The sequence below is a fragment of the Camelus dromedarius genome, chromosome 3 (genome assembly GCF_036321535.1).
Source record: "Camelus dromedarius isolate mCamDro1 chromosome 3, mCamDro1.pat, whole genome shotgun sequence".
In the NCBI taxonomy this organism is placed as follows: Eukaryota; Metazoa; Chordata; class Mammalia; order Artiodactyla; family Camelidae; genus Camelus; species Camelus dromedarius.
In genome coordinates this window covers 114,373,521-114,516,873 of record NC_087438.1, presented here as the reverse complement: position 1 = coordinate 114,516,873, position 143,353 = coordinate 114,373,521, and the positions used below count along the sequence as shown (strand labels likewise).

Sequence of the window (143,353 nt, the reverse complement as noted above, 5' to 3'; positions counted from 1 at the left end):
TTACTTTATTGTGCCATGACTCAGTTACACATAACTATCCTCACTCACTTCTCCTCTCCCACATCCACACTATGAAACCACCCGTGTTCTGACAGCTCTCCATGCTTCCTGAATTTGGAGGGGGTCAGAATCCATCTCCTGGGTGCTTTCTCAGAGTTTCAGTGCTGCTCAAGTCTTCTCTACGCAAAGCAGAGGATTTTCTCTGCATTCTAACTCAGTAAAGTCCACACCATTATAACTTCTATGTGTGAATTTTGGCAAATGCCTGAGGCTCTCTGAGCTCCGTTTCTATAAAATGCACTGGGAAACTCTCCATGTATTTTAAAACACTGTGAATGTACGTGTCTTCAAGTTTATTTTGCTTCATCAAATTCCAGTTATAGAGATGAGTAAGTTTCACTCTCTGGGACTTTAAAAGGGTTGACAGTTGAATTTACAGCTGCTCTGTTCCTCACATCTGAATGGGCTCTAATTTTAATGAATTTATTCTTCCTTTTAAAAGCAAGGGAAGAAAAAATTCATGTTTCTGTAAATAAGGGCTCCAGAAATGTTCAGGGACAATGGAAGCAGATTGAGATTACTGATTTGCTTCTTTGGGGGCTTCTGGCTTCACACCTACTGGCTCATGGTTTGTTTTACTTCCCATGTGTAAGATGAAGAGATCACTGGAGTCACCTGTGACTCTGACAGTTCCAAGAGTTCTTTCTTGACAATACTGCTGTGAGATTGCCCTGTGAGTGAGTGAGAATCAACTATACCTTTCCATTTCTTTAGTTCTGCCTCCCATGACCACATACCATCCTAACAACCTGTCTCACAGTTTGCTCATTCAGTGGCTATTGATTAAAGGATTTCTGTGTATTAGACACTAGGTTAGTGTCTAAATGCAATAAGCAAAATAACAGGAAGCCATGGCTCCATGGAATTTATACTGTAATGGAAAGGGACAGGTAATGGACATAATAAATTAGAATAGCGTGTTTATTCTATGGCGATAAGTACTATAAATAAAAATAAAACAGGGAAGGGGGAGAAGGGAGCTGGGTGGGTTTTCAGTATTAAATAACACAATGAAAGATGACTTTTGAAGACCAACCTGATGGAGGTGAGAAGGCGAGCATGTGGCTGTTTTGGAGGAAAAGCCTTGTTCCACAATAATGGGGGTAGTGAGCAGTAAAGCAGTGTGACCATATCGTCTCTCTCTCTCTCTTTTTTTTTTTTTTTTGGCATTCCGTGCTTTATTTTTTCCTTATCCCTTTAAAATACAGAGGACTTTTGTATCCCAGTATAACTAATTTATTTTTATAACTTTGTTGCATGGTTATATTTATGTACAATAAAAATAGAATTCTGTTTGAGGCTTTAGTATGTAGAAATACGATACATGCTTGTACCTTTGTGTGTAAATTGTAATCTGTTTTGCTTTTCTTTCTTGGATTAAAACTTCTTACAGCAAGTATTCCTCAGCTAGTACACTTACAAGCTTGTAGTCTAATGCTGTGTACACAGGGTAATTCTTTTTTTTTTTAATTGAAGTATAGTCAGCTTACAATGTTGTGTCAATTTCTGGTGTGCAGCACAATGCTTCAGTCATACATGAATATACATATATTCATTTTAGTATTCATATTATCTCTTAATGTAATCTTCAGGCTGCTGTGTTGAGTATGCTTTGAAGGGAAGTTAACAGGGAAGCAGGAAGACAAGTCAGAATGTAAAGTCAGTTGTTCAGGCAGTAAATAATAACAGTAAGGGCCAGGGGAGTAGCAGCGTAAGTGGTGAGAGGTGATGAGACTATGGTTACATATACATATACATGTGGAACAATTCTCATAGAATACCTAATAAACTCTGGTAGAAGATCTTATACAAATAAAGCCACAAGGAAAATCTTCATGGAACCAGGTAGGAAAAAAAAAAGAGAGAAAGAAAATAGTTGGAACAGGATCTATGCCCTGAGGAGAGAGCATTGAAAAAGTGCCCCCACTCTGGGAAGCCCCTTCACTAGCGGGAGATCAGCTGGGTCAGAGTAGGAGCTTCAGAGGCTCAGAGGAAAACACAGCAGCTGCTTTATGGCAAACAGAACAGAAAGATACTGGCACAGAGGATATGTGCTGTCCCCAGCCCAAGACGCGAGCCTGCTGGTGCAAGCTGGGCCTGGATGCTGGAGCTCAGGCTTCAAAGGATGGACCCAGGGAGAGAACTGGAGTTAGCTGTGTGAAGGCAGCCAGATGAGGCTAGAGTGTGGTGAGGACCCAGGCTGGGAGTGTGTGTGAAGGAGGCCGGATTTGGTTTATGTGGAAGTAGGGGTAGGACCCCACCAGAGCAGCCTCCCTCTCAGCAAGCTCACAGGGCACGGCCCTGCCATAAAAGCACCATTATTCATGCATGCTTTCAGAGGGAGGTATGGGAGCCCGCCATAGCAGTCTCCCTCTCAGCTTGCTCTCAAAGCGCACAATCCCTGGTGGGTTTCCCCCAGGTGGAAGTGGGGCTGAAATCTGAGCCACGTCCCAGACAGCGTTGGCAGATTTATGCTGCTGGTACTTTGTAAACTCAGTTCCTGTGGGACATTCAAACACAATACTGATGTGCAGCTGGGCTGATTGGACATTAACAGCAAGTGTGTGCATTCAGAGGCAGGGCTGGGATCAGGGTGGACCCCGTAGTGGCAGCTGGAGTCTGAAGGCAGTTTGGTGGCAGGATTCCCTCTTCCTCTTCCTACGGTGACCTCAGTCTTCCCCTTAAGACCTTCAGCTTACTGGATGAGGCCCATACACTTTATGGAGAGCAGTCTGCTTTACTCGAAGTCTATTTGTCAGCGGATAAAGGAACCCCAAGTTGAAAAGCCCACCAAACTTGTGTGCAAGCCCACCAAGTGGGTGGCAAACCTCCCCAGATGTGTGGGTCCTTGTCCACCACATAGAGGTAGAGGGACAAAGTGAAAAGAGAACTGCTTTTATTGCTCAGAGAGAGAGGAAGAGGAAACAGTCGAGTGGGAGCCATCAGCCAGGTAGCCTGTTGAGACAGCTCCGGGCACTTATTGGGCTGTGGGAGCTTTTACTGGAAGGCTCTGCCATTGTTTCCTTCATTCCTGTAGTGCGAACCGTCCTCTATTGGCTACTTTCTCCCATGGAGCTCAGTCCTAAAACAAACTTCAGGGGTGGGAGAAGAGAACAAAGAAAGAGATACTGGGGTATGTCCTTAGAACTAATGCAGCAGTTGTGGGACAGAAATTGTCCTGTTGTAGGACTGTGTCCTTGTAATTAAGAAGCCGGCTGTGGGATAAGAGGAGTGTCCTGCCTTTCATCAGCCTGGCACTTTACTTTCCCTCGTTAGTCAGCCAGGGTCAGTAACACTACCTAATCACCTCTCATTGATTTAAATGTTAATCTCATCTACAAATACCGTTAGAGCAACATCCAGACTGCTGTTTGGCCAAATACCTAGTAGCTACTGTGACCTAGCCAAGTTGACACCTAAAGTTGACCATCACGGAGACTGACTAGTTCCTGGAAACAGTTGACATTTTATTAACTTTATTATTTAAAAAAAACTTAATCAAAGAATCCTATTTTCCCCTTCTATTGTAAATTTTAAGAAAAAAAAGTAATGTGAAGTAAGCTATGACTTTCCACTAAATCTTGAATCATAGCTACTTCAGAATATCTAAAGGAAAATACATGAGTTGATAAAATACAATTCTATTTTCATCATAATTAGCTTCATTTTCAGCATTGTCATCATCATCACCATCGTCATGTATCCTGGAAAACTCTCCCATAGTTAGCAGTTGTGGTTCCCTTCTTTCCCACACTCCTCCTGTCCATGTGCTACCACACCACTATTCTCCTATGACCCCCTGTTACTGAATTATTAAAAATTATATCCCCAGTTTTCCCCCTGTGTGGGCATACTGCCTACTTGGGAGCTTTTCCAATACAGACTCTTTAAGACAGTGACCTTCAAACCTCTGTGTCCATGGTTCACTCTGAGGAATACATTTGACACACATACACATTCACACGCACACAGCAGAACATTGTTCTGACTGAAGTCACTACAAATTATTTGCATAAGACAGAAGGCAGGGAACGGCCTGAAGAAGTAAGAAAATCATCTCTGTGGCAGGATCTGGAAAATTCAGAACTAAAAGGAAGAGGGAATGGAATAAATGTGCCCCCAAAATACTGGTTACACCCCCCACCCACCCTCAACACGCACACTGTTCTGCCATGATGCCTCCTTTCCTGTGTATCTGACCTGAAATTGATGTTACAAATGTTGCAAATCTCTGGAATCAGAGTGCCTTAGCTGCAAAGAAATTATTATCTCCCTGTAAAAACCCCACTGAGCAAAGAGGAAGCTGCATCTCTCCACCAGCACATTATCTTTTGTGATTAACTCTACCACTTTGAAGAACACAGAGGGTTTGTGCACTTGCAAACAAAGATACAAATTACTGAGTCAGATCCCTGAAGGAGAGAAGACCATTTTATAACATTTCAGCATTTTACATGCCATTGTGCATTATTACTGCCTGGAAACGGAGCAATTTCCATGGATGATAAGAACCTCAGGATGAGTACTGACTGCCTACATCAGTGCCCTCCAGCATCCAACAGGCTGCATGGGTCTTTTCCAAGAACCTTCCTCGTGGCCCCCTTCACGTCTTTGTTTCTCAGTGTATAGATGAAGGGATTCAGAGTGGGGGTCACTAGGCAGTAGAAAAGGGTGAGAAACTTGCCCTGGTCCTGGCTTGCCATGTTCCCAGGCTGCATATACATGTAGATGATGGTGCTGTAGAAAAGGGACACCACCACCAGGTGGGAGGAGCAGGTGTTGAAGGCCTTTTGCCTCCCGGCTGCAGACTGGATCCGTAGCACTGCACTTGCAATGAAACCATAGGAGACGAGTATCGTGGTGAGAGGCACAAGCACAATGGGAATGGCCAGGAAGAAAGCCAGGCCTTCAACACGGCCGGTGTCGACGCAGGAGATGCGGATGATAGCCGGCATCTCACACACAAAGTGGTTGATGCGACGGTGACCGCACCGCCCCAGGGACATTGTCAGTGGGGACATCAGGATGGAGTTAGCAATCCCACTGAGCCAGGCAAAGGCTGCCAGCTGCAAGCACAGCTGTGGCTGCATGATGGTCAGGTAGTGAAGCGCCTTGCAGACAGCCACAAAGCGGTCATAGGCCATGACAGAGAGAAGAATGCACTCAATGCCCCCCACAAACAGGAAGGCAAAGAGTTGGATGACACAACCTACGTAGGTGATGGTTTTGTGTGGACCCCAGAGGTTGACCAACATCCGGGGAATGCTGCTGGTCGTGTAGCAGAGATCCAGGAGAGACAGGTTGCTGAGGAAGAAATACATAGGCGTATGCAGTCGAGCGTCCAACAGGGAGAGAAAGATGATGGTGGAGTTGCCCGTGACAGCCAGAAAGTAAAAAAGCATGTTGACAAAAAACAGGACCATCTCCAGCTTTGGCCGGTCAGAGAATCCAAGCAAAATGAAATCTCCAGAGCTTTCGTTGCTTCTCTCCATCACCCTCAGCTTGATAATACCTATTTAGAGATATTAACACGTGTCCTATTATTCATACAGAAAGGGTGCACCTTGTTTTATCCCAACAGTGAGAATGCTTTTTATTTTACCAGCCACACTATTTCACTGGGCCATGTTGCCTGCTGATTGCCTGGAATTGCAGGGCAAGGTGTTAAGTAAAGATATTTGGCTGTAAAGCAATGGAAGCTATAACGTTTGCTTCAGTAGCCTCTAATCTGATCAAGTAAGTTAACTGGATAATCCTTTAAAGTAATAATTAAAAATTATTGATATAATCATAAATTAATTGGGAGGGAAGAAAACATACTTTAAAAAAAAGCAAACGTGCCAGATTCCATTAACATTGAGCCTGTTTCTTTGCTGATACACATTCCTCCTTAAATTTGTGGAGCAATAGCTCCAATGAATATGGTCAGCTCTCAAATTTCCATCACTGTAACTTCAAGTGAAAAATGTATTTGTGACTTACTATGCGCGGGACCCTGCACCATCTGTGAGCTACAAGTATAGATGGGACTCATAGTATCCATTTAAAGGATAGTCACAAAACTGATACATCGTCAGGAAAGCAAGGCAGGGTGGAGGGTTGAGACAAGAGAACTCCAAATTCACTTGCCGCTTAATTGTTCGTGATTTGATCCAACCATGATGACAAAGACATTACCCAAGAGACCAAAAGGAGCTTTGTTTGTGCAAAGGTAAAAGGATTTTTTTTTCCCTGCCAGGTGCATTCACAAAATGAGCAGAAAAGTGAGGGATTTTTTTGTGTGTATGTGCATTGCAGCTAAACACAATACCATGCACAGAGATCAATTAAAAGGAATAATCAGGATCATTCTGCAGGGTTATTTTTGCAGTAGGCTTGTTTTCTGACCTGCATTTCAGTGAGAGTTTACATTATCAAATAGATACCAGTCAGATATTTGGTCTGAGAACACAGAACTTGCTTAGGACTCAAATATTAACAGGAAAAAAAAAATGTATTTCCTCGATATCAACAATTAAACCTTAGCTATATGGATGTAATTTCCTACCATCAGCATATATCGGGTTCACAAACACCCAGCTGCTGGAAAAACTAGTATATGATATAAATGGAGTGTCTGTAAAACCATCCCTGTGGTTTCCCACAGTTGTTCTGTCCACATGTGGGGCATGTCCAATTGTGGTCCAATCAGAAGGGGTTATAGACTCAGAAAAGAGTTATTGCCTGATATGAAGGCACATGCAAAGAACAACTAGAACCAGAGTTTTCATATATGAACTTGAAAATTGTAGTGAAACACTTAAGGAATAGTCTTTTATGAGTGCAGCGTATCTACAGATCATAGTGAAAATACATACCTAGAGCTAAGCTGGGTCAACACCAACTGCAAGCTCAGAAGTTGTAACATGGACACACGGCATTTTTTTTCCAGTACGAGAATCTTTAACTACATTTAAAAAAAAAACACTTTGTAATGAAACTTAACGTGTGATTTGTAATCACCACACATAAAAGAACAGCCATTTTATTTTTCTTTCTTATTTTTGGCTCAAGAGGGATGCCCCGAAGACAAGGGCTTTTTATTGAGTTAGTTTGTTAATTATTTAACCATCCTTATCGTAAGAACATGTGCATGTTTGTTACAGAAAAACAAGAAAGCAAAGACAATTAAAGAATATAAATTCCATAATCCCATCCACTCGCAGACAATAATAGTTACCAACCTCATGTATGTACCTTTTTCCCTACTTTCTTCTTCCAAATTTGTTTTATTATATATGTGTGTAATTTCAGCTTTATTGGGAAATAATTGACATACAGAACTATAAGATATTTAAAGTTTACATCATGGTAAATATACATATATATAGGTATATAATGAAAAAATTCCCTCCATATAGTTAGTTATAACACCTATCGCCTTATGTATTTTATCTTTTTTCTTTTGGTGAGAACATTTCAGTTTTATGCTTTTATTAAGTCATTCAATATTTATTCTATGTATTTACTAACTGTTCTGTCCCAGCCCCAACACCTGGTATTGTAAAGGTACTAAGCCAAAATCTGTGATCTCAACAGGGTCACACTAGTTGTTTGTATGGAATTTAGAAAAGGGAGAATGGGAGCTTAAGAATCCCCATGTGCATTTTTAGAAATAGGCAAAAAAGAAGTAGTCCCACTTCATTGGCATGACAGTTCTTATTGTAGGTGGCAAACTTACCTAATGCACCTTGGGTCATCTAACATCCTGTTCTGCCATCCTTGCTTTCCATCTAATGGCATAAGTGCTATACCCTAAATGACATTATTTTAGCCCTCCTTGGGGCCCATTCAGTCCTCAACTAATAAATAGTATTGTCTTATCAACCAACTGCATGGAGATTTGGTTTGTATAAGTATGCTTCCTGAGTCTAATCACTGCTGGGTTAACTGAAAATCAGGTCCATGAACACAAAAAGTTGTTGGACCTAAGATGACCTCAGCAAGGTACTGAGTCCTCATATTGTTCTTACTCTTTTTCATAATCAATATTTTTAGGGTTATTTATAAACCTGCTACAGTGCAAGTGGGTCTGTGCCACAAGCTTCACCCAGGAGGAAGATTCCATTTGTATAATTACCTTGGCAAAGGTTTAGAGGAACTTTGCCCACTTCACATGTCCTCATTATTTACTGTTTCTATCTGGCTGCCTTGTCTAGTGGCCCTTAGCTTATCTCTGGCTCATAGTTCACATATTCTTGTCCTGTGACAGTCAAATGGTGGCATTTTTAAATAGTGGTGGTGGTGTAGAAAAAGGGGTGGGAGTATCTAAGAGGAGGGAACACTCCCAACTCATTTTATTCACATTATTCTTATACCAAAACCAGAGGAGAGCACTACGAGAGAAGACTGCAGGTCAACATTTCTAATAAACGCACACACACACTTTCAACAAAAATACTAGTAAACCAAATTCAGCAGCACATTAAATGGGTCATTCACCAAGATCCAGTGTGACTTATCCCTGGGATGCAAGGATGATTCAACATATGCAAATCAATTAAAGTGGTACATCACATTAATAGCAGGAAAGAAATATATCGTATGATTATCTCAATAGATACAGAAAAAGTTGTTAACATTTAACATCTATCTATTCATGATAAAAACTATTAACAAATTTGGCATAGAAGGAACATATCTCAACATGATAAACCCCATATATGAAAAGCCCTCAGCTAACATTATACTCAGTGGTGAAAGATTTTCTTCTAAGATCAGGAAGAAGACCAGGGTGCCCACTATTGCCACTTCTATTCAATATAGTATTGAAAGTCCTAGCTAGAGCAGTCAGGCAAGAAAAAGAAAGAAAAAGTTTCAGAATTGGGGGGAAAAAAGGAATAAAATTGTCTCTATTTGCAGATGACATATATATATATATGACATGTATATATATAAATATATATATATATATAAAACGTGTGAATCTTCCTCCATCTTGCTTGCTCTTATTCTCTTAACCTGACTAGTTAGGCTAACTGATTCTGCCCTTTGTGTCACCCTGTTCCCCAGATTCCAAGTTAGGCCACTCGCAGGTTTTAGGAGCTTACCCTCTGAGCATTTCTTTTTCTTTTGTTTTCTTTCTTTCTTTCTTTCTTTCTTTCTTTCTTTCTTTCTTTCTTTCTTTCTTTCTTTCTTTCTTTTTTTTTTTTTTTTTTGTATGATGCAGCCACGAAACTCAAGCTAGCTACTTCATAGCCTGACTATATAGGCTAACCCAATAGATCTTATCAATAAATTCAGTAAATTTGCAGAATACGAAATTAACATACAAAAACCAGTAGTATTTCTATCACTCTGAAAAAAATTTAAAAATTGATCCCATTTATCATAACATCAAAAACAATAAAGTACTTAGAAATAAATTTAACTGAGGAGGTAAAAGATCTTTATGTTAAAAATGGTAAGAAATTGGTCAAAGAAACAGAAGAAAACAAATAAATAGAAAAGTATCTTGTGTGCATGGACTGGAAGGATTAATATTGTTAAAACATCAATACTACAAAAAGTCATCTATAGATTCAGTACAATCACCACCAAGATTCCAATGGCATTTTTTTTTTTTGACAGAAGTTAAAAAAAAAAAAGCTCCTAAAATTTAAATGAAATCACAAAAGAACCCAAATGCCAAAGAAATTCTGAGAAAAAAATAACAAAGCAGGAGGTATCACACTTTCTGATTTCAAGCTATGCAATAAAGCTGTAGTCATCAAAGCAGTGTGGTACTGGCTTAAAAACAGACAAAAAGACTAATGGAACAGAATCCCAAGCCTAGAAACAACCCCAAGCATATAGGGTCAACTAATAATTAACAAAGAAGCCAAAAATACTCAATAGACTTATCATATGATTCAGCAATCCCACTCCTGAGCATATATCCAGAGGGAGCTCTAATTGAAAAAGATAAATGTGCCCCAGTGTTCACAGCAGCACTGTTTACAATAGCCAAGACTTGGAAGCAACCTAAATGTCCATCAACAGATGCCTGAATAAAGAAGTTGTGGTATATTTATATAATGGAATACTACTCAGCCAGAAAAAATAATGCCATTTGCAGCAGCAGGGATGGACCTGGAGATCATCATTCTAAGTGAAGTAAGCCAGAAAGAGAAAGAAAAATACCATATGATATCACTCATATGTGAAACCTTAAAAAAAAAAAAAAAGAAAAGTAAAAGAAAAAAAAGGACACAAATGAACTCATCTACAAAACAGACTCACAGACAAAGAAAACAAACGTATGGTTACCAGGGGGTAAGGGGGTGGAAAAGGATAAATTGGGAGTTCGAGATTTGCAGATGCTAACTACTATATATAAAATAAACAACTAGTTTATACTGTATAGCACAGGGAACTATATTCAATATCTTGTAGTAACTTAGGGTGAAAAAGAATATGAAAATGAATATATGTATGTTCCTATATGACTGAAGCATTGTGCTGTACACCAAAAATTGACACGTTGTAAACTCACTATACTTCAATAAAAATATGTTTAAATTTTCTTAAATAAATAAATAATAAAATAATTCGATCATAGAAAAAAAGATCAGACTTGCGGTCATCAGAAGTGGAGAGCAGTGAGAGAGGAAATTGGAGGAAGGTGGTCAAAAGGTACAAACAAGTTATAAAATAGGTAAGTATTAGGGATGTAATTTTCAACATGATGACTACAGCTAACACTGCTCTATGACATATAGGAAAGTGGTTAAGAGGATAAATCCTAAGGGTTCTCATCACAAAGATGTTTTTCCCTTTTTTCTTTTCTTCTTTCTTTTATTTTAATTGTATCTATATGAGAAGATGGACGTTAGCTGAACTTTTTGTGGTAATCATTTCACGATCTCTGTAAATCAAACCATCCTGCTGTATACCTTCACCTTTTACAGTGATGCAAGTCAATGATTTCTCAATAAAGCTGGGAAAAAAAGGAAAGTAAAATGGGGTAGGAGAACTAAATGAGGGGAAAAGACCTTTGTGAGCTCAGGAAAGGTACCAAATTTGGAAGAAAGATAATCTGCACATTTCCCAGATGACAGATGCTTCCCAAGGAAGCCAGTCATGGCAGCCTGAGGAGCCCCAGAATTGTCTGACATTTGTTGTAATAAATTGGGCACTGGAAATGGAACTGACAGTCTAAGTCACCCAAGGCAAGTTACCATATCTTAGCGATCACATCTGCCTGAGGATAGTTCCTTGAATGAATTTTAGTTCTTTGTACCCACATTTCCTCCACCACAGAACAGGTTTAATAATAACCAGATTTGCTCTTTGTCAGGGCTCTCTGAATACTATATTAATGTGAATACTATATTAGTTTGCACTGGTTGTTCAAAAGACTCAAGCTTTTTTTGAATTCATGTTCTCACAGAGACTACTAAATATTGAGAAAAATGTGTAGAAATCTAGAAAGTTTATTACACACTTGAAAAACACTTTTGCCTAACAATAGACCTCCCTGATTACCCATTATAGTGATGGCTTATTAGTTAGATCTGTAAGACTGCAAGAGGAATTGATGCCCTTTATCATAGGATCTGAAACATAGACAGACCCACACACCCCAAGACCTGTGTATAAACATGAGAATTGATTTCATCTTATAAGGGAACTTTAACAATTATATCACAGGGTTTTAAAGAGCATTCCCTGAAATACTTGTATTTTAAAATACAGAAATATTTTGATGAAAGTCAGAAAATATGTTGGGAAAAAATAATGAAATAATTTTTAGAAGATAAGATTCATTAGATTCTGCTAAAACTTACAAAAGCATCAGTATTCTTGGACACTGTTCTGGGAGCCCATGATCTTAAATGACATACATCTGTCCACAAGACAAGTCTTTTTAGGAAACAATTCGTCATTACCGCAGCAATATCATCCATTTATACTGACCTGCGTCAAATTCTCAGAAGAGATAATGGGTAGGTCTGGGTTGAGAGATTGTCCCCAGATTGATGAAGTTCCCTTCCCAGAGTCATCTCCTTGTACTAAGGTGACAAGTGGTAGACATGGGGAGCCAGGGCATTTCTCCAAAAAGACAATTACCGAGGTATGGCACATGCTCAAGGCCCACAGCCCAGAGGTTGCCTTTGTCTTCACCAAGATCTTGAAGAAAAGCTTCAGCTAAGTTAACGGGTCACAAAAGCCAGCAGCTGACCTCTTGTTCATCCTATTATGTTGGCAGACCAAGAACAGCCAGCCATTTATCTTTCTTTTCTACATTTAACAATGTCCTGGTTCCAGTTTTAGAAGGAGAAATCTGGAGGTATAATGAGTGGAAATTAGAGGAGTGTAGAAGGTAGATGGGTTTGTCCACAGATACTAAAACAAAGCAAAAGTCAAGAAGAAACACCTAAACATCTTGATTAAGTTGTCCTCTAATTAGAGGTGGCCAAAAGAAATGTAAGCTATTGCACTGATCAATAAATATTTGGATATTGAGTACCCACAACAATCTTGGGAAAGAACGGAGCTGGAGGAATCATACTCCCTGACTTCAGATTATACAACCAAGCTACAGTAATCAAAACAGTATGGAATTGTTACAAAACAGACACAGAGATCAGTGGAACAGGACAGAAAGTCCCAAAATAAACCCATGCACTTACGGTCAATCAGTCTTTGACAAAGGGGGCAAGAATGTGCAATAGAGAAAACCATCTCTTTGATAAGTGGTGCTGGGAAAACTGGGCAGGTACGTGTAAAAAAATGAAATTAGACCATTTTCTCAAACCATATTCAAAAATAAACTCAAACTGGATTAAAGACCTAAATGTAAGACTGGATACTATAGAACTCCTAGAGGAAAAAAATAGGCAAACAATCTTTGACATAAATTGCAACAATACTTTTTGGACTCGTCTCCTAGAGTAATGAAAACAAAAGCAAAAAAAAAAAAAAAAAAAAACCAACCAAAAAGGATTTAAATTTAAAATCTTTTGCACAGCAATGGAAACCACAGCAAAATTAAAAGATTACCTACAGAATGGTAGAAAATACATGCAGAAGATGCAACTGACAAGGTATTAATATCCAAAATACACAAACAGCTCATACAGCTCAATATCAATAAAACAACCCAATTGAAAAATAGGCATTAGATGTAAACAGACATTTCCCCAAAGAAGATATCCAAATAGACAACAGGCACATGAAAAGATGCTCGTTTAGTGATGTGCTAATTAGAGAAATGCAAATCAAAACCAGAATGATGTATCATCTCACAATGGTCAGAATGGCCATTATCAAAGAGTCTACAAATAAATGCTGGAGAGGGTGTGGAGAAAAAGGGAACTCTCTTACAGTGCTGGTGGGAATGTAGTTTGGTGCAGCCACTATGGAAAACAGTATGGAGATTCCTCAAAAAACTAAAAATAGATTTATCATGTGATCCAGCAATCCCACTCCTGGGCATATATCAGGAGGGAACTCTAATTCAAAAAGATACATGCACCCCAATGTTCACAGCTGCACTATTTAAAATAGCAAGACATGGAAACAGCCTAAATGTCCATCGACAGGTGACTGGTTAAAGAAGTTGTGGCAATACACACACACACACACACACACACACACACACACAGAGGACTACTACTCAGCTATAAAAAAGAGTAAATAATGCCATTTGCAGGAACATGGGTGGACCTGGAGACTGTCATTCTAACTGAAGTAAGACAGAAGGAGAAATAAAAATACCATATGGTATCACTTATCTGTGCAATTTAAAGAAAAAAAAACCCAAATGAACTTATTTACAAAACAGAAACAGACTCATATACATAGAAAACAAACTGTGGTTACCAGGGAGAAAGGAGGTGGGAAGGGATAAATTGGGAGTTTGAGATTTTTCAGATACTAACTACTATATATAAATAGGTAAGCAACAAGTTCATGCTATATGGGAACTATATTCAATATCTGATAGTAACCTACAGTGAAAAAGAGTATGAAAAGGAATATATGTATGTATATGTACGATGAACCATGCTGTACACTGTATACAACATTGTAAAGTGACTATATTTCAATAAAAAGCAAACAAAAAACACGGTAAGCTCATCACCTGTTTTTTTGTTGCTCTGTATTCTGGTTGTCATCAACTATTTATATTTTATAGTTTCCTGACAGCTCCTCTGGGCTTTATACACAGATTTTATAGGTGCATTTAAAGGAAAATACAGGGCAGAGTATGCTTACTTCATCTTACCCAGAACCAGAACCTTCCCTTCAGATTTTGAGGCTGGGTGTTAGTTCAGCCTTGTTGAACAGGATGTATAGGCTAGAAAGAGCAGGCATGTAAGTTTGCTTGGTATTTTTTTTAAATTATATTTTGCTCCATGTGAAGCAGGCGTGTGAATGTGGAACCATTATTTGTTACATGCCCTGAGCTCCTTTTGTGCGTCTATGTGGTTTAGTAAATAACAGAATGAATCAGGCAATGACATGTATCCAGATCACAGTCATTGAGAGTTGGACTGGGAGGTAAAAATCAGGGTTATCGATTGATAACATGACTGTGTCCCTATGAGACTTCTATTTTAGTACCAGTAGATGGAGTCAGTTCTCTTTAACAGGATGGATAGATTTGCTCAGGCAACATCAGCAGCCAGACTGTTCTCCACAATGGCTCTCCTTTACCAGTTCTAGATCTTCAGAGACTTTGGGAGATTATGGAATCCAACACTTTATGAATGACGTAGAGGTACAGGAAGGTTGAGAGATGCCAGGTTCACACAGCTCATTCCTGTTAGAGTGAGGAGCAGAAACGAGACTCCTGGCTGTCTGCTGTTGCTTTTTCCCATCATAAAGACGTTCTTTACTCTGTCTGTCGCATGATACTGCTGGTTCAGTGGATCAAAGAGATAACAGCTCATGTGAGTCCTACCATTGAGAGAGTCTGGACCTTGTGTGGACCTTCTCCTAGCTTTTGAAAATCAGTATGTGGAGATTCTGTCTCATTGCTTCATTCTTTTGGGTGAGAAAAGGACTTTTTCAGTGGAGTATTTCTTTGAATTTCCAAGCCACCGACTTTTTGAGCAAAGACTATTCGCAGAATTTTCTAAAAAGTGGATGTAACAGTCTGACCAAGTTTTTCCTTATTGTTAACACAAGTCATAGGAGTGACTTTTTTTCGTTACCATACTGCACTTTCTCTGATAATATTTCTCTGAAATAATTTTTTCGAATTTTTTGGACATTTTCCCTTACCTGGTAATTTAAGAATTCTATTCATTTATTCTCATTGAGATTTCGTTTAAATAAATGATCCTACATTCTCCAAAGGAATTTGTGAATGAGGGGGATGGAAATAGGAGACCTATCTGATCCTTAGATATAATGAAGTTCTGAATCCCAAAGGAAGTTGGGACCAGAGATTAAAAGATGGGAACTGAATATAATAGGAAACCTAATTTGTCCATAGTCAAAGGGCTTATGAATGGTAGAGTGTGAATTGAATCCAAATCTACAGAGATGTGAAGTCTGGTTCTTTTCTGTTCTACCACTGGATGAAGATATAATGAGTTCTGTTGATTAGGGAGTGAAAAAATAGCTTACAATAGTGCTTAAGACAGAAAAAATGTTGCACAACTGTTAGTTAAATACATAACAGAAATGCTGCATTGTTTGCTTGTGAAAGGCAGAAAATTAAGTTTGTTTATATTTCTTGGTAATTAATATTTTTTCTTATTATAAGCACCACCTTCTCTTTCCTATTCAGTGACCCTCGCTGGTCAATTTCTTTTGCCTTCCCCAAGACCCAAATAAAAATCTATCTCCTCTCACCATTGTTCTATTCAGAATATGATTGTATTGTCTTTATTATTTCGCAGTATGAACCAAGTTTATAGAACATAATTTGCTTATTTTGGAAATCTTCTTTGGAATTGGTCCCAAGGATTGGGTAGTTGTGTGTGTGAATGTTCAAGACAGCAACTCTCCCTCATGAATTTTCGTATGCCAGGCACTGAATGAAGTGTTGACTACTGGTTCAGGGTTAAGGCTTGCTAAGTTAAAGAGTTTGTACTTTTGTATTCCCCCTGTAAATGCAATGTAGCATTCTTAAATACAAGAGAATTCGAATTTAAATACAATGGAAATGTTAGTCCAATTATTCTGTGACTCCAGGTAAGTAAGTGTTCAATCAGCCTTTTGTAATTAACCAATTAATGCTTAGGAAGGATTATTTCTCCTCTCATCTGTAAATTTGAATCATTTTAGTGATTGGTCTGAAGTGAAATAATTGCTTATACTATTTCCCTTTTTCTACATTCTTCACAAAAAATCTCTTGAGACCCGTTTCCCTGTAAGACATTTCTTTCATCTCTAGGGAATAGGAGGCGCCCTAAGGACTCAGGCAATTCAACGGCATAAACAAATTAAGCCTTACTAGGAAATCTACAGGGGCTTAGTCATAGTTTCCTAACAACGCGAAACATTTTAAAATTCCTTCCAATGTAGTATGTGACAGGAACACTGGGATGGGGTTGGGGATTAATATCAAAGACTCCCTTTCCTAGGGAGCAAGTAGAAGAAAGGTATTTCCTGGAGTGTTAGCATTTCATCCCCTTATTTCAGTGAGTGTGATGAGCTCCCAACCCCTTGTACTGAGTTTGTTGGACCCCTAAATACTTCCTTCTTCCCCTGGGTTGGTGTTTCAGAGGAAGTTAATTTTTTTTCTCCCCTCATTTTTAGGCTATACCTGGAAAGTAATATAAAATCAAGTGCCAGTATCGACTTGGTCAAATAGTTTGACTATTTTCATTTTTGTTCCCTAGACATTTGCTATTTTAACTTTAAAATTAGGCTTCCCAGTTAACAGGTAATCAATTTTTTTCAGGAAGCCTTCTTACCTCAATGTCCTTGTTCCCCAAAGTTACCCTCCCAAGCTTCTCCAAATTCATTAACTTCAGGATAAGCAGATGGGGGGCAATCTCTTAAATTAAACTAAATGCTGCTATGAAAATAATCTGTATATGTTGTATTGCTATTAGCACAAATTGAATCCATTAATTTCATTTATATAGCAATTATTCAAAGAGCTATGCTTTGTACAATGTACAAAGTATGACCGAATCCTAACTTAAATGATTTTGCAGTTTGTTTTTCCTAAGAGGAGTATAGATCAAAGCATAAATTTTGGATATAAAAATTTTTGTTCTAGTTCTGTGAAAAATGCCATTGGTAATTTGATAGGAATTGTATTGAATTTGTAGAATGCCTTGAATTTTATGGTCAATTTTACAATATTAATTCTTCCAATCTAAGGACATGGTGTATCTTCCTACCTGTGTTATCTTCAGTTTCTTTCATCACATCTTACAGGTTTTGGAGTGCAGGTCTTTTACCTCCTTAGGCAGGCTTGTTCCTAGGTGTTGTATTCTTTTTGATGTGATGGTAAATGGGATTGTTTCCTCAATTTCTTTTTCTGATATTTGTTAGTGCGTAGAAATGCAGCAGACTTCTGTATGTTGATTTTGTATCCTCCAACTTTACAGAACTCACTGATGAGCTCTAGTGGTTTTCTGTTGGCATCATTAGGATTTTCTGTGTATAGTATCGTCATCTGCAAACAGGTGGTTTTAATTCTTTCTTCCCTATTTGGATTCTTTTCATTTGTTTCTATTCTCTGATTGCTGTGGCTAGGACATCCAAAACTGCTTTAAAGAAGAGGAGTGAGAGTGGGCCTCCCTGTCTTGTTTCTGATCTTAGGGGGAGTGCTTTCAGCTTTTTGCTACTAAGTATGATGTTAGCTGGGGATTTGTCATATACGGCCTTTGTTATGTTGAGTTATGTTCCCTCTGTGCCCACTGTCTGCTGAGTTATCATAAATGGATGTTGAATTTTATCAAAAACTTTTTCTGCATCTATTGAGATGATAATATGGCTTTTAGTCTTCAATTTGTGAATTCACATTGAGTGATTTGTGGATATTGAAAAATCCTTGCATCCCTGGGGTAAATCCTACTTGACCATGCTGTATGGCCCTTTAGTGCATTGTTGGAATTGGTTTGCTAGTATTTTGTTGAGGATTGTTGCATCTATGTTCAGTGATACTGGCCTGTAATTTGTGTGTGTGTGTGTGTGTGTGTGATGTGCTTGCCTGGTTTTGGTATCAGGTGATGGTGGCTCATAGAATGAGTTCAGAAGTGTTCCTTCCTCTGCATTTTTGGAAATAGTTTCAGAAGAATAGATGTTAACTCTTCCCCACATGTTTGGTAGAGTTCCCTTGGGAAGCCATCTGGTCCTGGACTTCTGTTTGTTGGGAGGTCTTAAATTACTGATTCAGTTTCAGTGCTGGTGATTGGTCTATTTATATTTTCTGTTTCTTCCCGGTTCAGTCATGGGAGATTGTAGCTGTCAGAGAATTTGTTCTATTGCTTTTTTAGTCTCCATTTCATTTATTCCTGCTCTGATCTTTATAATTTCTTTCTTTTGCTGACTTGGAGTTTTGTTTGTTCTTTTTGCTTTAGGTGTAAGATTAGGTGGTTTACTTGAGATTCTGTTTGTTTGTTTACTGAGGTACCACTACAAACTTCCCTCTTAGAACTGCTTTTCCTGCACCTCACAGGTCTGGATCACCATGGTTTCTTTTTTATTGGTCTCTAGGTGTTTTTTGATTTCCTCTGATTTCTTCAGTGATCCTTGGTTGTTAAGTAGCACATTGTGTAACCTCCACGTATTTGTGTTTTCTGCCTTTTTTTTCTTGTAATTGATTTCTAGTCTCATAGCGCTGTCGTCCAAAAAGATGTTTGATATGATTTCAATTTTCTTAAATTTACAGAGGCTCATTTTGTAGCCTCTACTAGTATGTGGTATATCCTGGAGAATGTTGCACGTGCACTTGAGAAGAGTAGGTATTCTGCTGCTCTCTGATGGAATGCTCTGTAAATATCAATTAAGTCTACTTGGTCTAATGTGTTATTTAAGGGCTGTGTTTCCTTATTGATTTTCTATCTGGATGATCTGCCCATTGATGTAAGTGGGCTGTTAAAGCTGCTGTTTTACTGTCAATTTCCCCTTTTATGTTTGTTAATATTTGTCTTATATATTGAGGTGTCCTGTGTTAGGTGCATATTTATTTACAATTGTTCTATCTTCTTGGATTGATCCCTTGATCATTATGTAGTGTCCTTTGTCTTTTGGAACAGCATTTTAAAGTCTGTTTTGTCTGATACAAGTATTGCTACTCCAGCCTTCTTTTGATTTCCATTTGCGTGGAATATACCTTTTTCTATCACCTCTTTCAGTCTGTGCATGTCTCTAGACGTGAAGTGAGTCTCCTGTAGGCAGTGTACATACAGGTCTTAGTTTTGTATCCATTCAGCTGGTCTGTGTCCTTTGGTGATGTAGCTTGTGTACATTTAAGGTAATTATTGATGTGTCTGTTCTTATTGCCATTTTGTGAATTGTTTTGGATATTTTTGTAGGTCTTTTTCCCCTCCTTTATTCTTTTGTCATCTTGTGATTTGACAACTATCTTTAGTGTTATTTTGGATTTTTGTGTGTGTGTATATCTATTACAGATTTGTGGTTTGCATTTACCGTAAGGCTTTGCTTAGCAGTCTCTCCATGTACGTGATTGTTTTAAGTTGCTGCTCTCTTAATTTCAAATGTATTTTAAGTACACTGCATGTATACTCTCCTCCCCTGATGATTACTGCCTTTATATTTTATTTGAAGCCATACCGTGGTGGGCTGACAAGGGGCACAGGTGGGGAGCAGGAGGAGGAGTGTGAGCAGCAGAAGATCCAGCTGAGAAGGAGCCAGCCGTGGTTATTGTTTTACATCTAATTGTTTTGTGTATCCCTTAACTGCTTATTGTGGATACAGGTGATGTTACTACTCCTGTGTTTTAACCACCCTACGTCTTTTTGTGTGGATGTTTACCTGCCTCTACTGTGTGCCTGCCTTTACTGGTGAGCTGTTTCATTTTGTAATTTTCTTGTTTATAGTTGTGGCCTTTTCTCTCTTGCTTTGTAAAGCTGGCTTCATGGTGCTGAATTCTTTTCGCTTTTGCTTGTGTGTGAAGCTTTTGATTTTCCATGAAATCTGAATGAGTGCCGTGCTGTGGGAGTGTTCTTGGGTACAGGTTTTACCCCTTCATCACTTTCTGTATGTTGCGCCACTCCCTTCGGGCCTGCAGAGTTTCTGCTGAGAAGTCAGCTGATAGCCTTGTGGGAGTCCCTTGCATGTTACTGGTTGCTTTTCCCTTACTGCTTTTAGTATTCTCTCTTTATTTCTAATTTTTGCAGTTTTGATTATGTGCCTTCGTTTGTTCTCCTTTGGGTTAATCCTGTGAGGACTCTTTGCACTTCCTGGACTTGGGTACCTGTTTCCTTTCCCAGGTTTAGGGAAGTTTTCAGCTATTATCTCTTTGAATGTTTTTTCAGGCCCTTTCCTGTCTTCGTCTACTTCTGGGACCCCTATAATGCAAGTATTAGTGTGATGTCATCCCAGAGGTCTCTTAAACTGTCCTCATTTCTTTTCATTCTTTGTTCTGAGGTAGTGATTTCCACTACTCTGTCTTCTAGCTCCCTGATCCATTCTTTTGTGTTATTTAGTCCACTACTGATTCCTTCTAGTGTAGTTTTCATTTGCATTATTCTTCGTCTCTGTTTGGTTGTGTTTATATTTTCTAACTCCTTGTTAAAGATGTAAAACTTCTCGCTCTGTGCATCCATTCTTTTCCTGAGTTCTTTGATCATCTTTGCAATCATTACTCTGAACTTCTCAGATAGATTGCCTATCTTTGCTTCACTCAGTTTTTCTTCTTGGGTTTTATCTTGTTCCGTTGTCTGGAACATAGTCCCCTGCTGCCTCATTTTGTCTATGTTACTATTTGTATTTTTGTGTATGTGGCAGGTTAGTTACATTTCTCGACCTTGGAGATGTGGCCCTCTGTAGGAGACGTCCTATGCATCCAGCAGTGCACTCCCCTCTCACCACCCAAGATACATGCTCTAGGGCTTCCCCTAAGGGGGCTGCATGTGTCCTTCTGTTACGGCACGCTGACTCTATAGGTTGTCTGGTAGGCTTGGTTGGCCTCTCGTCTGGTTGGTTGTGGGCCCCGCCTTTGTGCGGATGGTGCTGGCTGCTGTTTAGCAGGGCCCGTGTGTGTGGTGGCTGGCTGCAGAACCCTGGGGGTCCTGGGGCTAGTGATGGCGCACGGGTGGGCAGAGTCAGGGTCCTGAGGAATCTGAGGCTGTTGCCTGCCCACTGGCAGCTGAAGCCACGTCCTGGGCTTAGTGTTGGTTGGACTACTGGCAGGCAGAGCTGGTTGCTGGATTCTGGCTGCAGGGCCCAGGGATCCTGGAACTCATTTCACACTGTTGGTTGGGGGAGGGGGTCTGGTTCCTGACACAGTTCGTTTGGGGGACGGGGTGTCTTGAAGATTGCGCTGTCTTGCTAGTGGGCAGGGCCGGAGCCCAGCTGGTCCCAGGGCAGGGTCTGGCCTGTGTTGCGGGATTGTAGTTTTCTTGCTTCTAGTGTCTGCTCCCTGTGGCGTGACACTGTTCTAGAGACTTGAGCAGGCTTCCTGGCGGGAGGGCTGGTACTCCCCTTTGGTAGGTAGAACTGTGTCTTTGCCCTCAGGTGGGCAGGGCCATGCTTAGGGGTGTGTCTAGAGGCAGCTGTGGGCCTTAGAAGTCCAAGGCAGCCTGTCTGCTGATGGGTGGGGCTGTGTTCCCGCCTGGGGAGTTGTTTTGCCTGAGGTGTCCCGGTACTGGAGCCTGCAGGCTGTTGGTTGGTGCCAGATCTTGGCACTAATGATCCGCTATGTCAGCCGCCAGGAGTGCTCCTGGGGTTGAATGTTCCCCAGTATGTCTGCCACCAGTGTCTGTGCCCCCAGGGTGAGCCACGGCCAGTCTCCCACGTCTCCAGGAGACACTCTCCAGGACCAGCAGGTAGATCTGACCCACGCTTCTATCAGGTTACTGCTTTTGCCCTGGGTCCTGGCGGGTGTGAGGTTTTGTGTGCGCCCTGTAAGTGGGAGTCTCTGTCTCCCCCAGCCATGAGGGGCTCCCGCAGGAACGTCCTACTGGCCTTCAAAGCCAAACGGTCTGAGGGCTCGTCTTCCTAGTGCTGGGCCCCCGAGCTGGGGAAGCTGATGTGGGGCTCGAAGCTCGCATCCGCCTTGTAATTTTCCTCTAGTTTGGGGGTCGCCCACCCGGGGCAGTATGGGATTTGGTTATATCACGATTTCTCCCTTCCTACCCATCTTGTTGTGATGCCTTCTTTATGTCTTTAGTTGCAGAAGATTTTTTTCTGGTGGGTTCCAGTCTTTTCACTGATGGCTGTTCTGCAGATAGTTCTGATTCTGATGTGCTTGTGCGAGGGGAGGTGAGCTCAGGGTCTTTCTGCTCCGCCGTCTTCCTCTTCCACTCTGTGCTGCCCCAAGCTGAAATTTTAAATTCACCTGAGAAAAGTTGGTAGGAATGAATACTGAGAAAGAAGGAAGTTCAGCAGTATGTATCCAAAGCCTCAAAGTATTTGACTCAGAAATTCCAGTTCTAGGAGCTGATCTGAAAGTAGGTCCCCCCGAGGGCCTCACAGGGCAAAGCCTAGTCTAGGGCCCAGGATCTGTGTGATTCTGTACCGTATACTTTTTTAAACTAAGAAATTAAATAATTATTCATTTTGAAAGTACAATGATAAACCAATGATGTAGTAACATAGGTAACATTTTTTAATGAAAAGTAACTTTCATAAAGCAAAGCATGGTCAGTGAGAAGAGTGGCACCGTGTGAGTTTTTTGCTCATCTCTTTAAGGTGAGGCTTAGGAGAAGACAGCTGCATTCTCTTGCCTGCTTCTGCGGTCAGTCTGCTTAATGTCACAGGTCGTGTGGCCTCTGGAAACTCCGCTCTGCACTCATGAGAGAATGAGAGCTAGCAAGCCAAATGGCGTTGTGGCGCTGGAGGAAGCAATTTTGACCCCCCAGGCTCCCTTGCAGGGTCCAAAGACCACACTTTGAGAAGCACTGCACTGACTATGAGGTGTGTAAAGTACGTCAGGGATGTTTAATGTATCTTCAATACGTATCAGAATATAGAGACTAGGATTTTAGAAGACTGTTCATATGCACTGGAAATCAAAGAGATGCACATTAAGATAACGAACATCTAGGTTTCAATGTCAAACTAACAAAGATTAAAAGAATACACAGAACCACCTGAGGACAGTGAATCAGCATTTTGTCCCACTGCTCGTGAGGTGCGGCAGTTGGTGTAATTCTTTAGGAGAACGATCAGGTGATTTGTATCTTTTGACAAAAGAGAAAGCAAAATGATGAACCTGAGGTTGGGAGAAAATATTTGTGATACCTGCCCGTATCCCAACAAAGGGTTAATATCTAGCTAGTTAAAGACAAAATGAGAAAAAGGGAACTCAACAGAAAACTTTATAAAGGCTGTTGACTGGCATTTAGGCTAATGAGCTGCTATAACAGATCCAAAAATACTGAAATAAGCGAGAAGTTTATTTCCCTCCATATAAGGGTCCAAAGGAAAGAAGGTGTCCCAGGCAGATGGAAAGCTCTGCTTCAGGTCATCACCTAAGGCTACGCATTAGCTAGAGAATCTCCCATCTTATCACATGGCAGCATCACTGTAGCAAAAGTTGCTGGTGGCCCTCACTCCCAGGGAAGGGGGAACAGAGAGGGAGGCCAGGGCACGCAGTCTTATCTTTAAGAAGATGACCCCAGAGTTGCACATATCACTTCTGCTCATATCCTGCTGGCAGGACTGAATCACATAGCTACACCTAGGAACAGAGAAGCTGGGTCGTTGTGAGAGATTACTCACGTGTCCCATTAGGAAACGAAGAAGAGGAGAGTGGATGCTGGGGACCATTCATCTCTGCCACAGTGCCTCACAAATGAGAAATCCCCAAAGACCAATGAACTGCAAAAAGGATTTCAGCATCCCTCGTGATGAGGGGAAGTATCAGTTGAGCAGCACCAGCTGTTGGTTAAGAATTGGGGTGATGAGAACTCTGATGTTTCTGTCAATAATATAAATTAGTTCAACCACTTAGAGCAGTTGTCAAAACTAGTGAAGCCAGAGGTGCACACACCCCACGACCGTGCCCTTTCCCTTTCCGGTGTGTGTCCTAGAGACACACTGGCACTTGTGCACAGCGTGTGTGGATGTGAACATTCATTAAAGGACTGTGGACAGTAAAGAACAATTGCAGTCACTTGCTTCTGAAGGAGGATGGGATAAGCTAAGGAGGATAAGCTGTGTTTTAGTCACAAAATAGACTCATTCTTTTATGTTAACTATTATGTGTTAGATCTATGCACATCAACTTGGATAAATCCCAAAGCAGTGCTAAAAAAAAAACCAACAGCAAGTTGCAAAGAGATGTATACAGCAGATTGCCATTTATAAGATGTTTTTAAAGTGTTTTACAGGAAAAATATAGAGTTAAAATATGACAACATGAAAAGGGAGGGTGCACGCAGGGCCCCACGCTCCGCAGCCACGGGGTGACTTAGCCAGAGCGCGGCGGGCCGGTGTGCCCAGAGCGGTGTTCTCGTGGTGCGGGACGCTCCTCGGTGCGAGGCCTTTGCAGTCTGCTGTGGTAGCCCTCAGTTTGTCCGTCGGAGCTGGGAAATTGCCTCAGTTATTTCTCTGATGATCTTTTTCCCTCGGTTTTTAAAGTGTGTTCCTTTCAGAACGCCTCTTTTTTTGTTGTTATCTGACTTCTTGGACTGACCTTCTAATACTGTTCTCATTTTCCTTTCTCCTTGGCCTTTTGTTCTACTCTGACTTCTTGAATTTTATGTTCCTACCCTTGGTGAATGAAAAATGTCGCCTGCCGTGTCAGCAAACACAGGATGCTGCATCAGCCAGTGCCGCAGCCCCCGAAGGAGAGCCTCGGGGAACGCAGGATGGGGGCAGCCATGCCCCCTGCCAGGCCCTCAGCCCCTGCAGCCGCCCCGATGGCGCCGCCTGAGGTGGCTCGGGACGGGGAAGATCAGGATCGCGGCCCGTGGTGGAGGAGGTGCACATCGGAGGACTGATTTCAGTGAGCCCAGACTCTTGCATCTTCCCATACACGGAGAAGCACCAAGTCCATTAACTTGGGATAACCTGGCTTCCTTTAATTACCAGAGTAGTCTTTTGATGTTCCGACTGCCTGGTCCTTGTTGCAGAATCCCGTTTATCCTGGCTCCCCACTCCCTTCTTCAGAGCAGTCCCTCAGAGCTATCTGAGAGGCTGCCTCCGGGGCCTGAAGTCCTCAGAAAGTCCACCTAATAAAATATAGTTCTCAACTTTTAGGTTGTACTTTTTTTTTTCTAGTCGACACCTTCTATTTCTGTTACCATATTTTTAAATTTCCAAGAATTACTTTCTGTTCTCCAGATGTTCTATTTGAATTGCAGCCTGTCACTGCTTCTGGAATGCCCTATTTGCTGCTCTCTCGGGATGTTATGGGTAGCCTTGTCTTAGGATGTTGTGGATGGTCTTGTATGGGAAAGCCTGGACTGTGAAGTTTTTGGTTCTGCTGAAAAGGGCTATTTGTGGTCAGTGTTTGAGACCCGTGCTGTGTGGTCTGAGAATGTCTGGTGCTCTTCCCATGACAGTTCAAGATTTAAGCAGTCATAGTGCCTTCGGGAGTCCTTGCAAAATGTGGTCCTCCTCTTCCTCTCTTTCTGTTTCTCTGCCCCTTCCTCCCTTCTTCCTTCTCTGTCTCCCTTTCTGTCCCCTTCCCTTTTGATTTCTCTTTCTCCATGTTTATGTGTGTGCTTGTGTATGTGTATCCTGGTGGCTTTGTCTCTCTGGAGAACCCTGACTGATACAGATTCTGGTAGTGAGAGTAAAGAGGGAGTTCTGAATCCTACAGGTTTTGGAATCTCTGGTCTGATTAGAGACAAAGAAAACTAGTAACTCTCTGCCCCGGCAGTGTGGAGGGCACCGGTGGTGTGGCAGTGGTGATACATAGCATCCCGTCCCGGGCTGATCATAGCCAGATATTTCAGAGAGGCAGGGCACTGCGTGACCATGTATTTGATACCTGATAACACTTCTGTCAAACTAATGAGTGTAATGAGATTGGCTGGCTACCCTGACTCCACTGGACAACGTGTAGGAAGGAAAGCATGAGTTCAGGGTGCCCCATGAGGACTTGAACATTTCTGTACGTGCCCTGAAAGAAAACCTTAGCTCCCATAGCAACAGCTCTGAGATTTCTGAAAACCGGATCCAGAGCGTCAGCCTGTCAGTGGCTGAGTTATAATGTAAATTGAAATCCCAACTTCACATGGTGTGTGCTGTTACACCACGGGCATCGATAGGGAAGAAATGGGATCCTGAAAATTGGAATGTGGAAATGTAGGAAGATCCTGATGAAACTGGGAAAATAGAGCCCCTCAATTCTGATGAGTCTTTGCCAGTAGAAGCCCTTACACCCCTATTTGGTGTCTTGGAATTGCAATTCAGGGAGCACAGATTCAGGTAGCAACCTAAACTTTGTCCCACTGAGGAGTAAAAGTCAGAGATTTTCATTATCAGGAAGAGGAAAGTTTAGAACCATCACCTCAGTTTTTTGTCTAAAATTATGGTTGGAAGATACAGTCACAGTTTACATTTCATTGGGGTTCTGAGCACTTTGCATAGGTTACCAGGAAATCTATTGTTAGGGTGTCCCGATTTTATCTTAAAAATGTGAATGCAGCAGTTGTGTGTTTCGCCATCCGCCTTAGTCCAGTTCAAGAGTTAAGTTTAGTTCCTGCTTTATCAGCACAAGATGGAGTTTGACTCCAAAAATGGAACCTGTTAAGCACACAGGTCACACGTGGCTCTTTAAATGAAATGAAGACAAGCTGGTGACCCAGATTTGATCACAGGAGTTTGCTGGGGAAATAATTGATCTGATTGTGTTTTCATTGGGATCTACGAGTAAGTAGTATTGTCTCAATCTTTATATGTTGGAAAATACCTTTATTTTACACTCTGAATGATAATTTCACTCTTCACAATTGAACCAAATTGAGCTCAGCATTTTGAAGATGTTTTTCTGTTGTCCTCTTTTTTACTCTAATGTGTCTGTGTAGATTTTTTAGAACAGCTTTCTAGTTTACGTACCAAAAAATTCACTTGCTTTATGTGCACAGTCGGTAATTTTTAGTAAATTTACAGTTGGACAAACATCACTATAATCCAATTTTAGGACCTTTTCATCACCCCCTAAGGTTGCTTCAAGCCCGTCTGCCGTCACTCTCTGTTCTCACCCTAGCCCAGGTCACCACCCATCTCCTCTCTGTCTGTATTGTTTAGGTTTGTCTTTTCTGGAGAATTAATGTGTGCCTGGCTTCTTTCACCTAGCGTTGTTGTTTGTGAGGTTCATCCCTGTTGGAGGATAAAGTACATTCCTGTATATTTCTGAACAAGAACTCTGCTGTATGGGTCTGTCACATGCTGTTCGCCCACTGACCGGTTTTGATGGACACGTTGTTTTTACTTTGCGGTTACCATGAGGAGTGCTCCTGTGGACACTCATGTACAGATGTTTGTATGGACATATATTTTCATTTTCCTTGAGAGGGAGATTGCTGGGTCTCTGTTTAACATGCTGAGAAACTGAGAGATTGTTTTCTAAAGTAGCTGCACCACTTTGCATTCCTGCCATGATGTGTGAGGGCTCCGTTTTCTCCGCATGTTCGCCAGTGCTTGTTTTAGCCTGTCTTTCTTATTATAACCATCCCAGCGGGCGTGAAGTGGCATCTCACTGTGGCAGTCATTTTCACTTCCTAATGATAATGAGCATCTTCTCCTGTGTTTTTTGTTCATATGTGTTTTTATTTCCAAATCCTTTGACCATTTTTTATGGTTAAAGGTTAAATTGTTATTACGGAGTTGTAAGAGTTCGTCATGTATTCTGAATACAAGTCTCTTTATCATATACCTGATTTGCGAATATTTTCTCCCTTTCTGTGGATTGTCATTTCACTTTCTTGCTTGTGTTCTTTGAAGTATGAAAATATTGAATTTTGTTGAAGTCTAATTTTGCTTGGAACTTCACAGTCTTGTCAGCCCGGTGATGAGAGCTTCCTTCCCACTGTGGCCTCTCTCGTTGTGTCTGTTGGCACCTCTGTTTTTACTGTTCTATGTTGGAAACTACAGAAGCAGTGGAGGTGGAAACCATGACTTTGAAATCTCATAAATACATTCCCCTCCTTGATGAGCTATTTTGGTAAAATGTGTGGCCAGAAGGTGGCGGTCTAGTAACAGGGGACCAGTGTTTGCCAGGAGTCAGTGTCTAGAAGAACTTTCCAGAGAGCTGTGTAGTAACGTATAGTGTGGACAGGTGAGGGCCTGGGGTGGCCCAGCCAGCAGCTGGGGGAGGAGGAAGTCCCCTGGGCTTCAAGAGCTGGAAATGGCTCAGGTGGACAGATTTCATCGTAGGGAAGTTACAGATTGCTGTTTTTCTGCAGAGCAGCTTTAAAATAATCTTTTAAATTTTACAGTAGTTTCAGACTTGAGAAAAAGAGGAAAGTACAGATAGTTCCCCCGTCTCCCACACCTAGTTTCCCCTAATGTAAACGTCACCTTGCGTTCGTGTCGTTCACTGTCACAACTAGTGCACCTGCCCTGATACGTCTCTATTCACTGAAGTCCGTATTTTATCCACATTTCCGTATGTTTTACTGTTCCCGAATCCCATCCAGGATCCCACGTGACATTTTGGCGTCTCGTCTCCTTGGACTCTTCTTGACTGTGGCAGTTTGTCTGACGCTCCTTGTTTTGATGATCTGGAAGAGCTTTAGGTGTGGTGGTCAGGTTTTTGTAGACCCTCCCCCAGTTGGACTTTGTCTCGTGTTGCCTCATGATCCACTGGGGCAATGAGTTTCGGGAGGAAGGCCACAGTGTTCTCATCATATGAGAGCAAGGGCTGTGCATAACATGTTTTAAGAGTTTTTTTGTGCTGATTTTTGTTTTTGCCGTTTGCCAACTGTACCTTCTGAGGGGCCTTCACCTGGTTTAGGAGGACTCTGGTCACCCGCTCATGGACCTTGCAGGCATCTCGCCTCGCATGTGCCCTCTGGTGCCGCCGCCCTCGGGTTTGCTGCTTGGCTTTCTGCCCTGGGACGTGTGCTCCAGAATCGGACCCAAGTCTGTCTTCTCCTACCCCACCTCTAGCACCCAGGACAGACCTGGGTAACCAGAAGGCACTCGCATCTCTGTGTGATGGTAAACTTCTGGGGCATTGAAGTCTCTGTACAGGGTCATTAATTTAAGACCATCTTTTGAAGCAGTGAAGTTCTGGTCCTGGGATATGGCACCACGCTTGACCAGCAGACTCCATGTGGTCACTAGGACGTGGGATTGAGGCTGAGCACCAGCAGACCCCTCCGTGTGGTCACCAGGATGCACCACTGCACTGACTCACTGACTACAGACAGGCCCCATGTGGGCACTAGGATGTGACCCCTGATGACCGACAGACCCCTGGGGGCTGCGTGGCCCCCATCCGCTTGATCCTTCCAAGGCCCCGTGAGTCTAAGCTGCACACCATATAATTTTGTAAATTTGTGAAGTTAAGTTTTTTAAAGTGTAGTCAGTGGAGATTGCTGTCTCTCCCCGTTTCAGCTTTCTCTCTCTTATACTTCCTGTTGTGTTGAGGACTTAGGGTATTTTGTGTTTTTTCTGAAGGGGCTTCCACCCCGGTTATATAAGCTTCTGGGTCCATCTCTGGGTAAAGCTGCCATTTTCCTGTGTCATCAGTGGGGTGTTTGGGGCCTAGAGACAAGGAGAGAGCTTTGCCCATGGCTGGACCGGCTTGAAGCAGTTTTTCTGCTCTCAGGTCAGGCCCTGGTGGTCTTTGTGCAGCACTTATGGTGAAGTCTGGAGTCTGTGTCTGATGCGTAAGGGAGACTGGTGTCCTGGTGCCAGCCCCACCAGCCCAGCCTGCGCTTAGGTTTCCCCCAGATGCCTCCTTGTTCTTGGAAAGTGGCATCATCTCTAAGTTCCCATGTGGCTTGAGCAGTTTGTGCTTATTTTGTTTCACTGAGATAACTAATGACTTTTGAGATAAAAATCACCTAATACTAAAGCAAGTTAATTTTTTTCAGAAGATATTTCAAAGCATTGAAGTAACTGAGTCAGCCACTCAGGTCTCAGCACAGAGGCCTGGGAGTGGCCGAGCCTCGCCAGGAACCTGCTGATCCCACGGCTTGTTGCATAAAACATCCCTGATTAGTGTATTCCAGGAAGAAAAATCCTCAATTTTGGCTTTCTGGTTGTTTAAGCAATCCGTTTTGTTAAACATTCAAAGACAGTATGTCTCTGTAATAATATGTGTTAAAATGGACACCAGAGTGAGAGAACAGGAGCGCAGTGTGAATCAGACGTGCGCCTTGCTCTCAGAGAAGCTAGCTGGGGGGTCCCAGGTTGAAAAGATACAGAAAAAAAAAAGCAGTGCAGTACAACGCATGTTGCTGTCAAAGGTGTGCAAACTGAATGACGCCAGGACAGACTAGGGAAGATTGCTGCTGATGGCAGGGCTGAGCGGAGAACATGCCTCCTCCACACTTGAGCTGGGGGACATTTGCATGACACGTACAAGCAAATCAGTGCTGAAAACAAGGCACATCTTTGTCATTTACTGTAAAGTAAACGGAGTCAGGGCTGGTGGAAATGTTCTTGGTCTGCTTTCCTCCGAGGTACTGCCAGCCAGAGGTGGTGACCAAGTCCTTGGAATGTGGCTGAAGAACTGAATTTTCAGTTTACCTACTTTTGACTAATTTCAATGCGGACACACGCAAACCCAGCCTTGAACGTGGCCTTTGCTTTCCAGCTTTTACGGTCTGACAGCCCTCCCTGCACAGGCAGAAAGAAGGCACTTCCTGTGCAAACAGGGCAGGAGGCTGGAGGAAGGGATGGCACCAGTGTCCCCAGAGCCCCAAAGTTCTGAGCAGTGGCCCTGAATATGCTGTTGGATCACCAGCTCCTTCAGAGCTGATGACACCCTGCACCACACACGGTCCAGCCACCCTCCAGGAGAACGCACTGCGGAGAGAAAGTTTACTTCCAGCGTCACAGGGGTGACAGAACTCCCAGAGCCCCACCGTGCACCCAAAGGTGGTCAAGCACAGGGCGCCCTTCCCAAGTCCGGGGCCCACAAACAGGGGAGGGCTCCCCCGACTGCGGTGCTGTCACCTCAGGGCAGAAGACAAGCATGAGTTCCCGCGCCTCCTACTCTCCACTCACCCTGAAACCGTAACAAAGCAGATTATTAAACAGAGAAGTGGGCATCAGAGAGCTGAAACCTATACTGACTGCGGAGAGTTTCCCTTGAGGAGCTCCGCAAGGTGACAGCAAAGCTAAGACCAAGAGGAGGGAGAGAAGGCTTTCTGTCCCCATCAGGTGAGGGTCCCATTGTCACCTAACAGACACCCAGCGCAGCAGCCAGCCAGCCAGTCCAGCTCCACCAGAACCCTCCAGAGGGATGCTGACCCCCCAGCTCCTGGTCTCCTGTGCCCGAGTCCTGTGCGCAGAATACATGTGACCGGCGCCCTCTGGGCCAGCACGCACAGGACCTGCTCCCGGGCCTCCTGCCCTAGGAGGTGTGTGTGTGTGTGTGGGGGGCATTCAGGAAAGGAAAGCATCGGACGGTGAGGCGCACCCTGCAAACACAGGGAGGAGCGTGGTGTCTGTGGGAGCCTATGCCGCTACCAGAAGGCTGAGGAACGTCACCACTTACTCATGTGCTGTGGTCTCCAGGACATATTTACTGTCAAGTGGAAAATGCAAAGTGGAGACGGGTGATCGGCCCGCCTGCACCAACAGGGGGCGGGAGGGCATCTGGAAGGTGACTGAGTGGCTGCATGAAAGTGGCCTGGCCAAGGGGTGGCATCGCAAGGGCAGAGCCACGCAGACAGGGGTCTCTAATAGCGGTGAAGTGCCTGCCCGCTGGCAGTGTCACTCCAGATGGGCCACCTGGCCATGTGTGCTGCTTCCTGCTGCTGCAGCCAATGAGCTCAGATTTTACCCCCAAACCAAACCACAGAAAGAGAGCTATAAAAATCAGCATTGAAGTGTCTAACACAGGATCACAGTCCTTCCAGAAGCCAACAAGTGTCCAAGTGTTGCCCTGACAATTCCTTTGAGCTGAGAAGAGATAACAAGTCCTGCCCCTCCAGCTTCAAACTCCTGTGGTTCCAGAATTATATTTTTCTCTTGTGGGACAGAATATGAAGCTGGAGGGTGTAGCACAGTGGTAGAGGGGGTGCTTACCATGCACGAGGTCCTGGGCTCAGTCCCCAGTACCTCCAGTTAAATAAATAAATAAATAAATCTAATTACCTCCCCCTACAAAATAAATAAATAAAAATAGTAATGAAATATACTTAAAAAAAAAAAACTTTGGAAAAGAGATGTCTGGAATCGATGAGATCCTTACCTGCCCAGACCCTTAAATTCCCCTGTTGTCCATCTCTGAACACAAGCACAGCCCTTCTGAGGTGTCTGGGACTCTCACAGGCCCCCCGAGCCCCAGGGGACCGGCCCCCATGGTAGACGGACCTTCCAGCTCTCAGGAGGTGGGTGAGGGCTGGGCCTCGCTGCCCCACTGACACACATCCTTGGTGTCTCCTCCCTTCTGACACCCCAGTCTGGGTCTCTACACCGTGTACTTACTCCCCTGGTGAGAAGCGCAGCGCTGGGCACCTAGAAAAGGCGTTATGAATCGTTGTCAGTTGATCTTAGAGCAGACTTTGGCTTATGAGTGGATGGCTGCTTCCAGCCTGCAGATCAGCTGAGTGCTGTCTCTTCTCAGCTACAGCCTGGAATTCTGCATTGACGCTTTGGTCTTTTTGGAAATAGGGGTAATGTCTTCCAGTAGGTCCACCTGGGTGGACTCTGGAAAATGGAAGATGCCTGGCTCCTCGCACTCCATCTCATCATACCCAGACTCCAGACACTGACCTCTCCTTGGTGGTTAGTTTGGTGTCTCCAAGGAAGGTGGTGGTAAAGTATGTTTGGCATCCAGGTGGGCTCCCACTAATATAGATGGAGATGCTAAGGGTAGGTGCGGCCTTCAAATTGTCACGAATTAGACAAGTGGGTTAGCCATCCCCCAGCTGCCAGGGACTCTGCGCCTTTGGTGAGGCCCCAGGGTGGTGGTGGCCCTGGCTGGCACCAGGAATTCGTTCAGTAACCAAAAATGTTGATCTTGCTCTGCATCTCTGCATTGGATGAATGCTGCTTCCAGCTTTCTGGGGAAGGGTGGCTTCATTTTGGTTTTCAAATTCTGCCGTCTAAACCCAACCTGAAAGTTTTGGTATTGTTTTTTGGTAGTGTTTTTTTTTTTAACTTGTACGTGTGTATGCTTACTAAACTTTTTTTGTTTTACAGTAATTTTACATTGCTTTTTTAATTGACATATAGTCAGTTATAATGTGTCAGTTTCTGGTGTACAGCATAGCGTCTCAATCATGCATATACATACATACATTCATTTTTATATTCCTTTTCATTAAAGGTTATTAGAAGATATTGAATATAATTCCCTGTGCTATACAGAAGAAATTTGTTTTATATCTATTTTTGTATATAGTTAATACCTGCAAATCTTGAACTTCCAAATTTATCCCTTCTGACACCCTTTTTCCCCACCATCAGTAACATAAGATTGTTTACTAAGTCTGCAAGTCTTTTTGTTTTGCAGATGAGTTCGTTAGTGTCCTCTTTTTTCTTTTTTCAGATTCCACATATGAGTGGTATCACACGGTGTTTTACTTTCTCTTTCTGGCTTCACTTAAAATGATGATCTCCAGGTCCATCCATGTTGCTGCACACTTGTTTGCTTTCAATGCTGATTTTCATAGCTGTCTTTCTGTGGTTTGGTTTGGGGGTAAAAATTTGAGCTCATTGGCTGCAGCAGCAGGAAGCAGCACACATGGCCAGGTGTTTGTGAAAGAGTTTGAAGATTAACAGAATAGTTAGGGCACATCTCAGGGTCCCATAACTGCTACCCTTCTATAGGATAACTGGGGGATGGGAACCCAGGAAACAGAACCACGTATACATATGCTTTAATCCCCAGTTTTGCTCTTCTCTGAGAGCGTGTGGACGTTGGGATGAGAAAGGCTGAGCCACGTTATCAGCACTGCTTATCTGACAGGCACTAATTCGGAATTGGATGTTGCAGGACTTTTATTTTCTCCTCTAAATTCTGTTTCCGAGTTTTCTATGTGCACAGTTATTACTGGAACAGAACAAGACAGCTGACAATCTGCCTAAAGGGAACACATGGCTGTCTTGCTGAAAACTTGTCTCCTGCCATCAGCACATGTACAAATGGTGATTGTTTACAGTTGGGGACCTTGTGGTCTCTAACAGGCCTCTAGAAAGCAGGGGGTGGGACCCTGCTGGTGACCTCTCTCTGTGAGTTAGCTCTGAGCGCTCTGGGCCTCCTCTTCTCCTTATCCATCACTTGGGGGGCTGCCCTGTGGAATTGATCGAGTTAGTGGCAGGGACTCCTTAGAGGCTGGTGTCTCTTCTGGTCCTGCTGCCCTTTCAGGAAATAAGATAAACTGTCAAAAGCTTTTCTTTTACAAAACAATGTTCAGGATGCCTTGTATGAAAAAAACTAATTATGGAACCAAACTCCTAAATTAGGAATGTGGGATTACCAGATGCTCACTGCTATATACAAAATACATAACCACCAAGGGCCTGCGGCATAGCACAGGGAACTGTATTCAGTCTCTTGTAATAACCAATAATGGAAAAGAATCTGAAAAAGAATAGATATATATATATATATGTACATATAACTGAGTCACTTTGCCGTATACATGAAACTAACACAACCTGTAAGTCAACTTTGCTTCAGGTTTTAAAAAATTCTAGTTTCCAGGTGATTGATTTTCTTTAGTAAATGTTTCCTTGCTGACTTTTCATTGTTTGCCTAAAATAAATGCAGATGGATCCGGTTCACTGGTGACTAACCTACACGTGGGTAACCTTGATGACAAGATAATCTGAGTACATCTCATTACAGCGTAATGTAATGTAATACAACACAATAGCACCAAGAGGGGTGGGCAACTTGCCCGAGCTCCCGGGGTCCAGCTCCCGGTGCGGCCCTGACATGACCACTGCATGGACAGCAGATGTCATGATGAGGACGCAGAGGTCACATCACTGAGACACTGACAGAAACTGCACAAGACCCTTAAAAATTGGCAAAAGGGCTCTCACTAGGGATGGGCAGTCTATTTACACACCCAAGGGAGGCCACGCCCCAGAACCTGGGCCAGCTCTTAGAGCCCCGGGAAGCTATGGCAAGGTGTGCCGTGTAAGGAGGGCCACCCCTGTAATTTTAAATTTTCTGATACTCACATTTTAAAAAGTGAAAAGTGTGATTAATTTTAATAATATACTTTATTTAAACCAATCAACCCTAAGTGTTATCATTTTAACATGAAGTCAATATAAACAATTATTATTATTATCATCATTATTATTATTATTTATGACTAGTATGAATGTTATACTTAAGGGACATCTTGACTCGGACCAGCTGCTTTTTAAGTGCCCGGAAGCCACGTGTGTGGACAGCACAGGGCCACATGGCCTCACGACAGCACTTTCATCAGGGGCCCTCTGTGTGACTGACCCTGTGTGTCGTACGCTTCCATCAGCGATCTTTCCCTAGAGCAGGAGTCAGCTGCCTCTTCCCCAGCCCAGAGCGGAACAGTGGCCAGAGCGAGACAACCTGCACTCCTGAGTCTGTGCACGGCGCTCACAGTAGTAAGAGGCGCGCAGAGATTCAGTCTGTGAGCTGGAGCGGCTGGCACGCCTGCAGAAGCTGAGCGTTCCACTGAGCGTGCAGTCCAAATAAAGGCTGGTTCCTGTTGAATTTTATTTGGGAAAAGCTTCACCAAATGATGGCCTTAAGAACAGCACTCAGTCTCCGCAGCCTGTTGAGCCCCGCGGTCACCCTGCCAAAGCTGCACTGAAACCAATCAACACGGCGAAAACACAGGTGAGCTCCTTACAGCTACTAAGTCTGCAAAGAAAATCACTGAGTAAATGCTCAGACTACTGGTTCCCCTGGAATATGGTCCAGTGTCTTCTTCCTTTAAGAAAGGGACTGAAGTAATTAAATGGCAATTAAATTAAATCTTGTGCATTCCATATAACATGGGATGGAAGGAATGGAGTATATAAAGTCTGGCCAAACCTTGAAAACAGCTGTTACCTCTGTGGCCTGGCATGACAAGCTGTCTCGCCACCAATGTGCCGTGCCCCAGCCCCGGAACATCAACGGGCCTCACAGACGAGCCTTCATTCAGCTCCCAGTCAAGGCCCAGGGTCAAAGGGACTCTGAGTTTATGTTTGTGTATGGTGTGAGGGAGTATTCTAACTTCATTGATTTACATGCTGCTGTCCAGTTTTCCCAGCACCATTTGCTGAAGAGACTGTCTTTATTCCATTGTATGTTCTTGCATCCTTTGTCGAAGATTAGTTGACCAAAAGGTTGTAGGTTCATGTCTGGGCTCTCTATTCTGTTCCATTGGTCTGTATGTCTGTTTTTGTACCAATACCATGCTGTCTTGATGACTGTAGCTCTGTAGTATTGTCTGAAGTCTGGGTGGGTTATTCCTCCAGCCACTTTCTTTTTCTTTAGTAATGCTTTGGCAAATCTAGGTGTTTTGTGGTTCCATATAAATTTTATTATGATTTGTTCTAGTTCTGTGAAATATGTCCTGGGTAATTTGATAGGGATTGCACTAAATCTGTAGATTGCCTTGGGCAGTGTGACCATTTTAACAATATTAATTCTTCCAATCCAGGGGCTTGCAATATCTTTCCATTTGTTTTAAGTCTCCTTAATTTCCTTAATCAATGTTTTATATTTCTCCATGTATAACTGACCTCCTTGGTTAGATTTACTCCTAGGTATTTTATTACTTTGGGCGCTGTTTTAAAGGGGTTTGTTTCTTTACTTTCTTTTCCTGTTGATTCATTGTTAGTGTAAAGAAATACAACTGATATTTGTACATTAATCTTGTAACCTGCTATCCTGCTGAATTCTTCAATTAGTTCTAGGAGTTTTTCTGTGGACCTTTTAGGGTTTTCTATACATAGTATTATGTCATCTGCATATAGTGACACTTTTACCTCTTCTTTTCCAGTTTAGATCCATTTTATTTCTCTCTCTTGCCTGATTGCTGTGGCTAGGACTTCCAAGACTGTGTGGAATAGGAGTGGTGAGAGTGGACAGCCTTGTTTTGTCCCAGATTTTAGTGAGACTCTTTTAGGTTTTTCACCGTTGAGTACTATGCTGGCTGTAGGTTTGTTATATATAGCTTTTATTATGTTGAGATATGTTCCCTCTATACCCACTTTGGTGAGAGTTTTTATCATAAATAGGTGTTGAATTTTATCAAAAGCTTTTTCTGCATCCATTGAGATGGTCATGTGGTTTTTGTCCCCCTCGTTGATGTGATGTATTGTGTTCGTTGACTTGCATATGTTGAACCACCCTTGTGTCCCTGGGATGAACCCCACTTGGTCATGATGTATAATCTTTTTTATATGCTGTTGGATTCTATTTGCTAATACTGTGGTAAGAATTTTTGCGTCTATGTTCATCAGTGATATTGGCCCGTAATTCTCTTTTTTGGTGGTGTCTTTGCCTGGTTTTGGTGTCAGGGTGATGGTGGCTTCATAGAACGAGTTTAGGAGTGTTCCCCCCTTTTCAGTCTTCTGGAAGAGTTTGAGGAGGACTGGTGTGAGGAGTTCTTTTTATGTTTGGTGGAATTTCCCCGGTGAAGCCGTCCAGTCCTGGACTTTTATTTGTAGGGAGGTTTTTTTAATTGCTAATTCGACTTCATTTCTAGTGATTGGTTTGTTCAAGTGGTCAGTTTCTGTTTCTATTAAGGATGGTTCCTCTCCTGGAATAAGAATAAATGAATTTAAACAGGGGATATCGACGGAGGCACTCCCTGCGGTTGCTGGGGATAATTCCATGGCATTGTGCTGTAATCTTTGTTCACGCTGGCCTGTACAGGGAATGCTCCCTTTTGTCATGGGGCTGGGAGTGAGCTGCTTTTGAAGTTTTCCTGATGCATTGTCCCATCCTTATGCAACACGGACCTACATTGATTAGCCCAATGATTTCCTTTTTCACATCTTGGACAGAGTCCAGAAGATTTTTCCTTTTTACTTCTCATAAAATTTCCTGGTGCAGCCTTCTGTTTTGTATTTCTGCATTCCTTTTTTGTATGACCAATTTTTCCACAGTTAAAACATTTGCCTTGAATTTTTTTCCCTAATTTCAATCCTGCCATGGCTTGTGCCATCATATTGGCCTTAACACTTTCAGTTCCCACTCCCTGGCACAATCTTACATATTCAGTCATTGGAGCCTTCCCTTTAAAGGGACCAATGGCCTTTTTGCAGTCGTCATTAGCATTTTCATAAGCAGGAAGTTGAAGAATTGTGTTGGCAGTCTCCAGGCCAGGCTGTGGGGGAGATGGGAGAAAGATGACCAGAGCAGAGCATCCGGGGCAGACCCCCTACACCCGCCTTCATCGCTGCCCACCCTAGACCCCTGACCTCACCACACAAGCCTCGCAGGAGCAAGCTAACCAGGAGACATGCGTCCTGTGAACCTGGGAAGAGATGGAATCGCACCCCACTTGTCATGCGGATGCTGTGAGGCCCTGATGTGATGATGACGGCAGTGGGGCTTGAAGGTGCCGACACCATGCTGGGCACAGTACTCAGTAATTCCCTCATGTACTCTAACCCTCACAACTCCTTTATGAAGTTGATGCCTTTACTGTTTCCCTGTTTGACAGATAAGGAAGCTGAGGTTGGAAGAGGAGTGACTTTTCAAATACTAACTACCGATGATGGAGGTGGGGCCCAGGTCGCCCTGCTCCAAAGCATAAAGATCTTAACACACAGAGGATCCAGGAAAACGGGCAGAGACTGTGATGGGAGACCCTTGTCCACTTGGTTATTTCTTCACTTGGTTTAGCAAGGTGTTTTCACGTTCTTACTTGAAATGTTAAGACTATATTGACCTCTTTGCAAATTACCAACTGGATAGAAGAAGGTTAGACACCAGATGGTCCCGAGGTCCCTCTGACTCTATGACATTGTGAACTGCTATAAATAACAGCCAGATACCCTTCAAGCTTCCACTTCAAAAGGATAAGCCTGCACCTTATGTTCAGTCATTAACTCCCAACAGCATAGGCTGCCTTCTCCCAGCTGACGCCCCCCCTTGGTGGATGTGTACAAAAATGATGTCAGCCAAACCAGAGCTTGGGCTCCAGTGACATACCTTATATGCATGGCATTTACATATTTTACATGCTTTTCAGTAAACTCATGAGTGTCCCGTTTCCTAAACTCCAGCTGGTAGAAGTGAAAACTTGCAACATAAAGGAAACTTTGGAACTGAAAGTTGATTCACACCGCCTCCTACATAAAACTCTGTGCTGGTCAGGAGTTGGTGAGGAAAACTATGATGCAGTAAGTGTAGTTCCTTCCCTAAAATCACTTGTGACTTCATCGATGAGATAATATATAGAGAAGAAGTCAAAAAGCCAGCGTTAATACGTGAGTGCTGTGATAAGCTCTGTGGAGATTGTCTCAGGCTGAGCTCCCCTAGAAGCAGATCCTAAGACAGAGACGTGTGTGCAAGCCTGTTTGGGGTATGTTCTTAGGAAGTTCCTGGGGGGAGGTAAAATGAAAAGTGGAACATGCTATTTTAAGTGAAAACAAAAGAATTCACCAGCCTCCGCTTAAACGATGTGGGCAGGCACAAAACGCCACCTTTCCTATGGTTTCACTCATAGGGAACACCCATGAGAGGTAAAGACCCCTAGAGAGGAAGAGGACTCGGGGTTGTCAGGGGGTGGGGGAGGAAGGAAGGGGAGTGCGCGCTTTGGATCCAGGGTTTTATTTTGAAGAAAGACATAACGTAAAACTAGTTGGTAGTGATGGTCGCACAGCATGTGAATGCACTTAATTTTTCTGAATTGCACAATTTAAAAGGGAAAAAATCTGTATTTTATTAAAGGAAATGGAAAATGGAAAAATAAAGGATGATATAAAAGATGGGAAACAAAAAAACTACACTAAAGAAAAACAAACCAGAAACAACTTCAGGGGTAAGGAAGTGTACTTCGGGTGGGGGATGGGATTCACGGTGGGATTTTGGAGAAGGTGTAGGTGGGGGCAGAGGGGGCTCTGCCCTAGGGGGTGATGATGCCTCGACTGGGTCACAGCCCAGTGGTGCAGGTGCAGGTGCAGGAGCGGCAGGCTCTTCAGGAGCGGCAAGATCAGCAGGAGCGTCAGGCTCTTCAGGAGCGGCTAGATCAGCAGGAGCGGCAGGCTCTTCAGAAGCGGCTACATCAGCAGGAGCGGCAGGCTCTTCAGGAGCGGCTAGATCAGCAGGAGCGAAAGGCTCTTCAGGAGCTGCAGCCTGTTCAGGAGCGGCTAGATCAGCAGCAGCGGCAGGCTCTTCAAGAGCGGCAAGATCAGCAGGAGCGGCAGGCTCTTCAAGAGCGCCTAGATCAGCAGGAGCGGCTAGATCAGCAGGAGCGGCAGGCTCTTCAGGAGCGACAGGGTCTTCAAGAGCGGCCAGATCAGCCAGAGAGGCAGGCTCTTCAAGAGCGGCTAGATCAGCAGGAGCGGCAGGCTCTTCAGGTGCGGCAGGCTCTTCAGGTGCGGCAGGCTCTTCCGGAGCGGCAGGCTGTTCAGGAGCAGCTAGATCAGCAGGAGCGGCAGGCTCTTCAGGAGCGGCTAGATCAGCAGGAGCGGCTACATCAGCAGGAGCGGCAGGCTCTTCAGGAGTGGCTAGATCAGCAGGAGCGGCAGGCTCTTCAGGAGCGACAGGGTCTTCAAGAGCGGCCAGATCAGCCAGAGAGGCAGGCTCTTCAAGAGCGGCTAGATCAGCAGGAGCGGCAGGCTCTTCAGGATCGGCATGATCAGCAGGAGCGGCAGGCTCTTCAGGTGTGGCTAGATCAGCAGGAGCGGCAGGCTCTGCAGGAGCGACAGGCTCTTCAGGTGCGGCAGGCTCTTCAGGTGCGGCAGGCTCTTCCGGAGCGGCAGGCTGTTCAGGAGCAGCTAGATCAGCAGGAGCGGCAGGCTCTTCAGGAGCGGCTAGATTAGCAGGAGCGGCTAGATCAGCAGGAGTGGCAGGCTCTTCAGCAGCGGCTAGATCAGCAGGAGCAGCTAGATCAGCAGGAGCGGCAGGCTCTTCACGAGCGGTTAGATCAGCGGGAGCGGCTGGCTCTTCAGGAGTGGCTAGATCAGCAGGAGCGGTAGGCTCTTCAGGATCGGCATGATCAGCAGGAGCGGCAGGCTCTTCAGGTGTGGCAGGCTCTTCAGGTGTGGCTAGATCAGCAGGAGCGGCAGGCTCTTCAGGTGCGGCAGGCTCTTCAGGAGCGGCAGGCTGTTCAGGAGCGGCTAGATCAGCCAGAGAGGCAGGCTCTTCAGGTGCGGCAGGCTCTTCAGGTGTGGCTAGATCAGTAGGAGCATCAGGCTCTTCAGGAGTGGCTAGATCAGCAGGAGCGGTAGGCTCTTCAGGATCGGCATGATCAGTAGGAGCGGCAGGCTCTTCAGGTGCGGCAGGCTCTTCAGGAGCGGCAGGCTGTTCAGGAGCGGCTAGATCAGCCAGAGAGGCAGGCTCTTCAGCAGCGGCTAGATCAGCAGGAGCAGCTAGATCAGCAGGAGCGGCAGGCTCTTCAGGTGTGGCTACATCAGCAGGAGCGGCAGGCTCTTCAGGTGTGGCTAGATCAGCAGGAGCGGCAGGCTCTTCAGGATCGGCATGATCAGCAGGAGCGGCAGGCTCTTCAGGTGTGGCTAGATCAGTAGGAGCATCAGGCTCTTCAGGAGTGGCTAGATCAGTAGGAGCATCAGGCTCTTCAGGAGTGGCTAGATCAGCAGGAGTGGTAGGCTCTTCAGGATCGGCATGATCAGCAGGAGCGGCAGGCTCTTCAGGTGTGGCTAGATCAGTAGGAGCATCAGGCTCTTCAGGAGTGGCTAGATCAGCAGGAGCGGTAGGCTCTTCAGGATCGGCATGATCAGCAGGAGCGGCAGGCTCTTCAGGTGCGGCAGGCTCTTCAGGTGCGGCAGGCTCTTCAGGTGTGGCTAGATCAGTAGGAGCATCAGGCTCTTCAGGAGTGGCTAGATCAGCAGGAGCGGTAGGCTCTTCAGGATCGGCATGATCAGCAGGAGCGGCAGGCTCTTCAGGTGTGGCTAGATCAGCAGGAGCGGCAGGCTCTTCAGGTGCGGCAGGCTCTTCAGGTGCGGCAGGCTGTTCAGGAGCGGCTAGATCAGCAGGAGTGGCTGGCTCTTTAGGAGCGGCTAGATCAGCAGGAGCGGCAGGCTCTTCAGGTGCGGCAGGCTCTTCAGGTGCGGCAGGCTCTTCAGGTGCGGCAGGCTCTTCAGGTGTGGCTAGATCAGTAGGAGCATCAGGCTCTTCAGGAGTGGGTAGATCAGCAGGAGCGGCAGGCTCTTCAGGAGCGGCAGGCTCTTCAGGAGCGGCATGATCAGCAGGAGCGGCAGGCTCTTCAGGAGTGGCTAGATCAGTAGGAGCATCAGGCTCTTCAGGAGTGGCTAGATCAGCAGGAGTGGTAGGCTCTTCAGGATCGGCATGATCAGCAGGAGCGGCAGGCTCTTCAGGTGTGGCTAGATCAGCAGGAGCGGCAGGCTCTTCAGGTGCGGCAGGCTCTTCAGGTGCGGCAGGCTGTTCAGGAGCGGCTAGATCAGCAGGAGTGGCTGGCTCTTTAGGAGCGGCTAGATCAGCAGGAGCGGCAGGCTCTTCAGGTGCGGCAGGCTCTTCAGGTGCGGCAGGCTGTTCAGGAGCGGCTAGATCAGCCAGAGAGGCAGGCTCTTCAGGTGCGGCAGGCTCTTCAGGAGCGGCAGGCTCTTCAGGAGCGGCAGGCTCTTCAGGTGCGGCAGGCTCTTCAGGAGTGACAGGGTCTTCAAGAGCGGCCAGATCAGCCAGAGAGGCAGGCTCTTCAGGAGCGGCTAGATTAGCAGGAGCGGCTAGATCAGCCAGAGAGGCAGGCTCTTCAGGTGCGGCAGGCTCTTCAGGAGCTGCAGGCTGTTCAGGAGCGGCTAGATCAGCAGGAGCGGCAGGCTCTTCAGGTGCGGCAGGCTCTGCAGGAGCGGCAGGCTCTTCAGGAGTGACAGGGTCTTCAAGAGCGGCCAGATCAGCCAGAGAGGCAGGCTCTTCAGGAGCGGCTAGATCAGCAGAAGCGGCAGGCTGTTCAGGAGCGGCAGGCTGTTCAGGAGCGGCAGGCTCTTCAGTAGCGGCAGGCTCTTCAGTAGCGGCAGGCCCTTCAGTAGCGGCAGGCTCTTCAGTAGCGGCAGGCTCTTCAGTAGCGGCAGGCTCTTCAGTAGCGGCAGGCTCTTCAGTAGTGGCAGGCCCTTGAGGAGTGGCAGGCCCTTGAGGAGCGGCTAGATCAGCAGGAGTGGCAGGCCCTTCAGGTCCGGCAAGATCAGCAGGAGCGAAAGGCTCTTCAGGAGCGGCTAGATTAGCAGGAGCGGCTAGATCAGCAGGAGTGGCTGGCTCTTTAGGAGCGGCTAGATCAGCAGGAGCGGCAGGCTCTTCAGGTGTGGCTAGATTAGCAGGAGTGGCAGGCTCTTCAGCAGCGGCTAGATCAGCAGGAGCGGCTAGATCAGCAGGAGTGGCTGGCTCTTTAGGAGCGGCTAGATCAGCAGGAGCGGCAGGCTCTTCAGGTGTGGCTAGATCAGCAGGAGTGGCAGGCTCTTCAGCAGCGGCTAGATCAGCAGGAGCGGGAGGCTCTTCAGGTGTGACTAGATCAGCAGGAGCGGCAGGCTCTTCAGGTGTGGCTAGATCAGTAGGAGCATCAGGCTCTTCAGGAGTGGCTAGATCAGCAGGAGCGGTAGGCTCTTCAGGATCGGCATGATCAGCAGGAGCGGCAGGCTCTTCAGGTGTGGCTAGATCAGTAGGAGCATCAGGCTCTTCAGGAGTGGCTAGATCAGCAGGAGCGGTAGGCTCTTCAGGATCGGCATGATCAGCAGGAGCGGCAGGCTCTTCAGGTGCGGCAGGCTCTTCAGGTGCGGCAGGCTCTTCAGGTGCGGCAGGCTCTTCAGGTGTGGCTAGATCAGTAGGAGCATCAGGCTCTTCAGGAGTGGGTAGATCAGCAGGAGCGGCAGGCTCTTCAGGTGCGGCAGGCTGTTCAGGAGCGGCTAGATCAGCCAGAGAGGCTGGCTCTTCAGGAGCGGCAGGCTCTTCAGGAGCGGCAGGCTGTTCAGGAGCGGCATGATCAGCAGGAGCGGCAGGCTCTTCAGGTGTGGCTAGATCAGTAGGAGCATCAGGCTCTTCAGGAGTGGGTAGATCAGCAGGAGCGGCAGGCTCTTCAGGTGCGGCAGGCTGTTCAGGAGCGGCTAGATCAGCCAGAGAGGCAGGCTCTTCAGGAGCGGCAGGCTCTTCAGGAGCGGCAGGCTGTTCAGGAGCGGCATGATCAGCAGGAGCGGCAGGCTCTTCAGGAGTGGCTAGATCAGTAGGAGCATCAGGCTCTTCAGGATCGGCATGATCAGCAGGAGCGGCAGGCTCTTCAGGTGCGGCAGGCTCTTCAGGTGCGGCAGGCTGTTCAGGAGCGGCTAGATCAGCCAGAGAGGCAGGCTCTTCAGGAGCGGCAGGCTCTTCAGGAGCGGCAGGCTCTTCAGGTGCGGCAGGCTCTTCAGGAGTGACAGGGTCTTCAAGAGCGGCCAGATCAGCCAGAGAGGCAGGCTCTTCAGGTGCGGCAGGCTCTTCAGGAGCTGCAGGCTGTTCAGGAGCGGCTAGATCAGCAGGAGCGGCAGGCTCTTCAGGAGTGACAGGGTCTTCAGGAGCGGCCAGATCAGCCAGAGAGGCAGGCTCTTCAGGAGCGGCTAGATCAGCAGGAGCGAAAGGCTCTTCAGGAGCGGCAGGCTGTTCAGGAGCGGCTAGATCAGCAGGAGCGGCAGGCTCTTCAGGAGCGGCTAGATCAGCAGGAGCGAAAGGCTCTTCAGGAGCTGCAGGCTGTTCAGGAGCGGCAGGCTCTTCAGGAGCGGCAGGCTCTTCAGGTGCATCAGGCTCTTCAGTAGCGGCAGGCTCTTCAGGAGCGGCAGGCTCTTCAGGTGCGGCAGGCTGTTCAGGAGCGGTTAGATCTGCGGGAGCGGCTGGCTCTTCAGGAGTGGCTAGATAAGCAGGAGCGGTAGGCTCTTCAGGATCGGCATGATCAGCAGGAGCGGCAGGCTCTTCAGGAGTGGCTAGATCAGCAGGAGCGGCAGGCTCTTCAGGTGCGGCAGGCTCTTCAGGAGCGGCAGGCTGTTCAGGAGCGGCTAGATCAGCAGGAGCGGCAGGCTCTTCAGGTGTGGCAGGCTCTTCAGGAGCGGCAGGCTGTTCAGGAGCGGCTAGATCAGCCAGAGAGGCAGGCTCTTTAGGAGCGGCAGGCTCTTCAGTAGTGGCTAGATCAGCAGGAGCGGCAGGCTCTTCAGGAGCGACAGGGTCTTCAAGAGCGGCCAGGTCAGCCAGAGAGGCAGGCTCTTCAGGAGCGGCAGGCTGTTCAGGAGCGGCATGATCAGCAGGAGCGGCAGGCTCTTCAGGAGTGGCTAGATCAGTAGGAGCATCAGGCTCTTCAGGAGTGGCTAGATCAGCAGGAGTGGTAGGCTCTTCAGGATCGGCATGATCAGCAGGAGCGGCAGGCTCTTCAGGAGCGGCTAGATTAGCAGGAGCGGCTAGATCAGCAGGAGTGGCTGGCTCTTTAGGAGCGGCTAGATCAGCAGGAGCGGCAGGCTCTTCAGCAGCGGCTAGATCAGCAGGAGCGGCAGGCTCTTCAGGATCGGCATGATCAGCAGGAGCGGCAGGCTCTTCAGGTGCGGCAGGCTCTTCAGGTGTGGCTAGATCAGCAGGAGCGGCAGGCTCTTCAGGTGCGGCAGGCTGTTCAGGAGCGGCAGGCTCTTCAGGAGCGGCAGGCTGTTCAGGAGCGGCATGATCAGCAGGAGCGGCAGGCTCTTCAGGTGCGGCAGGCTCTTCAGGAGCGGCAGGCTGTTCAGGAGCGGCTAGATCAGCCAGAGAGGCAGGCTCTTCAGGAGCGGCAGGCTCTTCAGGAGCGGCAGGCTCTTCAGTAGCAGCAGGCTCTTCAGTAGCGGCAGGCTCTTCAGTAGCGGCAGGCTCTTCAGTAGCGGCAGGCTCTTCAGTAGCAGCAGGCTCTTCAGTAGTGGCAGGCCCTTGAGGAGCGGCAGGCCCTTGAGGAGCGGCTAGATCAGCAGGAGTGGCAGGCCCTTCAGGTCCGGCAAGATCAGCAGGAGCGAAAGGCTCTTCAGGAGCGGCTAGATTAGCAGGAGCGGCTAGATCAGCAGGAGTGGCAGGCTCTTCAGCAGCGGCTAGATCAGCAGGAGCGGCTAGATCAGCAGGAATGGCTGGCTCTTTAGGAGCGGCTAGATCAGCAGGAGCGGCTAGATCAGCAGGAGTGGCTGGCTCTTCAGGTGTGGCTAGATCAGCAGGAGCGGCAGGCTCTTCAGGTGTGGCTAGATCAGCAGGAGCGGCAGGCTCTTCAGGATCGGCATGATCAGCAGGAGCGGCAGGCTCTTCAGGTGTGGCTAGATCAGTAGGAGCATCAGGCTCTTCAGGAGTGGCTAGATCAGTAGGAGCATCAGGCTCTTCAGGAGTGGCTAGATCAGCAGGAGTGGTAGGCTCTTCAGGATCGGCATGATCAGCAGGAGCGGCAGGCTCTTCAGGTGTGGCTAGATCAGTAGGAGCATCAGGCTCTTCAGGTGTGGCTAGATCAGCAGGAGCGGCAGGCTCTTCAGGAGTGGCTAGATCAGTAGGAGCATCAGGCTCTTCAGGAGTGGCTAGATCAGCAGGAGCGGTAGGCTCTTCAGGATCGGCATGATCAGCAGGAGCGGCAGGCTCTTCAGGTGCGGCAGGCTCTTCAGGTGCGGCAGGCTCTTCAGGTGCGGCAGGCTCTTCAGGTGTGGCTAGATCAGTAGGAGCATCAGGCTCTTCAGGAGTGGCTAGATCAGCAGGAGCGGTAGGCTCTTCAGGATCGGCATGATCAGCAGGAGCGGCAGGCTCTTCAGGTGTGGCTAGATCAGCAGGAGCGGCAGGCTCTTCAGGTGCGGCAGGCTCTTCAGGTGCGGCAGGCTGTTCAGGAGCGGCTAGATCAGCAGGAGTGGCTGGCTGTTTAGGAGCGGCTAGATCAGCAGGAGCGGCAGGCTCTTCAGGTGCGGCAGGCTCTTCAGGTGCGGCAGGCTCTTCAGGTGTGGCTAGATCAGTAGGAGCATCAGGCTCTTCAGGAGTGGGTAGATCAGCAGGAGCGGCAGGCTCTTCAGGAGCGGCAGGCTCTTCAGGAGCGGCATGATCAGCAGGAGCGGCAGGCTCTTCAGGAGTGGCTAGATCAGTAGGAGCATCAGGCTCTTCAGGAGTGGCTAGATCAGCAGGAGTGGTAGGCTCTTCAGGATCGGCATGATCAGCAGGAGCGGCAGGCTCTTCAGGTGTGGCTAGATCAGCAGGAGCGGCAGGCTCTTCAGGTGCGGCAGGCTCTTCAGGTGCGGCAGGCTGTTCAGGAGCGGCTAGATCAGCAGGAGTGGCTGGCTCTTTAGGAGCGGCTAGATCAGCAGGAGCGGCAGGCTCTTCAGGTGCGGCAGGCTCTTCAGGTGCGGCAGGCTGTTCAGGAGCGGCTAGATCAGCCAGAGAGGCAGGCTCTTCAGGTGCGGCAGGCTCTTCAGGAGCGGCAGGCTCTTCAGGAGCGGCAGGCTCTTCAGGTGCGGCAGGCTCTTCAGGAGTGACAGGGTCTTCAAGAGCGGCCAGATCAGCCAGAGAGGCAGGCTCTTCAGGAGCGGCTAGATTAGCAGGAGCGGCTAGATCAGCCAGAGAGGCAGGCTCTTCAGGTGCGGCAGGCTCTTCAGGAGCTGCAGGCTGTTCAGGAGCGGCTAGATCAGCAGGAGCGGCAGGCTCTTCAGGTGCGGCAGGCTCTGCAGGAGCGGCAGGCTCTTCAGGAGTGACAGGGTCTTCAAGAGCGGCCAGATCAGCCAGAGAGGCAGGCTCTTCAGGAGCGGCTAGATCAGCAGAAGCGGCAGGCTGTTCAGGAGCGGCAGGCTGTTCAGGAGCGGCAGGCTGTTCAGGAGCGGCAGGCTCTTCAGTAGCGGCAGGCTCTTCAGTAGCGGCAGGCTCTTCAGTAGCGGCAGGCCCTTCAGTAGCGGCAGGCTCTTCAGTAGCGGCAGGCTCTTCAGTAGCGGCAGGCTCTTCAGTAGCGGCAGGCTCTTCAGTAGTGGCAGGCCCTTGAGGAGTGGCAGGCCCTTGAGGAGCGGCTAGATCAGCAGGAGTGGCAGGCCCTTCAGGTCCGGCAAGATCAGCAGGAGCGAAAGGCTCTTCAGGAGCGGCTAGATTAGCAGGAGCGGCTAGATCAGCAGGAGTGGCTGGCTCTTCAGCAGCGGCTAGATCAGCAGGAGCGGCTAGATCAGCAGGAGTGGCTGGCTCTTTAGGAGCGGCTAGATCAGCAGGAGCGGCAGGCTCTTCAGGTGTGGCTAGATCAGCAGGAGTGGCAGGCTCTTCAGCAGCGGCTAGATCAGCAGGAGCGGGAGGCTCTTCAGGTGTGGCTAGATCAGTAGGAGCATCAGGCTCTTCAGGAGTGGCTAGATCAGCAGGAGCGGTAGGCTCTTCAGGATCGGCATGATCAGCAGGAGCGGCAGGCTCTTCAGGTGTGGCTAGATCAGTAGGAGCATCAGGCTCTTCAGGAGTGGCTAGATCAGTAGGAGCATCAGGCTCTTCAGGAGTGGCTAGATCAGTAGGAGTGGTAGGCTCTTCAGGATCGGCATGATCAGCAGGAGCGGCAGGCTCTTCAGGTGTGGCTAGATCAGTAGGAGCATCAGGCTCTTCAGGAGTGGCTAGATCAGCAGGAGCGGTAGGCTCTTCAGGATCGGCATGATCAGCAGGAGCGGCAGGCTCTTCAGGTGCGGCAGGCTCTTCAGGTGCGGCAGGCTCTTCAGGTGCGGCAGGCTCTTCAGGTGTGGCTAGATCAGTAGGAGCATCAGGCTCTTCAGGAGTGGGTAGATCAGCAGGAGCGGCAGGCTCTTCAGGTGCGGCAGGCTGTTCAGGAGCGGCTAGATCAGCCAGAGAGGCTGGCTCTTCAGGAGCGGCAGGCTCTTCAGGAGCGGCAGGCTGTTCAGGAGCGGCATGATCAGCAGGAGCGGCAGGCTCTTCAGGTGTGGCTAGATCAGTAGGAGCATCAGGCTCTTCAGGAGTGGGTAGATCAGCAGGAGCGGCAGGCTCTTCAGGAGCGGCAGGCTCTTCAGGAGCGGCAGGCTGTTCAGGAGCGGCATGATCAGCAGGAGCGGCAGGCTCTTCAGGAGTGGCTAGATCAGTAGGAGCATCAGGCTCTTCAGGATCGGCATGATCAGCAGGAGCGGCAGGCTCTTCAGGTGCGGCAGGCTCTTCAGGTGCGGCAGGCTGTTCAGGAGCGGCTAGATCAGCCAGAGAGGCAGGCTCTTCAGGAGCGGCAGGCTCTTCAGGAGCGGCAGGCTCTTCAGGTGCGGCAGGCTCTTCAGGAGTGACAGGGTCTTCAAGAGCGGCCAGATCAGCCAGAGAGGCAGGCTCTTCAGGTGCGGCAGGCTCTTCAGGAGCTGCAGGCTGTTCAGGAGCGGCTAGATCAGCAGGAGCGGCAGGCTCTTCAGGAGTGACAGGGTCTTCAAGAGCGGCCAGATCAGCCAGAGAGGCAGGCTCTTCAGGAGCGGCTAGATCAGCAGGAGCGAAAGGCTCTTCAGGAGCGGCAGGCTGTTCAGGAGCGGCTAGATCAGCAGGAGCGGCAGGCTCTTCAGGAGCGGCTAGATCAGCAGGAGCGAAAGGCTCTTCAGGAGCTGCAGGCTGTTCAGGAGCGGCAGGCTCTTCAGGAGCGGCAGGCTCTTCAGGTGCATCAGGCTCTTCAGTAGCGGCAGGCTCTTCAGGAGCGGCAGGCTCTTCAGGTGCGGCAGGCTGTTCAGGAGCGGTTAGATCTGCGGGAGCGGCTGGCTCTTCAGGAGTGGCTAGATAAGCAGGAGCGGTAGGCTCTTCAGGATCGGCATGATCAGCAGGAGCGGCAGGCTCTTCAGGAGTGGCTAGATCAGCAGGAGCGGCAGGCTCTTCAGGTGCGGCAGGCTCTTCAGGAGCGGCAGGCTGTTCAGGAGCGGCTAGATCAGCAGGAGCGGCAGGCTCTTCAGGTGTGGCAGGCTCTTCAGGAGCGGCAGGCTGTTCAGGAGCGGCTAGATCAGCCAGAGAGGCAGGCTCTTTAGGAGCGGCAGGCTCTTCAGTAGTGGCTAGATCAGCAGGAGCAGCAGGCTCTTCAGGAGCGACAGGGTCTTCAAGAGCGGCCAGGTCAGCCAGAGAGGCAGGCTCTTCAGGAGCGGCAGGCTGTTCAGGAGCGGCATGATCAGCAGGAGCGGCAGGCTCTTCAGGAGTGGCTAGATCAGCAGGAGTGGTAGGCTCTTCAGGATCGGCATGATCAGCAGGAGCGGCAGGCTCTTCAGGAGTGGCTAGATCAGTAGGAGCATCAGGCTCTTCAGGAGTGGCTAGATCAGCAGGAGTGGTAGGCTCTTCAGGATCGGCATGATCAGCAGGAGCGGCAGGCTCTTCAGGAGTGGCTAGATCAGTAGGAGCATCAGGCTCTTCAGGAGTGGCTAGATCAGCAGGAGTGGTAGGCTCTTCAGGATCGGCATGATCAGCAGGAGCGGCAGGCTCTTCAGGAGCGGCTAGATTAGCAGGAGCGGCTAGATCAGCAGGAGTGGCTGGCTCTTTAGGAGCGGCTAGATCAGCAGGAGCGGCAGGCTCTTCAGCAGCGGCTAGATCAGCAGGAGCGGCAGGCTCTTCAGGATCGGCATGATCAGCAGGAGCGGCAGGCTCTTCAGGTGCGGCAGGCTCTTCAGGTGTGGCTAGATCAGCAGGAGCGGCAGGCTCTTCAGGTGCGGCAGGCTGTTCAGGAGCGGCAGGCTCTTCAGGAGCGGCAGGCTGTTCAGGAGCGGCATGATCAGCAGGAGCGGCAGGCTCTTCAGGTGCGGCAGGCTCTTCAGGAGCGGCAGGCTGTTCAGGAGCGGCTAGATCAGCCAGAGAGGCAGGCTCTTCAGGAGCGGCAGGCTCTTCAGGAGCGGCAGGCTCTTCAGTAGCAGCAGGCTCTTCAGTAGCGGCAGGCTCTTCAGTAGCGGCAGGCTCTTCAGGTGCGGCAGGCTCTTCAGGAGCGGCAGGCTGTTCAGGAGCGGCTAGATCAGCAGGAGTGGCAGGCCCTTCAGGTCCGGCAAGATCAGCAGGAGCGAAAGGCTCTTCAGGAGCGGCTAGATTAGCAGGAGCGGCTAGATCAGCAGGAGTGGCAGGCTCTTCAGCAGCGGCTAGATCAGCAGGAGCGGCTAGATCAGCAGGAGTGGCTGGCTCTTTAGGAGCGGCTAGATCAGCAGGAGCGGCTAGATCAGCAGGAGTGGCTGGCTCTTCAGGTGTGGCTAGATCAGTAGGAGCATCAGGCTCTTCAGGAGTGGCTAGATCAGTAGGAGCATCAGGCTCTTCAGGAGTGGCTAGATCAGCAGGAGTGGTAGGCTCTTCAGGATCGGCATGATCAGCAGGAGCGGCAGGCTCTTCAGGTGTGGCTAGATCAGTAGGAGCATCAGGCTCTTCAGGTGTGGCTAGATCAGCAGGAGCGGCAGGCTCTTCAGGATCGGCATGATCAGCAGGAGCGGCAGGCTCTTCAGGTGTGGCTAGATCAGTAGGAGCATCAGGCTCTTCAGGAGTGGCTAGATCAGTAGGAGCATCAGGCTCTTCAGGAGTGGCTAGATCAGCAGGAGTGGTAGGCTCTTCAGGATCGGCATGATCAGCAGGAGCGGCAGGCTCTTCAGGTGTGGCTAGATCAGTAGGAGCATCAGGCTCTTCAGGAGTGGCTAGATCAGCAGGAGCGGTAGGCTCTTCAGGTGCGGCAGGCTCTTCAGGTGCGGCAGGCTCTTCAGGTGCGGCAGGCTCTTCAGGTGCGGCAGGCTGTTCAGGAGCGGCTAGATCAGCCAGAGAGGCAGGCTCTTCAGGAGCGGCAGGCTGGTCAGGAGCGGCATGATCAGCAGGAGCGGCAGGCTCTTCAGGAGTGGCTAGATCAGCAGGAGCGGCAGGCTCTTCAGGTGCGGCAGGCTGTTCAGGAGCGGCTAGATCAGCCAGAGAGGCAGGCTCTTCAGGAGCGGCAGGCTCTTCAGGAGCGGCAGGCTGTTCAGGAGCGGCATGATCAGCAGGAGCGGCAGGCTCTTCAGGAGTGGCTAGATCAGTAGGAGCATCAGGCTCTTCAGGAGTGGCTAGATCAGCAGGAGTGGTAGGCTCTTCAGGATCGGCATGATCAGCAGGAGCGGCAGGCTCTTCAGGAGTGGCTAGATCAGTAGGAGCATCAGGCTCTTCAGGAGTGGCTAGATCAGCAGGAGTTGTAGGCTCTTCAGGATCGGCATGATCAGCAGGAGCGGCAGGCTCTTCAGGAGCGGCTAGATTAGCAGGAGCGGCTAGATCAGCAGGAGTGGCTGGCTCTTTAGGAGCGGCTAGATCAGCAGGAGCGGCAGGCTCTTCAGCAGCGGCTAGATCAGCAGGAGCGGCAGGCTCTTCAGGATCGGCATGATCAGCAGGAGCGGCAGGCTCTTCAGGTGCGGCAGGCTCTTCAGGTGCGGCAGGCTCTTCAGGTGTGGCTAGATCAGTAGGAGCATCAGGCTCTTCAGGAGTGGGTAGATCAGCAGGAGCGGCAGGCTCTTCAGGTGCGGCAGGCTCTTCAGGTGTGGCTAGATCAGCAGGAGCGGCAGGCTCTTCAGGTGCGGCAGGCTGTTCAGGAGCGGCAGGCTCTTCAGGAGCGGCAGGCTGTTCAGGAGCGGCATGATCAGCAGGAGCGGCAGGCTCTTCAGGTGCGGCAGGCTCTTCAGGAGCGGCAGGCTGTTCAGGAGCGGCTAGATCAGCCAGAGAGGCAGGCTCTTCAGGAGCGGCAGGCTCTTCAGGAGCGGCAGGCTCTTCAGTAGCAGCAGGCTCTTCAGTAGCGGCAGGCTCTTCAGTAGCGGCAGGCTCTTCAGTAGCAGCAGGCTCTTCAGTAGTGGCAGGCCCTTGAGGAGCGGCAGGCCCTTGAGGAGCGGCTAGATCAGCAGGAGTGGCAGGCCCTTCAGGTCCGGCAAGATCAGCAGGAGCGAAAGGCTCTTCAGGAGCGGCTAGATTAGCAGGAGCGGCTAGATCAGCAGGAGTGGCAGGCTCTTCAGCAGCGGCTAGATCAGCAGGAGCGGCTAGATCAGCAGGAGTGGCTGGCTCTTTAGGAGCGGCTAGATCAGCAGGAGCGGCTAGATCAGCAGGAGTGGCTGGCTCTTCAGGTGTGGCTAGATCAGCAGGAGCGGCAGGCTCTTCAGGTGTGGCTAGATCAGCAGGAGCGGCAGGCTCTTCAGGATCGGCATGATCAGCAGGAGCGGCAGGCTCTTCAGGTGTGGCTAGATCAGTAGGAGCATCAGGCTCTTCAGGAGTGGCTAGATCAGTAGGAGCATCAGGCTCTTCAGGAGTGGCTAGATCAGCAGGAGTGGTAGGCTCTTCAGGATCGGCATGATCAGCAGGAGCGGCAGGCTCTTCAGGTGTGGCTAGATCAGTAGGAGCATCAGGCTCTTCAGGTGTGGCTAGATCAGCAGGAGCGGCAGGCTCTTCAGGATCGGCATGATCAGCAGGAGCGGCAGGCTCTTCAGGTGTGGCTAGATCAGTAGGAGCATCAGGCTCTTCAGGAGTGGCTAGATCAGTAGGAGCATCAGGCTCTTCAGGAGTGGCTAGATCAGCAGGAGTGGTAGGCTCTTCAGGATCGGCATGATCAGCAGGAGCGGCAGGCTCTTCAGGTGTGGCTAGATCAGTAGGAGCATCAGGCTCTTCAGGAGTGGCTAGATCAGCAGGAGCGGTAGGCTCTTCAGGATCGGCATGATCAGCAGGAGCGGCAGGCTCTTCAGGTGCGGCAGGCTCTTCAGGTGCGGCAGGCTCTTCAGGTGCGGCAGGCTCTTCAGGTGCGGCAGGCTCTTCAGGTGTGGCTAGATCAGTAGGAGCATCAGGCTCTTCAGGAGTGGCTAGATCAGCAGGAGCGGCAGGCTCTTCAGGTGCGGCAGGCTGTTCAGGAGCGGCTAGATCAGCCAGAGAGGCAGGCTCTTCAGGAGCGGCAGGCTCTTCAGGAGCGGCAGGCTGTTCAGGAGCGGCATGATCAGCAGGAGCGGCAGGCTCTTCAGGAGTGGCTAGATCAGTAGGAGCATCAGGCTCTTCAGGAGGGGCTAGATCAGCAGGAGTGGTAGGCTCTTCAGGTGTGGCTAGATCAGTAGGAGCATCAGGCTCTTCAGGAGTGGGTAGATCAGCAGGAGCGGCAGGCTCTTCAGGTGCGGCAGGCTGTTCAGGAGCGGCTAGATCAGCCAGAGAGGCAGGCTCTTCAGGAGCGGCAGGCTCTTCAGGAGCGGCAGGCTGTTCAGGAGCGGCATGATCAGCAGGAGCGGCAGGCTCTTCAGGTGCGGCAGGCTCTTCAGGTGCGGCAGGCTGTTCAGGAGCGGCTAGATCAGCCAGAGAGGCAGGCTCTTCAGGAGCGGCAGGCTCTTCAGGAGCGGCAGGCTGTTCAGGAGCGGCATGATCAGCAGGAGCGGCAGGCTCTTCAGGTGCGGCAGGCTCTTCAGGTGCGGCAGGCTGTTCAGGAGCGGCTAGATCAGCCAGAGAGGCAGGCTCTTCAGGAGCGGCAGGCTCTTCAGGAGCGGCAGGCTCTTCAGGAGTGACAGGGTCTTCAAGAGCGGCCAGATCAGCCAGAGAGGCAGGCTCTTCAGGTGCGGCAGGCTCTTCAGGAGCTGCAGGCTGTTCAGGAGCGGCTAGATCAGCAGGAGCGGCAGGCTCTTCAGGAGTGACAGGGTCTTCAAGAGCGGCCAGATCAGCCAGAGAGGCAGGCTCTTCAGGAGCGGCTAGATCAGCAGGAGCGAAAGGCTCTTCAGGAGCGGCAGGCTGTTCAGGAGCGGCTAGATCAGCAGGAGCGGCAGGCTCTTCAGGAGCGGCTAGATCAGCAGGAGCGAAAGGCTCTTCAGGAGCTGCAGGCTGTTCAGGAGCGGCAGGCTCTTCAGGAGCGGCAGGCTCTTCAGGTGCATCAGGCTCTTCAGTAGCGGCAGGCTCTTCAGGAGCGGCAGGCTCTTCAGGTGCGGCAGGCTGTTCAGGAGCGGTTAGATCTGCGGGAGCGGCTGGCTCTTCAGGAGTGGCTAGATAAGCAGGAGCGGTAGGCTCTTCAGGATCGGCATGATCAGCAGGAGCGGCAGGCTCTTCAGGTGCGGCAGGCTCTTCAGGAGCGGCAGGCTGTTCAGGAGCGGCTAGATCAGCAGGAGCGGCAGGCTCTTCAGGTGCGGCAGGCTCTTCAGGAGCGGCAGGCTGTTCAGGAGCGGCTAGATCAGCCAGAGAGGCAGGCTCTTCAGTAGTGGCTAGATCAGCAGGAGCGGCAGGCTCTTCAGGAGCGACAGGGTCTTCAAGAGCGGCCAGGTCAGCCAGAGAGGCAGGCTCTTCAGGAGCGGCTAGATCAGCAGGAGCGGCAGGCTCTTCAGTAGCAGCAGGCTCTTCAGTAGCGGCAGGCTCTTCAGTAGCGGCAGGCTCTTCAGTAGTGGCAGGCCCTTGAGGAGCGGCAGGCCCTTGAGGAGCGGCTAGATCAGCAGGAGTGGCAGGCCCTTCAGGTCCGGCAAGATCAGCAGGAGCGCCCGGCTCTTCAAATGCAGGTGGAGCAGCAAGATCTTCAGGAGTTGCAAGATTAGCAGGAGCTGCAGGATCTTCAAGAGCAGGAGCAGCAGGAGGGAGCTCGCGGTCTCCTGCTGGATCCTTGTGGTCCTGTTTTTGTTCTCTGGCATGTTCCCCTGTCCCCGCCTGCTCTGGACCTGTAGCTGTTGGTGTGGAGAGAGCTTTAAGTCTAGTGGTTGTGGTCAGGCTGTGAGAAAGGAAAAAGGTACCCACATGCCTCCCTTTCCATGTGCCTTTTCAAGGAGAAAAATCTTTCCATAGCTTTGCAGACAGCTCCCACCCAGCGAGTGCCCACAGGATGTGTTCTGTGACTTCATGAAGTCTTCCAGACAGGTGGTCTGAGGCCAGTCTTTGCTCTGGTCCCAACAGCAACCTTTGGGGACGCCTCCCTGTGTGGCCCAGCCCTCCGCCCTCCCTCACCTACACACGCACACCAGCCCTGCCCTTCTCACCTTTGGGCTCTGCTTCGGGGGGCTCCTGGTCCTCTACCTGACTCCCCGGGAGGTGGGCACGGTGCTCCAGGTCAGAGCTGGGGGTGCTGAGCTGCCCCTCAGCCCCAGGCAGGATCTTGAGGAGAGACCTGGGCGGTGTGTGGGCAGGAGGCCGTGGTGGTGAGGAGCCCTTCATACCCAGACTCTTCTGGAGCCTGCGCTGGCCTTCCAAAGTGTGGCACACCAGCCTCTCGCTTGGGCAGGTGTCATGGGTGTCCTGGTCCCCTGGATCCTGCGGTGTCCGGCTCTGCAATGACAGTGACCGGCAGCCGGCCCGGCCCGGAGGTCTCAGAGCCCTGCCTGGCCAGGACCACGCCTGCTTCTGCCCCACTCGACCCTCTGCTGCCAGATCAGACTGGGACCTTGGACAGCTCAGTCACCCGGGAGGCAAGAGACACACCCAGAGGGCATGGGCGCCACCTCGGGCAGCAGGGCTCTGCCCTGGTTCTCCACATCCCAGCCAGCCCGTTTGGACCCAGGTTGTGGACGTGATCGGCCCCCCAGGCCTCCCACCCTTCCTCAGCCTGCTCTTGCTTGAGGCAGGACCCCCCCCAACATGACTGCCCCACCTCCACCAGTCAGGAAGGGGCCGTGGGGCTACCCGGGTGGGATCTGAGTGGTGGCCTGGCCTGGGCGGGCCTGCCGTGGGCATCCCTGTGTTACCTTTCGGTCCCTCTGGCCAAAAGGCCAGAGGTGCCTGGGGTGAGACCCGACCCACTGTCGGCACTGTTGGCAAAGGCCGTTGCTGTGGGCTTTCCAGGGGCTGCGACCTCGGGATCTTGGGATGCAACAAAACATGTCTGAGTTGAGCTGAGTTCACCAGCCAAGTCAGTTGAGAAGGGTTCTTCTCTACAGGCCTGGTGACCTGGATTCCAAGTTCTGTTGGGCTCTGTTGCCAGGGAAGTGAGGTCACTTCCTGGGGTTCCCTTCCCCAAGCTTCCTCCTTACACAAAGCTCCCCAGGGGCCTCTCTGGGCTGCCGATGGCTCACTTCCCACCCCATGCCATGTCCACACAGTGACACCAACTCGGCCCCTCCTATAGCCCTAGGGAGGCCTGGATGCAGCCAGGGCCACAGCTGTGAGGACACAGCTGGGTTCAGACCCGGCTCCTCCACCAGCAGTGCTGTCACGCTGGACAAGCCACCTACCTCTCAGGGTCTCCCCAATCCCCCATCGGCCCAGTGGGGATCATTCTGGACCCTGCTTCCTAGGAAAGCCATCCTGTCTCTAGAACCACAAACACCTACTGCACCTGTCACCTCTGCGGGCTGGCATCACAGGGAGCTCGTGCACAGACTCAGCAAAGGAAGGGCCCCACAGAGGGCTGGTGGGGAGCAGGACACACCCCACACAGGCCGGGGTCTTCCCTGGGCTCTGGGGAAAGTCACCCTCCTTGCCGCCTGCTTCCCAGCTCCCTGTCGGCGGGTTGCAATTAAACACAACTCTGACATCGTCTGTTCTGGCATGAGACCTCCTAGGTCATTCTGTCATGTCAGATTCAGGCCCAGTGCCCCATCTCGGCCTCTGGGGTGGGCTGCCCCACAGTGGCTCCCTCCTTTTTTGCCCTCTGGTCACACGTCCTTGTGTGATCCCCACACTCTCCCCTGCAGGGTGGATGGACACTGGGACCGGGTTCTGACATGTAGACTGACTTGAGACAATGTGCGTGAGTTCCACTCATTCCCAGCTCCAGTGTTCCTTCTCTCTCTGTCTCTCAGTGCCTCTCTCTCTGTCTCTCTCTCTCCCTCTGCCTCTGTGTTTCAGCCTGTCTCTTTCCTGTATGCGTATGTGCATACGATTATGTGTATATGTATGTATTTATATGTGTGTATTTTTAGGGCCCAGGGCAGGCACTTCTGAAAATGCCTTGATGACATATTATTTTGAATTCATGTTACTGAAGAAAACACATCTTTGAAAGCTGTGCAAGCACTTTGGGGGGATCAGCTCTAAGGACCAGCACTGCTGGGGAAGGGATGCACCTGTGGCCCTTTGATGTGTCCTGCTCACTGTTCCCCCAGAGAGGAGTGTCTTTTCGCTCTTCCCTCCAGGGGATCTGCTGGGGCCTCTGCCTCCTCACGTTGTCACCAGGCTAAAGACCTGCCAGTGTGATGGTGACCAGTGCTGTCCCCCACAGTGTGTCTGTCTGCCTGTGTCCTCACCCGAGAGGTCAATCACCTCTAACACACACTGGCCACCTGCAGTGCTTCTTGTTGGAACTGCCTGTGTGTGTTCTGTGTCTTTTCAGAACACTGGGTTTCGAGAGGTTTTTAGACCACATGGGTGTGAAACCTTTCTCTGACCTTGCGTCAAGAGGAATGCTTTTTCAGGTTGTGGTTTGTCTTTTGAGCTGTCTTTTCTGGTCTTTGTTTTTTGGTTTTGTTTGGTTTTATTTTGCCACAGGAAGAGCTAAGCATCTCCCTTTGGTTCTGGTTTCACGCTTAGAACAACAGTGCCTACCCCGAGATTATGCACAGTTACTAAAAGGGCTTCATTTAGTGTATCTCATCTTTAATCCATCTGGAGCTTCCTTTCAAAATACAAAATGCTAATTCACGTAAAAACAAAAAGATTTACCTGTCCTAACTTAAGAGATGTGGGCAGACCTTTTATATGATGTCATTGATAGGGAACCTCCAGGATAGGTAAAGACAGAGCAAGGGGATGAGGGCTTGTCACAGGCTAGGGGAGGGAGGACGTGCGGTGTGCTTCGGATACAAGGTTTTACTCTGAGGAAGGAAGGAGTCTGAACCCAGACAGGTGCTGATCCCACAGCATTGCGAGTGCACTTAATGCTCCTGAACTGCGCAGCTTAAAGTGGGAAAAGGCTAAACTTAATTCTTGTAAACTTAAACCATAAAAATAGATGATACGTAATAGAAAAGAACAAATCTGACTCCATACTAGATCTCTTCCTGTGGCTTTAACCCGTGCCCTGTTATCTAGGCTTAGTCTTGTCTGTCTCACAAACAGGAGAGCCTGTTCCTCAAGGCTTTGATCTTCAAGCACATTAACACTTTTGCACTGATATAAAAACAACAAGTTGCAGAATAGAAAATAACTTGTTTTGTTAGAGGTTGTACAGGGGCACCATGACTTGACCCACGTGGACAGCTATAGACCAAGAACATGGTCGACTAATGTCCTGGAGAACCATCTTCCCCAAGTCAGACTTTAGGCTCCTTTTCTACTAAAAAGGGGAGGGGCTGTGGTTGGTTGATGCAAACTTCTTGGTGCAGGAATTCTTTGTTTTTGGAATCCTTTGCAGCTGTCCATGTGGGTCAGGTTATGGTGCCCCTGTAAATCCTCCAACAAAACAAAGGTTATTCCCTATTCTGCAACTTGTTATCTTTATAGGAGTGCAAAAGTGTTCATATCCTTAAAGGTCAGAGCCCTGAGAATAGGCTATCCTGTATATTTCAGGCTAAAGGCAACAGGGCAGAGGCGGACAGGGGACTTCTCACTGGCCCATCAACAGTCTCCCCAATTCAAGGGACTGACCAGCGTCGTGGTGGGTTCCAAGGTGGCCTGTCCAGCGCAGCTGTCTGCTTGGCTCTCCAGCCTTGGGCTCCTAACAAGGACACTTTCAAATCTCCTGTCCTTTTCCCCTCTGCCCCGGGGCAAATGAACGCAGTCCCTGCACCCACCTGGGCTGAGCCCAGGCCACACACATAGCCTGACTCACATAGCCCACTGCCTGCTGTCCATCCCCAGGCTCAGCAGCACCCTCACACCCCCACAGGCCCCTGTGTCTCCGCTCTCAGGGTCCGGATCACCATCCGGGCCATCAACCACCCAAGGCCCACAGGCCAGTGGCAGGCAGCCTGGGACCACCCTGACCCCCAGGCTCAGATGAGGCGCAGGGCGTGGAGGTTAGAGTGCCTGAGCTGGAATTGGAACTGCTTCCTGCCTGGCCCGCTGCGCCCTGTAGCCTCAGACTGTGCTGTGCCTCACTAGGTCAGATTCCCGCTGGTGGCAGTCACCATGGTGACCAGAGCCCGGACTTCCTCGCCCCACCCGCCGGGGTAAGGGGTGAGGGTGTCAGCTCCAGGTAGGGGTGCACTCTGAGTGAGGGGGATCCCGCGTTGAAGGAGGACAGGCTGAGGGGTGAAGGGGAACGCATCAGGATGTGGGGGGTCCTGCGGTGAGGCATGAGGAGTGTGCTTGGGGTGTGAGGGCCACAGGTGAGTACTAGCAGGGTGGCGTGTGGGGGCGGGGACTTCCTTGTGACAAGAAACCCTGTCTTGGGGGTGCAGTCTGAGACTGGGGGTGGCGGGGCAAGCAAGGGGAGTGGGGCTGGGGTGTGTGGCCTGGCCCAGGGCCGGTGCTGGTTCTGGTTGAGTGCCAGGACCTAGTCCGGTGACGGGGTGGGGTCGCTGGGGATGGAGACCCGGTGGGGTGGGCAGAGGGGTGGGCGCGCTCTACCGCCCTACCGCCAGGCCCCGCCCGGCCCGGCTGGGCCCACTCGCAGAGAACCAGACAGCGGGAGCCCCACCCCGAGCGTCCGCGCTGCGGGCGGGAGAAGGCGCGGACACGCAGATGCCGGACCCCGCCCGGCGCGTGTGGAAGCTGGACGGTAGCCGGGCGCCCCTGGACCTGCTCCCGAGGAGGAACGCGGCTTGGGGTCTGGGCCGCCGCTTGCCGTCGCCTCCGCTGCCATCGCCGGGCAGGTAAGGGGGCGCTGGTGGGGGCGCGCAGGTCGGGGAGCCGGGTGAGGTCTGGGCTGCGCAGCTGGGGAGGCGCACAGGGAGGGGGGGGCGTGGGGTGAGGTCCAGGCCGCGCGTCCCGTTATGACCCTGAGGCGGGTGCGGGGCCGCCGCCATGGTTCGTGGTGCCTTCCCCCGGTTAGTAGCCCCTGAACCCCGTTTCTTTGCTGCCGCTTGTGTAAGCGGGTGCAGCCCCGGGAGGTGGGAGGGAGCCGGACTGCCCTTGAGCACTTCCCACCGGCCCTCAGGTCATGGCCTGCCTGCGGGAGGCGGGTGCGAGGCTGCCAGGGTGCGGGGCCGGCGGTATCCGCGGCAGCAGCAGGGAGAGGGGTCTGCTCCTGGGAGCTGTCGAGTTGTTCCCATCTACCCCACGGCCTGTCCTGTGGGCTGTCTCTAAAGCCCCAGATTTGCAGGACCCAGGTTACAGGTCAGTCTGCTTTTGAGAGGAGGGCGCGGTGCGGTGAGTGTGCAGGGATGGCGGTAGCGACAGCGGGAAGTGGTAGCAAATCCCCGCGCTCACACAGGGCAGCCCCAGTCCCGCCATCGCCGCCTCCATCCCCTGACAGCACAGCTCCCGCCTCCCGGGAGCAGGCTGATCTGTAAACTGAGTCCCAAGAACCGGGGGGGGGGGGGGGGGGGGGGTAGCAGAGGCCAAGGCCAGGACAGACTGCAGGGGAGTTTGAAGCAAATCCATAGACTCGCATGGGCAGATCCCTAAACCCGCGGTTGCTTCTGCTGCCTGCGACCACACTGGGCCCGCCTCCCGGGAGCAGGCTGACCTGAGGACGTGCCTGGGACAGTAGAGGCTGCCTCCAGGCCATGCTGCGGGGAAGATGGGGACAAATCAACCAGTTCGCCAGGGCAGCGCCCCTCTCCCCCCGCCAGTGCCCCAAGTTCATGGGACACTTCCAGGTCAGTTGGCTCCGGAAGGCAGGTGCGGTGCGGTTAGAGGGCGGCAGGGGGCAGGTGGACTTGCTCCCATCTCCCCGGGGCCTGTCGTGGGGGCAGCCTCTGCTGCCCCAGGTTCACAGGAAGCATGTGTTCATGTCAGCCTGCTACTGGGAGGAGGGCGCAGTGCGGTCAGAGGGCAGCGTTAGCAGCAGGAAAGGACTTTAGGAGGACCCGGCTCTAGCCTAGGGTAACTCACTCTCCTTTTTTCTTCTCTTGCTTCCTCAGTTGGTGGCTGTAGCAGCTTTTCCAGTATAGGTTATTAACAGATTTTGAACATAGATTTCTGTGCTATACAGAAGAAACTTAAAAAAAAATTTATTGTATATTTAGTGGCTAACATTTGTAAATGTTAAATAAACTCCCACATTTAGCCCTTCCCACCCCCTTTCCCTGGTAACCATAAGATTGTTAACCAATTTTGCGAACCTGTTTGTTTTGTAGATGAATTCATAGTGTCATCTTTTTTTTGATTGCACATATGAGTCATATCATTTGGTATTTTTCTCTTTCTGGCTCACTTCACTACGAATGACGATCTCTAGGTCCATCCTTATTGCTGCAAATAGCATTCTTTTAACCTTTTTAATGGCAGAGTAGTATTCCATTGTATAAATATACTACATCAGCTTCATCCAGCCACCTGTTTTTTCATTTAGGTTGCTTCCACGTTTTGGCTATTATATATAGTGGTGCTATGAATACTGGGGTGCAGGTACCTTTTTGCCTTGGAATTTCCTTTGAATATATACCCAGAAGTGGGATTGCTGGATCATAAGGTAAGTCTGTTTTTAGTTTTTTGAGGAAATTCCATTCTGTTTTCCATAATGGCTACACCAAACTACATTCCCACCAGCAGTGTAAGAGAGTTCCCTTTTCTCCATACCCCCTCTAGCATTTATCATTCATGAACTTTGAAGTGACGGCCATTCTGACTGGTGTTTTGTAGTTTTGATTTCCATTTCTCTGATAATTAGTGACAGTGAGCATTTTTACATGTGCCTATTGGCCATTTGCAGTCTTCACTGGAGAATTGCTTCTTTAGGTCTTCTGCCCATTTTTGGATTGGGTTGTTTTGTTTTCTTAAGTCATATGAGCTGCTTATATATTCTGGAGATCAAGCCTTGGTCAGTTTCATCTTTTGCAAAAATGTCCTCCCATTCCGTAGGTTGTCATTTTGTTTTGCTTATGGTTTCCTTTGCTGTGCAGAAGCTTTTAAGTTTCATTAGGTCCCATTTGTTTATTCTTGCTATTATTTCTATTGCTTGGGTAGACTGGCCTAGGAGAAGATTTTTGAGATGTATGTGAGATAATGCTTTGCTTAGATTTCCTTCTAGGAGGTTTATTGTATCTTGTCTTATGTTTAAGTCTTTGATCCATTTTGAGTTTATTTCGTGTATGGTGTAAGGGAGTGTTCTAGCTTCATTGGTTAATTTTTGTTTAAATGTTTGGTAGAATTCTCTGCTGAAATCATCTCAGCCTGGAGATTACTTTTTCATGAATTTTAGAATTATGAATTAAATTTTGTTAGCAATTATAGGGCTATTCTAATGATCTGTCCTGTTGGGTGAGTTGTGGTAGTTTGTGTGTTTCAAGGGGTAGGTCACTGATCTGAGCTGTCAGATTTCCATGTGTGCTGTTGTTCGTGGTATCTGTCATCCTCTTCATGTCTGCAGGATTGGTGGTAAAATCACATTTCTTTCCTGAACTTGTTAGTGTCTTTCTCTCCTTTTCTTTGTCACGCTTGCTAGAGATTTATTGATTTTATGAATATTTTCAAAGAACCAGGTTCATTGCTGTGGGCTGGGCACCGTCCACTGCTCACATGTGGGGCCCAGAAACCCTCCACACGGTGCCAGCACTCAGGTGCTGTGACCCACTTACAGACACGAGGGCCCCAATACTGACGATGAGGTAACTCACCTGGGATCTCACCGCCAGCAGGTGGTGGAGCCACAGTTGCATCTCAGATCCCCACAGCAGGCCCCCCAGACTCTGCAGTGGGCGAGGATCCAGAAGGAGGGACCATAAGAGTTCTTTTCTTTGATAAGTGGAGAGTTTGACAGCATTCCTTCTTTTCTTCCCATGATCAGCAGCGGAAGGTGTTGAGAACAACTTCAGAAAACCTCAGAAACTGCTCATTTTTCTCTACAAATGTTGTCTACACCACCCCTGGGACATGCGTCAACAGGTACAATGGCACCTTCTGGAAGCCCGCCAGATGGAGCTGGAGATGGCAGACCTGCACGTCTCCACCCTGAAGTATAAGCAGGCTGAGCAAGAGAGGTGGGTGCCGGGGTTGGGGGGGGTCGGAGGTGGCGGGAGCCTGAGGCCCTGGGACATCCTGTGAGCGTGGGTGCCGCCCTTCTCAACACCGCAGTGGTTCTGGGCATCCCCGCGCCCTTGGGAAGAGCCTGGTGTGTCTGGGAAACCAGGGCCACTGACGGGGTTTGTGTCTTGTACCACCAGCTTCAGGGCAAGCATTTCACCAGCGCCATCGCTCCGGCCCTGATTCCGGCCGCCTTGTTCGGCCTTGCCCATCTGCTAATAACCCCGCAGTGAGTGTTATTCTGGGTCCGTCCGTCAGAGGTCGCCAAGCGTCGTTCGCTTTTCACGTTCAGGCTGGACTCCCGCAGTCACAGTCCCGTGGTGCCCCCGCCTCGGGGGGCAGCCTGCGCCGCACACCAGTGCCCCATTTCCTGGAGGAGGTGGCCGCACGAGCCTGATGGCCGGGGCAGGGCTGCTCCTTCTGAGCTGTTAGTTTTAAATGTACTCAGTTTTGCGACCTCTCCGTCCGCAGCACACGCACCACTGGCGTCATGACAGCCTCTGCGAGAGGAAACAGACCAAACGGGCACCCTGGTTTCCAGGTGCTTGTCGACAAATGTTCAGAAACATTAAAATAAGAAAAAGTTGGCTCTGGAAAGGGACACAAATACTATAATAACTTTAATAACATTTAACCATTATAACTCAAAATTGAGTTTGGCATTTTTTGTTCTTTATAAGGAAAAACCCCAGAAAAACTCCGCATTTCCTCCAGATATACCACTGTCTTCACACTTGATCTCAGCCAAAAGGCCGAGAAACGATTGTACCACTTTCTTAATGAACCTCCCGAGTGGAGTCAATTCAAAACACATGGCAGCCACCCCCACCCCCAGACACTGCACACACTGGCCACCTGGATGGCCCTACCTGGGGATCCAACTTTTTCTAGAAAAGTCCCCTCTAGATGAGGCCCAGGAAGAGGGCAGTGCGCGGCAGCCAGGTCTGTGCAGCGCTCGGCCTTCCTGCATGAGGAGAGTGCCTCTCAGGCGCTCCCAGGGCTAGAGGGACCCTGGGGTGGCAGGGAAGTGAGGGCGGACACAGGAGGGGCTCCTCTGCTAGAAGAGGACCAGCATGGGCAGCTCCCCAGACACCATTGTTGCTTCCCTGGGGCTGGGACCCGGGACCTGGGTAGGGCAGGGGAGGAAGGGCGGGGCCCCTGGCATCCTCTGGGCACACCTGACCTGGCCCAGCCTGCAGGGACTGTGTGTCATCTGTCCTAGGGGTGTGACCGTCCTGCTCCTCCTGGAGTTCTAAGTCTGCTTCCTGGTGTCCTGTGTCTGTACCTGCACGTCACCTGGTCCAGGTACATGTGTGTGTGTGTGTGTGTGTGTGTGTGTGTGTGTGTCCTGTGCCTGCTCTTCACCTGGACCAGGTGCAAGTGTGTATGTCTCTTGCACCTGCCTATCACCTGGACAGGTAGGTGTGTGGCCTCTGCCTGCCGTCTTGGCAGGACAGGTGGAGGCAGTTTGTCCCTCACCTTCCTGGCAGGTGAAAAGAGTCGTCCATGGGGCACAAGCTCCTTAGGCCCCATCCTGTGCGGGTTGCTGTCTGGAGTTCTGGGAGCGCGCCCCGACGGGTGGGTGTGGATGGCGACTGAATGAATGAGCACAAGGGGTGACGCTGTTCTCCCCGAAAGGAGGGTCCTGTGCCCTGTCGGGTGTTCATGTTGTAGACGGGGTCCTCCACACTCTCGAGGACTCTTCCTTGGCTTAGGAACCAGGGTTGAGCTCGTGGCCCCGTGCTGCCCGGGGCTCCTGGGAGAGGGCTCTGGCCTTGTCCTGCACACCGTCCACATGTCCTGAACCTTCTTTTTCAAACGTCCCGTTTCCCCACTAGACCCCCATTTGTCATGTCTGACAGACTCAGTGTTATCTTTGTACAGTTGTTGAAAGCAACTACTTCTTGGGAAGATTGAATCTAGATTTATTTATTTAAATTCTTTGTTATTCATAGGTACCCTGTTGATTGAAGTTGAGAAAAAAAATGCTGTTTAAATAAACAGCCACAGTTCAGCTCTTTGATTTCACAGACGGGGTGGCTTCTGGCTCGGTCAGCTGCAGTTTCCCACTTCAGGTAAGATGGCTCTACTCGCCTACTTCCAAATGAAAGCATGGCCAATAGACACTGGTTTGTAAGTCCTGTCACGCTCTTCCCCAGTGCTGGGAACCCATGTGCCTGGTGGACACATGGTTCTCCCGGTGGAGGCAGCCCAGGCTCCACCAGCCCCTTTCTTTCTGAATGTCCACTCTCCCCTCCTCGCCCTCCCTCGGCCCTAGCATTTTTCTCAGTGTGGGGTTTTGACCCAGCACTGCAGCGGGTCCCGCTCCCGGCTGCTGGGCAGGAAGCAGCTGGGGCGGAGTGCATGGTCCTGACGGCAGGCGGCGTGTGCCTGTTCAGGGGCCGACCCGTGTGCTCACATGCTGCCCTCCCCAGGCCCTGGACGTGGTAGCTGGGCTCTGAGTTCACGGGGCTTGTGCAGAAGACGGGCCAGGCGACAGGAGGTGACTGTGGGGCCAGGCGACAGGAGGTGACTGTGGCGCCAGGCATGGACGGCAGAATCCGGCTGGGGAGGATGGGGACTGGCAGGTGGGACAGAGCTGCCCAGCAGAGGCCCAGCACATACTGAGGAAGGGAGGTGCTACAGGGCACGGCTGTGCACGCAGCTGGGTTGGGGCCCATTGCAGCTGTGTATCCCCGAGAAAGCCTGGGAGTCAACAGAGGGCTTTCCTCTGTTTCATGGAAGTGGCCACAGCCAGGGCATCAAGGTCGGTGTGGCAGCTCTGGGACCACCTGGGACCTTCGCCCACCCTGCTGGCTCCCTCGTCACTAGGGGCTGCCAGCTCCAGGGCCTTCGTGTCTCCGTCTGTGAAAGGGATGGGAATTGGAGCTGATACTCATCATGTACTAGGAGCAGGGCCTGGGACACCACAGGCTCAACTGAACATTCTTAGAACAAGAGGAGAAGCTGGTGAAGCAAAGGGGTGGGATCCCTGTCGGTCCTGGAGGCCAGGATGCCGTGACCAGAGGAGGCGCTCTGCAGGGCTAGGGGCGGAAGGCGGGAGAGCAGGCAGCTGGAGAGTCGGTGGTGAGGGCTGGAAAGGGGCAGAGCTGGAGCAACCAGGCGTGCGGACCTAAGGGCTTGAGGCTGGGCGGCCTGCCGAGGGTGTTCCTGCAGCAGTGCTGGCCCTGGGTGGGGATGTGGTGGGACCAGGGCTGAGCCGGAGGGGCAGAGGGAGGAGGAGCGAGGAGGAGGGCACCAGAGGGGTGCACACTGGACCGGTCACTGGGCATCTGCAGGTTTGGATGCGCTCTGCTGTGTGGGGCTCCAGGCCTCTCTGGTTCCTGGGGACGCGGGTGTGATGGGACTTGGAAGGAGGCCGGGTGTGCTTCTAACAGCACCCCCCAGCTCTCCCACCCAGGCCCAGTGCTCATGGTCGTGTGGCAGCCTCATTTTTCTGTCCACTGTCCCAGTAACCCCTTGGTGGTATTGTGAGCAAACGCAGAGGGGATCCTTCAGGAGGGTGAGAGTCCCGACCTGGCCTTCCTTCCCTGTGTTTCCAAGTCCACACTCATTCCCCTAGTCGCACGACAGGCCAAGAAATCAGGACACGCGGTGTCGGGGTAAAGAATAGTGACTTTATTGGGAAAGCCAGCTGACCGAGAAGATGGCAGGCTAATGTCCTGGAGAGCCACCTTCTCCAAGTGAGAATTTAAGCTCCTTTTACACTAAAAAGGAGAGGGGTTGTGGGTGGTTGGTGCAAACTTCTTGGTGCAGGAATTCTTTGTTTTTAGAGCTGTGGGTCAGGTCATGGGGCCCCTGTAAAAGCTATAACAAAACAAATGTTACTTTCTATTCTGCAGCTTGTTGTCTATAGGAGAGCAAAAGAGTTCCTCTCCTTAAGGCTGAGAGCCTTGAGAATAGGTGCTCCTGTGAATTTCAGGCTCCTTGAGAATAGGCTCTCCTGTCAACTTCAGGCTGAAGGCAACATTGTTTCACAAAAGTTGCAGAGCTGGTAAGACAGCCTGGAAAACAGCACAGGGTTAAAGGGAAAAGAACAGATCTAATATGCAGTCAGATTTGTTCTTTTCTATTACACCTGCTGCCCCAGCAGGGCTGGCCTCAGGGAGGAAGGGTGTCCCCCCCAGCCCCCGAGAGCCGCCTGCAGAGTGTGGGGAAGGCAGGGAGGGGGTTTGCCTGCTGGTGAGATAAACTAGACATGGCTGATGAATGGACAGTGACTGGAAAGTTAGAAAACTTCTGGGTTTTCCCTCTTTAGGGAGGGAGAGGGAGCCTCAGCAGAGGGCAGTGACCCTGGAGAGAAACCCCAGAGCTCCTGCCAGCCCCTGCAGGTGCCCTGCCATCTCTCATCTGCTTCCCGTCCAGTCTCCGTCCTCGTGTTGCATCATGTCCTACCCCAGCCCCAGTGCTCACACTGTATCTGTGAGGGACAGGTATATTTAGCATAGATTGTCAGTATCGTTTGAACTCCGAATTGCAACTCAGGGGGGGGCTGTGAAATTTTTTTTTTTTCCGTGAGCTGTGTATGAAAGGAATGGAATAGGAATGAATGAAACATCACTCTGTCATCAGGGTTTCCTGGAAGTTTCTTTCAGATGTGTGTGTCTGTGCGGCTGTGATTCACATGGTTCCTGATTTGTGGCCTGGTTGGAAGCCTTTGAGTGCCCCGCCCCCTGCATTGGAGCATGCGGTCCAGGGAGCTGGGCTGCGCCTGCTGGCCCCTAACACACACGGCAGGAGCCCTGAGCACAGGCCGGGAGTGCGGCCGGCTGAGTGGAGAAGGACGGGGTTGTGCAGTTGTCACGTTTGCCTGGAATGTTTAAACTCCACAGCCACCGAGCTGAGGCACAGCAGGGAGGTTGTCACTCAGCGGACACCCTGCCTCCCACCGAGTGTTTGGTGCAGCTGCGGTGCTCCTGTGTCGTGTCCCGGTCACAGCACACTCCACGGCTTCTCTCCCTGCAGAGCACAGGCTGTCTCTCCATATTTGTCCTGCGTCTCCCTGCCTCGTGGCGTCGTCCCATTGTTGGGGTCCTTGGTGAAATTCAGCTCCGGCTGTGAACTGCCACTTGCCGTGGGGTCCGGGACTCCCAGCCGGGCCATGGCTGCAGAGTCGCTGTCTGAGACAATGAAAGCGAGCTTTGAGACGTTCCAACAGGTAACACCCCACTGGGCCGCCTTTGAATAACTGTGGGTCCTGTTCTAGGGGTGTTTTCCATCGTTCACATCTGGCCAGCTGTCTCTTTTTGGTGTTACGACAAGTTAGTTGTCGTGCTGCCGTTTGGTCTGTGTGTGTACCTGTCTCAGCTCACTGAGCTGAGCAACCCGCTCTGTGTCCTGGTCTGCAGAGGGAGTGCGGTTGGCTGGTGGTGTCTGGGCCCCGGTTCCTCACCTGTAGAGCAGGGACCGTAATGACCCCGACCTCACAGGGCGGGTGGGTTATAGGGCTAGCGGCATGCGCGGCCAGGGCACTTTGGTCCGTGCTTTCTCTCAGGTCCCGTGCTCTCTGTTTTTGTTTTAATTTCTAATTTCAGAAACGTGAGTCAAAGAAGACTTTCTGACTTCATCCATTAAGTCATTTGTTGAATTTTGCAAAAGTGTATATTAAATAGGCTTAAAATGAAATTTCTAATACTTCAGTAACAATTAGTATACAGGCTGTGTGAAGAAAATGATAAAATTTAAAGTATATAAAAGAAAACACAAATAAAGGGAAATTCTTACCTTTTCTGACAGAGAAGGATGCAATATTATGAAAATGTCAAGTTAATCTGTTCAGTGAACTTCAGGGCCAGTCAGTGTCACAGGGCCGGGCAGATGGTGGGAAGTGTTAGTATTTTAAATGTAAAGATGTCAGTTTTCAGTTTTTCAATTTGGCAAGATTAATTATATGAAAACAGCCAGGAAATGTGTGTGGAGGATGAATTGTGGGTGAGGATCTAGCTGCATTCAGATGGTTCTGGAGGTTCTGTATTATGGATTGTCTATTGTGGCCACAAACAAGTTTGTAAAAGAGGCTGTGTTTTCAGTAGTATTTTATTGCTTGGTGTTTTCCAGGGCGCCTGACGATCCAGATCCGCAATGTCTTGTGCATTTTCACAGTGGTCTTAATCTACTCCGTGGCCCCAGGATGTGTGGTGAGCATGTCTGCAGGGGCTGGGCGTGGCGAGAACCCTGAGGTGCAGGGATGAGGGGCACCTGCAGGAACTGCACTGAGGGTTGGTCCCTAGGATGGAGAGGAAAAGGGGGGTCAGAGATGGGCATAGGGTGCCCCAGGAAGCCAGGACGAGGAGGACATCACCCAACGGAGGAAATGTGATCTGGTAACGGGAGACCCGGCCCATCGTGGTGTGCGGGTGACAGAAGCTGGGCAGAGAGACAGGAAGGAGAAGTGGGGGGGAAACAGGATGGAGCTGAGGGGTTTAGGAGGATGGTAGGGGTCTCGTGTCCCCCGGCCCAGGTTCTGGGGCTCGACTTCTGGTAGTGAGAAGCCTTGAACGGCCGTGAGCAGGCGGGAGTGTCCAAGGCCCAGCTGGTGGCCCTCGGGGAGTGGGAAGGGCAGGAGGCCGGAGAAGGCAGGGGACAAGGGGGTGCAGTGTGCTCTGAGTGGGGCCCCTCTTCCCCCTCCAGGTGTGCTGCCTGCCCTGGGCCTGGAGCTCCAGCCTCCCAGTGGGTCCCTGGTGGTCCTGTCGTCTGAGGGCTGGGCCCCATTGCTACTTGCACCACCCTGCGAGCCTGTGCCACACGCCCTGCTCTGAGGCCTCGTGGGCACGCTCCTGCTGGCCATATTCCTGTGGGTCTCCTCCTCATCCAAAATGATCCTGCTCGGCGTGCTCACCACATCCTACATCCCGGTCCTGGACCTCAGTGGGTACACAAAGATGGAGGGGTAGGTACGCTGCTCCCACCAGAGCCCATGGGCGGGCGTCACAAATGTCCGCGCATGATGCCCTGTGTTCTGATTTGCTGACTAGAAGCTTGTTAGTGCCAGGCTTCTCGCTCTCTTCACTTGGGTGCCAGTTCTAGCAGGTCCTTGAGTTTCCCCGAGAGAAGTGGCTCTCGGCCCATGTCGGTCCCGGGTGCCTCTGGGGGTGTCACACCTGAGGGGCCCTCTGTGGACGGGTCCTGTGTCCTTGGCACTGACGTGGATTTTCCTCTTACTCTTCCCCAAAGGGCGGCAGTGGCTCCGGGGGCATCTTCCAGCTGATCACGGCCATCCTGCTGTCCTCATGCGCGCTGGCCCTGCACGCCTGGCAGCTGGACGTCAGGCTGCGGCTGGACTACGTCTTGGCCTCGCAGGTAAGAGGAGCCCCTCTGCTTCCCTGGGGGTCGGCAAGGGGGTCCCTTGGGAGGGGTGTCGGGTGGGGGCTCCTGGCTAGACGCCAGCAGCCATGTGAGTGGCACCGTCAGGGTGACGGAGGCCGGTGCCAGGGACAGGGAGAAGGACCGCAGGAAAGAGGGAAGGGGGCACAGCTGATGGGCCGCGTCTGGCGGTCAGAGTTTAGCTCTCTCACCAGCAGCGAGCTCCTGTCCCCAAAGGCGCTCTGGCAGAGGGGTGATATGGCCGCGTCCTCTTGTCTGCAGAGTACACGATCATCGGAGCCGGGTCCTGTGGCTCCTGGGTTCCTCCTCTTGCCCTCACCTGCCGCCTGTCTGCCCGCTTTAAGGAGCAGGGTGAAACCCATCCTGTATGAGTCTCCTTGGTGAGTGATGACTCCTGTGGCCCACCCGTGTTGTTTTCCCCGAAAATGCGCTAGAGGAGTCCTGGGGTTGTCAGGGATGGAGTATCTGGGTGAACTGGCTCAGCAGGGTTCTTGCTAAAAACTGGACAACGTGGAAATGAAGAGGGACAGCACAAAGTCATGGCCCAGTTGGGAAGAGGGTTCAGAGTCTGGTCCAGGAGAGAATCTTGGCAGGTGGCAGGTTGTCCAGTGAGTGAAGGAAGCTGGATGGGTGGGTGAGTGGCTAATGGAGGATCCTGCCCTCCCAGGCAGAGAGGAGCGGGACAACGTGGAGAGGGTGAAACTGGACAACAAGAGAGTCCTCTTCAACCTCCTGCCGGCCCACGTCACCCAGCACTTCCTCATGTCCAGCCCCCGGAACACGGTGAGCGTGTGGCCCTCATGGCAGCTGCTTCCCAGGCCCTGAGACACAGCAGGGTGCTCCTCCAAGCTGAGCTGGTCTGGTGGGTGCTGCAGGGCTGCAGCTGGAGGTCCGACCCAGAGGGACCCTCCCCACTGCCTAACATCGCAGAGGGTGGCCATTTCCAAGCCCTCAGCTGCACCAAGGATGGGAGGCCCCCTCTGCCCATCCCCAAGGGGAGGGCAGAGGCTGGGCCATCAGAGGCTTCTGGGACGTGGGCTTGACAGGTGCCCAGAACTACTGTGTCCTCCCCTTTGATCCTGGAAGAAAGCGTAACAGTCACCAGCCCCACGAGGCAGGAGATCAGGCTTCAGGAAACCACAAGGGGGAAAGCGCTGTTTCAAGGCCGGCTTGTCCTGGGTGGCACCCCCTCTTGGCTGAGTTTGTGTGGCTGGCCTGGCCCTGCCCGCCTGGCTGCAGGGCTGGTGGTTCATTCCCTCCTCCGTGCTCAGTGAGATCTGGGGCCATGACCTGGAGGTGAAGCTCCAAAACCAGCCCAGCAGCACAGCGCAGGCTTAGAAAAGCTGACTCAAAAATAAAGAGGCTCAGGCTGGGTTTTAAGGTCCTAAAGGCACAAACACCAAGGCTTAGCTGGACCAGCTCTGGCCTGAAGTAGCTCCAGGGCTCATTTCTTATCCTGGGCCTGGGGGTGTCCAGAGAGGTTCATTTTCCTAGAACAGTGCGTACCTCCTGGGTGCCTCCCCCCACCCAACAGGGGCCTCTGCTCTCACCTGTGAGCTGGATGCCCTAGCAGCAGCCTGGATGCTCCGAGCCCCCTCCTTGTGTGGCGCTGGTTCCCAGCCCATCCTGGCCGCCCTGGCAGGGGCTCCTGGTGGGGCCTGTCCCCAGCACCAGCCCTGAATGCTGCTCTGGTTACTGCTTTGGCCTTGGTGGCTGACTTGACCTCTGACTCCCAGGTCCTCTACTGCCAGTCCTGCTCGCAGGTGGGGGTCATGCTCACCTCCATCCCCAAGTTCAATGACTTCTACATCCAGCTGGATGACAGCAACGTGGGGATGCAGTGTCTGCGCCCCCTGAATGAGACCATCGCTGACTTGGATGAGGTAAGGGCCACCCCACTGCCCTGACTCTTCTGGGGCCTGAGGGCGCCCGGGTGCCCAGCCCCCAGCAGTTCGGAAATGTGTCCACCACTGTAGCGTGTTCTCTGCGGATGGCGGGGGTGGGGGGAGGTGGGAGCACATGCACTTTGTCTCCTTGGGAATCCCGGCTGGCCGACCTTGACAGTTGAGGAAGGGGCTTTGCCCAGGGTTGGGGAGGGTGGGCGATGTGCCGGGAGGCGGGGTGCTGGCGCTTGTACCCTACCCATTCTCAAGGCCGCCCTCTGGCCGGTGTATCCTCTGCGGAGGGGACCCCCCCGGTACCGCGGCGCCCCGGGGACGCAGAGTCCGCCACAGCCTCCAGGAGGCGGGTCCCGGGCTGGGGCGCCCGCCGCAGCCTCGTGTGCCCTCCCCGCAGCGCCGCGTGCCCGCCCCCCGCCCGCGGCCCGGCCGGAGCGCCTTGGGGGAGGCTTGTCCCCGCTCGCGCGCCGTAGCGCGCGTCCCCGCGGGGGGCAGTGAGCGGGGCTGGCGGAGCGAAGCCGCACCGCGGAGGCTTCAGCCGCAGCGGGGCGGGGACGCAGGCCTGGAGGAGCGGGCGTGCCCCAGCCCTTTCCCGGACTGCGAGGCCGCCGCAGGGCCGCGAGGGGCCGCCAGGTGCTCGCCCCGCGCCCACCCGCGACGAGCCGGGCCTCCCCTTCCACAGCGACGGGAAGGTGAGTCGCGGCCGGCGGCCGGGGGCGGGGTGGGCTCGGGCCGCGCGGGGCGGCGGGCGCCACCACCGCCGCCGGCGCCTATCCCCCGCCCGGGTGGCTCGCGTGACCCGCCGCGCCCGGGGTGTGGCCTGGGTCCCATGGCGGGGGCTCCGGGGACCGGGCGCGGAGCTGCGGTCCTTCCTGGGCGGCGTGGCCCTGCGGGGCTGGGGACACAGGCAGGTGGTAGGGCTGTGCTTCCCGTGTCTGGAGGCGGCGCGTCTCTTTCAGAATAAATAGCGCGATAACACCTTTACACACTTCTTTTAACTTTGTCCTACCTAGGGTTTTTTGTTTTTTCTTTAGGAAACATACATAATTCTTTTGATGTTACCCCTTCAGAAACATAGGCTTTATGGAGGCTTTTCCTTTAATCATAAAGTTATGTCTTGAAGATAAAAAAGAAAGGCAGTCATGCTTTTCTTTTCGGGCGGGGGAATCCTTGCAGGCATAGCCCTTTAGTGCCTGCAGCTGCACCGGATCACTTGTGACCAGCCCCATCTGCTCCGACCCCTGGACCATAAAGAGAACACTTCGGAATCTGCACGGCCTGGGGGAGGGGGGCCACTTTCCTCAGTGGAGGTGCCGGGCCCCTTGTCAGAGCATGTCATATCATAAAGTCAAAAGTAACTGCAAGTCCCAAAGTGAGTTGTTAAAGCTGGAAGTATTTTCTCCAAATTCTCAGTCTTGCTGTAGAAAGAGATTCAAAAACAAAATTAATTTTTAATTCATCTACTCTTGCAAACAGGTCTCTCTGCAAGAAGTTAGGAGCTTCTATACTAATCTCGATCACACGCTCCCTTTATGTCCAGGCATGTGTTTGCCTTAATTTGAGAGGCCATTAAACATGGTTTCTCCCAAGTAATTCTTGGTTGCCTTCAATGCACAAAAATTAGCTTGTACGCCTTAGGTAGACTGTAATTGTCTATGAAACAATTAGAGATTGTGAACTTTTATTGCGCCTATTGGTTCCTATTCTCTTGAAACAGCTGAAATCAGGGCGCACTGCCATGGTCTGGATGCATGTCTGGCAGGTGCCAGTCAATGTTTGTTAAGGATGAGATGACTGAAGGTAATTTCCAAGCATTGGCTACATTTTGGTAACATTTTCGTTAAGGTTTTAAATCATTTCCTTGTATTTCTGGATTTCAAAATTGACTATCTTACATGGTTTAGGACATCTTACATGATTCATGTATATATATCTCACACATTTTAGATATAAATGTAGAACTTTTGAACAGAAAGGTATTTTGTTATTAACTTTGAGATCTGAGAGAAATTTGGTTTTGTAGAGGGGAAGCTTTTGTTTTGCGTGTGGTTTTTTTTTTTTTTTGTATTTTTAAAAACTTGATGTAAATTAATAGTAAATAATCTAAAGTGATAGGGTTACTTGCAGCTTCAGGAACAGTTATTTTAGACATTCTCTGGGAAAACAATTTTTCTTGTGGGGTCGACCTTTGCAGCTCCAGAGAACCATCGTCCTCATTTTTATCAGACTGCGTATGTGTGAATGGGAGTTTGGAGCGTTGCAGGACCACAGTCTTTCTCCCACATCTCATGCCCCTGGCACCTGCAGCCAGCCTGTGGGAGCACCAAGGGAGGTCAGACGGGAGGGGAGGCGGGAGCCCTGTACAGGCTGTGGTTGCATCCTGCATAGATACATTGAATACCTGTGGGGACTTGTTTCCTGGATGCCTGGGGCCAGTGGTCTGGTTGGGCAGTGAGCTTTTCTCATAAATACAACATGGACTGGACGAGAGGCGGGGCGGGTGGTCAGAGGGCATTGGCAAGCTGGGATGCAGGCTGGCTGGGCTTTGAGAAAATTCAGGTACCTGATTTCACAAGGATTCTACAAAGAGATTCTTCATGATGGACACAGGCTGCTGAGTTGGGAGATGACTATATTCTAAGTTTCTCCCTCTAGTTACAAAAGATAACGTGTGCTCAGGGACCCCCTCAGGTGAATGCCTTCTGCCTGCCGCTCGTCCCTGCAGACAGCGGTCTTCCTGAAGGGCACTGCGTGTGTCAGTGATAGCATTTGCTTATGTGTGGGCACGTGTACATTTGTGTGTGCATGTATGAGTGTGCAAAATATGCATTCAAAAATACATAAAATGTGCAGGAACGATTTAAAGAATCATGAAAGAACTTCAAGTATTCCATTCAGTTTAAGAAATCGAGCCTTGCCAAAACCTTAGAAATCCCTTGGGTGTCCGCCCCAATGTGTCTTTTCATATTAACTACTGTCCTGAAGTACCTCTTAATCATGTCCTTACTGTTCTTTGTAGTTTTACGTGTGTACGTGTCTCCAGATTGTTTTAACTTTTTGGTTCTTATAAAATGAAATCATGTAGCAAGTTTTCTTTCTTTCTTTCTTTTTTTTTTTTTTGGCTCAGTGTCTTTTTTTTTTAATTTTTTACTCCTTTAAAACTATATTTTATTTTCCAAGAATAATTTCCAAGTTAAGTTTTCTTTTATTTATATTCCAGACTTATATGTATGTATTCCAGGTTACATTTTACCTTATTCCAGTATGATTTCAGTATGATTAAGACTTTTTAAAGACCATATTTTGCCAAATAGAGTTCAGAGTATTATCCAGTAATCTAAACTTAAGCCTTAGAATCTACGAGTCATCAAGAAACATTCTTATTACAATGCTTTTTAGGACTTGTGTACTGTCCTATGTCCTATGACCTCAGGAATATTAGGACGAAACTATACCTATAAAGAGAAGTATCAAGTAAATTGTAAGAGAAAAATTCATTGTATATTTTTACAAGGAACTATCTGGGGATTTGAATTATAAGGGAAGAAAGCATGAGGAATCAAAGTAATAGTTACTACTAATATTTTGAGAAAGCTTTGGCTCACTGTCTTTTGTTTGAGATTCACTCAGTGTTGTGTGTGGCTGAAGTTCCTCGTTCCCTTTTTCTGTGGTGGTCTGCTGCATCCCTTCTGTTGAGAGCTGTTTGGGCTGTTTCTGGTCTTTGCTGCTGTAAATAGATCGTGCCGCAGTGGGCACCACTGTCCTGTCCGGTGCACTGTGCAGGAGTTCTGCAGGGTGAGGAGGCTGAGTTGCGGGAAGGGAAGAAAGGGAGATGCTTTTGGCTGTCGGACCTGTGAGGTGATGTGCAACTGTCTCTGGTGGGTGGAGACCTGGCGTGCTGCTCAGCTCCCTGCAATGAATGCTCAGGACAGCTTTCCCACCGACTCCCACCCTCCCACACACCAAACAATTGGCTCCAAATGCCAGTGCCGAGACAGAGAAACCCTGCTCTAGGGTCGATACCTGGGGTGGACTGCTGGCTGGCTGGGTGGGTTTGTGCACGTTGAACTTCAGTAGATACTAACGGGCTGTTTACACCCTTTCAGCAGTACATGGCGTCTTGAATTACGCATTGTCCTTTTCAGCACTTGATCATCGCTGCCTTTCAGATTTTTGCCAGCTTGGTATATGTGGAATGATGTCTCACTGTGGAATTTTCGTATCCTGAATAGCAATGAGATTGAGCATCTTTTCGCGTCTGTCTGCTTTTTTATTTCCTTTGAGAAATGCCTCCTGATATCATTTTGCCCGTTTTCCAGTTGTTTTATTTGTGCTTTTCTTACTTGTATCTGGGATTTCTTTATATGCACTAGACCCTTCTCATCTCCAAGACACTAACCCTTTATATTTGTTGTAGGTAACTTCTCCAGTTCATGAGTTTATTCTGATGAACAGAGAAGTTCTTGGTTTAAACGGGGAAGAACTTACTTTATTTATGGTTAATGCTTTTTACAGGTAGGTGCGCTTCCTGCTGGATCCCCAGGCAGACAGGACTGCCTCCGAGGAGACCACACTGGAGCAGCACTGAAACCAGGTCTCAGTGAGGGTAACATACCTGCTACCAGGGGCCCAGATGGGATGGGTGTTGCTGGGTCCCTGGGTGAGCAGGACCGAGAGCAGAGCTAGAGCCTGGTCACTGGGTTGCTTCAGGATCTGAAGTCTGGTCCAAGGCTGGTGGGCCTGTTACTAGAGGCATGGATGGTGTGACTTCTCCTGAGTCCCTTGTCAGATGGGACTGGTTGCAGGACCATGGCCAGGGAGGCCTGGAGCTGAGTTCATAGGGAGTTGGGGCTGCTTTCAGTTTGCTGGCAGAACCATGTGAGCTTGCCACCAGGCTGCAAGCCTGCCTTTTCAAAGCAGTTGTCCTTGGTCTGAGGGTTCACTGGTTTTTTGTAACCTCCTATCTGGATCCCAAAACTTCCACAAAGGCACTTTTGTCTGTGGTTGCCAGCCAAATCATTGTTTGTGTAGGGAGATGCAGACTGGGGACTTTTTGTTCCACTATCTTGCTAGGGTCACTCCCTGTCTCTCTTTTCCTAGGATAGATCAAACGTGTCAGTTCTGCTATTCAAGGCTCAGTAATTTTATCTGCTTGACCAGTTACTGTGTTGAAATCTCTTACTATTATGATGCATTTGTCAATTTCTATGATTATATTAATTTTTATTATATTTTGAAGTTATATTAGTAGATGCATAAAGTTTAAAATTATTATAGTTTTGATGAGTCATACCTTTTTTCCTGTGAAGTTACCTCATTACCTCTGAAAAGACTTTGTTTTAATCTTATTTGTTGTTTTTGATTGTAAAAAACACATGAAATAAAATCTACCACCTTAACCACTTTTAAATGCACATTTCAGTGGTGTTAATTCACATTGTTGTGCAATCTTCAGAACTTCTGTATTTATTAACAAAACTGAGGCTATACCCATTAGACGTCAACTTTCCATTTTCCTGTCCACCCACCCCTGGTAATCACCATTCTTCTTCCTGTTTCTATGAATTTAAATACTTTAAATATCCATTTAAATGGAATCGCACAGTATTTGTCTTTTTGTGACTGGTTTATTTCACTTAGCGTAATATGCTGCAAGTTTCATCCTCAAGTTGTAACATGTGACAAGATTTCCTTCCTTTTAAGGCCGAATAATGTTCTGTTGTAGGTATACACCACCTCTTGATCCATTTATCTATCTGTAGGTGGACATTTTGAGTTGCTCTTATCTCTTGGCTTTTGTGAATGGTGCTGCTGTGAACCTGGGTGTCCCTTTGAGACTCAGCTTTCAGTTCTTTTGGTTAAATGCCCAGAAGTGGGATTGCTGGATCCTATGGTAGTTCTATGTTTAAGTTTTGGAGGAACCACCATACTGTTTGACATAGTGGTTTCACCATTATGCATTCCCATCAGCAGTGCACAAGGGTTCCAGTTTCTCCACATCCTTACCAGCATTTGTTATTTTCTGTTTTCATGATAGTGGTTATCCTAGTGGGCATGTGGTGATACCCCATTATGGTAAGGTTTGCATCTCTCTAATGATTTGTGATGTTGAGCATCTTTTCATATCCATATAATGGCCATTTATATATCTTCTTTGGAGAAATGTCTGTTCATATTTTTTGTCCTTTTTTAAAATTGAGTTACTTTTTGTTATTGTGAAGATATAAGAGTTCTTTATACATTATTGATATTAACTCCTTTTAAGATACATGTTTTGCAAATATTTTCTCCTATCCCATTTGTTGCCTCTTTACTTTGTTGATTGAATCCTTTGATGAACCTTTAAGTTTGATGTGGTCCTATTTGTCTCTATTTGCTTTTGGTGTCATAGTCAAGAAATCATTGCCTGATTCAATGTCACGAATCTTTTCCCCTATGTTTTCTCCTAAGAGTTCTGTAATTCTACCTCTTAAGTTTAGGTCTTTGATACATTTTGAGTTAATTTTTGTATACGGTATGAGATAAGGCTCCAACTTTATCCTTTTACATGGATATCCAGTTTTTCCAACACCATTTTTTAGAGACCATCCTTTCCCTATCAAGTGTTCTTAGCACTGTTTTTGAAGATTACCTGACTGAATACATGAGAGTTTATTTTTGGCTCTGTATTCTGATTCATTGATCCATATGTCTGCATTTATGCCAGTACCACACTCTTTTGATTTTGGTAGCTTTGTAATATGTATTGAAATGAGGAAGTTTAAGTCTTCCAACTTTGTTCTTCTTTTTCAAAATTGTTTTGGCCATTTGAGGTTCCTTGATATTCCATATGAATTTTTGAATGGATTTTTCTATTTCTGCAAAAAATGCCATTGGGGTTTTGATAGAGATTGCATTGAATCTGTAGGTCATTTTAGGTAGTTTTAACATATTATCAATATTAAATCTTCCAGTCTATGAGCATAAGATGTCTTTCCATTTTTTTTGGTGTTCTTTAAAAGTTGTTTTCATCAATGGTTTATTATAGCTGTCAGTGTACAACTCTTCACCTCCTTGGTTAGGATTGTTCCTGAATGTTTTGTTCTTTTTAATGCTGTGGTAGATGGAGTTGTTTACCTAATTTCCATTTCAGAGTGGTCATTGGTAATGTATAGAAAATGCAGCTGATTTTAGTGTGTTGATTTTGATTCCTCCAACTTTGCTGAATTTGCTTATTTGTTCTAACAGATTAAAAAAAACTCCTTAGGAATTCCTTACATGTAAGATCGTGTCATCTGCAAACAAGGTAATTCTATTCCTTCATTCTCAATTTGGATGCCTTTTATTTCTTTTTCTTGCATAATTGCTCTGGCTGGGACTTCTAGTACTGTGTTGAATAGGATGGCCAGAGTGGGCATCCTTGTCTTCATCCTGTGTTTAGAGGAAAAGCTTTCAGTCTTCCACTATTTTATGTGACGTTAGCTGTGATTTTTTTCATGCATGGCCTTTGTTATGTTGAGATGGCTTCCTTCTCTTCCTAGTTATTAAGTGTTTTTTATCATGAAAGACTGTTGAATCTTGGTAAATACATTTTCTTCATCAATTAATATGAACATATGGTCGATTTCTACCTTTTAATTGGTTGAAGTTTATACATTGAACTATTCTTGCATTCCAGAAATCCCACTTTGTTGTGATGCATAATCTTTTTAATGTGCTGTTGAATTCAGTTTGCTAGTGTTTTATTGAGGCTTTTTGTATCCATATTCATCAAGGCTGTTGGTCTTTAGTTTTCTTCTAGTGTTTCCCTGGCTCTAGAATCGGGGTAAGTTTGGCTCATTTATCGTATTTTTCAGTTCCACAATTTTTTTCAGTTTCTATCTGTTGATACTTTCATTTTGTTTATGCATTTCCTGATTTTGTTCAGTTGTCTTATTTGTCTTCTCTTTTAGCTCACCGAATACTTTTAAGAAATTGTTTTGAATTCTTCATTAAGAAATTCAGCAATCTGCTTTTCTTTTAGGGTGCATTCTGGAGTTTTACTTTGTTCCTTTGATTGGGCCATGTTTCTGTTTCTTTGTCTGCTTTGTGATCTGTTGTTGAGATTTTTCCAAAAACAGTCTCCTTACCTGGTCTTTATGGACCAGGTTTGTTCAGAGGAATATCTTCACCAGTCACCCCACTGGAACTTTGGGACCTCTCCATCCTTTTGTAGTGAGGACTCTTCTCTAGACCCGTGTGTGTGCTTTTAAGTGTCTCCATTTCCATACGCTGCCTGTCTGTCCTTCTTCTCAAGAGCTTGTCATTTCTTGCTCTCCCTGGCATCTACCTCCTGAATTGCAGACTCTGGAGCTGCTGTACTGTGACACCTGCCTACGTTTTCAGGGTCTTCCAAACTCTGCTGCCATGCCCGGTAGTGCCCCAGGTCTGCAGAGACACAGGTCTGTCCTCCCCGCAGCCTCCAGGCAAACCAGATGTTGGGCACATAGCTCACTTGTTTCCATCTCAAGGGAGGAGCCCCCACATGCAGGGTTTTCTCCCAGTTGCACCTGACTGCACTGAGTTGGGCGAGAAGCGTGAGTACGCAGAATGCCATGAACTCTCCTCCCTTTTTCAATGGAATCCCTGCTTGGTTCTATATTGGCTTGGGTTTTCCATTGGCCCCTGGCTCCCTGGCTCTCCGCCTGCCTGCCCTCGTTTCCTGGGACAAGAGAATGAGGAAAGGCAGAGGAAAGAAGCAAGAGACTGGACTTGGGGTGGACGTTTTTATATGATTATTAGGAAATAAAGTGAATAAAGCAAATACTGATAGGGGTGAAACAAAGAGGGAAACAGGAAGGGAAGAGTCAATAGGACTTACTTCAGCAGGTAGAAATCTTTAGATAGTTACTAAGAAATGAGATGAATAAAATGGACATTGATGGGATTAAAACAAAGGTTTTAATACAGCCCCGCTAAAGGTTAGGTGGAGCAAAGGGACCTCCTGCTGGTCCCCCAACATTTAGGGGTCCCATACAAGTCTGCTCTGTTTACCTCAGTTTCGAGAAATAAAAAGCCAGAAGGCAGAGAATACAATGAGAAACCGCACCAGCGGACGCCTGGGGCAGTGGGTAGGCAGATTAAGTTAATAAGTGACAGAAGGGCGAGGGTCACTTGGCTCAACCCTGGCTGAAAACACTTGGATAGGCCTACTGGCCTGGTTCCCTGCCCAAGCAAGGCTGTGACATGGGTTCTGGGGTGGCTGGGTTTCCTGGTAAGCCCTCTTTGATGGCTGGGACTGGGTAGTGTCCTCAGTGGTTGGCAGTGCTAGGAATTAATTAGCTTTGCTGCCTGGATGAGGCAGCGGAATAGGTGCTGAGACCAGCACAGCTCATTTGTTTGCACAATGAAATAGCTCGTGAGATAGAGTGGCTAGTTTCGTGATGCAGGTAGAGAGAGTCATGGGCTGTGCTCTCTGCTCAAGGGCCCCTGTGAGTGGGGCAATGGAGTGGGCTACCCAGCTTCCCGTGTGCTGTTGTTAGGTTCCCTGGTGAGGCAGGTTCACAGCTGCGTTTAGCAGTGGGCAGGGATACAGTTAGGTGCCCAGTCAAGGCAGGGCCAAAATGTCTTTATTGATTATCTGCCTTTGATGCAGGAAAATGGATGTGGGGCGTGAGGAGGGCCGTGTGTCAGGTCTCGGTTGAGCCCCTGGGACGTGCCCCGCCAGGTGTGGGTCCTTGGCTTCACGCAGGAAAGAATTCAGGTGCGAGCCACCATTGAGTAAAGGTGGATTTCTTTAGACAGATGCATACTGCATTGAGTGTAAGGCAAGGAACGGGGTGTGGGAATTGGGTGCTCAGGTTAAAGTAAAAGTAGGCACGCACTTCATCTCCAAAGAGGAGGGTTCAAAAAAGGGCCACTAGGCATGGTGATGTCAGTTTTTATGGGCTCAGTACCTTCACACGCCTACAGGTGGGACCATTCCAACTGCCCTGGGGAAGGGGCTGGGATTCCCAGGGATGGGGCCGCCGCCCAGTCTTTGGCCTTTTGCAGTTAGCCTTGGGGCTGTCATGGCGCCTGCGGGCATGTTATTTGATCACGCTGTTACAATGAGCATATAATGAAGCTCAGGGTCTCCTAGAAGTCAAACCTCTTAATCCTCAAGGCCAACTGGGATTTGAATCTTCCACCATTTTGGTGTTAAATTGCTGTCATTCCTTGAGTGGCTGTGCCCTGCCCCCTTCCCTCCTGTCTCACTTGGTTTCTTTAAACCTTACATTGTGGGCACAACGTGACCACTGGCTGGTGATGCGGGTTGGTAAAAGAATCTACCAGAGGCCAAGGAGACTTTAGGAAAATTTAATAGTTACGTTGCTATAGGCAACAGTGGGCCACACAGGCAAGAGGTGCCTGCGTGAGCGCCGAGGGCGACCACGAGTGTTGAGGGTGGCCACACAGGGTCTTTTATTTGGGGGGCGGGGGCTGTGAACACCAGGAGTAGGGGGCTGCATGATTGGTTTGTGCACAGGTGCCGGATTGGTTTTAAGATCTGTCAGGGGCTATTCTGAATAATAGGATTTACAACTCTGATAAGGGCAGGATGTGAGGCCCGGCCACCTAAGCTATTGTGAGATGAATTATTTCTTGGAGCAGTTTAGCTTTGTTAGGGTAAACGCACATCACATCAAGAGAAGCTGTTTTGTAGCTTGCAGAAATGCAGGGATGTGAAGGGTCCAGCAGTGGGGAGTCCTGGTTAAGGTGTCCATAGGCCCCAGGCACACAGAGTGCCCAGGGGTGGGGGTTTTATGACTCTAGAGAGGGCCAGCCGCTTCACACCTTTAACTGTTTTCAAAACTCCTACAAAGTTGGTTCAGACAACTTCTGGTTGTTTTTTCAGTGTTTCTGTTGGGAGTGAGAGTTTCTAGTCCTCTCATTTCGTTGACATCACTCTTGTTTTTGACTCATTAAGTTGTTATTATGTGTTCTTAAATTTATATTTGATTTTGGTTTGTTGATGTTGTTTTGGTGTTTTGTTCTTTTTAAAATTTGCCTTATATTGGCTATTTGGTATTTTGGTATTTTTTATATTAATTTGGGGGGGGGGTCTTTCCGTTTTATTTTTTTTTCTTTTTAAACTTTTATTTGGTTCTTATTTTTTTCTTTATTTTAACATTTTTCTTTGGTTCCCTTTAACTGTACTTGAAGATTTTCTTTTCAAATTTATTGTTCTTTTGTTCATATTGTTGCTTGTAATTTATAAAATATATGTATTTTATGTTCTCTTTCTCGTGGTTACAGGATCTGGATCTGTGGGTCTGATTCTCCTGTCCGTTGCTTCTGCTGGTTCCCACTCATGGTGCTTTGTTCCCTTATTTGTTCCCTTGTTTATTTTGTGACCTTTCTTTCCCCAGCCGCCCCCCCCGCCCCCGACCAAGTTCATGTCCTTTGGAACTGTTATCAGTAGAGTTCTTTGATGTCTTTGTTGGAATATATTCCTTCTGAGGGATTTTGTTTATCTCTACCTCCCCCACCCCTGGCAGGGGGCACTACCAGTGAATGTCATTTGCAGTTAAAATTTTCACTTGAGGTTGTTGGGATCAATGAGAGATGTGAATTGGCCTTATAAACCTTCATGGTTAGATTCTTGGGAGATTCTTCACTCATGAAGTGTTAAGTTTAAATCAAGCATGTTCACTTTTCTGGCCACTTCTGCACAATGGGGTTATTTATCATTCGTCTGCATTCCCGGGGTACAGCGCTTTGGCAGTGCCTCTATTCAGTCCTCCATTAGCCCTTTAAGTGGTCCTGTTTCTGGTCTCTAGATTACACGCAGCCCTCAGAATCACCTCAATATCACCTGGGTTCATGAGAGCTCAGGATGAAAGCTGGCTAATGAACAAACTCACTTATTAGAGTTACCTTTTTCTCATTGTTTTATGGGAGATTTTTTTATGTGTTCTGGATATTGGTTCTTTGCTGCTTGTATACATTGTGAGTAACTTCTGACAGACTGCAGCTTTGGCGTTAGTTTTCTGTGCTTTGTTGTAAGATGTTATATTAGTCATTTATTACTGCATCACAAATTAACCCACAGCTTAGAAGCTTAAAAATGACAAAGGTTTTTTAATCTCGTTTCTGCCAGTTGGGAATCCAAGTGTGACTTAGCTGAGTTCCGGTTGGCCTGGGGTCTTCTATGAGGTTGCAAACTGTCAGCAGGGTCTGTGGCCTCATCTGAAAGCTTGACTGGGCGGGGGTGTTCCTCGTGATACAGTTCCTTGTGGGTCAGTGGACTGAGGGCTTAGTCCCCTCTGGTTGTTGGCCAGAGCCCTCCCTCAGTTCCTTGCCCCGTGGGCCGTTTCCTCAGCTAGCTCAGAAACATTGTAGCTGTCTTCCTTTGGAGTCAGTGAGTGAGAGAGCAAAAGAGACACTGTGCATAGATGGTTCATTTATAGTCTAATCTCAGAAAAGACATCCTATCACTTTTGCCGTATTCTATTTGTTGGAAGTAAGTCACAAGGTCCAGCCCACTCAAGGGCAGAAAATTACATAAGGGTGTGAATGCTGTCAGGTAGGGATCTTTGGGGACCATCTTAGACGCTGCCTACCACAGGTGTGTTGCAAGTTTGGTGTGGTTAAAATTATCCATTCTGTAAGTTTCTGCGTTTTTTATAAGAAAGGTAATCCTATGCTACAGTCATTAATATACTTACAAGTTTAAATGTTTTGCTTTTTTCTGATTAGTGCTGAATACATCTAGGACTTCACTGTCTAATACAGTAGCTACTGTCCACACATGACTGTTTAAATTAAAACTATTTAAAATTACATGAAATTAAAAATTCAGTTTTTCAGTCATACCAGCCAGTGCCTGGCACCCACGTGTGGCTCATGGCTGCCATGCTGGACAGCACTGATAGAAAACATTTCTGTCGCTTTGGCAAGTTCTGTTGGCAGCACTGACGTAGGACAGTTTTCAACCAGGAGAGATTTCTCCTCCCACCTTCCCCACCAGGGGGCACCTGGCAATGTCTAGACTGTAGAAACCTTTTTGCTTTTCACAGTGAGGGGAGTGGTGGTGTATCTAGTAGATGGAGGCCCGGGATCCTGTTAAATATCACGTAATACGTAAGACAGGTCCCCTACAACCAAGACTTCATCCAGCCCCAAATGCCAGTTCTTCTGACTACGGGAAACCCTGCCGCAGAACGTATTTTGCTGTGTGTCTTGTTGTGTAGTGTGAGATGGGGAGCCTCGTTCTTTTCCCTCTGAAGAGCCGGCCAGCTGGACACCACTTCCTGTGTGTACTTGTCCATTTCCTTCTGGTTGGTAGTGAACCTGAGACGTTTTTTTCCCCTTAAATGGTAGAATAGATCCCATTGCCTTGCTAATTAAGATATAATTTCTGAAAACTGCCTTCTGTTGTCTTACAGGTTTTTAGACCCTGTGAGTGAAGACAGCCTCGTGTTCCCAGTATATCATGGCTTCATCTTCAAGGTAGGAGTCGTATCTGGCGAACGGCTTTCTGCAAGGACAGCTCACTCTTGAGCACATGGGGGTTAAGGGTGCTGAGCCCCGTGCAGTTGGAAATCTGGGTATAACTTTAGAGTCGGGCCCTCTGCACCAGGAGTTCCAACCAACTGAAGATCATGTAGCGTTCTCGCATGTATTTATTGAAAAAAATCCGCATTTAAGTGGATTCAGGCAGTTCAGACTCACGTTATTCAAGGGTCAGCTGTGTTTACGCCTTTGCTTTTGAAAGGCTCCGTCTGTGACATTTTCAGCTCTTAGTCCTGCTGGTCTCCCTAAGCAGCTGGCATTTGTGAAGCGCCAAGGAGGGAGAAGAAAGAGAAAGATTGGAGGAAAGACAGACAAAGGAGTGTGTATGGTGTGGTACGGGTACGGTTGTGTAGATCTGGTTCCGCACTGGATCTAAAAATGTGATTTACTTTGTTCATCTGTCATCGTGGAAGGTGGTTGTCCTTGGGGCTGCCTCAGTTCCTGCGGGCTCTCCCACTGCAAGGGTTTGAACAGCCATGTGCAGAAAGTGTTCGGAGACCTGGTGAGCAGCAGCTCGGATGGCGAGACTGGCAAAGACTATGTGCCTGGCAGGCCTGGATCTGCCACTACAAACCAGGGGAGGCCGTGCGAGGCGGGGAGATGACTGATGCCCTTTGAGAACGTGTCTCAGTTCGAGGTCCGTGGGAAGGAAGGGCTTCTCAGGGTTCCTCTCCTTTGAAGTCTGGTCTTCCTTCCTGGCCGGCCCGTGGAGAGCTTGAGGCATACCTCACCTCCCCAGAGGGCAGACCTCTTGCACCCTAGCCTCCAGCATAGGGGCTGGCGGATTCAGTGCCCTGGAAGTAAGGTTGGAAGTAAGGTTGGAGTGAGTGAATTTCTTAACGCAGCCTAAACTCCGGAGTCTAAGGGTAGGTCTGCAGAGAAATAGCCTTCGTGGAAAAGCCTGCATCCTTCATCCAGGGCGGGGCTTCGCTCACGCAGAGGCCAGGGTATAGGGCAGCAGGATTGCCCACTTCCCCAAGTCTGGTCTGTTCTCATAGCTAGAGTCATGTATCTGCCCCTCACTGCCATGCTTCACCCTCCTCGTGGGTTTCCTGTGATAGCTAAGCAGAACTCGAGGTCCTGATCAAGGCGCCTGGAGCCCTTTGGGGCCTTGACTTTGGACCCGACCACCTCTGTTCTGCTCTCCTCCCCTCACTGCATCTGCAGCCTCACTGATCTCGCTGTTCACAGACATCACGTCCCTTCAACCGCAGGGCCTTGCACGTGCTTTCTTTCTCTCTTCCTGGGACATGCTGTCTCCAGCTGTCTGCAAGGCTCACTCCTTCACCTCTCCAGGCCGCCTGACCTGTGAGCCTTCCCGCGTCACCTGTGTAGCACCCCCCAGCCCTATTCCTTTGCTGCACTCCCTCTCCCTTCTTCAGAATGGCCCTCATCACTACCAGGTAGTGTAGCTGTGTGTTTGTTGATCTGTCATCTGCCTCCTCCATCTGGAAACAAGTGCTCTGCAGGTCGGGGGTGGAGTGTGCCCATTGCCAGCCCCTCAGCGCCTGCTCATGGTTGGCGCTCCTCAAATACAAGTATTTCTTGCCATTCATTGGTTCCCACATGGTCAGGGAGAGGTAGAAGGGCAGGGGTTTCCATGTTTCCAAATCTGTTTGGCTTGTGAACTGCAGTTAGTATGCAGTAGTGTGTCAGATATTGAGAGAGCCTTGTGAAAATCTGTCGGAATTGGTTTAGCTCCTGAATTTGGGTGGTTGAATGTTCAAGCAGGGAGAGTGTGAGAATTTGGGAAGTAAGGAAACTTTGCCAAATGAATAAGAGAAAGGGAAGACATAGATACGGCAAAAGTCTGAAAGTAGAGTATCTGGGGCCACTGGGTCAGGGGACATCAGGGGACTTCAGTGGCCCAGGTTTCCAGTTGCAGGTGATGACAGTGGCCCAGATTCATCACCAGAGGGTGTCCTCTATACGGAACATTTTATTTAAGAAGGAAAGGGGTTATGGAATACCTCTTTAGAATGCCTCTTGTCATTGAAATACTTTTGCGCTTAAAGCGGTAATCTGTGTTTGTCTGGAAAATTCACTTATCTGGCGCTGTGCCTGGCAGTGCCCGGTCCGAGGTGCCATTGCAGCAGGAGTCTTCACTGTGAGCAGTGCTTTAACGGGGTTTTCTGCTAAAGCACCGGCTTTCCTGCGTGGCCTCTCTTCATTCTGTTTCCTGTCACTGCAGCAGCCTCACTCCTGGGAGAGGTGCTGGCTCAAAGCTCAAGTCCATGAAGTTGCTCGAGGTTCTGAATGCCCTGGAGGAAGACGAATCTGGCCACGGCAGGGAGGAGATCTTCATCGCACCACCCAGTAACGCTGCAGGGGACTTCACTGATGAGGACTCGGGCGATGAAGATGGCCGGCGAGGAACCCACCTGCCCGGCAGCGTGCTGCACGCCTTTGTTGTGCCCGAGGACTCTGGCCCCAGCGAGGATGAGGAGGACCTGCAGCCAGCCAGGAAGAAGCGGAGGGCAGGAGTGGAGCCTCAGCGCATTTGGACGAAAAGAGACATCCGGCCGGACTTCAGCAGCTGGACAGCATCAGATCCTCATATGGAAGATCTCAGAAGCCAGGAGCTGAGTCCTGTGGGCCTCTTTGAATTGTTTTTTGATGAAGGCACAATTAATTTTATTGTTGATGAAACCAATCGTTATGCTTGTCAGAAAAATGTCAGCCTGGGTCTCACGGCCCAGGAGTTGAAGTGTGTTCTGGGCATTTTGATCTTGAGCGGGTACATCTCCTACCCAAGGAGAAGGATGTTTTGGGAAACGTCTCCTGATTCCCATCACCATCTCGTGGCTGATGCAATCCGGAGGGACCGGTTTGAGCTGATCTTCTCATACCTGCATTTTGCAGATAATAACGGGCTGGATGAAAGTGACCGGTTTGCCAAGGTCAGGCCTCTCATCGTCCGGATGAACCGCAATTTCCAGAAGCACGCGCCCTTGGAAGAGTTCTACAGCTTCGGCGAGTCCACGTGTGAGTACTTCGGACACCGGGGATCCAAGCAGCTGCCCGCAGGGAAGCCTGTGCGCCTGGGCTACAAGATCTGGTGTGGGACGACCAGCAGAGGCTACCTGGTGTGGTTCGAGCCCTCGCAGGGCACGCTGTTCACGAAGCCCGGCAGGGGCCTGGACCTGGGAGGCAGCATGGTGGTCAAATTTGTAGATGCACTTCAGGCACGTGGCTGTCTGCCGTACCACATATTTTTGGACAAGGTTTTTACAAGTGTCAAACTGATGTCCATTTTGAGGAAGAAAGGAGTGAAGGCGACAGGAACTGTCCGTGAGTACAGAACCGAGCGATGTCCCCTTAAAGATCCCAAGGAACTGAAGAAGTTGAAGAGGGGTTCGTTTGATTACAAAGTGGATGAGAGCGAGGAGATCATTGTCTGCCGCTGGCATGACAGCCGCGTGGTCAACATCTGCTCCAACGCGGTGGGCATAGAGCCGGTGGGGCTGAGCAGCCATCACTCGGGGGCGGCCAGAACGCAGTCCCAGGTCCACCAGCCGTCCCTGGTGAGGCTGTACCAGGAGAAGGTGGGGGGTGTCGGCCGGATGGACCAGAACATCGCCAAGTATAAGGTGAAGATCCGGGGTATGAAGTGGTACTCGAGTTTCATTGGCTATGTCATCGACGCCGCTCTTAACAACGCGTGGCAGCTGCACCGGATATGCTGCCGAGATGCCCAGGTGGACCTCCTAGCCTTCCGGAGGTACGTGGCCTGTGTGTACCTGGAGAGCAACGCGGACACGTCGTCCCAGGGGAGGCGAAGCCGGAGGCTGGAAACCGAGAGCCGCTTCGACATGATTGGGCACTGGATCATCCACCAGGATAAGAGGACCCGCTGTGCCCTCTGCCACTCACAGACCAACACCCGCTGTGAGAAGTGCCAGAAGGGCGTGCATGCCAAGTGCTTCAGGGCGTACCACATCCGGTGAGGCGTGCCCCACAGGTCCCCCCCCCCCCCGCAGGTCTGCCTTATGCTGAGATGTTTACAGCTGATGACATGCAGCACTTGGAGCACTTGTAGTTTGTGTTGGAAAAAAAAAAAAGACCCGAATCCTTGATGATTTGGTTTTGTATGTTTCCCCGTCTTCATTACAGTTTACCGTTTCATTGTCTGTTGTGTCTACATGTACTATAAATTAATATTTATATTAGTAATTGTAAATATTTATGGATATGTATTTTATACTGTTACTTATTTCAATTTACAGGCCCCCTTTTTATTCATATAAAAACTTTGCTTTGGAGTATAGCTGAGTCCCGGTAAGAACAAGTAAATGTAATCCAAAACTTCAGAGAAACTTTCATAGTGTATGCTGTCAATTGTAATCTAACGTTTAGGCAACGGTATATAAATGTGTCAGTATGATGAAGGATATCTTAATCATATTTATTTCACTTTAATCTAATGCTAGGAAACTGTCCAGAGATAGATGATCTGTCATGTATTTATCCAGATGGCTAGATTTGTAGAGTTCGTATTTTCTTGATAAAAAGTATTTTCCTAATACGTGTATATCCAAGTGGAATCCGTTTTTATAAATAATGTGAGGTAGGAAGTTTTTTTTCCCCCAAATGGACTGTCGGCATCATTTACTAAAAGTTTTATTATATATTTCCCCAATGATTTAAATTCTGTCTTTAAAAATTCCTGAACTTTGGAGGAAAATATTGAAACAGAAAAAGTTTATGTTGGAGAAGCTAGTGGAATATATTCCAGAAGAATTAAAGAAATACATGTAAAAATTTGAACTTATCAGAAATCTAAGAGAGCATGTTGAGTGTCATCTCTTTATTTGGGAAGGAACTTTACAACAGCACACATATGAATGGAGCACATCAATGTATTTGATTGTGAAGAACTGAATTGACATCTGTTATCAAAGGTAAAGTGCAAAGAAATTGAGAAGATGTATTCCAAATTATTACATTTTTGGTATAATATCCTCAGTGTAAAGACATCTCATAAACACATAGATGGCAAGGGTAAAATGTGTAAGGGTAAAGAAATGTGATGAAAGATGAAAAATGAATGAACAGTGAAGTAATGGAAGAAAAAAAACGAATGAACAGTGAAGAAATGGACGAGGCTTCACTCTGGTGGCCATAAAATGCAAAGATAAGCAATTGCTAGGTATCTTTTATTAAAGAAATGAATTTGTTTATTTGTACATAATTACACTGCTGTGAGTGTAGAAAGGCGGCAGACTCTTGGAATATCTGAGGGAGTGTGACTCTGCACAGCCTTTCTGAAGGCAATTTAAGAGTCCATCCTAACTCTTAAAAATTGCTCACACCCACAGAAAAGCAAATATTTAGTCCATAGTGATCTAAATAAATTAAAGAGGGTGGGGAAGGCATAGGTCCTCCCTTCAGTAGGGACCTAATTAATAAATACAGAAGGAAGGATGGAAATAAAATACTGCTATTTGGCAAACACCCCAGTGGTAATTTTAGGGCATTACACATATTTATTACACATTTTACCCTTGCCATCTATGTGTTTATGAGATGTCTTTACACTGAGGATATTATACCAAAAATGTAATAATTTGGAATACATCTTCTCAATTTCTTTGCACTTCACCTTTGATAACATGTCAATTTCACAGTTCTTCACAATCAAATACATTGATGTGCTCCATTCATATGTGTGCTGTTGTAAAGTTCCTTCCCAAATAAAGAGATGACACTCAACATGCTCTCTTAGATTTCTGATAAGTTCAAATACAATTTCCTTGTATTTTCTTCTCTGTGTTTTTTTTCTTAACTTTTTTTGTTGAGTTATAACCATTTTACAATGTTGTGTCAAATTCCAGTGTAGAGCACAATTTTTCAGTTATACATGAGCATGTATATATTCATTGTCACATTTTTTTCTCTGTGAGCTACCATAAGATCTTGTATATATTTCCCTGTGCTACACACTATAATCTTGTTTATCTATTCTACATTTTGAAATCCCACTTTGTCTCTTCCCACCCCCCGGCTCCTTGGCAACCACAAGTTTCTATTCTATGTCTATGAGTCTGTTTCTGTTTTGAACTTACTTTTTATTCTTTTTTTTAATTCCACATATGAGTGATCTCATATGGTATTTTTCTTTCTCTTTCTGGCTTACTTCACTTAGAATGACATGCTCCAGGAACATCCATGTTGCTGCAAATGGCATGATGTTGTTGGTTTTTATGACTGAATAGTATTCCATTGTGTACATATACCACTTCTTTATCCAGTCAGCTGTTGATGGACATTTAGGTTGTTTCCATGTCTTGGCTATTGTAAATAGTGCTGCTATGAACATTGGGGTGCAGGTGTCATCCTGAAGTAGGGTTCCTTCTGGATATATGCCCAGGAGCGGGATTACTGGGTCACATGGTAAGTCTATTCCTAGTCTTTTGAGGAATCCCCATACTGTTTTCCACAGTGGCTGCACCAAAATGCATTCCCACCAGCAGTGTAGGAGGGTTCCCTTTTCTCCACAGCCTCTCCAGCATTTATCATTTGTGGACTTTTGAATGATGGCCATTCTGACTGGTGTGAGGTGATACCTCATTGTAGTTTTGATTTGAATTTCTCTGATAATTAGTGATATTGAGCATTTTCTCATGTGCCTATTGAACAATTAGTATGTCTTCCTTGGAGAATTGCTTGTTTAGGTCTTTTGCTCATTTCTGAATTTGGTTGTTTGTTTTTCTCTTATTAAGTCATATGAGCTGCTTATATTTTCTGGAGATCGAGCCTTTGTCAGTTTCACTTGCAAGAATTTTCTCCCATTCTGTAGGTTGTCATTTTGTTTTTCTTATGGTTTCCTTTGCTGTGTAGAAGCTTCTGTTTCATTAGGCCCCATTTGTTTATTCTTGCTTTTATTTCTATTGCTTGAGTAGACTGCCCTAGGAGAGCATTTTTGAGATGTATGTCAGATAATGTCTTGCCTACATTTTCTTCTAGGAGGTTTATTGTATCTTAACATATTTTAAAGTGCACAGTACCTTATTATTGACTATAGGTGCTATGTTTACTACAGATCTCTGAAACTTACGTAGCATAGCCAAACTTTATATCCATTGAACAACGCCCCATTTACTCCTCTCCCCAGCCCTTCGCAGCAACCACTCTACTTTCTGTGCCTATGAGTTTGTCTATTTTCAATTCCACATGTAAATTGAAATTATGCATTATTTGTCCTTCTGTGACTGGCTAATTTCACCTAAGCATAATAGCCTCAAGTTTCACCCATGTTGTTGTAAATGGTAGAGTACTTTCTTTTTTATGGATGAATAATATTCAATTGTATGCAAATACCAGGTTTTCTTTATCCATTCATCTATGAGTACACATTTGTGTTGTTTCTATATTTTGGCTACTGTGAATGACGCTACAATAAACTTAAGAGTGAAGATACCTCTTTGAGATCCTGATTTTGATTTCTTGATATATATCCAGAAGCAGGGTATATACTGGATCATATGGTTATTATGTTTTTAATTTTTTGAAGAGTCTTTATACAATTTTCCATAGTACCTGCACCATTTGGCTACCTACCAACGATGCACAAAGGTTCCAATTTCTCCACACCATTACCAACACCTGCCGTGTGTGTGTGTATGTGTGTATAGATTTATTTATATATATGTTTTTGATAACAGCCATTCTAACAGGTGTGAGGTGATAACTCAATGTGACTTTGATATACACTTCCCTGATAAGTAGTGATGTTGAGGACCTTTTCATGTACCATCTGTATGTCTTCTTTGGCAATGGAGGGGAAAATGATACAACTGTTCTTAAAGAGTTTAATTTAAATCTGTTCTGCAATGAAAAATGCTTCTTTCTTTTCAAGGTCAATCAGTATTTATGGAAAGCCTATATGTGACAGCACTCTTGACCTCAAGAAAAAATTAACAGAGGACAGATTACAGTCCTCTGATGCTGATGAAAAAATTGCTAAGCCACTTCAAGAAGCACTGTACTTAATCACTGTTCTGTAACTTTTAAAAAATTAGAGATTATATAGCTGAGAAAGGATAAAAACTTTTCAAGCTGACTTCTGCTATAAAGTGTAGTTTTTAAGAGTGTATAGAATGATGATTTAATACATGTATATGTTGCAAAATGATTACCAGGGTGTGATTTCTGATGTCAAGTCATGTGTAATTTCCACTACATCACAACAGCCTCTTTTCAAGATAGGGCAGACGTTAATGTGTTCTAGGTAGAAGCATAAATACTGTGCTGTAGAAACAAGAGGAAAGAATGAATGGAATTCTGAATTGGAAAGACAGGAAGGAAGGACATGTTTGAGGAACTGCTGTTTGGATTGTGCTGCAAATGTTAGGAATGTTGACCAAACTGGAAAAGACTTTCTAAAGTGCAGGGACAGTGTGCGAAAATGTATGAGTTTGAAGTATATAGTGGTTCAGGAAATACAATTAATTAATTGTCTGGTAATTATAACAAATTGTTCATGAACAGATCCAATTGGAGAGGGACTTGAAAATGAGATTCAGCATTTGATGATAAAGTCTTCTACAGATACTAACTACTATATATAAAATAAACAACAAGTTTCTTCTCTGTAGGATTATATTCAATATCTTGTAGTAAGAATATATGTATGTATATTTATGACTGAAACGTTACGCTATACACCGGAAATTGACACAACATTGCAAACTGACTATACTTCAATAAAAAGCCAAACACAATAAAACGTAGCTCACGAAAATTAAAAAAAAAAAAATTCTTGTGTAAAAAATACATTTCATTAGACAACAAAATATAAAAAGTCTTCAAAAGCACTTGGGAAATGATAATGTGGTGAAAATTTATGAGTTGGAGAAAGATGTAATGTGGCTTATATTTTAAAGAGAATTGTATGTCCTCAGTGTGTAAGGTGAAATGAAAGAGAAAAAATGGACAAAGTTAAGGAACTCTTAAAATACACCAGTCAACAGATGGTGAAGAGCTAAAATTCAGCAGGAACAACCAAAATGAAAAAAAGACGTTTGGTGAAAGTAACTGCATTTCCAACGCTTGGCAGTCATTTAGATCACAGATGTGATGTGAGAGAAGGATAAAAGTATTCCCCCAAATGAAATTTAAGATTATTCCTGGTGTTTCCAGGGGACCTTTCCGTAATTAGAGAATCTTGGCAGATGCTGTATATATTTGGAGATGGAGGAAACACAGAAACAGAGAGGCAGTGATAGATCTTAGGTGAGATGGAACTGGAGAGTCCCAGCTTCCTCTTACAGCTGTCAAACAAATCCCTATCAAATCTGCCAGATGGAGGAAACAAATGATAAGAATCAGACTCAACCCACTCCCTTTCCTTTTCCTATGATAACGTTCTTTACTTTCTCCAGACGCAACCGTGACCCCGTGCCTCTGTGTGGTCATTCACCCAATGAAAGAGCTATGAGTCTTGCACCAAGAGTTTTCCAGATCTATTCTCAGCCACTCTACTCCAATGGTACTGAGGGGAAAAGGAAATGATATTTATCAAGCAGCTGAAGAGTGCCAAACATATTGTACAGTTGGGTTAAATCCTCCTAATAATACAATGAAGGAGACATTGTTATCCCCATTTGTACAAGTTTTGAAATTTAGAGCACAAAGGTTTCAGACTCACAGTTAGCAGAGGCAGTTTAAGTCATTAGACACAAAGTCAGCAAGACGCCAAAGCTTGCAAGCCTTGTCTGCTTACTTGAGAGAGGACTTATGTAAGACTTCTTTTCAAGAAGAAGGTATATCCAGGCTGTGCTCTAGGCCTTCTGGAACATGGGAGGGTGTGAAGCCTGATGATGGTTCTCTGAGGGGACTGAGGGGATGCAGGGTTAGCCTTCTGCCTGCTGCTCATCTAAAGGATTCAATATTAAATGGATAATCAGGAATGTTTCCTTCTTCTGGAAATCTGTACCTGACACACACATTACGTTTAGAATGTATGAATCTTCTCTACGTCTACTCAGTGATGGAGTTCACCATGTCCTACCCCCAAATGCAGCATCTTGGTATATCGACTATTTTAAGCTGAAGGAGTTTGAGGAAACAGCAGAAGCAGGACAGTTATTCTGACCTCCTCACCCTTTCCGTTCTTCCCTGAAAGCATGAGCTAAATTGCTCACTTGAAAGATGCTCTCCTGTACCAGGAGGGAGAAATTCTCATCAACTGAGGACCAAGAAAGCTATATAAATAAACTGTGTTACATCGTCACCAATTGTTTCCCTTAGCCCAAACCCCTCTGCCTTGTCAATTCTTCACAGATGTTTTGCTTGTTTGTCTAAAAGGTATAAAAGCTTCCTGTTCTGCTTGTTTCTTCTGGTCTTCATTCTCTTGTGAAGGCTCCCATGTATATGCAAAAATTAAATAAAATTTGTATGCTTTTCTCCTGTTAATCTGTCTTATGTCAATTTAATTTTAGGCCCAGCCAGAGACCTAAAGAAAGCAGAGGATAAGTTTTCCTCCTCTACATCATCTACCTATCTATCTGAAGTTTGTGTGTACCTATGAACACATCATGCAAACGGGCCCTAATTGATGAAAAATAATAGGACAATTTCTTAATAATGGCACAAAAAACTTCAGAACTATAGATTGATAGTTTTATTGTTCTTGGTCATCTTGAATATCTTATGATCTCTCTATGACCCAGAATTTCAAAGGTGATAGTTTAAAGGAAGATTCAATAACAGAAAATCTATACTGCCTCTGGTGGAATTAGACACAGTCTTAATTTCCTCAGACAAGATGGATTTAGAACTTGTAGAAGTTTTTTGGAGAAATCTTCATAACTGAATCTCTATAACTGTTCATAAAGAAGCCATGCATTCCTGCTCAGGACTAAAATAATCAACTTAAAACCTTGGATATTTCCCAGAGAATAAAGCTTTAGTGTGCCCCTGACTTTACAAAGGAGAGATAGTAAACAAAATATAGGAAAATCAGCCTTAAGACAAACTTGATTCATCGTCTCATCAATTCTGCCATTACTTTTTTAAAAATTAATTTATTTTTTACTTGAAGTATAGTCAGTTTACAAATGAAGATGAATTCTGCCATTACATTTTAAATGCACCAAGTGCTTGGCCAGACATTAGAGACTGGAGCATCTGAGGCAAAGTTCCAAGGCTGAAGCAGGTGAATTTTCCTCGTGTAGGTGATCACGTAGACTTCCCCTCTTTATTCTCATTAGCTAATATTTAAGCAACGGTAGAATGTATGAATTTTGGTGATGCTGTTATGTTTTCCAAAAAAAAAAAAATAAAGAATGGGCTAGAGATTTTCAAAACTAACTCATCCTTGAGACCACTGAGAAGTATTTTGTATTGCCATTTTCATTCAATTTTTAATAAAGTTGTAGGTGCTTTAAAAGTGGAGAAAAGAATAAGGAAATCACCACAAAGAGAGAAACTGAGGCGTGGTAGAAAGTGGTAGCAAGTGTAAGATGTCCTTGGTTTAAGCCCCTGTCATGAGATTCTTTTGCCTATTTTTAAAATTAACCATACTCCCTAGTTCTTATTTATTTAATTTATTATGTTATTATGATATATTTGTTTTATATATTTTATAATGAATATTATATAATATGTAATGTTTATTATATATTATATTCTTTATTATTTTATTTTTTGTTATTATTTTCCCCAGTTTTATTGAGATGTAATTGACATATAACAGTGTATTGGTTTCAGGCGTACAGCCTAATAATTTAACATTTGTTTATACTGCAAAATAATTGCTACAGTAAGTTTAGTTAACATTGATCACCTCACACAGTTGCAGTTTTCTGTGTGTGATGAGAACTTTTAAGATCTTCTCTATTAGCAACTTTCAAATCTATAATAAAGTGTTATTAACTGTAGCCACCATGCTGTACGTTACATCCCCAAGACTTACTTATTTTATAACTGGAATTTTGTGCCTTTTGACCACCTTCACATATTTCTCTCACTCCCTGCCACCCCTCACTTCTGGCAACCATCAATCTCTTCTCTGTATCTATGTGCTGGTGACTTTAAGATACCACATAGAAGTGCGATCACATATATAGTATTTGTCTTTCTCTGTCTGATTTTTTTATTTAGCATAATGCCCTAAAGGTCCATTGCATACTCCGCAGTTCTTAACCTATTATCAACTTTCACCTATGGAAGACCATTCTCACTATTTTTTCTCCTTCCTCCCTGATTCTCAATCTCACTCCTGTTCCCATAAGTATCAATTTTAGCATATTTCACCTGTAACCTTAGGGAGAATGGATCTATTTATCTAAAATTTGAATACATACAAATGATAATATGATGTCAGATGAGTCTATTATTTACTTTCTTTACTCATCAATATCTTTGAGATCTATAATTGTTAAGAGTAAGTGCATCTGCTATGTAGCTGCTTCTGCATGTTCATTATCTGCACTCACTTCATACCATTCATTCACTGCCAACCCTCACACCAAAGTCTTTCTGTGGACATTGAGAACACACCTCTTATATCCCTTTGGAAGGAGTGACCTGGAATACACCCTGTTTCTTTTCTAAGAAGAGGCTGCACCTTCTACTCCCCCTTTCTGGATAGCTTCTGAATCTCCACATCCATTCCTACACTTGGAATATGCATGTTTCCTAATTTTGCCATTCATTCATTTTAATATAAATTTGTATCCAAGTGCTATTTTAATTTTCATTTTTCTGGTTGTTTGTTGGTGATTTTCTGTATTTATTCATATGCTCGTTAGGCACCAAAGCTTCTTTCAAATGTTTACTGTTCAAATCCTTTACTTATCTTTTTTTTTTAATTTGGTTTCTTGCATTCTTGTGGATTAGCAAGCACCTTTTGAATACTGCAGACTCACCTCTTGAGTGTTAACCAAGTTAAAGTAAAAAATACTCAATGACACATGTGAAAGATGGCAAAGAAGACCTGATTTTACAGTCTAGGAGAGAGATGGGGCTCAACCCCAAGAATGGCATGGGCAAGTGGGGATTTATAAGTATGGAACAGAGTTGGGGGGGTGGTCAGTGGGTGAAAAATTGCTAAGAAGAAATAGGGATAAAGGTGATTCGGCTAAACCAACGTGAGTGAATTCTTGCTGAAGACAGGCCGGGATGATCAGATATTACTTGGGGGATGGTGGAGGATGAAGAATTTGAGCTATCAGGGGCGAGGTTTCTAGTAAAAGTTTCATAGCAAGATTCTTGTTAAAACTGGATTTTACAAGGAAGTGCATAGATGGGACTAGGAGGAGGTTCAGGAGACTGACTAATGTTGGCTCACACAAAGAATTTCTGTTAGCTATTACAAATACCTGTTCTTACTGAGCATCTATATACCAGTTACATTTTTTATTTACTGGAAATCCTAAATGTTGATATTATAGAATTTGTCATCTTTTTGCCTCATGGTTCGTGATTTGGTGCTTTCAAAATAATTAAATTTCCTTTCATTGATTTCTATATTAAAGCAAAATTTGCATATAGTGAAATGAGCAAATGTTAAGTGTAAGACTTGAGTTTTACAAATGTGGATACCTATATAACTGGTATTCCAATCATGATAGATATAGATAGATAGATAGATACATACATACATACATACATACATACATACATAATTTTTTCATTATCCCAGAAAGTTTCCATGCCTCTTGTCAGTCAGTCACCTCCAAACACTGTTCTGATTTCTATTCCCATGTTTGCCATTTTGTAAATGGTCCCATACAAAAGAACATACTCTTGCATTTATCTTTTACTTAACATTAATGAAGAGATTCATCCACATTGCATGTACCAAAGTTCATTCTTTTTTTATTCTTTAATGTTCCAGAGTTTATTTATGTGCAAAGATACAAGATTATGATTATACATTCTTCCATTCATAGCATTTGAGTTGCTTCTGATTTTTGGCTATAATGAATCAAGCTACTAAAAATACTCACGTACAAATGCTTTTGTGGATATGTGTTTTGACTAATTTCCTAGGAGTGGAACTGAAGAAGTTTTTCCCCATTATATGACAAAGCTATTATTCTGACATTTCTTTGATTGACTTTGTTATTTACATCATCAATCCCTATTAGTATATAGCTTAAATTAGGAATTTTGCTTTTTTCTCTCTCATACTAAGCCACATTTTGCGATTTCATCTACTAGTAGAGCCACTCTTTTCTCTTTGAACTGTAGTTCCTTCTTTATTATATTCAAGTTTCTACATATAGATGGTTCTGTTTCTTTGTACTCAATTTAAAAAAAATTGGCCTATATCTTTATTGGCAGCACAGTTTTTATTATTATGACTTTGTAGTATGACTTGGTATCTGGTGTGATGTTATCCTCAATGACATCATAGAGGTTTGACATAAGAAATACAAGACAGAGCAGCTTTTTTCCCCCAGTCAGATGGGTTTTAATATAAAGAATTTGGTTCTTACAAAATCATTGGAATGACTGAAGCTGTAGGTTTGAGGCTGGGCCTCTTATAAAGATACTCTCACCCTACAGAACTGACTGAGGGGAGCTCCTCCTGCCCAGGAGGCTTCTAGAAGGACTGTCCACTTAAGAATTCTGCACCCCCTACCAACAATGTCTATGAGGCTGGAGAATGGACACCAGAATGTTTATGTGGAGAAAATTCCTCTCTGTGAGCCTGATTTTCAGAGGAAGAGCCATAAAAAGGCCTCTTCTCACTCTGGGCAGCACCTAATTTGCAGCTTGAATATTGGTGGCAAGTGAGTCAGAGGAAGATGGTAATTGCTTTCCTTTCTCTGAAAAGAAGGTAGAATAGATGTTGACATTGCCCATCAACTGTGTCCAGAACATGCTCTCTTCATCACTCTTCGTTTCAAAATTGATTTAGCTCTTTGAGGACTTTTCCCTCCCATACTCATTAAAAATTTAATTTGTTAATTTTATCAGAAGTGCCATTTTGAATTCTGATTGGGATAACGTTGACTACCTAGAGGGCAAAAAATGCGATGTTAATGCAAATACACTATTCCAATCAAAAATTGTTTGTAACTGTATTTATTCAACTCTTTAATGTGTTTTAATAGAGTTGTAATTTTTGTTTTTTTCTTGCATTCTTTTGTTAGGTTGATTTCGAGATACCATTTAAAACAGCAAATCTATGAAGTACATTATTCTCTAGCCTGGTATTGTTGAAATGCTACTGAATTTTGTAAGGTCATTTTGTGTCCACCAGCCTTGCTGACTTTCATTTATTTTAAAGGTTTGTTAATGTTACTGGGTTTTCTACATAGTTAACACATCAACTATAAAGTTAAAGATTTTTCTCTTCCTTTTCATTTCTTGCAAAGCCTACCTGTTTCTTGTTTCGTTTTTATTAACCTTGCTGTATGTTTTTGATAGATTGCTTTTATCAAAATAAGGAAGTTCCAACTTACAATACATTTTATGAGGATTTTTATTGTTAATGGGGCTCAATATTAGCAAATGGATTTTTTGAAACTATTGAGAAAATCGTGTAATTTTTTTTCTTAGATTCTAAGGTGGTAAATTATGTTAATAGACTTTGTATTGATGATCTACCCTGTTTAGTATAAAACCTTATTGATTGTCATGTGCTTTTTGTTGTTGTTTTGATTTCCTTTTTATTGAAGTACAGTTGATTTACAATATTATATTAGTTTCAAGTGTACAAGATAGTGAGTCAGTATTTTTATAGATCATGCTCTATTCAAAGTTATTACAAGAAAGTATCTATAATTTCCGGTGCTATCTCCTTGTTGCTTATCTGTTTTATACATAGTAGTTTATCTCTCTTAATCCCATACCCTTAACATGTCCCTCCCCCTTTTCTCTCCCTTTTGGTAACCACTAGAATGTTTTCTGTATATGTGAATTGGTTTCTGTTTTGTCTATATATTCATTTGTATTATTTTTTAGATTTCATATATAAGTGATATAAACAGTATGACTCTTTCTCTGTCTGACATTTCACTAAACATAATTTTCTCTAGGTCCATCCATCTTGTTGCAAATGGTAGAAATCCATCCTTTTTTATGACTGAGTAATATTCCATTTTATCTAGATGATAGATAGACAGAGTAGATATAGTATAAATATGTATGTCTCACAGCTTCTATATCCTTTCATCTGTTGAGGGCACTTAGGCTGTTTCTATTTCTTGGCTATTGTGAATAGCGATGTTGTATAAACACTGCAATATGTGTGTCTTTTTGAATTAGTGTTTGTGTTTTTGTTTTTTTCCAAATATATACCTAGGAGTGGGATTGCTGGATCATATGTAGTTCTATTTTCAGCTTTTTGAGGAATCTCCATACTGGTTTTCATGGTGGCTGCAGCAATTTATGTTTCCACCAACAGTGTATAACGGTTTCCTTTTCTCCACATCCTCTCCAACGTTTGTTATTTGTAGTTTTTTTGATGATAGCCATTCTGACAGGTGTGAGGTGATATTTTATTGCTGCTTTGATTGGCATTTCTCTACTAATTAGTGATGTCAAGCAACTTTTCATGTGCCTGTTAGCCCTCTGTACGTTTTCTTTGAAAAAAACCTATTCAGAACTTCTGCCCATTTCTTGATGGGTTGTTTGTTTGATACTGAATTGTATGAGCTTTTTATATAGTTTGCGTATTAACCACTGGCCGGCCACATCATTTGGAAATGTTTTCTCCCATTCTGTAGGTTGTCTTTCCATTTTGTCAATGATTTCCTTTGCTGTGCAAAATGTTCAGGTTTAATAAGGTCCATTTTGTTTGCTTTTGCTTTTATTGCTTTTGCCTTTGGAAACTGATCCAAAAAATATTACTACAATTTATGTCAAAGAGTATTCTGCTTATATTCCCTTCTAGGAATTTTTTGGTTATGGATCTTACATGTAGGTCTTAAAATATGGAAAAAATCAGCCATTATCTCAGTACTCTGGCAAACATACATTTCTAGGCTTAACTTAGTATCTGCTATTTTAATGATAGAATATTGATAATTTATTAATTCAGTCAACAAATCTTTGTATATCACCAATGTCTGATGTTACCTGAATTCTGCTTGATTTAAAAAAATCTTTTACTTCATGTACAGCAGAATTTAATGCCCAGTTATGTTCAGTAATATTAATGACATCAAACTCTAACTAGGTTCCTACTAAGTTAAGAAGTTTATGCTCCTACTTTTTTTAAACTTTAAAATACAAACATCCCTTAGAAGGTTAAATCTGTGAATCATTAATAACCTCAAGGACAATTACTTTAGTAGATTCTTTCTTCATTGACCAATTTAGGAAAATGAAATCATGAGAAAACTGGACTCTAGGAAGGCAGAAAAAGAACAGAAGACGGCGATGCTGAAATTAAATTTTACAATCTATCCTACTAATAATCATTGTATCAAAATCTGACCACTTTTGAGTATTATCCAGAAATCTCTATAACAGAATATATTCTGTAAAAGAAAAGGGTCCCTTCCTCTGCAAATCTGATTTACTTCGTATTTAACAAATTCTATTCCCTGCTTAGTGGTCCTATATGTCAATATCTAACAATGTTTCTTTAACTGTAAACACCAACACTGAGGAAATGACTTCTCTGAATAAAGCCAGTAAACAAGTGTGAAGCTCATAGTCTGAGATATTTTATATGCAGCCCTATATAGAAACAGGACAAGAGACCAACGTTGGGGATTTGATGACAGCGGAAAAAGACCAAAGTAATGCTGTGCTTGTTGTACAACAGGTGTAGTGAAAGATTTGATTAACTGAATTATGAGCCTGGCTCTATTGCTAACTATTGCATAACCACAGTGTAATCACGTTGTCACTCTGGTCACAACTTCATCATTCAGTCTGTGTTTGATTCTCATACGAATGATTTTTAATTTTTGGGAAAACCCTAAGAGTAGTATGTACAACAAAAATTCCTTTCTTTCTTTCTTTAAATTTTTCCTTTTTTATTTATTTTGTTGAGGGAAGGTAATTAGGTTTATTCATTTACTTTTATTTTTGGAGGAGGTACTGGGGATTGAAACCAGGACCTTGCGCATGCTAAGCAAGTGCTCTATCACTTGAGCTATCCCCTCCCCCCAAACTTTCTTGAATACTGGTGAAGATTACATTGCCCTATATGTACATGGATGGCAAGACAGCAGGGTTTGGAGGACCTTGGTCTGGCTCAGGACCAGGGTCGATAGTCCTACTACTACACATGGATGTTCATAAGCTGCTGATGCTACTTGGGCTCAATGGAGAGTCTGCACCTTCCCATTATTAAGGTCCTTCTACCTTTTTGTCCCCTCCTACCTCTTCTGGTGACTCAGGAAACTTGCATTCCCAATTATGATCAGTTACAGCCTTGGAACTTTCCTGATTATTAAAAATGAGACGTTGAGATCAAAGATCACACTACAGACATTTTGCCCCATCATCAGCCTGGCCCCTGTGGTCAATTTCCAAACTGCATTCTGTAACTACGACTGCCAATTTCAAAGGAAAAGAGAAGTTTGACAAAATGGAAAGGCAGGCTTGGTTTTCATGGCAAGGAAAGCTAGAAAAGGAGATGAAAATATTTGGAGGGAGGTAACAGTCTCTTTCTTTGTGTTCTCCTATAGTTGCCTGAAAGACAATCAAAAGCAGCTCGGGAAGGAGAACCCAGATGTGAAAAGTAAACGGTAAGAACACAGCATATCAGAGCATTTCCCTCTCCCAAAGATTAACTTCCAGAATCTCTGTCCCAAGAGAGCTAACACCTTATCTTAGACCTCTTAGAACCACAATGATCCAATTCTTTGGTGATTGCTTCTAAGACCTTCGCAGAATGTTGGATGGGGACTCTATCTAAACACGAAAGATGGGGTATTAGTGGGTGTACATATTTTGTTTTTTAATAGCTATATAAAGCAAATGCATGAATGTATAGCTGAAATAAAAGATGTTTGGCTTTGGTTGGCTATTTGCAATGACCACACTTTTACCATATTCTTTATGCTTAGCCAGAATAGTCTTTGGGAAATATATGTCTAATTATGACTTCCCCTTAAGACTCTTTAATGGTTCTCTATTACATCCAGAATAAAATCCAAATTCTTCACCTGGGGCTTCAATGAGGATTGACTCCTGTGTACCTCTCCAATCTCCTTTCTCACCCTGCACGCTCACCCATTATCCCCCAGGGAGTCACACTCCTCAAGCCATCAGTCATTTTCACCTCAGGACCCTGGTACATACAGCTCTGTTAGGGCTCATGGTTTTTGTTTTCCTTGCTTGGGCTTGATGTCATCTCTACTGGAGATGCTGGCTCTTGTGATTTCTCTGAAAAATCTCCCTGACTAGACTATGCGGTAATGCTTTTTCCACACCTGGTGGATTTCCTGCACTGCCCACCCCACCTCCCCCACTTATATTTGCCATGCCTTTATCTTAACTTGTAACTTTACATACATACATGCATATATATATCTTAGACCTTAGACCTTAGACCTTAGATATACACACACACACACACACATACATATAATTTATTTATTAATAGACTATTTTGAGCAGTTTCAGGTTCACAGCAGAATTGAGCAGAAAATAGAGTTGGCACATAGCCCTCCCCACCCACACACATATACTCCCCTACCCTCAGTATCCCTCATCAGTGTGGCATATTTGGTACAACTGATGAACCAACATGGGCACATTATTATCAACCAAAGTCCATAGTTTACATTAAGGTTCACTCTTGATGTTGTACATTCTATGGGTTTTGACAAATGCATATGACATGTAGCCACCACTATAGTAGCATATAGAATACTTTCATTGCCCTAAAAATCTCTTGTGCTCCATCTATTTACTCCTCCCTCGTAACTTTATATTTGTTAATTTAGCTTTTTATAGTCCATCTTCCTCTACAGGCCATGTGTTTGTCAAAGCACTAACCACTGTTTGACTCGTAAGTGCCTATCTGTTGCCCAACCCTCACAAGACACTCAATGGAAAAAAAGGAAAAAAAAAAAAAAAAGAAGAAGCAGTGAAAAAAACAATCTATATCTGGACACCGGTATCTTGCCTTGGCTTAGATGAACAGAAACACCCTGACTTGCTTATCGGTCATGGGCTTTTCATATCTTTGCACTCAACCTCTTTCCTAATCATTTCATTTCAAGGTCTGCGTTTCTACCTCTGAGATGGCCCCTCCTGCAGCTACAAAGCATAAAAGGATGAGGGATTGAGAGGAAGGCCTAGGTGTTTGCTGGTGATGTGAAACAATGTTTGCAGGAATCAGTAATTTCCTACGTGTTTCGTATCTGCTTTCTCTGCACAAAGGAAAAAGTAGAAACAGTAGAGTGACTATGCCTGCCCTGTGACTCTTTGCAACTCTCCTTTACATTTTGTGGTTGGAAAGGAGATAGCAAGTATCTGGTGATGTTATAGAACCAACTTTCTGATTCTTATCTGCAGTGTTTTCCCCACAGATGTTCTGGGATTCATTATTTATTCTTGAAGTTCAGAAGGCATTACATAACAATGTTCCATATGATTTGTGCATTTTTCCCTATAAAATCAATATTCAGCTCCAAGTCTTTAAGTTTTATTTTTATATATTTGAACACTTTTGTTTTATTTGTTTGGTTCTCACCTCCAGAAATAACAACTATGTTTATATTAGGCCTTCTTTTTTCATAATTAACGACCTGACCTCCTCATTTTATACCATTTAATTTTCCAGTGTGCTTTACATGCTCCTGCTTTGTTTTTAGAGGAACTGATTTTACCTTTCCATGTTTTTAATGCTGTTTTAATTTCTCTAAAATGTTGTCATTTCTTTCAGTTGTTTTCCTGATTTATGCTGGCTCACTTTCCCTCTCCATGTCTTACTATTCTTAATATTTAATAACAGGCAATCACTCTTTATCTGCCTTTAATACACTGTTTCTGCTATTTTTGTGTTATGTTTGTTATGCAGGTCATTTTTGAGATAAAGTGATATGTATGTGTCCACCTGGGCATTTGCTTGGGGAGGGTGCAGAGGAGAAGTAACTTAAGATTCAGGCTTTGATTTTAGTATGAATCTCAGACTGCCTCCTCACCAAGTATTCTCCCTCTGCCCTGGGCACATCTCTGTTCTGTGTGTATTACCTTCTTTGCGGTGGACAGGTCATTTCAGGTTGTATCCTTTGTTATCTCCATATTTCCTCTCAAGTTTAGCAGTCCGGGAAGCAAACAAAAGGTGATGTGTTGGCAACACCAGCCCCTTTGTCTCTTCTCTTGTTTGGTAAAGAATTGTGTCCCTATGGAAATAATCTCTATTTCTCTCATCATTAGCCCACATAATGTCTGTCACTGCAAGTTGGCAGTTAGAATTTCTAAGACTTCTCATTTGTCTTTGAAGATATGTACTCTCTCATGAAGAATAGCAGAGAAACAAATTGCATTTTAATACTCTTCATTGAATCATTCCTGATTTCACCATACTGCACATATGTTCTCTGTACTATGATAATACACAATATGCATGGTCTAAGAATTTAGTAATTCCTAAAGTTTCATAAATTATGGAGTCTGTTCTTCACATTTATCATTCTTATCCTAGATTTTTGTGGTTTTTCTTTTTTCAGCTTTACCGAAGTACCTTGTCATATAAAATTTTAAGATATTTAGAGTATTTGATGATTTGATATATGTACACATTTGGAAAGTATTTTTCGACTGAAGTAATTCACACATCCAACACTTCACATATTTGCCTTGTTTTATGTGAGAGCGTTTAAGGTTTGCTCTAGCCATTTCAATTATATAATACGGTGTTCTTAACTATATTTCATACTTTTTCAGAAAGAGACAAAGTAAGCAGGCTTTTAATTTTACTTAACCTTTGAAATGTAATCTAGCAATGACCTTAGGTTAAGAGCAAAGAAACATTCCTTTCAAGTGCAATTTTAGCTTTGAGAACTGGAGTGTCTCATGTTATTATCTCTTTCCTTTGTAGGCAGGAAATGACTACACTTGAGAGAGAAAATCAAGGTCAAGATAAGAAAAGTAAGTCATTGCTTCAGAATATTTCTCATACTAGGGATGCTGTAAATCTATTTCTAGCACTTACAAATGTTGCTCAACATCTCCCTCTTGAAATTCTTCCTTCCTCCATTTGTTTTGACACCACATCCCACTGTTTGGGTTCTCAACTGCTGGCCACTTCTCTACGATCCAGTGCTACCCTTTCTTGGGTACATCTAAGATGCCAGTGCTTCTTAGGTGACCCAGATTTAGAATCTTTCTACTCTCTTGAGGAATTTGTGTATGAATGATTTTACTTCTTCTACTCTTTGGTATAACTTTCTTGGAAAAATCATCTAGGGGAGGTCATATTTATTGTGAATAATTTTTTAACATATAGATGTAAATGCTTTTGCAGTTATAGACTATCTCCATTTTCTAATTCATCTTGTCAGATGTGAAAGTTACATTTCTCATCAAATTTGTCCTTTTCAATTAAAATTCAGAAGCCCTTAGCTTAAAATTGTTAATCATATCTTTGTATGTATTTAATGTTTGCAGGATCTATAGTGATGCCCTCTGACTTCTAACATTGTTTCTGTGTGTGTGTGTGTGTGTGTGTGCACGTGTGCACATGCAGATTTTCTATTATTTGATTAATCAGTTTTACTAGAGTTCCTTTATTTCATTAATATTTTATGGAATCAAATTTTGTAACTAATTAATCATTTATCACAAGAGATGCTCTCTTTCTGGGCCTAATTCCAACTGGTATATAGCTTACCGAAATTCTAAGAGGCTCATCAAATATTGTGCTATTTTGATTTATAAGAAGAGGAGATGCAAGTTGAATCCAATGTGGTTATCCTGAAATAATTCAGGCTACTAACCCCCCTCAAACTTCCGTAAGGTGCAGATTCTTTCATTTTCCTTTGGCAACCTATGTGTTTAAAGTGGCCTGAGGTACCTGCTCCTTTCCGTTCACTAGGACCTATCAGCCTTATGTTCTCCATGTAGTAGACCATTAGTATGTCCTGTGGATATATGAAATGATCAATGTTTGTGCAACTCAGATTTTGACAGAGAGACAGAAACTGATGAAGCTCTGAGACACACCAATGAAGCAGCACTGGTGTCCCTCCACATGAAAGCAAATGTATCTAGATATCTGTCATTCTGTTGCTTTAGTGAAGTAAACAGACCTTATCCCAACAGTAAATGCAATCAAAGTTGCCACCGAATTAAATCTGAGAAACTGTCCAAGACCTAGCCATCCTTTACGAAGGCCAAAATATAAAGAAGATTCTTTCAGGGCAGTCTCCTTGGTCCCTTAATCAGTTCTTGAACCACAAATTTAAAGACACTGACTAAAGAATTTGAACATGACACAAACAGATGGAAAAATATACCAGCGTTCTTGGGTTGGAAGAAATAATGTTAAAATGATGATACTACCCAAGGCAATCTACAGATTGAAAGCAACCCCTATTCAAATACTAATTTTGGTATTTTTCACAGAACTAAAACAAATAAAAATTTGTATGGAAACACAAAAGACCCCAAATAGCCACAGCAATCTTGAGAAGAACAGAGCAGGAGGAATCATGCACCTTGACTTCAGACAATAAGCTACAATAATCAAAACCACATAGTACTGACATAAAAACAGACACAGATCAATGGAACAGAATAGACATCCCAGAAATAAACCTATACACTTACGATCAATTAATCTATGACAAAGGAGGTAAGAAAGCACAAAGGAGAAAAGATAGTCTCTTCAATGAGTGGTGCTGGAAAAACTGGGCAGCTTCATGTAAAAAAATGAAATCAGAGCATTCTCTAATACTACATATGAAAATAAACTCAAAATGGATGAGAGACCTAAATGTAAGACCAGAAACTATAAAACTTCTAGGGGAAAATGTGGGCAAAAAACTCTTTGACATAAATCGCAGCAATGTATTTTTTGAATCTATCTCTTAGAGCAAAGGAAATAAAAGCAAAAATAAACAAATAGGACCAAATTAAACTTAAAAGCTTTTACACAGCAAAGGAAACCACTGACAAAACAAAAAACAACCTACTGGATGGGAGAAGATGTTTGCAAATCATATGGCTGACAAGAGGTTAATATTCAAACTATATAAACAGCTCATACAATTCAACATCAAAGAAACAAACAAACAACCCAATTTAAAAATGGGCAGAAGAACTGAATAGATATTTTTCCAAAGAGGACATACAGATAGCCAACAAGCACATGAAAATATGCTCAATGTTGCTAAACATCAGGGAAATGCAAATCAAAACCACAATGACAATTATGGGTCTTCTGTGATTCCATATAAAGTTTTGGATGATTTGTTCTAGTTCTGTGAAAAATGTCCTGGGTAATCTGATAGGGATTGCATTAAATCTGTAGATCGCTTTGGGTAGTATTGCCATTTTAACAATATTAATTCTTCCAATCCAAGAACATGGGACATCGTTCCATTTCTTTAAGTCATCTTTAATTTCCTTAGTCAGCATTTTGTAGTTCTCCACATATAAATATTTCACTTCCTTGGTCAGATTTATTCCTAAGTTTTTTTTTTTTTTTTTTGGATACAATTTTAAAAGGGATTATTTCTTTACTTTCCTTTTCTGATATTTCACTGTTAGTGTAAAGAAGTGCCACTGATTTCTGTATGTGGATCCTGTACTCTACCTTGCCAAGTTCTTTTTTCAGCTCTAGTAGTTTTTGTGTACAGCCTTTAGAGTATAGTACCATGTCACCCCCATATAATGACAATTTCACAAATCACCCTAAAATTTACATGGAATCACAAAAGACCTAGAATTGCCAAAGCAATATTGAAGAAAAAGAATTAAGCTGGAGGAATAACCCTCCCAGACTTCAGACAATACTACAGAGGTACAGGAATTCAAACAGCACAGTATTGGCACAAAAACAGACATGGATCAATGGAAGAGAATCGAGAGCCTAGAAATGAACCCAGAGACTTATGGTCAATTAATCTTCGACAAAGGAGCCAAGAATATACAATGGAGAAAAGACAGTCTCTTCAGCAAATGGTGTTGGGAAAACTAGACAGCAGCATGTAAATCAATGAAGTTAGAAGACTCCTTCACACCATACACAAAAATACACTCAAAATGTCTTAAAGACTTAAATATAAGACAAGACACTATAAACCTACTAGAAGAAAACATAGCAAAGCATTTTCTGACATACATCTTAGCAATGATCTCCTAGGGCAGTCTACCCAGGCAATAGAAATAAAAGCAAAAATAAACAAATGGGACCTAATTAAATTTATAAGCTTTTGCACAGCAAAGGAAACCATAAGTAAAACAAAAAACAGCTTATGGAATGGGAGAAAATACTTGTAAATGATGTGACTGACAAAGGTTTAATTTCCAGAATATATACACAGCTCACACAAGTTAATAAAAAAAAGTCAAACAACCCAGTTCAAAAATGGACAGAAGACCTAAACAAGCAATTCTCCAAACAAGACATAAAAATGGCCAATTGGCACATGAAAAGATATTCAATATTGCTAATTAGCAGAGAAATGCAAATCAAAACTACAATGAAGTATCACCTCACACCATTCAGAATGGCCATCATTCAAAAGTCCACAAATGACAAATTCTGGAGAGGCTGTGGAGAAAAGGGAACCCTCCTACACTGCTGGTAGGAACGCAGTTTGGTGGAAAACAGCCATTATGGAAAACAGTATGGAGATGCCTCAAAAAACTAAAAATGGACTTAACATATGACCCAGCAAACCCACTCTGGGACATATATCTGGAGGGAACTCTAATTTTAAGACACATGCTCCCCAGTGTTCATAGCAGCACTATATACAGTAGCCAAGACATGGAAGCAACCTAAATGTCCATCAACAGACGACTGGATAAAGAATTTATGGTATATTTATAGAACAGAATACTACTCAGCCATAAAAAAGAATAAAATGATGCCATCTGTAGCAACATGGATGTCCCTGGAGAATGTTATTCTAAGTGAAGTAAGCTAGGAAGAAAAAGAAAAATACCGTATGATATCACTTATACGTGGAACTTAAAAAAAAAAAAAAAAGGAGAAAGAGGACACAAATGAACTCATCTACAAAACAGAAACAAACTCGTAAACATAGTAAACAATCTTATAGTTAGTGAGGGAAAGGGAGTGGGAAGGGAAAAATTGAGGAGTTTGAAATTTGCAAATGTTAACCACTGTATATAAAAATAGACAAAAAAATTCTTCTGTATAGCACAGGGAACTATATTCAATATCTTGTAATAAGCTTTAATTAAAAAGGATATGAAAATGAATATATATACATATATGCATGACTGGAACATATGCTGTACATCAGAAACTGACACACTGTAACTGACTATATGACAGTAAAAAAAAATCTTGAGGTGGGGAGAGTATTCAGGATTATCCAGGTTAACACAATATAAACACAAAGGTTCTTAAAAGGTAGAAGAGAGAAGCAGAAAAGACAATGTCAGAGTGATGCAGCATGAGAAAAACTCAAATAGCCATAGTTGGTTTGAAGCAATGCAGATGGCCATGATCCAAGGAATAAGGGCAGTCTACTATAGAAACTGGAAAAGGTAAAGAAATGGAGTCTCCCCTAAAGCCTCCAGAAAGGAATGCAACCATGTCAATACCTTGGTTTTAGCCCAGTGAGTCTCTTTTAAGAATTCTGATCTATAGAACTGTAAGATAATAAATCTGTGTTGTTTTAAGCCATCAGGTTTATGGTAATTTATTACAGCATTAATAGGAGACAATTACAACCTGAAATAGTAATGCTATTTTATAAGGGTCATTACTGAGGTCAGTTCCTAGGCAGCCGCTCTAGTTAATAACTTCAACTCTGAGCTAAAATACTGAGTCCAGATCTTCTGGTAAGTGCACCAATATCTAGATACTCATTCAGTCCCATAACGTGTGTGTTTTCCTTCATAATTTAAGACTCACGGAATCAATTCAATAAACTACCATGTTGTTGAATTCACCCTTTTGTTTATTTGATTTGGGCAGGTAGTTAATAAATATTAAAGAATAAAAAGGCATATATTCTCTTTCTGTTCTAATCTCTTCCATTTCAAGGGCATGCTTGGATCTGATTTTTATTTTCAGTCTGAATACAAGGATGTGTTTTGTTGAGGGACACTGGCTGGCTTTCCTCTGCAAGATGACTTTCCGCAGGGTTTTTAATCAAGGAAGGAAGAGTCTCACTATTTATTCAGGATGAGAGGCAGCCCTTCATCTAACAACATAGTCTTACTTGCTGGTTTTGGAATTCAGGTTAATTGCAGTCATCAGAAATTTTCTGATATTCCTGTTCTAATTCTAAGGTTCATATTCTTTTCCAATCAATGCCTTAACCTCAAATAGGAAATCTACTAAGGATGTTAATTCAGCTGACCTTTAGCATAGTGATGGCATGTTTCACATCTTTACTCTGAGAATAAATATGATACTTCTTTTAACACCTTCAGCACCAAAAGCTGCAACCACGTCACCCAACAGCGTTTGATTTCTTCATGCCCTTCATATTGATGCTTAGTTCCCCAGATTCTTGCCTCTAATGCTTTAATTGAATTGTATTCAGGCTACATAATTCCCTCAGTTTATAAGATGATATTAATTAAAAACATTTGTTAATTAAATTATATATGATTATATTTATAAAGATATGTGATTATATGGATTTCATATTTTAAAATTTTTTAAACATTTTTTATTGAGTTATAATCATTTTACAATGTTGTGTCAAATTCCAGTGTAGATCACAATTTTTCAGTTATACATGAACATACATATAGTCATTGTCACACTTTTTTTCTGTGAGCTAACATAAGATCTTGTATATATTTCCCTGTGCGTTACAGTATAATCTTGTTTTATCTATTCTACATTTTGAAATCCCAATCTGTTCCTTCCCACCCCCCACCCCCTTGGCAACCACAAGTTTGAATTCTATGTCTATGAGTCTGTTTCTGACTTGTATTTATGTTTTGTTTGTTTTGTTTTGTATTTTTAGATTCCACATATGAGCAATCTCATATGGTATTTTTCTTTCTCTTTCTGGCTTACTTCACTTAGAATGACATTCTCCAGGAACATCCATGTTGCTGCAAATATTTGAAATCAATGCATTGGACATGATTTTTTTTTTTGTGAAGAACAGTGAGCCATTAGAAATTACTAACAAACTTTGTTATACAAAGTATGTTTAGTTTATTTAATATATTCTAAGATTTTGCTAAGAATCACTACCAAGTTTAGTAGGCTGTAGACTTAAGAATTAGTCAATGTTCCTTTAATAAATTGGGATTTTGATATATTTAGTATTCTGTGACCTCTCTAATAACTTCTTTTTTAAAATACTAGTAGTGGATCTCAGATTAACACATGTATAATTTGCTCCAGTATTCATAGGTATAATCAACCTGAATCTGGATTTAACTGGAGATACTGTTGTTACTTTAGTACTTTCTTTGTAATGTACTTTTCTCTATAATGATTGCTACTTAATACTTATCTCTATAATAATTGTTCATCTTAAAAATCATGTGCTTTTCCTGTGATAATTTTATACAATTTATATTTTAAATATCACAGCCATAATTACTCTTTAAAAAAATATTCGCCAAACTCTATTGTCATAGCATGTTTCTGGACAAAGTTGTGTTACTCAGTTCCAAAATCCACTTTTATTCACCAGCTTTGGTGTGTGTTGCTTACATAGGAACAGTATTGACACTGCCTCAGAACATTTGTTTTTCCTTGATTTTGTCATATAGCCTTGAGAACGTAGTAATAATATGGAATCATGTCTGATGTTTAGATGAAGTTTTATCACTGTATTTTATTCTTTCACCATCTCCTGACCACCAGCCTGTGAAGTTCTAAAACTCTTAGGTTGCTTTCTTTTTTTATATGTATACATATATTTTTATTGACGTATACTCAGTTTACAATGTTGTGTCAATTTCTGGTGTACAGCACAGTACTTCAGTCATATAGGAACATACATGTATTAATTTTCATATTCTCTTTTACCATAAGTTACTATAAGATATTAAATGTAGTTCCCTGTGATATACAATATAAACTTACTGTTTATCTATAGTTAGTATCTGCAAATCTTGAACTCCCAATTTATCCTTTTTATTTTTTATCCTCCAGGTAAAGATGTCCCATCCACTTCTAATCAGGTAATAGAAAAACTATTACATTTGTCTGAGAAATGTCAAAATACAACTTCATATAAGCCTAGTTGTAGCTCTTCCTTTACTTGTGACTTCTGAATGGATTTGTCAAATTTTTCATATTTTAAATAATATTCTTGTTCATTTTAATGCAGACATAAAAGGAAATTAAAATATTGAAATATTTTAACAGATTTAGGTAATCTGTAAATTCTTATTTTTGTCCCAAGTCTACTGAAATCTATTATTTTCATTTTCAAAAACCTTGTAACAAAAATAAATGAAATCAAATTCACAGCTATAATGTGAGAGCATCAATTCTTTTTATCTTTTCACATTCCTCTTTAATCCGTATGTCCAGGAATTAGCGTTTATATTTATAGACATTGTGAATATCAATAAACATATTAAAATGTCTATTATTTTTAATACATAAGCATTATACTGATTTAATTAACATGTAGTATTCATGTTTTAAATTTTCTTTCTTGGGTCTATGCAACTGACAATGTATTTAAACTGTAAATTTTATTAATTGCATTTTATCCTATGAAAATGTATCACTATGTAACTTGAATACTTACTTATTGAGATCTGATTGCTGCATATATTGCATCTCAATACGTGTGACCTAAAATATACGACTGCTTTTCTCTAGGTATTCAGGGAGACAACAGTGACTTTTTTTCCTCTTTTATTATCCTGAGGTGAAATGAAAGCAGAATGCGTAATAGTTTGGAGCACAGTTCATGTTGCTAAAATAAGGTCTTTAAGAGGCTTGGAGAAAGGGCTTTGAACACTTGAGATGTAAGATCACCATCAGACAAGCAGAAAGGAGGCGTGGGTCACTGAGTTAAAACCTGATGGATGATTCGATCCTTGATTTCTTTTTTTTTCTTGGCAGGAAAATGAGAATGGCAGTGGTTCTGAAGAAGTGAGCTACACTGTCATTAATCACCTGCCCTATCGGAGACCCTCTCTGAGCTCCAATGATGGCGGTTATGAGAACGTTCTGTCTACCACAGGAAGAGGGAGACCATTAAGAGAAGGGTCAGAAACAGAATATGCCCGTCTCAGGACAACTTCTGTTAGTAGGCCTTCTTCCTGTACCCCTGAGAATGATTATGAATTTGTACTTCCTCACTAGAACCTTCATTCCTCACCGTCTTCCAGTAACAAAGATGATACAGCATAGTGGCCTCCAGGGGAGCTTCGCTTTCAGCAGTTCATGAAACATTCATTTCTGGCCAAATCTTAGAAATTATGTCCTTTTACTATATTTGCATCGAGAAACTCTGAAATACGGCATTTCTGTGGTTTGGGTAAAGCCATATAGATTGACATAATGAGATAGAGTATTCTGCATCCTCTTGTTTGTAAGGTTTGAGGACATGGAGGTGGTGGGAAAACCTTCCTAAGACAATAAACACCCACAGATATACAACTTAGAATATCCAGTTTCAATCCTGCTTTCCACATTTCAAAACCCAACATTCATACTCCTAATCATCTATTTCAATTTTTGAGGTTTAATATATGAAATAAACTCTTAAAATCTAAGACGAGTGACTAGACCATTTGCTAACCTGATATTTACTTCAATCTTGTCTTTTCCATGTATTAGAGATTCTTGCCATAAATTTGAGGTAGTAGTTCAAAAACTAATACATTTTGATAACTGGCCTTTCTGAAAGGAGAAACTGGGAGTGTCATTAAGACAAAAAAGAGGAATAAATGAATAAGGGTTAGGGTCTTTCTTTCCAATAGTAAATCACAGAATTCTGCTTGAAGATTACTAAGAAAATGAAAGTATACATGCTTATAGTTTTGTTCACAACATACTACTTCATTTAACCTATGACTAGTTATCTCAAATGAGGAAGGATGAATAGTGTCTGGTTTTAAAATTTAGGTAAATTCATAAGTAATCCATCTATTTTACTTTCATTCCCAAGGATATTCCAAATGATATGCCAGCTTCTCAATTAGGACACAAAGGCCGTAAGTGACAAAACATTTATGATTAGTTTTTTACCAAAGTGGGTATAGAGGGAACATATCTCAACATAATAAGAGCTATTTATGACAAACCTACAGCCAGCACAGGACTCAACAATGAAAACCTGAAAACCTTCCCACTAAAATCTAGGACAACACAAGGTTGTCCACTCTCACCACTCCTATTCAACATAGTCTTGGAAGTCCTAGCCACAACTACCAGGCAAGAAAAAGAAATAAAATGGATCCAAATTGGAAATGAAGAGGTAAAACTGTCACTATATGAAGATGACATGATACTATATATGGAAAACCCTAAAAGCTCCACACAAAAACTACTAGAACTAATAAAAGAATTCAGCAAGGTAGCAGGATACAAGATTAATGTACAAAAATCAGTTTCATTTCTTTACACTAATGATGAATCAACAGGAAAAGAAAGTAAAGAAATAATTCCTTTTAAAATAGCACCCAAAGTAATAAAACAACTAGGAATACATCTAATCAAGGAGGTGAAGACTTATACATGGAGAATTACAAAACATTGATTAAGGAAATTAAAGACTTTAAAAATGGAAAGATATTCCATGCTCCTGGATTGGAAGAATCAATATTGTTAAAATGGTCACACTGCCCAAGGAAATCTACAGATTTAAAGCAATCCCTATCAAACTATCCAGGACATATTTCACAGAACTAGAACAAATCGTAATAAAATTTATATGGAATCACAAAAGACCTAGAATTGCCAAAGCATTACTTAAGAAAAAGAAAAAGGCTGGATGAATAATCCTCCCAGACTTTAGACAATACTACAGAGCTACAGTGATCAAAACAGCATGGTATTGGCATAAAAACAGACATATGGATCAATGGAACAGAATAGAGAGCCCAGAAATGAGCCCATAAACTTTTGGTCAATTAACTTTAACAAAGGAGGCAAGAGCATACAATGGAATAAAGACAATCTCTTCAGCAAATGGTGTTGGGAAAACTGGACAGCTGCACGTAAATCAATGAAGCTAGAACACTCCCTTACACCATACACAAAAATAAACTTAAAATGAATTAAAGACTTAAACTTAAGGCAAGACACAATAAACCTCCTAGAAGAAAATATAGCAAAACATTATCTCACATATATCTCAAAAATGTTCTCCTAGGGCAGCCTACCCAAGAAAGAGAAATAAAAGCAAAAATAAACAAACGGGACCTAATTAAACTTACTTGCTTTTGCACAACAAAGGAAACCACAAGCAAAACAAAGCAACAGCCTATGGAATGGGAGAAAATTTTTGTAAATGAACCCGACAAAGGCTTGATTTCCAGAATATATAAACAGCTCATATGACTTAATAAGAAAAAAACAAACAACCAAGTTCAAAAATGGGCAGAAGACTTAAACAAGCAATTCTCCAATGAAGACATACACATGGCCAATAGACATATGAAAAAATGCTCAATATCACTAATTATCACAGAAGTGAAAATCAAAACTACAATGAGGTATCACCTCACACCAGTCAGAATGGCCATCATTTAAAAGTCCACAAATGATAAATGCTGGAGAGGCTGTGGAGAAAACGGAACCCTCTCACACTGTTGGTGGGAATGCAGTTTAGTGCAGCCATTGTGGAAAACAGTATGGAGATTCCTCAAAAGACTAGGAATAGACTTACCATATGACCTAGCAATCCCACTCCTGGGCATATATCCAGAAGGAACCCTAATTCAAAAAGACACCTTCACTTCAATGTTCATAGCAGCATTATTTACAATAGCCAAGACATGGAAACAGGCTAAATGTCCATCGACAGATAACTGGATAAAGATGTACATTTATATAATGGAATACTATTCAGCCATAAAAATGACAACATAATGCCATTTGCAGCAACATGGATGTCCCTGGAGAATGTCATTCTAAGTGAAGAAAGCCAGAAAGAAAAAGAAAAATACCATATGATATCACTCATATGGGAAATCTGAAAAAAAAAAAAAAAGAAAGAAAACAAATGAACTTAAATATAAAACAGAAACAGACTCACAGACATAGAATACAAACTTGTGGTTGCGAGGAGGGAGGGGGTTGGGAAGGGACAGACTGGGAGTTTGAGATTTGCAGATACTGACAGGTAGATATAAAACAGATAAACAAATTTATACTGCATAGCACAGGGAAATATATAGAAGATCTTGTAGTAGCTCATAGTGAAAAAGAATACGAAAATGAGTATCTGTATATTCATGTATGACTGAAAAATTGTGCTGTACACCAGAAATTGACACAACATTGTAAACTGACTATAACTCAATAAAAAACAAGAAAGAAAAAAGGCAATATCATGGAATTTATTTCATTTTAGGGCCAACTAAAAACAAATATTTATGGGTAAAGAACATAATATTTGTGTCACAAGCCGTAATAATGCAGAAATAAAACAAAAGTTTTGAGGAAAAAACTAAGGAAAGTGGAAGATGGTGTAAACATATCAATTTCATCATCTTTTACAGCAAGGAAATGAATGGTATTAATCAACAATGATAAATTAGAAAGATTATAAGTAAATACTAGTATAAAGATAGAGTAAGGAAAAGGTTTTCATATACTGAAATTTGGTAGTGAAATTAAGACAGGAATACAAAGGGAAAAGAAATATATTTACTACTTGCTCACAGTGTGAATCAATTTTTACTACATTAAATAAGGAACTGTAAGTAAAACACAGAATTAAAGCTAGCTCTGTAGATTCAATGCAATCCCAATCAAAATCCCTGCACTTATTTTTCAAAAATTCCAGTCTTATTCTAGAATTCATACAGAAACTCAAAGGACCCAGAACTGCCAAGGGCACCTGAAAGCAAAGTAACAAACCTCAAAGACTGAACACGACCAGATACCAAGACTTATTATAAAAAGATAATGTGGCATCAGCACAAGCATTGACTACGTAGTCAATGAAAGTCAATAGGGAATCGTGAAATAGACAGAAGTGTTATGTGGTTGATGGCCAAGGTGGCCACATAATGCAGTGGGGACAATGGTACATTTTTCAATAAGTAGTTTTGTATTAACCAGGCATTAATTAGTGTTCTATGGTACCATAAAAAATTATCACATATGTGCTGGCTTAAAACAATCCAAAGTTATTACCCACCATTTCTCTGGGTACTGGTATAGGTGAACTGGATCTTCTGCTCAGGAACTCAAAAGGCTGCATAGGAGGTGCTTGCTGTCAGGGCTGGAGACTCAGTTAAGTTTCTGTGTCCTCTTGTACATACCTGGTTGTTGCTGGAATTCATTTTCTTTTGGTTGCTGAGCTCAAGCCCTCAGCTGATAGAGACCATCTGCTATTCCCTCACATATGGGTCCCTCTCCAAAATCGAAGTTCGCTCCTTCAAAGCCAACAGGAGAACTTCTCTCATGCTTTGAAGCTCTCCCTTCAAAAAGGGCCAAGTCCCTCTGAAGGACTCATCTGAGTAGATCAGATCCAGTTAAAATAGTCTCCCTTTTAATTAAATCAAAGTCGGCTGACTTGAGGCCTTAACGACATTGGAAAAATCACTTTACTTTTGTCTATAACATAACCTAATCAAAAGTAAAATCCATCATGACAATCATTCTTTACATACTCTCGGGGGCGAGATTATACTGAATACCAAGGGCAGGAAACTTACAGGACATCTCAGAATTTTCTCACCACAGTCAGATACCCATAGAGATTAAAAAAAAAAAAAAAAAAAAGAAAAAAGAAAACAGAAGAAGAAGCTAAACGCCTTCCTCACACTATAAAGAAAACCCAATTCTCATCTTACCTTATAACAAAAATGAATGGATTGCAGATTTAAGTGTCAAAAAAAATGATTTAACAAAAATGTAGGACAATATGTTATGTTAGTGATCTTGGTTTTGACAAATATCTCCTAAAATGGTAAAATAATACTAACAAAGGAAAATAATAAATTGGACTATTTCAAAGTTAAGAACTCTTGTTTATTAAAAACATGATAAAAATCTAAGTTGTGAGAAGACATTTGTAATTATATATACAACCAGTAAGAGTCTATCCACCACATGTAAAGAAACCACATGTAAAGAATTCCTACAAATCACTATGAGAAACACAGAAAATTCAGTGGTACAGTGGGCAAAAGACCTGTGAAGGCAGTTGAAAAAATATGTGCCAATAGCAAAAAAGCACATGAAAGACACTCAACTTGATTAATAGTCAGAGGAATGCAAATGAAAAACACAGTGAAACATACCAACACTTACGAGAGCAGCTAAAATTTATAAAAGATTAAAATGCTAAGTATTACAGGGCATATGAATAAACTGGAAATTGCTGGAAAACTCTGTGCCTACTAAAACTGAACATACCTATACTCATATACAGCAATCACACTCCTAGATTACACCTAATAAATACATACCCAAACATATATGCACCATGAGACAGATCAGCATGCTCCCAGCAGAACTAATCCTCATATCTATAAAATGTCAACTCTACAATGCCCTTCAATACAATAGTGGAAGAATCATGATATATTCACGTAACAGAATAATATTCAGAACACAAATGAATGTTCTACAAAAACACACACCTTTGAGATAAACATCCAAACATAAAGTTTAGCAAAGTTAACTCACACAAAACACAATGATTATACAATTTATATACAGTATTAAAAAAAAACCCCGGCAAAACGAATCTATACTGTTAGAAGTCAAGATTAAGTTTCCTCTTAATGAGTGAAGACACTTGAAGGGATATGTGAGCAGATATTTGAGGTTTGGGTAGTATTACTCCCTTGAGCTGGATGCTGTTTCCATAAATGTGTAAAGATTGTGAAAGTTTTTCAGAAGGCACACTTCTAAGATATTTGTACTTCTATGTATAATTATAAGGCAAACTAAAAGTTTTTTACAAATAGGATAGCTTGTCTTTAATTGCAGTTAATTTCCAAGTTAAAAAGAATGATAAAAGACATCACAAAACATTTCAATCAAAAAAAAAAAAAAAAAAAGCCCGAGTAACACCTTGAAAATCAGACAAACTTTTATTTGAGAGACAGAAAAAGAAAATGAGAGAGAGACATGAAATGATGAAACTGGAAATCCATAATGTATATCTAACAATTTGGCAAATGTACAAACTGGTCAACCATGAAGACGGCAGTATAAACCACCTCTGAAATTGGCAACTCCACAAAAGCAACAAACACCTGGCAAAAATTATCATAATCAACACTTTCAGAATTCTGGAAAATAATGAAAGATAATCAAAAATGGTATAGTTTCGCCCTAAGAATAGACAGTCTAGTCCAGTGAAACAGAGTTGAGAATTCGAAAATAAACTCATACATCCATGGCCAACTGATTTTTGACAAGGATGGCAACACCAGTCAATGGGTTCAAATAGTCTCTTTAATAAATAGCGCTCAGACGCTAGGATATCCACTCATAAAAGAACGGCGGTGGGCTGCCTACAACAACCATATACAAAAATTACCTCAAAATGGATCAGTAACCTAAATATGAAGGCTAACATGACTGACCTTCTTTGGAAGAAACTTAAGAGTAAATTTTCATGACCTTGTATTTGGCAATGAAGACTTAGATACGAAAACCAAAACATGAGCAACAAAAGAAAAAACAGATAAATTGGACTTTAAAACGGAAAACCTCTGTGCTTTAAAGAACATGATCAGAAAAGTGAAAAGACAAATAGCAAATGTAAAGGGGATTTGTCTTCAAAATATACAAAGAATGTTTACACCTCAAGAACGAAAAGAGAACTGTCCCACTTAAAATACGGGAAAAGGACTTATTGAAGTCCAAAGTTATACAAATGGCCATCTGAAAAGATGCTCTGTATAACTGGTCATTAGAGGAATGCAATTCAAAGTCACAATGATACATCACTTCACACTCACTGAGAGAGCGAGAACAACAAAAACATATTAAAAAATCTACGGAGAAAAGTGTAAAATAATGTGTTCCTGACGATGGGGCAGGAATGTAAACTACTGTGGCCACTGTGGGGAACAGCGTGGTGCCTCTTCCAAAAAGCACAGAATTACAACCAGCCCAACAGTTTACTGAACACACTGTCCCCAGAGACCCAAACAGATACATCAGCGAGAAAGGATCAGTAATCCAGTAACTACTGCTGTAGAGCCAACGGGAAAAAATATTAACTTTGGATAATTCATACTTTAAGTGAAATTAATTCTGAGTTGAGAAACAAGGTAGGAGGTAAATAAAATTATAAGAAAACTAGCAGAAGATGTGACGCACTCTCAAACCAAAGACTAACTCCTCAAGCAGATGTCCTAAGTGGAAAAATACAGGCGAGACGCGGGATACACACATTTGCACACAACCTTCACGCCCGAAACCCCAACACAAGAAAACCAGGAACACCACGCATGGTCGTCGGGGCTCCGGTCCAGACGGTGCCGCAGGAGGACCAGACCTCCGACCTCCGTGCACCTGGTTCCTTGGAGAAGCGCGACCAGGCCGAGGGCTCCCAGAGGCCTGCAGGCCAGAGGGCGGGTGGTCCCGCCCCGCAACCCCAGCCCAGTCGAGAGGGACCTCACCCCCAGGACCGAGGGTCGCCGGCACACCCCGCACCCGAGGCCCGCGCCCCCACCACGTGCAGCTCTGAGAAGCTCAGAGAACTGCAGACTCACCCTCTGTGGAGGCTGTCGTGTCAGAGGCTCCTCGGGGGAACCGTCTCCTGAGGGGCCGACGTCCTGCCAGAGGCCCCGGGGGGAAGGGAGGCGGCAGGTCTGACACCAGCAGCGCTGGGCCTGGCCACCTCGGTCTCCGCTCCAGACCGCAGCTTCCAGCGACTGGACTGGCGTCTGAGGCCCTCAATGCATCTTGGGAACGTCTGGGTCACGGGTTTACGTGTGTGGGGTTTACGTCTGTGGGGTTTACGGCAGGGGTTTATGACTTGGGGGTGGTTTACGACTTGGAGGAGTTTACGACTTGGGGGGCTTTACGACTTGGGGGGGGCTTTACGACTTGGGGGGCTTTACGGCTTTGGGGGTTTACAGCTGAGAGGTATTAGTCTGGGCCCCGCTTCTGTGGCTGCCGCCAGGGGCCACCTCTACTGCCTGGCTCTGGTGGCCCGGCCGCTCCCGCCCCTGGCTCCCACGGAGGTGACCGGTGCAGGAGGAGTTCTTCAGCGGCCTCACCTGCGACACACAGGGGAGGCCACAGAGCCAGGAGCCTCGTCTTCCTCTTCGTGGACGGGAGGCCTCCGAGCTGCAGCCTGAGGGGCGACCGCACCAAAAGGCCAAAGGTAACCTGTGTCCCCTCCCTCCGCGCGGCCTCCACATGGTTGTCCGTAGGGACAGTAGGTCCTTGAGCAACACGGGCGTGAGGTGTGCGGGTCCACTCACACCAGAGTGTTTCAGTAAACGGGTGCTCTAAATATGCACACCATAAACCAACACATCTTAAAATATTTCTCCCGTGGATTAAAGGAAAAGCAGGGAGTTGTGGTTTTCACAAAGTACGAGAGGAATTCCCCCCCCCCCCACTCCCTAGTTTCCCACATTGTATAATATGATAATGTTTGTTGTGAATCTGCAAAAGGGCTGCATGCCACTTGTGTGTGCTGTAAGGTTTCTAATTGCTACCGTCAGCTGTTTCCAAGATCCTTAGGTGGTCAAAGTGGGTTTATTTTGGATGTCAGTTATCCAAGAGCTTTAACTACTACGTTTTGTGACATACAGTTTACAATGTGGTTCAAAGACGCTGAATTACTTGGGAGCCTTTTCCGCAAACTGCTACCACCATTTCTTTGGATCAGTGTGTCCTAAACTATATAATGGGGGTGGGGATCGTCTGCCTTCCTCAGTGTCTCTGCATTTGCTCTCCCAAATGGAAGAAGCAGTATATTCCATGTGTCCTACTGACTTTTCTCACTAGTCTGTAAAAATCATTAGCATTTATCCTTAATATGGAACGTTGTACTGAAATATCAGCATATATTTTAAATTTCTAGAACACATCCAGGGGTCTATACTCTATTGTGTTTTTGCCATTTAGTAATCATTTACATCAATATAAAGCTATAAAAAAGTCAAGGAGCATTTTTTTTTTTCCAGATTGCCTATGGTAGTTTTCAGGAGGAGAATTTTGAGGTATCATTTTTTGATTCTAGGAAAGTCTTTCTCTTAACTTAGTTCCATAAACTGTAGGACTGGCATCATTATTTTTTATCAGCTATTTTTATTTAATTTTTGTTGTAGATGTTTTTCTGTTTAATCTTTCTTTGTGTCATATATTAGGGATGGATGGCAACATTGCCAGAAAAGCAGTTTCTTTACCCTTGGGCCCATATCCTCTGTGCTCCCTATAACTGAGGAAAAAAAGATTCATTGAGAACATGTGGTTTCCTCCTGTTGAGAGTCCCTCCAGGTATTCAGGCATCTACCTGCTGAACAGTGTCCTCTACTCTAAGTTGCAAAATATTTTTATTCTCACTTAGCGTATTTTTGTGTTTGCGTAATTATAACAATTTCTCTCTTTCCTACCCCCGCAACCACTCCATATACATAAAGTCAAGAGAAAAGGACAGGAGAAGTGGAAAGAAAATCACAAAATTCAATTGGAAGAGGTCCCCATTAGTGGAACTTTAATTTTCATTGCACTTGGCTCTGTGGCCAGCAGGCCAGCTGCTTGACCTCCCCTGGCCTCATTTTTGTCCTCCAGTGTTAATTTGTTTGCCCTTTGTCGCTGGCTCCTGTTGCCCAGAATCCCTGGAGTTAATCACATCACAAGGGAACTCGTTAACTCAGGGACTATATGTGACAGTATTAATCGTACAGTTAGTCTTAGGTGGGCGCAGTGATACCCATGCAGTCTACTGCAGTGGAAGGAACGTAAATCTAAGCTGGGCAACTCTTCTTTTTGGCACATGCATGTGGGACATTAGATACTGTAAATTGTGTATGGTGTCAAATGAGTAGCTAGTGTTAATGTGTCACAGATTGAGTGGGACTCTGGGTTAAAGTCTTAAAGACAAGAAGAATGTCGAAACAATGGTTCTCAATTGTAGAAATGATCAGTATGATTCTTCCCGGCTTCAGCTGACTTGGAACTAAATGGATGCACATGGTTTTTAACTACTTAATCTCCTTATTTCATCATATGTAAAACTTCAGTAATCTTAGCTTCTTCCTGTTTGTTGTCTCAATATCCTGTTGGGAGTTAAATGTTAATGATTTTCACTGAGCCCTCTGCAGCATTTCTTGCATTCTATTGATATGACATTCAGTCTCTAATTGTGATTGTCCACTTTACATTGGCTGTGTACAGAGTTTCTGGACTGGAGTTTCTTTGGTTTTAAGTTATTCGATACTGTGCAGGCATATTTATCTTGAAAAGGAAAATTCAAACAAAACCAAAACCCTCCTACAAGGCCTATGCTATCCAAATGATATCTACTGATGTTTGTGTTCCTTAAAGAAGTGACTCAAATTTACCTTGTAAGTATCGTATCTTGTTATGTGGCGTAGTTAATATATGAAATAATCATGCTTCCAATTTAGTTTCTTTTTCCTTTTTTAAATAAAACCCTACCATGTACTCTCCATTTCTATATTTGTTTCTTACTATCAAGAAATTCTTTGGTCTTGGATTGCTCTCCTTCTCATCTCTTTAAGAGCAAGGTGAATACAGTCCAAACCTTCTCCTCTACAGATTCCTCTCCCAACTCTGCATCCTCACAGTGAACCGCTTACACTGATCATAAGATGCATATTCGCACATGTTTTATCACATTCCTGCCTTATTTATGTATCCATTTGGTAGACTGTGAGAATGTACTATGGTGTTTGTAATTCCTGTATTTCCTGTGAAATTCCATTACCTTTATATAAAAAATTATATTGAGGAAAAGGTGTGAAAAATCTCAGCGTTAATGCATTTTAACTTTTATTTCATCCCCAAGGTAGATGGAAAACCTGTGATCAGTGAGACCAGGAATGCCACTTCATGAGATAATCAACGATATCGCACACCAGTGTTCTCTGCTTTGACCTTTTCTCTTTAACTGTTTACAAACTTACTTCTCAACATCCAGATCTTAACTGCCAGGGAGTTGACATAAAATCCTTGCAGTTTCTGTTTAATGTGATTTAATCACTCTGGAGTGAGTAATCAAAGTAAGAGTAATGCCATGGACTAATGACAGCACCTTCTCTGGGTTCATTCTGGTAGGTTTTTCTGACCGACCTCAGTTGGAGCTGGTTCTCTTTGGGGTAATCATGTCCCTTTACCTCATGACACTCCTCGGCAATGCTGCCATCATCCTAGTATCCCTCTTGGACTCTAAACTCCACAATCCCATGTACTTTTTCCTCTCCCATCTCTCATTACTGGACCTTTGCTTCACCAGCAGTATTATTCCTCAGCTTCTAGTCAACCTGGGGGGTCCAGATAAGTCTATCATGTATGGAGGCTGTGTGGTTCAGCTCTATGTCTCCCTTGCCCTGGGATCCACAGAGTGTGTCCTTTTGGCTGTGATGTCCTACGATCGCTATGTCGCAGTCTGTCGTCCTCTGCATTACGCCTTTGTCATGCACCCTCGGCTCTGTCACATCCTGGCATCTATGGCGTGGCTCAGTGGTCTGGCAACCACCCTCATACAGTCCACTCTCACCCTGCAGCTGCCCTTCTGTGGGCATCGCCATGTGGATCATTTCTTCTGTGAGGTTCCTGTGCTCATCAAGTTGGCTTGTGTGGACACCACCTTCAACCAGGCAGAGCTCTTTGTGGCTAGCGTCTTATTCCTGGTGGTGCCCTTGTCACTCATCCTGATATCCTACAGGCACATCACCCAAGCAGTTCTAAAGATAAAGTCAGCCATTGGACGACGTAAAGCATTTGGAACCTGCTCCTCCCACCTGACGGTTGTGATCGTCTTCTATGGAACCATTATCTTCATGTATCTGCAGCCAGTCAAGAGGAGATCCAAGGACCAGGGTAAGTCTGTGTCCCTCTTCTACACTGTGGTGACCCCCATACTTAACCCCCTTATCTATACTCTGAGAAATAAGGAAGTGAAGGCAGCACTGAAAAAAATTCTGAGGAGGGGGAGGGTATAGCTCAGTGGTAAAGTGCATGCCTAGCATGCCCGAGGTCCTGGGTTCAATCCCCAGTACCTCTATTAAACAAACACACAAATAAATAAGCCTAATTACTTCCCTCCCTCCGAAATATTTTAAAAAAGGAAAAAAAATTCTGAGGATAACTTTATGATTCAGTGGGACATGATTATTAAAAGACATTTAGAAGAGAGTTATTTAGACTGATTAATGGATAATGACTCAGTAAATGATTTGCTCATGTTCATAATTTTATAAGTGAGTTTTAGTAGAAAAAATTGTAAACAGAGTTTGAATTTTCCAGTTGGACGGACCTGAGTTTGAATACCCATTCCACCACATAACATCTGTGTGACCTGTACAATTTGCATAACCTGTATGTTATCTATAAACTGGGCTGCATAATATGGAGCAACCCAAACTAAAATTAGATTATTCTAGACGTTTTATTGTGTATAAAGTTTATTCATAAAATCAATTTATTTAATAGGTATAACCATATGCTATATGGGTATAATTGTAATTTTTCTTTTGCAGAGATAGAGATATTTTGACCTGTTGCTCATAAAAGAAAGAGCAAAACATAAATGTCAGTGGCATTATTCTTTCAACTAGCCATGGATTCCAGGACCCCTCAGCTTGTGGGAAGTTCCCCTGAGTGAGTCCCATTATACACTGAGCTCACCTCTATTGCTGCGTTTTCCCTCCTGCTTGCAAGTTTCTGATTTTTTGCATTTCTTTCCTTAGTAGGTTTTTGGAGTCATCACAGTTTAAAGTCTTTACACAGATGACTCCCAGATTTCTGTTCCAACACGGATATTTCATAGTCTATGTTCAACTATGTATTTCACTTCTCCACCTGGGTGTATTAAAACAACCTCAAATCACCACATCCAAACTAAATCAAAAGCTCCCCGATTTTGTTTTTTTTCCCCCCGCTATTCCCAGTATCACAAAATGGAACATACATCATCCCAACTCCTGTCTCCTATTTCGCCTGCTGTACGTAACCTAGACACAATCCTGTGGATTTTACCTTTTAGCTATCTCTCTAGTCTAACCATTTCTTTCCATTTTAATTTTCTACCACCAGTGCACTTCTAAGATGATCTCCTTACTAGACAGAAGATATTTATTTAAGTGAATTAAATACGTCTTCCCTTATACCTTTTATCATTTTGGATGTTGCTAGGTACATGCAATTTTTAGTGCATCATGGATCTTATGTTTGTCTTATCTCCTTTATGAAATGCATTTGTTTATTAACAATTACTGAGGCATTGAAGATGCAGATGTGAACAAAACAGCACACACACTTTTGTATGCTAATGGTCCAACTCAGTCGATTGGGAGATTTTCCCTCTGTGATGGTATCTATTGGCAAACAATAGAAGACATTAGGGGGAAAAACCCTCACTTTCAGCATATTGACTGTAGAATCAAATCTGTCTCCAAGAAGTGATAATATTAATGGTTATGTGTTTTTATTATATTTGGATTTTTGATATTAAACTGATGTGGTTGCTAAACAACATCATCTAGGCAGTAGCACCCCACCCTGAAGAAAGAGGAAAGAGTTTATATTGTTACTTGCTAAATCACAAATATGTTAATATGTGTATAAGAAAGGAAAGAATCCATGAGTGAGTTTTAAAGGGGCTGACAGCTTATAACAGAAGCCAAATAGTTTTCAAGTGATATATTTTAAGTGACAGGGAGGACATTTTAAAAAAAAAATTATTAGAAGATTTATATATATACACATAGCAGGATATGGTTGGAAATAGAATGTTCTCCCTCATGCTGAGGAGAGCACACACATCTCTGAACTCCAAGTAAACTGGGGCTTAATAATCTAGAAAAATACGTAGGAAAGGAAAATCAGTTTATGGAGCACACGCACTGACAGGTTTTTTCTTTTTCTCTTTTGTAATGTGAGTGCCTGATTTGCGGTTTGATTCAATGGAGGATCCATTTCAATGGGGAATCCACCTCAAAGATGGCTCTCTTCAACAGACACGTTGCCAGCCACTTGACAAGGTAATGAATCAGGCCACCTTCTCCCACTGAGGCGCCTTTGTTTTAGAGATTTTAGTTCATTTCAGTAACTGACATTTTGGGCTCCTGGTTGGATTTTTTTCCCCAAATCTTCTGGCACTTCAAATTCTGGCTCTAATGTTTTAAATTCACCAACAAAGAGTGAACTGAACAAACAACCCAATCCAAAAATGGACAGAAGACCTAAACAAGAAGCAATTCTCCAATGAAGACGTATAAATGACTAATAGGCACATGAAAAAATGTTCAGTATCACTAATTATCAGAGAAGCGCAAATCAAAGCTACAATGAAGTATCATCTCACGCCAATCAGAATGGCTGTCCTTCAAAAATCCACAGATATCCAGAGGGAATCCTAATTCAAAAAGACACCTGCACCCCAATGTTCATAGCAGCACTATTTACAATAGCCAAGACATGGAAACAACCTGAATGTCCATCAACAGATGACTGGATAAAGAAGGTGTGGTATATTTATACAATGGAATACTACTTAGCCAGGAAAAATGATAAAATAATGCCATTTGCAGCAACATGGATGTCCCTGGAGAATGTCATTCTAAGTGAAGTAAGCCAGAAAGAGAAAGAAAAATACCATATGATGTCACTCATACATGGAATCTAAAAAAAAAAAAATGGCAAATGAACATATATAAAACAGAAACAGACTCACAAACGTAGAATACAGACTTGTGGTTGCCAGAGGGGAGGAGTGTGGGAAGGGATAAATTGGGAGTTTGAGATTTGCAGATGCTGACTGGTGTATATAAAATAGATAAACAAGCGTATACTGTATAGCACAGGGAAATATATTCAGTATCTTGTAACTTACGGAGAAAAGAAATGTGAAAATGAATATATGTATGTTCATGTATGACTGAAGAATTCTGCTGTACATCAGAAATTGACACAACTTACAAGCTGACTATACCTCAATTAAAAAAAGTGTGAATCCAAGAAATCCTAGGTCTCCAACGTTGCGCCTAACAAGAGTAGAACCTCAGGCCCACTGCTGTCCCCTCCCCCCACCGCATCATGTGGCCCCGGGTGTGTTGTGTAATTTTCAGGTCTTGTCAGTAATAAAGCTTTTTTTCCCCAAAGTTTACTGATGATTGCTGAAGGTTTTAATTTGTTTTTAATTTTTATTTATTTTTATTTCTTTTGAGGGGGAAGCTATTAGGGTTTTTTTTTTTAATTTGTTTATTTATGGAGGTACTTGGAATTGAACCCAGGACCTCATGCATGCTAAGCATGCACTCTATCACTGAGCTATATCCTCCCCACCCCACTGAAGGGTGTTTTGCAAGCATTATAACTACTATAATCTCTGGTCCAGTCACAGTGTTAACTGTTGATAGGCTGAGACCAGTATAAAACAACTTAATATGCAGGATGTGGAATCTGGAAATTTTTGGTAAGCAGGATCAGACTTAGATAATCAAGGAAAAATGGGGGCTCTCCAATTCTGAATGACAATAAAGCAGCAATTAATTTTTTTCTTCTATAGAACATGTGAAGTACTCTAAGGGTAGAAAAGAGAAATAAGAACATGATTAATTTGCTCAAAAATTCAAAGTGGCATTTTACTATAGTGAGAACAGAGCAGTACAACAATGCCTGATATTTGTTGTTCGATTGGAACTCAGTCTTCAGCCACCTTGATATTCTGGGCCAATTATTCAAGAAATTTACTCATGGGGTTATTTTTCTGAATTACTGTAATTTCTCTGAATTCTCTGTAATTACTGAATGATAGTATTTTTCTGTTGCCTTATGCAAGAATTATAAAGGGGTAATCAGGATGAATTTTAATTGGCAAATGTTTTGGAAAGTGCCAAGGTAAGCTCCTGATATCTTACTACATAAATCCATAAAGTAAGAGAAAGAAAGATTGCAAGGCATTTTTTCGTGATCATGGTCCGGGATCTTATGGACATTTTAATGAGACCCATGTTTTCCATAGAGGAAATGTAATTCTTGTACCCTTCTGGGGACATGATGATGCCACATTAACAAAGTCTGTTGTTTGTTTCCTAGCATAAACCATCTCGTTATGGAGGAAGTAAGTCAATGAGGTTTCTCTCTTTCAAGTTAATTTTTTTAAGAAGTGGGGTCACTGGGGGTAGCTCACTTTCTTCTGATACATTACTGTGCAAGCCCCAGGACCTGGTTTAGAAAACATTTAATTTTTCCACTATTCAGAATGGATATTTTCATGTTGTACCACAAACTGCATGGACCAGGAGCAACATGTTTTAGAGCTGTTGCAGAGAGATTCATCTTCCAGAGAAGCAGCTTTGTAGCCATTGTGATAACTTTTTAGTCATAACTGAAGATCAAACTTCATTTGTGCACCAAACTTCCAAAGATAGTTTCGACATTCTTGCATCCTCTTTCAGGTAGGGGAAGAAGATAAGGTATTATTTTTCTGGGCATAATGACATTGGTTTGGGTGGTAGTCAGTGTGAAGTCGGACTTTACAACATCCTGAATACTTCCTTTTCTTGGAACCTCTCATTTGGTTCCCATTTGCTTTTTCTTGAATAGCTCCTGTGCTTCTGGGAGCATAAACTGAACACTTATTTATTTATTCTCAAGACACAGGCTGCTGGAGATAGTGTGGACAAGGAAGTAATTCCGGAGGCTAGAATTCATGTTCTTGTCCTGAAACAGGTACATTGACAGGAGGCACCAGCTGCTGTCATTAGACCAGCATCTCATCTCGTCTGACTAGATTGTATGTTTTATTGCAGATAGAGCAAACTATGAAATTAAAGAAACAGACTTGTGAAGACTGGATTTCAAATTAATCTTTTCATGTTGTCTCTGATTATTCCACAAAATTTTCTTTCTCATAAAATTGCCTTGGCTCCTTTTTTTCTTCCTTCCTTCCTTCTTTCTTTCTTTTTCCTTTTTGATGCTTAATATCTTCCCTGTTCAAAGGCAGCAACAAATGGGTTTAATGCAAGCTTTCTATATTCTTCAAAATGGAAAAAAAAAACCAGTCCTCTGACCCAAATATTTTTGCAGTGACACACATTTCTGAAACATCTTGCCAAGGTCTAGAGACCATCTTACTGACTTAAAAGGGAATAATATCAAGATATACATTATCTGCTCAACCAACTGGTCTTACTTTTGACTACAAATAAATTTCCAGAAATTCATTTCTAAAAGATTAGCATATGCCTCGCTTCTCCACTTACCATTCTGCTACCCCTTTATTTAATAGCAGTCTCAGTTTTCTGATCTGCTCTGGAGCTGATTGACTCCATAGAGAATTAAAATGCTTGTTTTTCATATCAGCATGCTACTTCCTCTCATGGTACATCCTGTAATCTCCTTATTCTGAAAGGACATTTGAGCTCAATGTAAAATTTATTTTTGAGTGCAATTTTTGTTGTTTTTAAAAGGTACAGGTAGTTAGCTGACAATATTTGTGACCTTTAGCCTAGAGTTATTTCTATTCTATTTCTGTAAGAAAGTTGTGTTTCCTTTATTTAAAAATAAACTAATTTTTGTGTTTTGTTATTGGATGTTACAAATGAAAAAAAAAAAAAAGAATCTACCAAAATAGAGTAGAAAGTTGAATGGTGTATAGCAACATTAGTATGCCAGAAGGTATTTTAAGGAGAATAATAATTCATGGGCTCAACACTATGATAGCACTTTGAACTCCCGCCCTATAATCACACAGTGAAATAATAGATGCCAGATATTTTCAAAGAGGGAAAAAAATGTGAGTGTTAGAGAAGAAGGCACAATATGAGAGTTACAACATTTGTTGATACAGGTGGTGTTCCTGATGGGGCCAGCTGAGGAGAGGAAACTGGAGATGTGACACTGGAGCTGGAATTCCATGAACAGGTGGGTGTGAGGTGCTGAGGGGAATGTTCAGCAAAAGCAGGGGGAGGGGTTTCATCAAAGTTTTTTTTTATTACAGTCAGGCTGGACACAGTGTGATATGACAACACCCAGGAGTTTTCCATACTTTAAGGTAGACGGGCTGGAGATGCATCTTGTTCTCTGAGGGTGGCACAAATAATCAGTATAATATGAGACCACCCAGAAGATGGCTGTTTGGATAGATGATTGGACTGCAAGTGACAACACTGACTGGGTGACAAGCCAAGACACCATCGACTATGAGTACCTTATTTTTTGGTGGGTAGTACAGGTAATCAATGGTTTTTAAAGGTGGTAGGTAGCTGTAGGGACACAGCATTACCTTCGAGGATGTAGAGGACCCTATCCAGTGGGATGTCCCATGTCATCATGGTGGATTGGCTCAAAACAAAGGGACCAAAAGTGCCCATGTCAGGAGATCTTTTCAGCTGCCAAATCCAAAAACTAGCTTCGTACAGTGGACCATATACCATAGTGTGCTGGGGGCACAGAAAGAAGAAATAGAATTGCAAGGGAGCACAGTCAGAATTTGTCAGGGATCTAGAAGGGAAGGTTGGTTGAACCTTGGAAGACACTCCTTAGGTATTGGTGGAAGGAACAATTACTAGCATGAGTCATTCAATCCCAACTAGACAACCTGATTCTTTCCATGATGTGACTGTGTATTTAAAGAAATGTGTCTTTGTTTACAAATATATTTCTACTTTAGTTAAAAACTTTAATGATGGTATTTTGCAATACAGATGTTTTACAGTTTTGTAATAAAGGAGACATTACTTACAATATAACTTGTTAATTTGCTGGGGTTTTTTTGAAAATTTCTTTGTGAAGTAAACTTGATTAAGATGTTTCTGAAATATTTCCAAAATTATCTACTTGTTAGTTTTGTATTTTTATCTTTATTATGCTATTAGAGTCTTTTCTATGTTTTTAAAGGGATGTTTTATTACTATTCAGAATTAATTTTGTTAATTTATGTAAAATGTTACTTTTTTCAAGTTTTATTTTCTGGTATTTTTCTAACTTACTTACCTGTTTTCTTATTTTGTCTTGTTTAAAAAGAGTGTTTAACTATAAAATTCTCATATTTTGATGCTTAGGATTTTAAAAAATGATACATTTAATAATCTCCAATTGAAATTTTGACATCTTGTTTCACCTAATTTCCTACTTACTGATGGCAGTTTTACAGCAGTAAGTTAGAGGATATAATGCGTAAGGTTTCTATTCTATACATAATCGAAGTTTTCATTAAAGCTTAATAGCTGGTCAATGAAATAAACTTTGTATTACCAACATGTTTGCTTTTTCTGTGTTTATTTTACTTGGAGTCTGAAAATCTAACAGTGACATGTCTTCATTGTGGATTATGTTATATATATTCGTAAGGCAACTGTAAGAATGATTACTTTAGCTTAAATATTAGCTTTCATAGTGTTAAACTGTGAGCTTTTGATGTTAAGAAAATTTATTGTGAAAACTTTAGGATATTGTGTTTCTGATTTTTTCATGTCCTTTGTCTGTCTTTCTTAATAACTCTGTTTTTTCCCCTTTTCATTGCTTTCTATGCAAGTTACTCAAGCATATTCCTTTAATCAACTTTTTTTCACTTACTTTCTAAATATAACTTAGAAAGTAACCATTATAGATATATATAATGTGGTTTCCCACAGTTGTTCTGTCCACATGTGGGGCATGTCCAATTGTGGTCCAATCAGAAGGGGTTATAGACTCAGAAAAGAGTTATTGCCTGATATGAAGGCACATGCAAAGAACAATTAGAACCAGAGTTTTCATATATGAACTTGAAAATTGTGGTGAAACACTTAAGGAATAGTCTATTTGAGTGCAGCGTATCTACAGATCATAGTGAAAATACATACCTAGAGCTAAGCTGGGTCAACACCAACTGCAAGCTCAGAAGTTGTAACATGGACACACGGCATTTTTTTTCCAGTACGAGAATCTTTAACTACATTTAAAAAAAAAACACTTTGTAATGAAACTGAACATGTGATTTGTAATCACCACACATAAAAGAACAGCCATTTTATTTTTCTTTCTTAGTTTTGGCTCAAGAGGGATGCCCCGAAGACAAGGGCTTTTTATTCAGTTAGTTTGTTAATTATTTAACCATCCTTATCATAAGAACATGTGCATGTTTGTTACAGAAAAACAAGAAAGCAAAGACAATTAAAGAATATAAATTCCATAATCCCATCCACTCGCAGACAATAATAGTTACCAACCTCATGTATGTACCTTTTTCCCTACTTTCTTCTTCCAAATTTGTTTTATTATATATGTGTGTAAATAATTTCAGCTTTATTGGGAAATAATTGACATACAGAACTATAAGATATTTAAAGTATACATCATGGTAAGTATACATATATATAGGTATATAATGAAAAAATTCCCTCCATATAGTTAGTTATAACACCTATCGCCTTATGTATTTTATCTTTTTTCTTTTGGTGAGAACATTTCAGTTTTATGCTTTTATTAAGTCATTCAATATTTATTCTATGTATTTACTAACTGTTCTGTCCCAGCCCCAACACCTGGTATTGTACAGGTACTAAGCCAAAATCTGTGATCTCAACAGGGTCACACTAGTTGTTTGTATGGAATTTAGAAAAGGGAGAGTGGGAGCTTAAGAATCCCCATGTGCATTTTTAGAAATAGGCAAAAAAGAAGTAGTCCCACTTCATTGGCATGACAGTTCTTATTGTAGGTGGCAAACTTACCTAATGCACCTTGGGTCATCTAACATCCTGTTCTGCCATCCTTGCTTTCCATCTAATGGCATAAATGCTGTACCCTAAATGACATTATTTTAGCCCTCCTTGGGGCCCATTCAGTCCTCAGCTAATAAATAGTATTGTCTTATCAACCAACTGCATGGAGATTTGGTTTTTATAAGTATGCTTCCTGAGTCTAATCACTGCTGGGTTAACTGAAAATTAGGTCCATGAACACAAAAAGTTGTTGGACCTAAGATGACCTCAGCAAGGTACTGAGTCCTCATATTGTTCTTACTCTTTTTCATAATCAATATTTTTAGGGTTATTTATAAACCTGCTACAGTGCAAGTGGGTCTGTGCCACAAGCTTCACCCAGGAGGAAGATTCCATTTGTATAATTACCTTGGCAAAGGTTTAGAGGAACTTTGCCCACTTCACATGTCCTCATTATTTACTGTTTCTATCTGGCTGCCTTGTCTAGTGGCCCTTAGCTTATCTCTGGCTCATAGTTCACATATTCTTGTCCTGTGACAGTCAAATGGTGGCATTTTTAAATAGTGGTGGTGGTGTAGAAAAAGGGGTGGGAGTATCTAAGAGGAGGGAACACTCCCAACTCATTTTATTCACATTATTCTTATACCAAAACCAGAGGAGAGCACTACGAGAGAAGACTGCAGGTCAACATTTCTAATGAACACATACACACACTTTCAACAAAAATACTAGTAAACCAAATTCAGCAGCACATTAAATGGGTCATTCACCAAGATCCAGTGTGACTTATCCCTGGGATGCAAGGATGATTCAACATATGCAAATCAATTAAAGTGGTACATCACATTAATAGCATGAAAGAAATATATCGTATGATTATCTCAATAGATACAGAAAAAGTTGTTAACATTTAACATCTATCTATTCATGATAAAAACTATTAACAAATTTGGCATAGAAGGAACATATCTCAACATGATAAACCCCATATATGAAAAGCCCTCAGCTAACATTATACTCAGTGGTGAAAGATTTTCTTCTAAGATCAGGAAGAAGACCAGGGTGCCCACTATTGCCACTTCTATTCAATATAGTATTGAAAGTCCTAGCTAGAGCAGTCAGGCAAGAAAAAGAAAGAAAAAGTTTCAGAATTGGGGGGAAAAAAGGAATAAAATTGTCTCTATTTGCAGATGACATATATATATATATGACATGTATATATATAAATATATATATATATATAAAACGTGTGAATCTTCCTCCATCTTGCTTGCTCTTATTCTCTTAACCTGACTAGTTAGGCTAACTGATTCTGCCCTTTGTGTCACCCTGTTCCCCAGATTCCAAGTTAGGCCACTCGCAGGTTTTAGGAGCTTACCCTCTGAGCATTTCTTTTTCTTTTGTTTTCTTTCTTTCTTTCTTTCTTTCTTTCTTTCTTTCTTTCTTTCTTTCTTTCTTTCTTTCTTTCTTTCTTTCTTTCTTTCTTTCTTTCTTTCTTTCTTTCTTTCTTTCTTTCTTTCTTTCTTTCTTTCTTTCTTTCTTTCTTTTCTTTCTTTTCTTTCTTTCTTTCTTTCTCTTTCTTTTTTTGTATAATGCAGCCACGAAACTCAAGCTAGCTACTTCATAGCCAGACTATATAGGCTAACCCAATAGATCTTATCAATAAATTCAGTAAATTTGCAGAATACGAAATTAACATACAAAAACCAGTAGCATTTCTATACTCTGAAAAAAATTTAAAAATTGATCCCACTTATCATAACATCAAAAACAATAAAGTACTTAGAAATAAATTTAACTGAGGAGGTAAAAGATCTTTATGTTGAAAATGGTAAGAAATTGGTCAAAGAAACAGAAGAAAACAAATAAATAGAAAAGTATCTTGTGTGCATGGACTGGAAGGGTTAATATTGTTAAAACATCAATACTACAAAAAGTCATCTATAGATTCAGTACAATCACCACCAAGATTCCAATGGCATTTTTTTTTTGACAGAAGTTAAAAAAAAAAAAAAGCTCCTAAAATTTAAATGAAATCACAAAAGAACCCAAATGCCAAAGAAATTCTGAGAAAAAAATAACAAAGCAGGAGGTATCACACTTTCTGATTTCAAGCTATGCAATAAAGCTGTAGTCATCAAAGCAGTGTGGTACTGGCTTAAAAACAGACAAAAAGACTAATGGAACAGAATCCCAAGCCTAGAAACAACCCCAAGCATATAAGGTCAACTAATAATTAACAAAGAAGCCAAAAATACTCAATAGACTTATCATATGATTCAGCAATCCCACTCCTGAGCATATATCCAGAGGGAGCTCTAATTGAAAAAGATACATGTGCCCCAGTGTTCACAGCGGCACTGTTTACAATAGCCAAGACTTGGAAGCAACCTAAATGTCCATCAACAGATGCCTGAATAAAGAAGTTGTGGTATATTTATATAATGGAATACTATTCAGCCATAAAAAATAATGCCATTTGCAGCAGCATGAATGGACCTGGAGATCATCATTCTAAGTGAAGTAAGCCAGAAAGAGAAAGAAAAATACCATATGATATCACTCATATGTGAAACCTTAAAAAAAAAAGAAAGAAAGTAAAGTAAAAGAAAAAAAAGGACACAAATGAACTCATCTACAAAACAGACTCACAGACATAGAAAACAAACTTATGGTTACCAGGGGGTAAGGGGGTGGAAAAGGATAAATTGGGAGTTCGAGATTTGCAGATGCTAACTACTATATATAAAATAAACAACTAGTTTATACTGTATAGCACAGGGAACTATATTCAATATCTTGTAGTAACTTATGGTGAAAAAGAATATGAAAATGAATATATGTATCCTCCTATATGACTGAAGCATTGTGCTGTACACCAAAAATTGACACAACGTTGTAAATTCACTATACTTCAATAAAAACATATTTAAATTTTTTAAATAAATAAATAAATAATAAAAGTAAACCGATCATAGAAAAAAAGATCAGACTTGCGGTCATCAGAAGTGGAGAGCAGTGAGAGAGGAAATTGGAGGAAGGTGGTCAAAAGGTATAAAGTTAAAGTTACAAAATAGGTAAGTATTAGGGATGTAATTTTCAACATGATGACTACAGCTAACACTGCTCTATGACATATAGGAAAGTGGTTAAGAGGATAAATCCTAAGGGTTCTCATCACAAAGATTTTTTTCCCTTTTTTCTTTTGTTCTTTCTTGTATTTTAATTGTATCTATACGAGAAGATGGATGTTAGCTGAACTTTTTGTGGTAATCATTTCACGATCTCTGTAAATCAAACCATCCTGCTGTATACCTTCAACTTTTACAGTGATGCAAGTCAATGATTTCTCAATAAAGCTGGGAAAAAAAGGAAAGTAAAATGGGGTAGGAGAACTAAATGAGGGAAAAAGACCTTTGTGAGCTCAGGAAAGGTACCAAATTTGGAAGAAAGATAATCTGCACATTTCCCAGATGACAGATGCTTCCCAAGGAAGCCAGTCATGGCAGCCTGAGGAGCCCCAGAATTGTCCGACATTTGTTGTAATAAATTGGGCACTGGAAATGGAAGTGACAGTCTAAGTCACCCAAGGCAAGTTACCATATCTTAGCGATCACATCTGCCTGAGGATGGTTCCTTGAATGAATTTTAGTTCTTTGTACCCACTTTTCCTCCACCACAGAACAGGTTTAATAATAACCAGATTTGCTCTTTGTCAGGGCTCTCTGAATACTATATTAATGTGAATACTATATTAGTTTGCACTGGTTGTTCAAAAGACTCAAGCTTTTTTTTGAATTCATGTTCTCACAGAGACTACTAAATATTGAGAAAAATGTGTAGAAATCTAGAAAGTTTATAACACACTTGAAAAACACTTTTGCCTAACAATAGACCTCCCTGATTACTCAATATAGTGATGGCTTATTAGTTAGATCTGTAAGACTGCAAGAGGAATTGATGCCCTTTATCATAGGATCTGAAACATAGACCCACACACCCCAAGACCTGTGTATAAACATGAGAATTGATTTCATCTTATAAGGGAACTTTAACAATTATATCACAGGGTTTTAAAGAGCATTCCCTGAAGTACTTGTATTTTAAAATACAGAAATATTTTGATGAAAGTCAGAAAATACGTTGGGAAAAAATAATGAAATAATTTTTAGAAGATAAGATTCATTAGATTATGCTAAAACTTACAAAAGCATCGGTATTCTTGGACACTGATCTGGGATCCCATGATCTCAAATGACGTACATGTGTCCACAAGTCTTTTTCAGAAACAATTCGTCATTACCGCAGCAATATCATCCATTTATACTGACCTGCGTCAAATTCTCAGAAGAGATAATGGGTAGGTCTGGGTTGAGAGATTGTCCCCAGATTGATGAAGTTCCCAGAGTCATCTCCTTGTACTAAGGTGACAAGTGGTAGACATGGGGAGCCAGGGCATTTCTCCAAAAAGACAATTACCGAGGTATGGCACATGCTCAAGGCCCACAGCCCAGAGGTTGCCTTTGTCTTCACCAAGATCTTGAAGAAAAGCTTCAGCTAAGTTAACGGGTCACAAAAGCCAGCAGCTGACCTCTTGTTCATCCTATTATGTTGGCAGACCAAGAACAGCCAGCCATTTATCTTTCTTTTCTACATTTAACAATGTCCTGGTTCCAGTTTTGGAAGGAGAAATCTGGAGATGTAATGAATGGAAATTAGAGAGACGTAGAAGGTACATGGGTTTGTCCACAGATACTAAAACAAAACAAAAGTCAAGAAGAAACACCTAAACATCTTAACTAAGTTGTCCTCTAATTAGAGGTGGCCAAAAGAAATGTAAGCTATTGCACTGATCAAGGAAATGCTTTGATCTATACTCCTCTTAGGAAAAACAAACTGCAAAATCATTTAAGTTAGGATTCGGTCATACTTTGTACATTGTACAAAGCATAGCTCTTTGAATAATTGCTATATAAATGAAATTAATGGATTCAATTTGTGCTAATAGCAATACAACATATACAGATTATTTTCATAGCAGCATTTAGTTTAATTTAAGAGATTACCCCCATCTGCTTATCCTGAAGTTAATGAATTTGGAGAAGCTTGGGAGGGTAACTTTGGGGAACAAGGACATCGAGGTAAGAAGGCTTCCTGAAAAAAATTGATTACCTGTTAACTGGGAAGCCTAATTTTAAAGTTAAAATAGCAAATGTCTAGGGAACAAAAATGAAAATAGTCAAACTATTTGACCAAGTCG

At 44.4% G+C, this 143,353-nt stretch overlaps 4 protein-coding genes and 2 long non-coding RNA genes across 7 annotated transcripts; 5 read left to right on the top strand and 1 right to left on the bottom strand.

Moving 5' to 3' along the window:
* Positions 1–4,469: 4,469 nt before the first annotated feature.
* On the bottom strand, positions 4,470–5,595 carry LOC105106475 (putative olfactory receptor 2W6). Its single transcript, XM_011000284.2, has one exon. The coding sequence runs from the start codon at positions 5,550–5,552 to the stop codon at positions 4,599–4,601; it is 954 nt and encodes a 317-aa protein (XP_010998586.1). The 5' UTR covers positions 5,553–5,595; the 3' UTR covers positions 4,470–4,598.
* Positions 5,596–60,268: 54,673 nt separating this feature from the next.
* On the top strand, positions 60,269–65,603 carry LOC116152357 (uncharacterized). Its single transcript, XR_004135985.2, has 4 exons — positions 60,269–60,966; positions 64,044–64,236; positions 64,420–64,508; positions 65,502–65,603. It is a non-coding gene; the product is annotated as an uncharacterized LOC116152357 (long non-coding RNA).
* A 21,303-nt stretch (positions 65,604–86,906) lies between these two features.
* Positions 86,907–94,455, top strand: PGBD2 (piggyBac transposable element derived 2). Its single transcript, XM_011000181.3, has 2 exons — positions 86,907–86,973; positions 89,228–94,455. The coding sequence occupies exons 1-2, from the start codon at positions 86,957–86,959 to the stop codon at positions 90,981–90,983; spliced, it is 1,773 nt and encodes a 590-aa protein (XP_010998483.1). The 5' UTR covers positions 86,907–86,956; the 3' UTR covers positions 90,984–94,455.
* On the top strand, positions 86,910–120,269 carry LOC105106774 (germinal center-associated signaling and motility-like protein). The gene is made up of 5 exons (XM_031449460.2): positions 86,910–86,973; positions 105,639–105,698; positions 109,004–109,053; positions 116,237–116,265; positions 117,164–120,269. Exons 1-5 carry the CDS (start codon positions 86,957–86,959, stop codon positions 117,404–117,406), a joined length of 399 nt encoding a protein of 132 aa, XP_031305320.1. The 5' UTR covers positions 86,910–86,956; the 3' UTR covers positions 117,407–120,269.
* Positions 120,270–128,431: 8,162 nt separating this feature from the next.
* LOC135321083 (olfactory receptor 2G2-like) lies at positions 128,432–129,711 on the top strand. The gene has a single exon (XM_064484620.1). It carries the CDS (start codon positions 128,455–128,457, stop codon positions 129,385–129,387), a length of 933 nt encoding a protein of 310 aa, XP_064340690.1. The 5' UTR covers positions 128,432–128,454; the 3' UTR covers positions 129,388–129,711.
* Positions 129,712–131,367: 1,656 nt separating this feature from the next.
* Positions 131,368–136,016, top strand: LOC116151925 (uncharacterized). Of its 2 annotated transcripts, none has more exons than XR_010380507.1 (3): positions 131,368–131,427; positions 135,240–135,313; positions 135,390–136,016. It is a non-coding gene; the product is annotated as an uncharacterized LOC116151925 (long non-coding RNA). The 2 variants fall into 2 exon arrangements; XR_010380508.1 differs by lacking the exon at positions 131,368–131,427 and adding an exon at positions 131,750–131,909.
* The last annotated feature ends 7,337 nt before the right edge of the window (positions 136,017–143,353 follow it).

Coding starts and splice junctions, on each gene's coding strand:
- LOC135321083 (XM_064484620.1), top strand. CDS start 128,455: ATGCCATGGACTAATGACAGCACCTTCTCTGGGTTCATTCTGGTAGGT.
- LOC105106475 (XM_011000284.2), bottom strand. CDS start 5,552: ATGGAGAGAAGCAACGAAAGCTCTGGAGATTTCATTTTGCTTGGATTC.
- LOC105106774 (XM_031449460.2), top strand. Junction 109,054..116,236: donor TCAAGGTCAAGATAAGAAAA/GTAAGTCATTGC, acceptor TTTATCCTCCAG/GTAAAGATGTCCCATCCACT. Junction 116,266..117,163: donor TCCCATCCACTTCTAATCAG/GTAATAGAAAAA, acceptor TTTTCTTGGCAG/GAAAATGAGAATGGCAGTGG.